The 100,930-nt window shown below is 39.0% G+C and overlaps 2 protein-coding genes and 1 pseudogene across 2 annotated transcripts; all 3 read left to right on the top strand.

Annotated features, from left to right (window-relative positions):
* Positions 1 to 2,769: 2,769 nt before the first annotated feature.
* WDR35 (WD repeat domain 35) lies at positions 2,770 to 62,828 on the top strand. The gene is made up of 27 exons (XM_061210564.1): positions 2,770 to 2,859; positions 3,768 to 3,885; positions 11,071 to 11,142; positions 12,195 to 12,287; positions 14,155 to 14,283; positions 17,306 to 17,439; positions 18,318 to 18,483; positions 18,606 to 18,751; positions 21,942 to 22,067; positions 24,928 to 25,113; positions 28,133 to 28,193; positions 34,145 to 34,289; positions 36,992 to 37,061; positions 38,096 to 38,149; positions 40,048 to 40,157; positions 40,640 to 40,850; positions 46,791 to 46,871; positions 51,142 to 51,278; positions 51,595 to 51,798; positions 52,664 to 52,810; positions 53,420 to 53,552; positions 55,589 to 55,699; positions 56,617 to 56,781; positions 57,765 to 57,905; positions 58,576 to 58,732; positions 62,080 to 62,320; positions 62,620 to 62,828. The coding sequence occupies exons 1-27, from the start codon at positions 2,836 to 2,838 to the stop codon at positions 62,768 to 62,770; spliced, it is 3,513 nt and encodes a 1,170-aa protein (XP_061066547.1). The 5' UTR covers positions 2,770 to 2,835; the 3' UTR covers positions 62,771 to 62,828.
* Positions 7,716 to 9,454, top strand: LOC133074689 (E3 ubiquitin-protein ligase RNFT1-like; annotated as a pseudogene).
* A 6,402-nt stretch (positions 62,829 to 69,230) lies between the features above and the next one.
* TTC32 (tetratricopeptide repeat domain 32) lies at positions 69,231 to 75,638 on the top strand. The gene is made up of 3 exons (XM_061211342.1): positions 69,231 to 69,706; positions 74,601 to 74,767; positions 75,511 to 75,638. Exons 1-3 carry the CDS (start codon positions 69,555 to 69,557, stop codon positions 75,636 to 75,638), a joined length of 447 nt encoding a protein of 148 aa, XP_061067325.1. The 5' UTR covers positions 69,231 to 69,554.
* The last annotated feature ends 25,292 nt before the right edge of the window (positions 75,639 to 100,930 follow it).

Raw genomic sequence — 100,930 nt, 5'->3', positions numbered from 1 at the left:
TAGTAAGATAACCAGGCTTAAAATGCGAACTTTTGCTCTGTTTTCTTGATAGTATTAATAGTGTAAACCAGTCTTGTTACTTTAGAGTGTAAATTGTACAGGGTCTTTACACATAAGAAGTTCATATAATTAAATTGAGATGAATACAATTTAGAACTATATCTTTATCACTTTTTGGTTTTTTCTCATTTTTGCCAGAGTATTGTTGAAGCTGTGATCAGGAGATTGTAATACACATACCTAAATATAGTTAATACAGATTAAGTGAACTGTTATATGTCATTTTTAATTCATTCTGATGTTAGAAAGAAACACACAACTAGTTGTGAATTAAGTGTTAAACTTTTTACCAAGGACAAAAAACCCTAAATTTACTTTATTGTTTTACTCTAGGATCCAGTCAATAAAATTATATATTTATAAATACTGGTATAGTAAGTAACAAAACCTAATGTCTTTTAAAATGTTAATGATAAGCCTAACTCTTTTTTTTCACTTACATATTTTATAAATTTTTTTCAGCTTTTATGTTTATAACTTTTAGAAAAAAATAGTTCTTTAAATTGTATACTAATTCTTTTCTTGGTTTATGTTGTGTTTAGTATAATAAAAATGTCAATATCTTTATATATTATTGTCATGTTTTTTGGTAACTCTTATATCAACTTTGTCTATTAACATATTTTATTAAATTAAGCTGAATTACAATTATTTTGAATGAAACAGTTTCTTGTCAAAGGACACAATATTGTGACTCTTCCTATAATTTAATCTCATGCTCTTAAAATTAAAAATTTAAGTTCAGGTTAAACAGAAAGGCTTTAATCAAGAATGTTGTGGGAGAGGGAATAAAACAAATACATAAATTCAGATAAAATAATGATGAGGGTACATTAATATATGCACTTGAAAAGAAAATATAACCTACAGATGCAAACCCAGAAACAGTAAAAAATCTAAAATATAAACTGTAAAGGGAAGAAATGAAAAATGAACACATCAAAGGCAGTAAATATTATATGAAACATATATTGTTATTGCTCAACATTTTTGAAAGCACCTGACATAGAGCAAGTATTATTTTCCAAACTTATCTGAGCACACAATCAGTTATATTAATATATCACAAAGAAACGGTGTTATAGGAGGAATAAATGAGAGCTCATGTGCAAGAACTAGGGAAAGGTATTTAAAGAGAGACAAATTTTCAAGAGTGTGACCATCAGTAGCTTGAACTAATCATGTCTTAAGCTTAACCAGTTGACTGGAATCCCCTGGCTTAGATAATTGATTTTTTTCTTGAGTCCAGTATAGGGAGCCCGTGATCCCGTGCCAACAAACATATCTTAGGGATGTAGTTGGTGCTGAAAAAGATACACATTCATTTGAAAACAAACATATTATCTGAATGGGATCGGGCTTAAGTTTGGGAAGGATTTCTCAGGGAGACCTGATGTGTGCGTTTGGCTAGGCGCAATTGGCCAAGGAAGCAGGAACATCATAGGATATATAAAATGGCCTTGGAAGCACACAGGAATAGTGGGACTGAAAAAAGCATATTGGCTTGCTTAAAGTGGGGGCACCAAAGTAAAAACATTTTAAGACCGAAGGAAGATCTGATTTTAGCTTGGGTTTAGATTTAATAGGAAAGGCACTAGGACCATCGTCAATTTTCGAGTATGCTGGGTGAGGCAAGAGACTAGGGTCAAAGGATTTGAATGTTATTTGCCTGAGATGGGGAAAGACTCTAGGTGGGGAAATTAGCTACCGCTGCATAAAGTACACACTAGATTATACAAATCAACAGTCGTAGCCGCAAATATGGTAAAAGGTAAAACCAGAGACAAATTAAAAAAACAGATGAGACTGAATAATTTCATAGGAGTTTCTGCGCTATGTCTAAAATTGTGGTGGTCTGTAACTCTCCAAGCATTCAGAAAGGACAAGGAGAATTGAAGAAAGAAATAAGGTAGAAAAAGAATACAGTGGACCACAGGCAAGAAAATACCAAACACCTCAAGTACTTAAAAATGGGAGGCTATGCCCCAATGGCAATTATATGCTGTAACAGCCCACAGCTCATATTTTTTTTCTTTTTAAAAATTAAAAAAAAATTGAAGTGTAGGTAATTTACAGTGTTGTTAGTCTCAAGTGTACACACTTATTCTTTTTATAAGGACCCTTGGGCTGCAGTAACAGCTTAAACAAGTTGTTAGAAAGTACTAAAACAAACAGAATTAACAAAATCTCCCACCCCCAAATTGCTCCAGGGGGCTCTCCCATCCCCAAAGGCACAAAGGAAGGTTTGCACGCTCTGAAAATGCACGTTTGTACCTTCCTTTGGCCAACGGCGCCAGTCTACCAAATACAGTAAATAACTTTTCCCTTTCACAATATTGGGACTTCGGGGCTTACGGAACACCTTATCTTTAAGACCTCATTTGAATGGGCGCCCTTACTGACTTGGTACTGACACCTCAGTCGAGTTCCGCCGCGACCGTCCGAGGTGTGGCCGGTCCTCGAAGCCCGCCCAGTCGGAGGGCAGCTGAGGCTACAATCCAGGGCGCTGGGCAGAAAAGCCCAGAAGCAAAGCGACCAGGTCCTGCCCGCGACAGCGTGGCTACCAGCCCCGCGACGTCCGCGCAGGCGTACGACGCCCGGCGAGACGAGGACGACGCCGGAAGTGTCCCTCGGCGCCCCGGATGCGACTCGGCGGCGGCGGTTGCCAGGGCGACCGGAGCTTCCAAGAGCCGCGGGTACTAGCGATTGGCGGCTTAGAAGAAGTTTCCTGTGCCGGGCTTTATCTGCTGGCGTCGTCCTCTCGGGGTTCCCAGAATGTTCTTTTACTTGAGCAAGAAAGTGAGTTTCCCGGGGTTCGCCCTCGCTCCTCCTCTGGTCTCTCGACCTGCGGGCGATTCTCGCATCCTGCCGGAAAGGCCATGAGTGGTGATGCCGGCTTCGACATCCCTCCGCCCACCTTCCTGCATGGTCCAGCCTCGAACCTCCGCCTGATGGTCTCCCAGACCCAAATAGTCCTTGGCGGAGACAGCAGCCCTCTCGCATGACTCTTTCCCATTCCTGCCCCTGGTTAGGTCCTTTTGGGGGGCCTGCAGGGCTGATCACTTCGTGCTTCCCTATCTTTACTCCTTCACTTGTTGCTTATCCAGGTGATTTAAACTCTTTGGATCATCACAGGCCTCTGGGCAGGAAAAAAGTAATAAAAAGGTAGCCAAAGTGTATGCAGAAAGGGAATATGAATTGATGATATAGATTTATACTTATCCCTACCCCCTTTTATTTATTTTTTTAAAAAAATATTTATTTATTTATTTGGCTGCGCAGGGTCTCAGTTGCAGCACGCAGGATCTTCATTGATGCCTGCGGGATCTTTTGGTTGCGGCATGCGGGATCTTTAGTTGTGGCATGTGGGATCTAGTTCCTTGACCAGGGATTGAACTCAGGCCCCCTGAATTGGGAGCGGGGAGTCTTAACCACTGGATCACCAGGGAAGTCCCCCTCCCCCCTTTTAAAAATCCATCAGGTCACTCCCCATTGGGTTCGTTTGCAGTCACTGCCCTTCTCTTTGTGGGCAGTTCTTTCTCTCTTTCCCAAATGGGCCCAGGGCAGTTCAGGGGACTATGCTCATTTTCATAACAGCTCACATTTCTGCAAGGCTGGCCGTTTTTCTTCTTCAGCCTTCGTTTCCTGTAGACTCATTCCCAACCCCTTGGTGAAAAACTGTGAGAGTGGGTGTGGTTGCTTTTCAGATTGCCATTCCCAATAATGTGAAGCTGAAATGTATATCTTGGAACAAGGACCAAGGATTCATAGCATGTGGTGGTGAAGATGGATTACTGAAGGTTTTGAAATTAGAGACACAGACAGGTAAATGAATGCAAGCCCAAATGTTTGAACTTGATGGAAAATCATTTGGTCAGAGAGATTTGCTCATGGTATTTGTCAGTATGCAATTCTAATTCTTTCAAAAGGAAAAAGAACAAAACCCCAAACATTTTGGGGTGTTCTTCTAGAGTATTTTTGTAACAAAGTTCAGAAAATATTGAATGTAAACATCAGATGGCTATTGCTGAAATTATTGATGGCAAATGAAAATGAAGAATGAAGACTAAGTCATTATGTTGTTTTATGCTATGTGTATTGGTTGTGCTATATTAGTAAGAGTCTAAAATAAATAAAGTAAAATAAAAATGACGTGAATCAGCATTTCAGTAAGGTCACAAAAATCTCACGTTTTGGCAGATTATTTACAGGCGTTTGTTGTCCTTTCCACTTTTCAGATGTGTTAATAATTATGCACCTAGTTCCCAAGAACAGAAAATGGGATTTAAAAAAATATTTTTAGTAATAAGTCTCTTGTGTTTTACAGCTTGATTTCTCTTTTCCTAGTTCTCTAAAATCATAGCAAACAGTTTCACATTTCTTTATTATCTAGTGTTGCTCTAGGTTGGAGAGCTAGACAATTCCCAATCTAAATTGGAGATTTAGATAAGGACATTGGAGTTGGAACCTCAGCTCTGCCATAAGACTTCTGAATGTCTTTCAGCAAGTTGCTGAGTATATTTGGGTTTTAGTTCAGTCTTTTGTAAAATGAAGGGTTGAACTAAATTACATTTTGGATTCCTTACAGCATTGCTTCTCAAGCTTTATCAGGCATAAGAATCATCTGAAGAGTTTGTTAAAACAGATTTCTGGACCCAAGCCCCAGAGTAGATCTGGAATTCGGTCTGAGAATTTGCATTTCTAGTGATGCTGGTGTTGCTAATTCTCAGACCGCACTTTGAGTAACACTGCTTTACAGCTTTGAAGTGGTAGTTATAAATATTTATTGAGCACTTTCTATGTCTGGGGTGTTTAACCTTCACTATCTAATTTGACTTCACAATGATCTTGAGAGGTAGTTGTTCCAGATGAGAAAACTAGGTGCTGATCAGTTAATAACTTGCCCAAGGTCACACAGGAAATAAGTGACACAGCTAAGATTTGAAGTAATAGGAATAGAAAAGAATTTTATTTGAGCCAAACTGAGGACTATAGCTGGGGAAGCAGCCTCTCAGACAGCTCTGAGGAACTATTCCGAAGAAGATGGTTTTCAGCATGGCTTTATCTCTTGTCAGAGCAAAGAACATCAAACACGACAGGGGTACACATTCCTTCAAGGAATATATTTGCTTCCTACACAGCAAGTCAGTATGGCTTTGGTACCTGGGAAGGGAGCCTTATCATCGAAGGAGTACTAAGCATTGAGGCCCCAGGAAGGGAGGCATTGATCTCTGTCTCCAGAATGGACGTTCTTTACTTCTGGACAATGCACACTTTTCTTTAATGGTTAAAGCACATATACAAGATATGTGTGATAGGCTACAAAACAGACTGTTCTAATTAGCATAAAGTTTAAGCTAAATAATATGTAAGCCAGAATGACTTCCCCATACCTCAATATGTGAAAATTTCTTCCATCAAAACTTAGTTTGTTTCACTTTCAAAGCCTCGTTTTTACCCACTATGTGGAGGGCTCATGGCAGCCTAAGCAAAGAGAGAATAATTGTTTTGATGTGCTAGATTAACTATATGAAATAAAAGGCAAACTTGGAAGGTAGATACTTATGTACCAATCAGAGTTTGGCTTCTGATGTTTAGTAATTTAATCTCTCAACACTTTAGTTTTCTTAACTGTGTTAAAAGAAAATTTTTGTCTCTGTTATATTTCTCAAATATATATAAGCATATGTACATATACATTTTTTTTCCTTAAAATATGTAGGAAGTTTTAGTTACGTTAAGAAATGCATTTATTATGTTTAATATTGAAGGCTTTTCAAGAAAAAAATTACTTCATTTCCTGTTCTGCACTTTTAAAAAAATATATATATATATGCTTTTTTAATTGGTATTTTATTTATTTATTTATTTGGTTGCACCAGGTCTTAGTTGCAGCAGGCGGGCTTCTTAGTTGTGGCATGCGAACTCTTTGTTGCGGCATGCATGTGGGATCTACTTCCCTGACCAGGGATCAAACCCTGGCCCCCTGCACTGGGAACACATAGTCTTATCCACCGCGCCACCAGGGAAGTCCCTGTTCTGCATTTTTGATGTAGTGTGGTTAGAGTATTCTTTGAAATTAGTGAGCAAGATGGAAAATAGTTTCTTATTTATTTATTTATTTATGGCTGTGTTGGGTCTTCGTTTCTGTGCGAGGGCTTTCTCTAGTTGCGGCAAGTGGGGGCCACTCTTCATCGCGGTGCGCGGCCTCTCTTGTTGCGGAGCACAGGCTCCAGAAGCGCAGGCTCAGTAATTGTGGCTCACGGGCCCAGTTGCTCCGCGGCATGTGGGATCTTCCCAGACCAGGGCTCGAACCCGTGTCCCCTGCATTGGCAGGCAGATTCTCAACCACTGCGCCACCAGGGAAGCCGGAAAATAGTTTCTTGAGAGGCTTGGAATGTGGAGTAAATTATTTGTTTGGGAACTTAATGAGTGTAAATCATGTTGAAAGAGATAAGTATGAGGAATATTGTTGGATGATTCTTAAAAGGTCAGTCTATTGTATTTAATAATAATAGTTGTGATGCAACAGATCCCTCCAGTAACAATCACCAGATATTGCATGCCAAGTACATTTGAAGCACTACGTTGCATCCCCTGTGGTGGCATTCCCAGTTTTCACTCCCTTGCCTTAGAAGGAAAGGAACTAGAATCAGCGTTTGCCCCAGCTTCTTACATCAGGTTAAGATGGGGAGGCAGTATCCTTCTTCTCTCACAGGCCAACTTCCACAGGTTTTGCTGGAGCCCACCTCCTCTCACCTTCTCAGGGACCTCATCACTTTTTTATCCTCTCTCTATCCTTGGAGTATCAGTCTGCTTTCTCCCTCTTTTTTCTCTCTCACCATTGACTTTCATTTTCCAGATCTCATGGACGGCTTTTTTGGGTTCTTATCAGCATTTGACCTTTCCTTCTGTCTTGAACCATTATTTTTCGAGACAAAAGGAGAATAGAAATGTTTTAAATTATTGTTATATTTATACATATTGCTTTCCCCTCCTTTCCTTTCTGGTAAGTTCTCAGTCTCTTTACTAGATTCTCCTCTAACTGTTCGAATCCCTGAGAACTTGGTTCTGGGCTCTCTTCGTTTTACATTCTCTTTAGACTTGTTCTTTCATTCCCTTGGCTTTAAATGCCATCTATGGGGTGACGATTCCTAAATATATATCTGTAGCCCAGTTCTGATTTTTCAGACTTGGACATCTCCGCAAGAATCTTTCACAGGCATCTCATACTTACTTTGTCTAGAACTGAACTCTTGACCTTCTCCCATATATCTTCTTTCATTTCTCTCCATTTCAATAAATATCTTAAATTTCACCCATTTGCTCAAGCTAGAAGCCCCCTTCTTCCCCCTTAACATCACCTTCATCAACAACCCTATGCTTCTATCTCAAAAGAGTATCTGAATCCATCCTTTTCCTTTGTCCCGTGCTACCTCTCTAGTCCCAGCCACTATCAGCTCTCACCTAGACTGTTGTGAGAATCAGCTTCCCTCCCTTCATTGTTTCTTGCCTCTTTCTAGTCTATTCTTCACACTCCAGCTACTGTGATCTTAAAAAAAAAAAAAGGAACCAGATCATGTTATTTCCCTGCTAAAAGTCTCTAAAGGGCTGCCAGCCTGGGCCAGAGTTGCTTGTGGTGGGGTTTGAGGGTAATGGCCCTGACTAGAGATGGCATCTCTTGCTCTTCCTGCCACTGCTGCAGAGGGTGCAGTCTACTCATCTTCATTAGAGGAGGTGTCACCCTAAAGCAAACATTCGGGTCAGAGAAAAAGTGTTCCAAGACCATACAAGCCAACTGTAGCCACCTGCATAGTCCTTCAGGAGCCGCAGGCAGTGGGAGTGCCTCAGCCTTCCGACGTGCCCATGTAGCAAGACTTTGGACGCGCGAAGCTTCTTGCCTTTGTTCTAGAGATGTTCATAATCCACACCAACTCCGTACCTAAAGAATGTGCTGAAAACCTAAGCTCCAGAAATATCAGGTCAGGTGTCTATAGCTGTATCCATGGATGTGCACATAGTCACTTGTAGGCAATCACGCAGAGAAGCAAGGCAGTCAGGTGATCTGCCAGGGAGTCTGGAGAACCCGTAGCAGCTCCTTCTCAGAATCCCACCCTCTCTTCAAGTGTTACCGAAATGTCTTCCATATATTTTGATCCTGCTTGTCAAACTTACTATGCAGCACATAACAGGAATTTCTCTTGGAATTGGGCTGCTAACAACTTTTTTTTTTTTTTTTAAATATTCTGGTCCTTTTTTTTTTTTTTTTTCAATAAATAATGAAGAATTCATTTGGATTCTCCACAATGCCAACAAACACAATTTGTTTTCCATTAAATTTTTATTTATTTATGGCTGTGTTGGGTCTTGTTTCTGTGCGAGGGCTTTCTCTAGTTGCGGCGAGTGGGGGCCACTCTTCGTCGCGGTGCGCGGGCCTCTCACTGTCGCGGCCTCTCTTGTTGCGGAGCACAGGCTCCAGACGCGCAGGCTCAGTAATTGTGGCTCACGGGCCTAGTTGCTCCGCGGCATGTGGGATCTTCCCAGACCAGGGCTCGAACCCGTGTCCCCTGCATTAGCAAGCAGATTCTCAACCACTGCGCCACCAGGGAAGCCCTGCTAACAACTTCTACGTATGCAAATAAAAGCTAACCAGTTTTATGGATGCAAAATGTAAAAACTGATATTTATGAACGTCAGCCAGGTTTTCCTAAGATAAAGGTGCTCAGAGATTTAGTGAGCTTGGTCACTGGTGTTCTGAGCAGGGTCTTCTGTTCCCCTTTGTTGTATCTCTCATTCTCAGTCACTTTATGACAGCTTAATCTTTTTAAATCCTTTGGACTTTTTGAGCTTCTGGGAGATACTTTGGATGGTTGGAATTACTGATTTCATTCCGAAATCCCTCTTCAGGGGTTTCAAATGCCTTCTTTTATTGGTGCCTCCTTTCATCATGCCTTTTAAATCCAAGGGTTATTGATATGTGCTTTTAGAAGCACATACCATGCCAGTTTGGTTTGTTTATTGGCCATGGGGAGTTTAATGTAACTCAGTGGAGTCTTGGGGTCTTGGTGGCTTTACTCCACCTCATTGAAAACTTTTGACTTTTTTTTTTTTGGACATCAGAACTTTCAGGTAGGTTTTGCAAATATTTTCTGCATGATCAAGTTCTGGAGTTGCTGCCGGCAAAAGACAGTGTTCAGATGTGGATGCTGTTTGTTCACCATGTCAAGTAGAATTTCAAAAATTTATTGTCATCTGTCAGAATATATTTTGTCAAGAGTCCTGTACTTTGTGGTTTAACAAAGAGAATACATACCCGCTGTGCAGAATTGTGAATTCAGACCATGTAAACAAATGGAAAGATGGAACTACTTCATCGCACTTTCAAATATGTTAGGTCCTGCAAACCCTTGGAATCACATATCACTAATTTTACTTGGTTACAGTGACTCTGACTATAGGCATTAGAATGGATTTTCAGTGCTATAAGTTAAGAAGAATGTTTGTATCAAATTTTTTTTTAGAAGAGTAGAATAAGGCTTAAGTGTGTAGTACAATCTTTAAAAGAGTCAATGAGTGAAAGAACCCTCTGTTAAAAAAATAATGTTCAACCTAACATGTATGTCAACAACATTTATTCTATCCTAATTGTTTGACAGATGATTGTGTTGTTATATATGTGTATTATTGTTAATGTTACCAAGACAGTAACTGGATAATTAGAACTAATGGTTTTAGAGGAACTCAGGTATTTTTTTTTTTCCTGAGATTGTTTTCAGAATAAAGAATATTTTTCATAATTTTTTAAGATACATGTTATCTGAAAGGAGAATTTTCTTCAGCATCAACTTTTATAATTCTCACTCTCACAAATTCTTAAGATTTTCATAAATTTGTATTTTTAAATGAATGTTTTAAATGTTATATTTTACATGTAACAATCAGATTTTCTAAGTGAAGATTAATTTACTGAGATGACATTTTATATTATTGTATTATTGTATTCTTCTCTATAGTATGATTAGTAATCAAGGAGAATAAGTCACTTTAAATAAAAAACAGTCTTTAAAGGCTTACATTGCACTTTGGATAAAATCTAAAATTTTTATCACTTCCTGCAAAGACTTTATAATTTTTTCTGTGCCTATCACTTCTGCCTTATCTTATGCCATTCTCCACTAATTCAACCACATAGGCCTTCTTTCAGTTTGCCGAAGGCTCTATACTTCTACCCAGGGGCTTTTGCACTTGTTTCCTAGCCTGGAATACTTTCCCCCCTACCTGGCTTGGCTTTTCCCAGTTTCTCCTTCAGTCTCAGTTTAGATATCATTTCTTCAGAAATCCTTCCCTGGTTCTCCCTTCAATCTAAATTAATCCCCTTCTGTTACTGTCTCCTATTATGCCTTTACTTCCCCAGTTTATAATTTTATATATATGCATATATATTTTTGTGGGTGTGTGTGTATTTAATATCTGTCCCCTCAGTAGACTACAAGCTCTCTGAGGGCAGAGGGCTTTTGTTCATCATTTATTTTCAGAGTCTTCCACAGTGCTTAGAAGAGTGTAGACATTCAATAAATATTTGTTGAATGAATGAATGAATGAATATAAGATTCTGCAAAATCTAGTAAAAACTAGTTTCCAAAGTCTTTGCTTTTTGATCCCTCTTATGCTTTAGAATTCTCAATCTATATGTCATAAATACTTCTATTTGTTATTTTTTGGGAAGGAATAAGTAGCAATAATAATTACTAATATATTTGGTATACTGAATAAACAATGTTCTTTTATACATTTTGCTTTATTTTGCCAGAATAACATCTTTGCAAGGGGGTAGGTGTTATTGTCCATGTTGAGAAAAACAGATCAGGATAAGGCATACTTAAAAAAAATCTTTCTAATATTATCCAGGAATAGGAACTCCTTTCAAAAAAAGCAAGAAATGTCAAAATCTTATAATCTGTCACTTTTATATATTTTCCATAGTATTTTTTGTTTTTGTTTTTGTTCTAGATGATGCAAAATTGAGGGGTCTTGCAGCCCCTAGTAACCTTTCTATGAATCAGACTCTTGAAGGTCATAGTGGTGAGTCATGTACATTTTTAAATCATATTTGAATAGTATTATCTTTAGGTATTTAGAAACCATCTACTTAATGCAAAAATGTCATCATTTTAAATGATGGTAATATTTAAAGTACTCATTTCTATTTAGCCATAATTAACACAGCCTAGAATCATTCAACAACTTTCACATGATTAAATAACTTCTTCAATAGATATGAAAACAAGTAGCTGTAATTTTAAATATTAAAAATACTGTTATCTGTCTATGGATAGGATATAATCCTTTTTTAGAGTCTGTTTTATGGTCCCAGATAAAAGTAGACTAAAGAGACCTGACAACTGAATGTACTAGATGATCCTAGACTGGATCTTGAAATGAGAAAAACAAGTATCTATAAAGGACATTATTTGGACAATTGATAAAACTTAAATGTGGACTGTGGGTTGGAGATAATATTGTATCAGTGTTAAAATTTCTAATTTGTAAAATAGTTTTGAAAGAGAATGTCCTTGTTCTTAGGAAATATACAATAAAGTACTTAAGGATTAAAAAAACTAAAAAAACCACATTTGTTCCCATAACCCAGAGGTTTAAGAGCTGCTCAAGAGTGTGTAACTACTAGAATGGAAAACAAGGTGTGGTGCAGGGGGAGAGATTAGGGGACATATTAATGACAAACAAATACCACCTCCCCCAAAAAACAAGTACTTAGTATGATGTCCTTTGGGCATAATAATCCTGGGGAGTCAGGCAAATTGGGTAAATCTTACTTACATTTGTATCGGTCATCAGATACATGGCAGCTCTTGCAGCTGGTCATAATTGGTACCTTAGCTGGCATAAAATAGGAATAAACATGAAAATTAGTATTATACATTATTATAGAAATGAGTGATAATAGTAACTGCATCCTATGAACATTTATGAGTAATATTAAAGACTGTTAATTGCTGTTTGTTGCCCAGGAACAGTATGGATTTTAACATGCTCTTGGTGTTTATTATAAAAATATAAATTTGAAATTAATTGTAGCTTTTTTTTAGTTTCTAAATTGTCTTATAATTTTTTAGGTTCTGTTCAAGTTGTAACATGGAATGAACAATATCAGAAGTTGACTACCAGTGATCAAAATGGTCTTATCATTGTTTGGATGTTATATAAAGGTATCTTAGGAGAGCTTATTTAATCTTTCCCAAATTGGAGTCTGGATTACAGTATTTGAATGGGGAAACAGCATCTTTGAAATAGACCCTTTTTTTTTTTTTTAATTTTTTATTTATTTATTTATTTTTAGCTGTGTTGGGTCTTCGTTTCTGTGCGAGGGCTTTCTCTAGTTGCGGTGAGCGGGCGCCACTCTTCATCGCGGTGTGCGGGCCTTTCACTGTCGCGGCCTCTCTTGTTGCGGAGCACGGGCTCCACAGACGCGCAGGCTCAGCAGCTGTGGCTCACGGGCCTAGTTGCTCCGCGGCATGTGGGATCTTCCTAGCCCAGGGCTCGAACCCTGGTGTCCCCTGCATTGGCAGGCAGATTCTCAACCACTGCGCCACCAGGGAAGCCCTGAAATAGACCCTTTTTAACTGGCAGTAGGCCTTCACAGGGGTGATGTTTCTGGGTTTGTGGCTTCCTACTTTTCCCTTTAACCTTATTTCTTTTGAACTGTGACCTTGCATTAAGAAAGTGAATTATGTGACTGTTGGTTATCTTCAAACTGAACTTAGGTTCTTGGCAGAATCATTTCTGCTTGAGATAGCTCTTTTTTTCAGGTTTCCAGTAAGATTAGTTTCTCTGTGGTCAGTGGCTGGAGTTAGTTCAGCAGATAAAAACACTTTATGACATGTCAAAAGCAATAATTAATTTCCTTTAATGAGTTAGTTAGCTTCCTTTTCCTTCTTGGATATAGATTTTATCTCAGCTCTGACTACTGGCTCACCATTTGTGTGTTTTGCCCACAGGTGAGAACAAGAGAGGGATTAATTTAGGTGCATCACTATTACCAGAAAAATAACTCATAAAACATGTTCTCTTGGGGCCTGTAGCCATCATCTTTAAATGAAAAGGGTACCTTAGTTTATGTGTGTTGTTTTAAAAACATTCACGGTGTATACCTTTTAAAAATTCTTCATTAAAACATGCTGTAGTACACAAACTCATTTATTTATTTTTAAAGTTTATGTCTGTGTATATGTGTGTAGTGAGTAGAATGTGAAAATATAGGAGATTGAACTTTGTCTTTTTCCAAAGTAGGTCTTCTCTGAGCCTCAGTCTTGATGGGTAATACCCTGCTCTGACTAGTTATTCCATGTTACATGATTACTTGCTTGGCTTCAGGCCAGAATTCCCTGTACCAGAATGTAGTAAAGCCTTTTAAAAAACAAAAAGAAAACAGAATAGCCCTGTGATTTGCCTCACATTTGGTTACGCCTTGAGACAAGTCATATCTCACTCCAACCCCATGTACAAGAACGTTTTTGTCACTCAGCATAAGTGATGTGATATCACTAATGTGATATGAACTGTTTAAAAATTTTTTCAAGCAGTCTTAGAGCTTTTACATAATATGCTTGTATTTAATATGCCTATAATTAATCATTGGAGAGTTTGTACGTACTTATGAGGTAATTGTGGTTATTTTGTTCTTTCCTTGGTTATTATCTGAGGTGTACTCAAGTGGGAAAAGTTAGACTTTGAGAAAAATCAGTTGTTTCGGCCTTCAGAAGCAAATGAAGTTTTGTTTTTTAATTGACAGAAAAAAAGGAAGAAAGAAAGAAAACGAGAGAGAGAGAAAAATAAAAGATGGGCATTTATTGTGTTTTCTGTGATAATCTTTGAAGCAATTATTAGTCAAGGCCTAAGTTATTTTTTCATCTTGTTCTGTTGGATTTGAAGATTTCATAGTTTAATGTCTCAGGTTGTAGAAAGCTTTGCAGTTATTTATCCCACAGTGTATTTTATGGAATGTTTCAACTCTGAAGTACCATTTATTAGATGTGAAAGTTTTGACTTGTCATTTGTTTTTCTTTGTGAAAACAGGCTCTTGGTATGAGGAGATGATCAACAATAGAAATAAATCAGTGGTTCGAAGCATGAGCTGGAATGCTGACGGACAGAAGATCTGCATTGTATACGAGGATGGGGCTGTGATAGTTGGTTCAGTGGATGGTAATGCATTTTTGCACCCAGAGCTAAGATCAAGATTTAGCTGACACTTTTAATCTTTAGAGGTTTAAATTAATTATCATATGTTAGCATTCTGACAGAAAAATAAACATTAAAAGAGAAAATAGTTACTGTACAATTTGATGACATTTAAGAATTACTTATTTTTAAGTATATTCAAGTAAAAAATCTATTTAAATTTTTTTTTCTACAGTAGGACTGGAAAAAAATGAATTAATTTCTCAGAGTTATTTTAAATATGTCTACCTAATTATATGATTTATCTTTACACTTGTTAGACTGTATTGTAAATATGTAGATTTTAGTTTCAAAAAGTATATAGAGATCTATCACTTTTTAAAAATTGAGATAAAATTGACATATAACATTAGTTTCAGGTGTACAACATAATGATTCAATATTTTTATATATTGTGAAATGATCTAGTCTTTTTTAATAGAACTGAGCATATCATTGTTTGTTGTGTTTTGTAGCCTTCAAACCTATGTCTTTAAAATTCTAGTTCGTACATAACACGGGGCCTTCTGAGAGTCTGTACCTTTGTTTTAGTGTGAAGTTCTCTCTATTACAGAAAGAATTTATTAAAAAAATTTTTTTGGTATAAAAAAATTCTGTTTCTGAAAGTCTGCAAAGTGACAGCTGTAGTTCTAGGCACTAGATACAACAAAAAAATATTCCAGATCTAGATCAGGAGAGATGGATAAGTAACCAAGCAATTACAATGCGTTGTGATAGGTACTAAGACAGGGAAAAGATAGCAACATGTAGAAGAATTATGTAACCCAGACTTAGAGGGACCAGGGAAGGCATCCTAAAGGAAATGATATCTGTGCTGAGGCATTAGCTACAAAGAAGGTTGGTGTGTAGACTGTCCTAGGCCTAAGAGATAGCATTTGAGGAGGTCCAGAGGAGTTGAACTTAGCCATGTTTTGGGATATTGAAACAATTTTGAGAATCAGTATAGTATAATACTAAAGGAAGAAGAGCTGTATGTGATGAAATTAGAAAGATTAGCTGAGGCCAGATCATGCAGATTATAAGTTATACAAGGAGTTTGGACTTAACTCTAAGAGCATTGGGAAGCCAATGAAAGGTTTTGTTTTGTTTTTTGTTTTTTGTCCAATGAAAGGTTTTAAGAATGGTAGCAATGTGGTCAGATTTGTTCTTTAGGAACATCTCTATGTTTGCAATATGAAGAAAGGAGAAAGGGAAGAAAGATGGGAGCAGGTGTACCAGTTAGGAAATTACTATGGTAATTCAGGTGATAGATGATGGTGGATGGTAGCCTGAACCAGGGTGATGACAAAGAGGATGGAAGTAAGTAGACATATTCTAGAGATACTTAGGTAGTAGAACAGATAGGACCTTGTTATTGATTGGGTTGGGGATGAGAGGATGGAAGTGTCTAGAGTGATATCCAGGTTCTTAGCTTTGCCACCGGATGGATGGTGGTACCTTTCATTGAAATAAGGGATGTGGGAAAAGACTGGTTTTGAGGGGAGATTTCAGTTTTCAACATGTTGATTTTGCCATCCCATAGGACATCCAAATAAATATGTCTAGACCACAGTTAGATATATACGCCTGCAGCTTAGAAATATCTGGGTCGAAGGCATAATTTTGGGAATCACCAGCATAGGGATGGTAATTTAAACCATTGGAATAGATGAAAAACCCAGGGGCCATCTGTAGAGTGAGAACCAGCACATTTAATGGATGGTTAGGAGAAGAGAATTCCATAAAGGATACTGAAAAGTAGCAGTCTTGGAGATGTCATAGAAACCAAGAGGAAGGAAGAGGTGGTCAAAATAAAAAAAAAGACAGGGAGGGGGGTGGGAGGGAGGCTCCAGAGAGAGGGGATATGTGTACACATATAGCTGATTTACTTCGTTCTATAGCAGAAACTAACATAACATTGTAAAGCAATTAGACTCCAATAAAAAAGTAAAAACATGAAATAAAATAATTTAAGTACTTAAAAAAAAAGGAAAGAAAAAGAAAAAAGCATCCATTGGATTTATCAAGAGGCCATTAGTGACCTCCATGAAGGCAGTTTCACCTTCCCCACAGTGGAGTTATGGAGCAGAAGCCAGACTCTGTTGGGTTGAGGGTTGAGTGGGAGGTAAGGAAGTAAAGATTACAGTGTGGATAACTCTTTCAAGAAGTTTGGCTGGGAAAGGAATGGTAGAAATAGGGCGGTAGTTAGAAGGGAACTTAAGGTTGAAGGAAGTGTTTTTTTTTGTTTGTTTTTATCTGAGGTGGTAGTTTTGAAGAGGAATAGATCTGAGTATGTTTAAATGCTTATAAGAAAGGGCCTGGAGAGAAGAGTTTAAAGAGAAAGAGAAGGGGAATTCCCTGGCGGTCCAGTGGTTAGGACCGGGCGCTTTCACTGCCAGGCCCGGATTTGATCCCTGGTCGGGAAGTAAGATCCCACAAGCCGCGCTGCGAGGCCAAAAAAAACCAAAACCAAAACCAAAAAAATACAGAGAGAGAGAGAAAATCTGAATAATCAGTAGAGGGAGATCTTTGCAAAGCTCAGAAGGGATTAGATCAGAGAATAGGTAGAGGGATTAGCTTTAGATTGGTGTCTGGTTGGGGACATACCTCTTCCTTTGTATTAGGGGGCAAAGCAGAAAGGATAAGTGTGGATTCAGTTATGTTCTGAATGTCTGAAAGTGGGAATGGGGGATTTCTTTTTTGAAAGCTTTTATTTTCTTTCCAAAGTAAAAGATGAATTCATCTGCTATTTGGGAGTGAGGTCCTGAGTGAGAATTTAGAAGAGAAGGGAGAAAGTTGGAAACAGCTGCTATTTCAAATGCTTAGTATGTGTTTGGCACATAGTAGGTGCTCAGTAAATATTTAATGACTGAATAAATTGAACAAATGCATGAATACTGTGAAGAATGTGAGAGCTCTTTAGGGAAACAAAGATTTCTAGAACAGTTGTTAGAGAATCATGACCTTGAACTTTTAAGGAAATAATTATGTTTTATGTTTGTTCTAGGGAATCGCATTTGGGGAAAAGACCTGAAGGGTATACAGTTATGTCATGTAGCATGGTCCGCAGATAGTAAAATCTTACTTTTTGGAATGGCAAATGGAGAAATACACATTTATGATAATCAAGGGAATTTTATAGTAAGTACATATATTCCTTACTTTTATTTACACAACTCTGTATGATTATTTTATATATCATTCATATATGTATACACATTCATTTATTATGATAGCTTGTGTAATCAAGAAAGTCTTCAATACAGGTTTTTTTTCCAGTTGTCTAAAAATTCATTTTATTAAAAAAAACCTTCTGGGTTGCTTCAAGGTAAATTAATGCTCTTAGTTCTGATTTCCTGGTAGCTGGGAAGGAGAGGCTTTTCAATACAAGGCTTCAGTGTATTGAAGCTGAGGGATGATGGGTAGGATGATGTGCAGTTTGATCTTTGTGTTTTGTAATACCTGAAGCCAAAGGGGACATGAGATACCAGAGATATTTTTGTAGCAAGGTACTAGATTATAAAAAGGATGGAAGATTTAAACAGTAAGGGACAAAAATCAGGTCCTGGAAAGAAGGCAAAATAGAATAGGCTTAGGTAGCAGAATCTCAAGAAAAACTCTAGCTTTGTGAGATCTAGCTATGATAGATCTCTGATCTTACTTATGGGGAGGTTTTATTTTTAGTGAGGGTTAAGACGTCACATGAACCCACTCGTTGGTGGAAGTGATAGTAACCAACTTTTACATGACACTTTGCTATTTTCAGAGTAATTTTGTATACCTTTGATCATTTGAGTCTCATAAAAACTCTATGAGCTTTTCTGAAATCCTCATTTTACAAATGGGGAAAACTGAAACTCAGGTGAAGTGATTTGTCCATGGTTGGTAAAGCAGTAAGTGATGGAGCTTGTATTCAAAACCAGATTTTTAAATCCTATTTTCAGTGTCTTTCCATAATACTCTATTCATACTAATCCCTGTTTTAAAATATAAAATACTAACTAACTGATTTTATTTAGATGAAAATGAAACTGAATTGTTTGGTGAATGTCACTGGAGCAATCAGTATTGCTGGAATTCACTGGTACCATGGCACAGAAGGCTATGTGGAGCCACATTGCCCCTGCCTTGCGATTTGTTTTGACAATGGCAGATGCCAAATAATGAGACATGAGAATGACCAAAGTATGTAACTTTTCTTTTTTTAATGTGGAGAATTAAAAAAATATTTTAAAATTATTCTTAAGATTATAAAGTTTTCTAGGCTAAATATTTTACCACAATTCCTTTTTTTTTTTGTTGACTAGATCCTGTTTTAATTGATAGTGGCATGTATGTAGTAAGTATCCAGTGGAACCACACTGGCAGCGTGTTAGCTGTGGCAGGCTCCCAGAAGGCCATCACTCAGGACAAAGATGTAAACACTGTGCAGTTTTACACTCCATTTGGTGAGGTAAACGTATTAAAGGTTTTGTCTTTCTTTCTTTCCATTTAAATATGCAGTGAATAAAGTAGGGGAAAGAAGAATGGAGGAAGGGGTATAAACTTGTCACATTTTTTAAAACGGACATTTTAAGTAAAAATGATGAACTATCAGGTGTATGTCTTTGAATAATATCCTTATATTATAAGCCTTCATTTTATTGTGGAATTTATTTTATAATCTTTACATTTAGAAGACCAGATGTTTCATATAAGAAATCATTAGGGAGTAGTTATTGAGAGTATTTTCTCTGTGATCTGAATATGCATCTCTCTACAGCTGTTTTTTGAGTTGTTTTTAGTGTAATTTAGCTGTTTCAGATCAATTTTGGGGGGTTTTAATATGATAAATTAAATGTGCTGTCTATCCTTTTCCCAAACTTCTAATTGTTTCAATTTGTTGTGGAATAATAGATTATTTTAAGAAAATCTCTTTATAATTAATCTTAGGTGATGCTACATTAAAATATAAACATTTTTTCATAAACACATATGGTATCCTTCTCAATAGTATTATTAATTAATTTAATTTTTGAAGAGAATTTTCTTGAAGCAGCAGTGGAAAATATAAAATAGGAGAATTAATATGTTGTGCATTTTAAAGAATTTAGAAAATGAGAACTTATTAGTAACTAGGCTTAATAAATTTTTACCTATTTTATTTTCAAACTTTAGACTATATTCAGTCTCTTGGATATCCTGTTGGTTTTTATAAATTCACCTTAGACTTCAATAATATTTATTTTTGGCTACACAAAAACCTATACCAGTTGTTTCACTATGTTAATATTTTTTAATATATTTTAATAAATTCTGTAAGGGTAAGTAATGGTGTCAGCTGATGCTGAAAGTTACCCAGCAGAATGTGCTCTGGAGAGTATGTAGTCTCTGTACTTTGTCAACTAATAATATTTCTGGTAGATGTAAAAGCTAGGAAAAAACAAAAGTATAGTTCTCAAGGTTCCTAAATAATTAAAAATCTGAATTCTGGTTATCTCAATGTTTATAGCTTTCTTTTAAATTCATGTTCTTTATTCGTTATTTTTGTTTGTTGCCATTGGTTTATTTATCATTATATTATCTTATCAGCTTATTTTTGTTAGTTCAGTCTTCTCCAAGTATAAAAACATGCATTCAAAGGCCTATTTGCTTTATCTTGCAAATCAACTGTTATGTGTTAAATTGAAAACTGTAAGTGGTTTTTGGTATAGTTGTAATTAAAGGTATCTAGCATAGGTCCTCGGGGTATTTAGTCATAGTACTTTTTGAATGAGTGAATATATGGGGTATTTATTTTTGGATCTATGTTATTAGAAAGAACTTGGGAGGAAATTAACTAAAGATTTAAACTTAAGGAAAACCTCAGGGAAGAATTTACTTTTGGTTCTGAGGGCTGGGGTCTTCTAGTTTTCTTGGTGTGGTCTTAGCCATGGGAGGAGATGACAGAGCATGGGGTTTGTCGGCTGGTTGACCTGGCTTTGGCTTTGAATTCCGTTTCTACAGTGTGGTTTCACTTAGAGAAGTTATTTAACCTCTGAGACTCGGTTAACTTATTTCCTGAAATAAAGGTAACACCTCATGGCACTGTTGTAAAAATCAAAGGAGGTAACTCTGGGGACATGCCTACAGTGTTCTTTCCCTGCTGCTGCCACCGCCTGGTGTGTTTCGCAGAGTTAGAAGATGGCCTTATTCTCCTCCTAGTATGGGTTGTCAGTACCAAGAGTGATGTTGTGAGACCCTGCTTTTTCCTTCTGGTTTTGTACAGGCAGCAGGACAGAGAGAGTGGACCCTCCTAGGTTACAACTTTCTTTTTTTCCCCATTGGTTTCCCTGGCAAAATGGAGTTTAATATATTAAATTTGATTATAGAGCATATCTGCTTAAGAATGAGGGATACCAGTATAATTTATTAAAATTCGTGGGATTATACTGTTTTGTCAAATAAACATAGATTAAAAATGTTTTGTTTCTTTGTCCACATTAAAAAAGTCTTTGTATTCATTTATTCATTTGCTAATTTAGCCATTAAATATACTGTTAGTATATGAAGAAATTCATTTGAATGCATGATACATTTATTTACTTGATATTTTTTTGAGTACTTGTTTACCAAGGAATCTATTAAGGGATAGGGAAATAAATGTGAATATGATAAAGTTAGTGCTCTCATGTAGCTCATTGTCTAAATTCTCTGGAACCGTAGAGGAAGGGAAGAAGGCAGGAAGTAGTATTTAAGTTGTTTCTTGATGGATGAATAGGAGTACTCCTGGAGGACAAGGAATAGTAGGATGAGGGAGTCTTGGGGAAAAGGAAAGGAGGATTTCAGGCAGAAGAGATATTATATGGGCCAAGGGAATGGAGGCACAGTAGTTCCCTCATGAGGAGAACACAGTAATTACAGCTAACTCGTTAAGGTATTGAGCCACAGAGTTTTGGGCAAGTGGGGAAAGGCACTGTATACTCTTCTAGAGAATGTACTGGTGGGGACCTATTGATTTTTAAAAATTATTAAACATTTTTTAAAAGCAGAGTAGGACATGATTAGATATGTGTTCTAGAATGATAATCATGGCAGTAGAGTGGAGATTGAATTGGAAGGGCAGGAATGAGAAAAGAGACAAAAGGTAAAAATTGCAGTTAGGAGGCTGTTAACCATAGTTCAGTCAAGAAAGAAGGCAGTTGTAGTGGAGGATAGAAAGGAGTGAAAGCAAAATGCTTGGCATCTTGTTGGCTGTTGGGGGTGGGATGGGGCATGAACGAGAGGCAAGACTTAAGGATTGAGTTTATTACTCCAATATTTCATTGATTCTAAGAAGCACAATTCTTTACAACCCTAAATTGGGATGCATCTTAAAATCAAAGTCCTATTTTTAGCTAGCAGTGTGTTTTTCTTTCCTAAGTTGTACATAAAAATAAAGATGTGTATTTAAATCTCTGGCATCTTAGATTTGATGAAATTTGATACTGAATTCTTTGGCTATAGTTTGTAAATTTCTCCTCTCATATGTTTGCTTTACATTATAAAAATTGAAGGGAAATGATTTGAAGTTTGTAGCAACCTTTCATAAAATAATTTTTGTACCACTTTTGATCTCTGTGAAGTGATTGGTGGTATTTTATTTAATTGTGATACTTTAGCTTAAATATAATTACTTTTTTCAGCATCTGGGTACTTTGAAGATTCCTGGAAAGCAGATGTCTGCACTATCTTGGGAAGGAGGTGGACTGAAAATTGCACTAGCTGTTGATTCTTTTATATATTTTGCAAATATTCGACCCGATTATAAGGTGAGTATTAAGAGCAGTTGTAAAAAAAAAATGTTTTTTATGATATAATTTTGTTATAGCTGAAAGTATAATGTGTGTTTCTTGCATATATTCATAGCCACATTGTTTTAGAAACCAGTTGAAAGGTGGCTTTTTCAGTGTGAAGACCTTAGAACTGGTAAATGTTCCTGGAATACTATATTTAATTAGTAAAATTACTCCAACAGTGTCAGGGTCTCAGCAGGAAACAGATGGCACAAAGGAGTAATTGAAGAGAGATTGATGAAGGGTTTATTACAGAGGGATGAGCAGAGTTAAGGAGGCCAGAAAGGGATGACAAAGCAAGCACCCAGAGACTAGCAACAGTGGGCAAGAGAAGGAAGTATTGTTCCTGGAACCCACCAGCGCTGTGGCTACGCAAGAGGGGCTACCCCATAGGGGCACAGCCACTGCTAGCTGGCCGGGCAGAGACAACCTTGGGGAGTAAATAATTCAGCCCATCTCACCACCTGCTGGTGCCTTCTATTGGCCAAGCCCAACTGGAAAGCAGAAGGCAAGGTAGTTCTGGTAATGGATTTCATAGAAGTCAGCCTCCAGGGCACGGAGCAGGGCAGAGAAGGGCGGAGAATGGATCAGAAGGGGAAAATGAGACCAAGCAGCCTAATGACTAATCAATATTTTACCTTAAATTTAACATTTGACCCATAACAAGCTGTGAAGTATGAGACTGAGCTGGTAAACTACTAAGGATAGTTGTTGTGAGAAGACTTACATTTCTAATTTTTAAAGGTCAAGCACCTTGGAAAGATGACTGATTCTAGGACTAGGGCAGGGAAAATGCAAGATAAGCCTGGAGCATCTTATAGTGCCAGAAAGTAAGGAAGTGCTCAAAAAACAAAAGGATGGGGTACGCCAAAGGGACAAGGGAGCCAGCCTGAAAGAGCTCGCAGTGGCCAAGGCTGGAACAATTGGAGCAACAAAATAAATGACGTAACGTTGGATTGTAACCCAAATTATACAATAAATGTGCATGAGTACAAACTGATATCAATAAATTATTTAAATAAACAAATGGGGGAGAAGAAACAAATCTTCCTTACAGAAGTATTCTAATTTACTAGACACCACCCTGCCAGGAGGTGGAGCAAAGTCTCCTACCTCGTTCCCCCAACCTGAGTGTGGGCTGCATTTAGTGACTTACTTCCAAAGAGCGGAGTATGGAAAAAAAGGGGAAAAAAAGAAAGTGACTTCACAGTGGAGAAACCTGGAGAACACCTTGTCCAGGTGATCGAGGTTAGCATCATCAGTGACGTCACATTGCTATCACTACGCCCCGATGTGATGTGATGAGAAGAGGTCTTCACTTGTGGGGTGATCTTCCTAAAAACTGGTAACCCCAGTCTAAGCCTGAGAAAAACATGCGACTAACATGTATTGAGGCACATTCTACATACTACCTGACCAGGACTCCTCAACACTGTCAAGGTCATCAAAAACCTGGAAAGACTGGAAACCATCATAGCCCAGAGGAGCCTAAAGAGACAGGACGACTAAATATAATAATGTGTTCCAAAGGGGATTCTGGATTAGAAAAAGGATATTAGGGAAAAACAAATGAAGTCCAAATTGAGTTTGGAGTTCTGTTAATAGTAATGTATCAATGTTGGTTTCTTAGTTGTGACAAATGTACTGTGGTAATAATGTAAGATGTTAACAACAGGGGAGAATGAGTAAAGGGTATAGGGAACACTGTATTAGTTTTGCAACTTTTGTATAAATCTAGAATTATTTTAGAGTTAAAAAGTTTATTTTAGAAAGTAATCACAGTATTACTTTGAATAGTAAACACTGGAGACTTCCCTGGTGGTCCAGTGGTTGGGACTCTGTGCTTCCACTGTGGCAGGGCGTGGGTTCGATCCCTGGTCGGGGAACTGGGATCTCACATGCCCCACAGCACAGCCCCTCCCCCCGCAAAAAAGAAGAGTAAACACAGTGTTAATAATGTAGACACTGAATATTGATTTATTCAAAATTACGTATAAATTTGTTGGGAGAGGGAAAGCTCTAAGTTCTGTAATCAATCCACATGTGATATGGAAATCAATGCCAAAACAGTTACAGCTAAAATAGTTGTAAATGGCTACCCCAAGGAGGAAATTAGGCAGGGGGGTCCTGCATTTTGTTTTTGTGTTAAATAAGCCTTGTAGAATTATTTGACTATAAACTATGTGCATATGTTACTCTGATAAAAACAAATATAAAAAAACGTGTATGGGAGAAAAAAGGCAAAGCCGCTATTTCTGAATTTTGGCTTCAGGACTCAGAATTGAACTTTGGCAGGGATCTCTCTTGCTGTTGTCCCCCAAGCAGCTGTTATTGACTATTGAAAAATCTGAAATTTTCACCACTGAAGCTTAAATCTTACAAATTAAAATAAGGAAAGTTAAACCAAACTTATTTTTGCGGTACATTTTTTTTTTAACTGTCTTTATTACGTTTAGATTTGTTATTTTAGTGAGAAAAGAGATTAAACTGAATATTCAGTCCTTCTCTCTTCCATTTCTAAAGAATTTATTTTGTCAGCGCCGATAAACCACATATCTGCAGTATTTCTAGAGGAAAAATATAAAAATATAATAATACGACTTTCCCAATGTTAATTGCTTGCTTTTTCTTCCTCTCTTTCTTGCTTTCTCTCTCTCTTTCTTGCTTTCTCTCTCTCTTTCTTTCCTTCTTTCTTTCTTTCTTTCTCCCTTCCTTCCTTCCTTCCTTCCTAACTTACTTCCTCCCTCCCTCCCTTCCTTCCTTGCTTCCTTCCTCTTCCTCTCTCTCTTCCCTCCCTCCTTCTGTTCCCTCCCTTTCCTTCTTCCTTTCTTCCTAGTGGGGTTATTGCTCAAACACTGTAGTTTATGCTTATACCAGACCTGATCGTCCAGAGTACTGTGTTATCTTTTGGGATACAAAAAACAACGAGAAATATGTTAAGTATGTGAAGAGTCTCGTTTCTATTACTACTTGTGGAGATTTCTGCATTTTGGCTACAAAAGCTGATGAAAATCATCCTCAGGTAGGTGTTCCTTGATATCTTAAAACTTAGATGGGTTAACTACTTGGTGGAATTGGGCTATAGTTCTCTGTCTTCTCAAGCATGGCCTCTGTACTGGCAGGTACAGCAAAGTATTGGGTCTATTGGCCATGTCTGTCTAGACCTCTGTTTGGAAAGTTATATGACTCCATTGGTTCTGTGTCCCCTGATTTTTTTCTCCAATTAGTTAATCCATTGGCAGGTTATATTGACCAGTACTGAAGCTTTTTGTCTCTGAAATATATTTAAAATACCACAATTCTTTTCCAATTTAAAATTCCATAAGTAGAAATGAATAACCAGATGTCTAGTACAAATGCTCAAGAAATTATGTAACAATGGCCATTTATAACAATTTGGGTAGCTTTGACATTCAGAAATGTACTTTTATGTGGAGTTATATTGCTTTAAAAGTCAATGTCTCATAACATAAAATAAATAATATAAATAATGCCCTTTAAGAAAGTCTGCTAACAATTTAAATATTTGTAGAAGTATGCAGTTTTTCAAAAAAGGACTACCAATGTCTTTGGCTGTGTTATAAATTATTTTATCCCATTAAAAAGTATAGAATTTTTAGTTTAAGGTGGCCATTTGAACAGCTACATTTGGCTCTGTTCTCTCCTGAAACTCACTGAAACAACAGGAAAGGTAATTTTTAAAAAGCTATAAGCCCATAGGGACCAGAAAGGGAGAGGAAAGAGCAACATAATTTTGGAGTTTAGAGAGTAAGGAGATTAGTGGTAATTACCTTAGCAGACCCAAGAAAATGGAACACTCAGCCATCAGTGGAGAAAGGAAAGAAGCAACGAGTTTACATCACAGAATCCCAGAAACACAGCCCTTGGTGGTGGTACCTGGTAGGAGAAAGAAGTGAACAGAAAAGCGATTCGGAAGTACCAGAGATTATGCAGGCAGGAGAATACTTTGGGAAAAAGAAAAAGGGGCATATAAAGGAGCAGATTTCTAGATCCCCTCCCACTACTGAGCCTGTGGGCAGCTGCCCTTCTAACCATGAGGGAGACTGGTTTACCCTCCAGAGAGGATATAGAGTCCCTGCACTGAAGGGCACCAAGCACAGAGAAGGGTGGAGGAACTCTTGCTGAAAACAGGGCATTTAAATTAATGTTACCGCAGTCTTCATTTCCCACTTGGTTCCAGAACAGATTTCATGGGATCAGGTATCATAATGGCATTTGACTTGCCAACCTCAATACTTTGGAGAATTGCTTTCAAAATTCTGAGGGAAAATGATTTCCCACATTGAATTCCATACCTTAAGCAAACTATTCATTAAATAGGAGGGTAGCATAAAGACATTTTTAGATGTACGAGATCACCAAAAATTCACCTTCCGAGCTTTCTTATCTTAGGAAGTTACTTCGGGATATGGTTTACCAAAACGAAGAATAAACTAAGAAAGAGGAAGAAACAAGGTAACCTGACAACAGTGGTGTGGAGTGGTACCCGCTGGCAGTTGTGCACATGCCTAGGGAGTGAGTCATCAAATGAGAGCCGCCCAGGTGGCTCCAAAAGAAATCCAAGATGAAATTAGTAGAATAGTTAATGCGGTTGACCTCCTGAGGGGAGACATAGATAACTGGGAGACAACTGGGGACTTGAGTTAGTAATAAACACAGAGACAACTAAGCAAAGAGAAAAAAATAAAGGCAATTATCCACGCCAGGGAAAGCTTTAAAACATGCTTGAAAGGAAAATAAATCATGTTATACTTGCCTCAGCTGTGAATAGCATTTAGAGTCAAAATGATGTATTCAGTAGATTTTTTAAAAAATTAAAATTGTTTAAAAATTGAACTATAATAACATTTTAAAACTTAAATTCTGATTTAACAAGACTTCAGTGGAAAGATGGAGTGATGGGAGTGTGCCCCTGTGTCATGGGAGGCTGGGAAGGAGGGGTGAAAGTAATGGTTACATGACGTCCCGAATGGAAACAAAACAGAACAAGAAGTAGCATTGTAAACATGTTACTTACATTTGTGGAGGTGAATAGCAAAAGAATGAATTACAGGAGCTGAAAGTAATTACTCTAGGGAGCAAGAAATGGGAAGTTGGAGGACTTCTGTTTTTAGTAAGATGTCTCATTTGATTCTTTAAGCTATGAGCATGTGAATAATAAGTATCTAAAACATTTGTATTTTGTGGCAGTAAATAAGCTTGTTTTAAGTAGTGGAAGAGTAAATTATGATATTTTACTGTAATTTTTATCATTTAGTTTACATTTATGAAATTAAAGAAGTTTTACTTGAGATACTGAGAAAAGAACAAGTCTGTGTAAATAGTACATTGAGAATTGGTTTATTTGAAATTATTATTCTAATCAGGAAAACATCTATGTAAAATATTATTCTTAGTACTAGATATAGAGAAGGTGACTAACAGCAAAAAAAATGAAGTTATCATTAGAATAATCTGATGTAAAGTGTGCATTATGTTCGATTATTTTTCCTAATATTAATCATTGATAATTGTGTATGTGTTAACCGCTGGGCATTTTACGTTATTTTCATTGGGTTGGGTTATGTTTTTTTCTGAATTAACTGAATTTTTCTGAATTTCTCATGTCATTTATATATTGCTTCAAAGGAGGAGAACGAGATGGAAACATTTGGTGCAACGGTAACAAATTGTTAGCTCTTACATAGCTGGTTATAGGATAAAAATGAGTTTTGAGGTTATAGCTGACCAGGAATTTTAGAACTATAAAAATGAAAAGTAGCCGGTGTACTTGTGTTTCTTAAATGGTCTCTTAAAAACCAGTGTTCCACTCTATTGAGAAATCAGCCTTAGTTTAATTTTAGTTCATATTTCTTTACTTTTGTGCTGTAGATTATCTTTGCTGTTCTTTGTATTTAATTTTATCAGTTCTTTCCGTGTTAGTGATACTTGAAAAAGAGATAAGCATGGTATGTTAAGCATTATTTCTTTTACTGTACATAAGCAGGAGTTTTGATACTTTCTGTTTTATTTGTTCACAGTTTGTGCTAGTTCTTTGTAATTCTATTGGCACACCTCTGGATCCCAAATACATTGATCTTGGTAAGGAAATGTTAATATTTACTCTCTCTTTAATCAAGTCTTATTTGTAAACTATTTTAAAATGTAACAATGGTATTATTAATTAGAACGGTATTCTTTAAAACAAGGATGAACATACTTCCTGGTTTGCCAGGTTCAGGTTCAGTACCAGTCTATGCCTGTTGTCGTGGTAAAATTATTAGTAATGCCCCATTTCACTCTCAGAAGGATCCTGCTTAATACAATAACTTTTAAGTTTACTCTATCTAAAATTCACAATAATCTCATGACTGCTATACTGCCATCATTTGCTTTAAATGGGAAATATAATTGTATGAGAATTGGTATCCAGTGTAATGATTAGTATGTAATATACCGAGGATTATAGAAAGAATTTTGCCATGAAACCACTTTTATTATTAATAAACTTCTAAGTACCTCTCTTCCATAAAAAACACTTTAGCTGCTTGTTAAAGTGAGTTTGCCCTGTCCAGATTTTTCTGATGAAATTAGTTTATTAATAGGGACAACTTAAAAAAATTCCTGACTTTTTTGTTTTCAGAAGACATTTGTTTCTTTAGATATACCCTTCCCTCTATCCAATAGCTATGAAAGTAACCATAAAAAATTCCACGTCTTATTCTTAGTATTTTGTCAAAAATTGTTACCAAATATTTTGTTGCCATTTCACTATAACTTCCAAAATAATGATTTTCTTTTAAAGTGTATATTAGTTTATTGGATATGGTGTTAGAAAAAATAGTAGGTTTCAAAAATTGAAAACCCATTGAATTATTTTCTGAATTTGAGGACTAGTCTATTTTGTTTTTAGATTTCACATTCAGCCTTAACAATTAAACGTTAAAGTGTGCCTTCTAAGTATTTTGCTAAGGTCTTTGGGTGATACAAGCAAATGTGAAGAATACTTACTGGCCTCAAAGATTTTATACTCTATGTTTAGGGTCTTGGTAACTCACTTTTAAACATTGAAACTTTTCAACTTCTTGTCTTATGTTCACTGTTAGGTATGTTTATATGTTTCTCTCTACATATTTATATATGTAAATAAATGTTAGTGTTCTTTGTTAATGTTAGTATTCCTTAGCTTAAAATTATTACAGACTCTTATCACATGAATATCTTCTATTTATTAGAAATATAATAGTCTTAAATCTAAGGGATGAATTCTGTCAGTCTTCAGATTATATGCTTTTTCTTTTAATATCAGAAGTTTTAACATAATATCATAATGATGATAGGGTTAGCCTCAAAGTAATTTTAATCACAGGCAGTCTGTGTTTTAATAAAGCCAGATGTAAATCCTTTACCTTCATAAAATGGCAAATGCTTGAGGGCATGATTATTTGTACTTTTGAGTCTTGAAACTTTTTTTTTTGTGGTCTCACTGGCTGAAATTTTAACAAACAGTTCTTTCACTGGTCTGCAGTAAACTCAGCCAAAGATTCAACATTTTTGCTTCATACATATCCTGTAAAATTCCTTTTTTAAGTTTCTATGCCAAATTTTCATGAGGACTGGAGGCTAAAGCAAAAAAAGTATATAACTGATATTGTTCTAGGAAACGTGATTTGTCATCTGCTCTTCCTGAAAATCTCTAGAGAAACTTTTAAAAAGAACATTATATATTATTACAGAAGTTTAGTTTGTGAGGCGCTGTTGTACTGTACATGTAAGAGTTAGGTACCATTTTTGGGGCCTCTTCCTTTGAGCCCTCAGTATACCTTTGGTGTGCTTCTATCCAAAGTACTTACTCTGCACTGTGATTGATTTTCTTATCTACCTTCCCTCCAAGATTTTGAGCTTGGATGAATGTATGAAAATATTTAAAATAAAATCTATTTATTTAGCAAACCATCAATGAGTACATACTGTTTCAGGTACTGTACTGGGTACTGGGAGTGATAAGAAATTAACTCTGACATTTCCTGTAGAATGTCTAAACAGATAATTAAAATATAGTTAGTCTATTGAACAATGACAATTGCTCCCCTGCTGTGTGCTAGGTTTTGTGCTAGGTGCTAGATAAGTAGATATCGGTGCATAAGGATGTCAGGGACATTTTTTCTACTTAGAGAAGGTTTCATTTGAGCTGAGTTCTGAAGGATAAGTATTTCTTCAGGTAACATTTTAAGGAGAGGAAACAGCATTTGCAGAAGAATGAAGGCATGAAAAGTGCCTGAAAAGTACCAGGTGCCTGTGCTGCAGCCATTTTGTGGGGAGCACGTAGGAGCTTTCTAATGGTGGCCGGTAGCATTTGCACTAAGTCTTCTATATAGGCCAGAGAGAGGTGATTTGATGAAAACAGTTCAGTGCAATTTCAGTTTACCAGCTCTTTAAAGGGCTGAGAAATAGGTAGAAAAGTGGGGGAACATTACAGATGTAGACATTTATTTCAGGCCTCAGCATTAAAATATTACAAGCAGGTTTTACTTATATGTGAATTCCTAGATTGTCTTAAATTATTTTACATCCTTGCTTAGCTAGTAACTATTACCTATTAGTGTTACAAGTTTCAATTAATGGAAGCATAATTACTTTCTTTACAATTTTTTCCCAATGATCTTTCTAGATATTTCAAATTTTTTCTTTCTGGATACTGAATAGTTGAGAAGGACATGGACTGCTTTTTTCCTGGTTGTGTTTTTTTCCTAAAATATTCAGTCTGTTAAAATTTGGTCTTCTAACTTTTTCCTAGAGGCTTAGTTCTAGCAAACTAAGAACTAAACCACCTGGATGGGTTAGATAATAAATAATGATCTAGCATAATTTATGTAGATAGGATTATCTACCCATATGAATTTGCCAAAATTACTGCCATGCTGATTCAGAACATGTTTCATATATATTGTATTTGTTTTTTGTATTGACTAGTGAATTTATATATCATTTTATTATAAAAAGCAAAAAATAATAGCAACCACACCTAACAGTTATTAACCCTTTTTTTTTTAATTTTTAAAAATTTTAAAATTTTGGCTGCGTTGGGTCTTCATTGCTGTGCACGGGCTTTCTCTGGTTGTGGCGAGCGGGGGCTACTCTTCGTTGTGGTGCGCGGGCTTCTCATTGCAGTGGCTTCTCTTGTTGCGGAGCACGGGCTCTAGGTGCGTGGGCTTCAGTAGTCCTGGCTCGCGGGCTCTAGAGCGCAGGCTCAGTAGTTGTGGCGCACGGGCTTAGTTGCTCCGCGGCATGTGGGATCTTCCCAGGCCAGGGCTTGAACCCATGCCCCGCGCATTGGCAGGCAGATTCTTAACCACTGCACCACCAGGGAAGCCCTATTAACCCTTAATGAGAAGCAGTCTGCCATAGTGGTTAAGAGCACAGATTCTGGAACCAGATTGACTGTGTTTGTGTCCCAGCTTCTACCGCTTTCTAGCTGTGCAACTTCAGTGAGTTATTTAACCATTCCATCCTTCAGTTTCTTCATCTGCTAAATGGGGGTAATAATAGTTCCTGCCTTATAGGGTAGGTGTGAGTTATGTATGTAATACATTAATTATATATTAATATAATTATATATCATAACTATATAATTCTATAAAAATGCCTGACATATAATTTAAAAAATTCAATAAATATTGGCATTTAAAATTATTATTATTAAGCATTTATTCTATGCCAGGCACTGTACTATGGTTTATATTTGTTATCTCTCTTAATCCTTAAAGTAGCTCTAAGGTTGGTAATATTATTATTATCTTCAATTTACAGTAAGCAAACAGAGCTTCAGAGAGAATAAGTAATTTATCTAAGTCCACAGAGTTAGCAAGTGCCTGTGATATAAATCCAAGAAGTCTGACTTGCTATGAACCACTAACTTTTTAATTTTGAATTAATTAGGCTGTTAATAAACTTGTGATTGTTTAGGATGTATCAAAAAAAAAGGAAACGAGTATAATTTATAATTGTAGCTAAACATTGGTTAGAAAAATGCTTTTATATGCTTAGGAAAAACTATTTTATTAGAAAGCAGTTAAGGTTTGTAAACTTACTTCACATCACACTAAAGGCATAATAGTTACCAGCATCAGAGTACCTATGGTAGAATTTACTGAATATTTAGCAAATGTCTTATGATTTAGTGCAGATGGGATCAGCAAAAGCTCAGCAAAGCCTAGGCCTGGCCTGCTCATTCGTCCCACTCAGGGCTCCCCCTGAATCGGGCTCTGCCACCGTTCTCTGGACTGCCTTCCAACCCGCTGTTCCCTACAGGAAGGCTTCTCACTCCCTCTAGAGTTTGGTAGTGGTACACATTTTGAATAGAGAAATCTAGATAACTGTAATTAAAAAAAACTTTTTAATATGATTCAACTCTACTGAGTTATTTATTTAGCATATAAAAGTTCTTGCGTTTGAATCTCGACTTGTTAATCTGTTCAGTTAACACTATACCATCAGTCTAGTTTCTAATTCTTTGTTTAGTTCCTAAGTCTCTTACTGCCCTAAATGTCCTTTGTTTGGACTGTGGCAAGAACTCCATAAATGGTAGCTGTTGTTAACACTGTTCCTTTATTCTGACTGTATTAATGATTACTTTGTACAGTAGTTTTGAATAGAACAATATGTTTTGTACCATTTTAATTGTGAATTTAGAAATTAGCTACTAAAATGATCTTTTGTGAAACTTTTTTTTGTTTTTCTATATTTTTGTGAATGTGTGTGTTTAATTTTATATTGTTTATTTTGTTTGTGACCCTGGGCAAGTTATTTTACATCTTTAATCCTCTGTTTCTTTATCTGTAAGATGGATTTGATGAGACTACTTCATCAAAGGGTACATAGTAGGAATTCAATGAAATATTCTCTAAGAAATGGAACAGATGAAAAAAATGTTTAAGAGACTATATTCCTAAATTAGAAGGAACTTTGGAGAATTTCATTTTCTAAATTAATGAGGAAATATAAGACATATGAGATCAGAGGGAAGGATAAAGGCCTGAACCAAGTAGTAATGGTAGTGAATAAGAGAATAGACTGCCTTCCAACCAGCTGTTATAATTATAGAAATAATTTTATTTATTTATTTATTTTATTTATCCATTTGGACATGTGGACATTTGGGCTGTTTCTATTTTTTTGACTCTTATGAATGCTGTTATGAATATTTGTGTATGAGTTTTTGTGTAGACGTATGTTTTCATTTCTCTTGGGTATATACCTAGGAGTGGAATTGCTAGGGCATGTGGTAATTCTATTGATATATTTAACATTGTGAAGAACTACCGAGCTGTTTTTCAAAGTGGATGCACTGCTTTACATTCCTACCATTTCTCCACATTTTTGCAAATACTCATTATTGTCTGACTTCTTGATTCTAGCCATGCTAGTAGGTGTGAAGTGTTATCTCATTGTGATTTTGATTTGCATTTGCCTGGTGGCTAATAATGTTGAGCATCTTTTCATTTGCTTAGTAGCCATTTGTATATCTTCATTGGAAAAATGTCTATTCAGATGCTTTGCCCAATTTTAAATTGGGCTATTTGTCTTTTTATTATTGAGTTGTAAGAGTTCTTTATACATTCTAGATGTAATTCCCTATCATGTATATGATTTTCAAATATTTTCTTCCATTTGTGGATTGTGTTTTCACTTTTTTGATGGTGTCCTTTGAAGCACAAATGTTTTTAATTTTGATGAAGTCCAGTTTATCTACTTTTTCTTTTCTTGCTTGCGGTTTTGGTGTCATATTTAAGAAATCATTGCCTAACCCAATGTCACATAGATTTACACATAAGTTTTCTTCTAAGAGTTCTAGAATGAATGTCTGATTCATTTTGAGTTGATATTTCTGTATGGTCCTGCAAACTTTTGACTCTTCTGAGTTCTCAGACTGTTTTTAGGGTATATTGTCTATAAAATGTGAGGTTGGACTCAGTGATCACTGAAGTCTTTTGCAGCACATTTTGTGATTCTGTCTAATTGTAACCTAATTGCCTTAATGTTCTTTTTAATAGTACCATTGTTTGTTACAATGACCAAAACCCATGTGATAGCAGCTTCAAAAGAAGCATTTTATACCTGGCAGTATCGTGTGGCAAAGAAGCTCACAGCATTGGAAATTAATCAGATCACCCGGTCTCGAAAAGAAGGGAGAGAAAGGTATATCTTTTGATGAACATTTTTTAGTAGCTCAACCATATCACATTTAAATCGGACATAGCTATTTACAAATTGTCATGCTTGAGAACTGTAAATTGTTTTGATTACTGGAAATAATTTTCCATTAATTTGAATATCTTTCAGATTTATGTGTTTAAATTTATCAAAATAAAAGAGAGGTAGCATGGTGTAACAAAAGAAAAGCCTTTAGAGTTAAAGACTAGAAACCTATGTTTTTATAAGGGATGGCTATTCTCACTTATCTACTCTTGCCGTATTAGGTTATAATGCTACACTGACATATGATTGTCTAACCAAAACTTCATTCCTATGGGTTAGAGGTAGAGGTCTTTCCAGGACGGTGGGGTGATTCTAGTATCATAATCATCACAGGAGAGGCAGGTCCTTAGACACAGATATGGAGGAGGTCTCTAGGTGGGGAGAATTGGTCACTTGCCTTCCTTCTCTTGCCCTGGATTCCAGGGGTTTTGGGGTTGGAACTATTTTTGATAACTGGGGGTAAAGATAACTCTACCTCATGGAGAAATTAGGAGCCAGGATGGAGGGATTCTTTATAATAAGTATAGCAGTGCATTTACTGTGTTTTGTAAGTTATATTGTCTCTGTTAGTGATATTCCATGTTTGCTGCCCTTTTGTTGTTATCCTAAGCCTTTAAGCAAAGCATTTGGTTGAGTAATTTTAACCTAATGATTGTTAATGAGGACACAGGCCTGTGTTGGTGGTGGTGGGCAGCGGGGAGTCATGTCAGAAATCTCAGGTTGCTTTTCTCAAATCATTTTCCTTCACATATACCTGAGATCTTAAGGCAATCTTCCCTTCCCTTTAAGACTCACTCGTGTACTAAGGTAGGTGATATAACCCCAGTAAAAGTATTTTGGATAGGTGAATTCATGTGGAAGCAGGAAAAAAAAGAAGCAGAAAAATACTGTATCTTGTATTCTCTGTAGTTCTGAAAGACCCAGTGGGAAGAACCTTTGGCCTCTTTGAGGACAGCATGTGGCAGTGGTAGCACTAGTAACAAGAGACCTGCAGTCTGTGGGGAGAAGGTGGATCTTAGGACAAGGTTGGGGCAGAAAAGTCTAGCCTCTCCATGGAGTGACTGTGCTCCGTGAACCAGCTAAAGAGATTCTGGCTTCTGTTTAAATAAAGACGGCATCATTTCCTTATATTTCTGTCTGGGGTATACTTACTAGTTTTAATGACTTTGGGCCAGTTCTCTCTGGGCTTCAGTTTCATCATCTGTAAAATACCGTTGATGATGTTGCTAGGAACCAACATTGATGGAGTACTTCTTGTGTGCCAGACACTGGGAAGTCTAGTCAGTACTCGTATTATTCCTGTTTCACAGAGAGGGAACTGAGACACACAGCGTAAATTATTTGCCAGAGGTTCCCAGCTGATAAGAGGAGATGGGACACAATGCCAGGTTTATCTGGCTCTGAGCCACTTTACTCAGATTGGCCTTTCTTGTAGTACCCTACTTGTTTTAAGAAAAGGATTTGGGTCAAATGATCTCTTGAGAGACCTCCTATTCTAACCTTTGACTTTTATTTTGTGATAACTAAGTAGAAATATTGACTGTATGTACTTAATAAAAATGTATTAGAAAGCAGAAACATGGTACCTCTAAATTAGTATACCTTTCTGTATTTAATACATTTCTTTAAAATTTATTTAACATTTGATCTCCTTATTATATTGGTGAAAGTACAAATATGACTTCAATTTAACAATGATAAAATTTCATGATATTTTAAAGATGGAAAATGGCTTAACTTTCCTGTGATTATATTACAGCTGCAATGTCTTGAACTCCTTTTATGTTATCAGGCTCTGTGCATGTGAGCTTTACAAACATCATTTTATTTATGCCTCTCAAAAATCCTGCAAAGGGGGAATTGTTAGCCTTCTTTTACAGATGAAGAAATTGAGGCTCAGAGAAGTTAAATAACTTGCCCAGGGCCTCATAGCTACTCAATGATGTGTCTTCTCTGTTCACCTCCATTCATTTCAATGTTTTCTTCAGCAGACATTATAGAGCGCCTGACAATGTGTGGCAGACACTGGAGATGTAGTCTTTGCTTCTAGGAAAATCACCGTCTAGTGGGAGAGACAAGGAAACTAGCAGCAATACTGTGGTGTGCATAAGTGTTACAGTAAAGGTATCCGAGAGATGGTACACCAGAAGTGGTGCATCTTCATAACACAGTAGGCATAGGGGAAGGTTCTTTACTTCAGAGCAAGAATTCCATTAATTAGAGCTTCCCAAATACACTTAAGTTTTACCTTTTTTAAGCATATCGTTAGAAGGGAAATTATGGAGAAACAACAGAGAAACTTGGTGCTTTAGAAGTTGTTCCTGACCGATGTTCATTGGGAGAGTAAGGGAAGATATCTCTTGGGGCTTACCGAAATTCATTGGAAATATATGATTCAGTGTCCAAATGTATTTTTGGCATAGCTCTCAGGAACACGGCACTTGCATAACTAGTAAACTCATGGTAGGTAGTTTCTGCCTTTGTAAGATTGAGCTGTGTCAAGAACTCTTTAAAATAATCAGGACAGTAATATTAAATAACAGTATTCATCGGTGTCATCCAATCCTTTAATTGTTCTAGAGATCATGAAATAGTATAAACCTTACTTATACTATCATTGAAATTAAAATTTTTTTTTTCAGAATTTATCATGTTGATGATACTCCTTCTGGATCAGTGGATGGTGTGCTTGATTATAGTAAAGCCATTCAAGTAGGTGATTTTATTATTGCCAGCAAATGTTAATATCCATAGATTTGGAAATACTGTAATTTTATTTTGAGACCTGAAAAAAGTTTGTTTCCAACGAGTAGCATTTTATTCTAGTAATTCTTTTAAAAATTTCTATTCTAATTCAAATTTTTCTAGATCTGTTTTTTCTTCTTTTGATTTTGAAAAAAAGTTTATTTTGACATGATCATAGGCCCACAGGAAGTTGCAAAAATAGCACATAGAACCTCTTTACCCAGCTTCCCGCAATGGTGACATCTTACATAACTATAGTGTAATATCAAAATCAGGGAATTGACATTGGTAATGATGCTGTGAACTAGACTACGACCCAATTCCTATTCAGTTTTCACTAGTTTTTACATGTAGTTTTATGTAACTTCATCACCATAAAGGAATTGCCTCGTACTACTTCTTCATTTTCACACCCACTCTCCACCCCCATCCTTGTCCTCTGGCAATCACTAATCTGTTTCCATCTCTATAGTTTTGTCACTTTGAGAATGTTTTATGAATGGAATCATATAGCATGTAATAGCATGTCATCTTTTGAGACTGGCTTAAAAAAATAATCCATCCAGGTTGTAGCAGTGCCATGCCATTTGCCCCCTTCTTTATTTTGGCACGCGCTGGTCCTTTTGCTGAATGTTCATCTTTTACAGCTAAGCTCAAGTTTTTGTCTCTCTTCCCATTTTGGTATAAGTTTATGCTCCTCCCTCTGTGCACTTATAACTCCTGTGTTTACCTCTACTCTGATCATACTGTACTGTCATTAGGTGTTGGGTCCACTGTCTTTCCCAGTAGACTTCTGAATAATCCCCAAGGGCAAAGACTTTATCCGAGTATCTCCAGTGCTTAGTTCAATGTCTGGCATGTAGTAGGTGCTCAGTAAGTAAATGTTGGTTAAGTTAATAAATATATAGTTACAGTATTCTTCTTAGTGAATTGTATACAACCTTGTACCAGATTAGCCAGTCAATAAATATTTGTTAAAGAGTAATGCTGATTTATTTTAGGGCACAAGGGATCCAATTTGTGCCATAACTGCATCTGATAAGACATTGATTGTGGTAAGTTGTTAAAAGAAAACCTTATTCTATGAATAATAATCGTTTAACTTGTTAAAAATAGAATAAAGCAACATGTTTTGGATTTGAATATCATCTTGCGGGCACCTCAAGTTTTACTAGGTCCAACAAAAGAAATAAGAAAGTTTTAAAGATTGCCTCACAAATTGTTAATCATTTGCAAAAAATAACTTTGTGAAAGCGGTAGAATCGTGGCCAGCTGGGGAGAGTTTGAGGCTGGGTTGAATGAGCCCTATAAAGGTTGGCAGATGTGGAACAGATGGATGGTGGTAGTAGGTCTTGGAAAGTTTCCTCCTCTGTGTGGCCTGCTTTTTCATGTTGGAGAAAGTGCTTTGGCTCAGCTGCTTCCATGAGAATTGGAATGAAGAGGTAGTGTGCTTGGTAGCCAGTAAAATAAAGAAGCCTGTGGCAAATTTTTGCTGAATTTTTCAAATAAAATCAATGTATCAATGTTGTTGTGCCTTTTCTTGAGCTCTGACATTTGAAAATACTAATTTTAGAAATAAATGTTTAATATAGTAATGCTGGTAGAGTCATTAAGTTCGAATTATGTAAATAGATCCTTGCGTGTGTATACTTCCAGTTCTAGTTACATTCTTTAGACGTTAGCTAAGTTTATGGGGGAAAAAATCTTAAGAACATAGTATTCATTTTTCCTCACCAAATAAATTTGGTATATGTTTTAAGGCAGTTTGTCTTACAGTCAGGTCTGTGGAGTCTCTTGTTTTCTTTTTAGATTCTTTGCTACACAGCAGGTTTTTGGTTGTGTTAGTTGTGTTTCTGACATTTGCAGGAAAAATAAAAAAACATGCAAGTCGGATCAGTCACAAAAATTGACTTAATTCCTAAATGAGACTCACTCTGTAAGAAACACTCAAATAGTTTTAATACCAGCCAAAAATTTTAATGGAAAAGGTATCTTCTGCGTTTAAAACTTTCCACTGTTGAAATATAAACAGCTTTTAGAACCATGCCTTTTTCAAACTTTTAAAGCCACAGGACCCACTTTTTCAAAAACAAAATCTTATTGTGTACTTCAGTATAATCTTTTAAAGCCTATACCTCCTTTTTGTACATTAAAAATTATCCGCCCTCCTCACCCCTCTCTTGCCCTCCCCAGCCTTTCTGATAGGCCTCTCTGGAGAAGCATGCTAGGAGGGCAGAGCTGCTCCCATTAGAAAGGGGATAGGGAATGATGGGCTGAGTGCAGCCTTCTGCTTTTTCCCCATGGCTATGGCCGGAGGCACAGCAGGGTTTGAAAATCACAGCTCTCTCCTGTCTGTTGCTCTAACTGTTGATCTGTCAGCCTTAAGGCTTGCACAGAAACTTATATTCTGTTTTATTTTTAAGCACATTTAAACTAATACTCATTGTATCACTGCTTTCTGATCATCTCCTTTTGCCACAAACTGGTATCACATAGATGGCTATAGGATAAAAACATAGACTTTCAGTAACAGCTGTTTCCTATGGTGATCTTATATTGATTTTTCACATATATGAAATTTAGTTCAATAAGTGCTTTATATTTTAGCCTTTAATGTACCCCGAATGTTAACCTAGACAACTGTAAATAACCCTAGATACATCTTCCTTGTGATGTAAGACTTTGTGTATTATTAAAGAACTAGGTTTCTGACTTCTTTCTTGAATATTACATGAAAAAAAAATTAGATCACCTTCAGCCACTTTAAAAAGGTTTTAATTAAATTATGAGGTAAATATGTACTCAGAACATGATCAGTATCAGAACTGAGAATTCACTATGACACCATCACTTTGGTTTTGAAACAAATGTATGAACATATAGAGAGACCCGTAGTTGTAATTTAATATTATTATGGTAAATATGCTTTAGTAATCAAAAATATTTTCTGTAGAGTCGTGAATCTGGCGCCATTCAGAGATACAGTCTTCCTAATGTTGGTTTGATTCAAAAATACTCCCTTAATTGTCGAGCCTACCAGTTATCCTTGAATTGCAACTCCAGGTAAGTCTGAAAACTTTCCTCACGTACATGTTAGACTTAGAAGTCATCCATTGGGATTGTTGTATTTATGTAATAAATGCAAAGACTTGTGTTTGTTTTAAACTTGTCTTACAGTTCAGTGTGGTTTTACTATAGTATATTTGTATTTAAATATTATATTTATTATACTGCGTCTAGATGTCTTTCTCTCATTGGGCAAAATATAGAAATTCTAGTGTAATTTTTAAAAAATTATTTGCATACCAGTTGCTTTAATCCCTTTGGATACTTTTTTCACGAGGAAGCAAAATGGAAAGCAGCCCATGTCTTCTATCAAATTTATAAATGTTAGTTTAAAGCCAGTTATTTATTTAAAGCCATTTCTACCTTATTCCCGGGTTCTGATGAACTTATTTTGAAGAATGGTGATAAGTAATTATATTCATGAACGCAGATAGTACTTTTACAATTTTTTTCCCCTTCTCCAATTTCATTATTTGTAGTCGTCTTGCTATCATAGACATCTCAGGAGTTCTGACTTTCTTTGACTTGGATGCTCGGGTAACAGACAGCACAGGACAGCAAGTTATTGGCGAGTTGTTAAAATTGGAGCGAAAAGATGTCTGGGATATGAAGTGGGCCAAAGATAATCCTGATTTGTTTGCAATGATGGAGAAGACAAGAATGTATGTTTTCAGAAACTTGGATCCTGAGGTAAAAACAAGAAATGAGCATTAACAGTACATAGATAATGAGCCAAATACCAAAACCTGGACATTTCCCCTTTGTTTCTTCAAGAAGTTTGTTGGTGTTGGCTGCATGAATTCTGAAAATAAATAGAAACATTTCTGTGGAATTTAAAAATATTTGGTCTTAAGTGGGATTAATATTTATCCTTTAAATATTCTCCACTTTCACTGAAAGGCACTTCCTAAGCATTTATCTATTCTTTTTAGAAGATGGAACCATGCTCACTAACTATATAGTCTTTATTTCTTTCCTTGTCAAAGTTTAAAGCAAATAAAGTAGTCTTATTTACCAAAATTGCTTAAAACAACCAGCCAAAAAAGTGTGGTTTTGGAATTGCCTTGCCCTTTCATTCTCTTCTGCCTGTTCTGTGCTTATTCTGTGCTTACCTTTGTCTTCTGCATATTTACATGAACTTTATCACCTAGTAATCCATGTTCTCTCTCATCCTGATAATCTTATGAACAGGCAGATGTGGGCTGTGATTAATAATCTGCTGTCTCTGGGGTGTCAGAAAGCTGCTTTCTCACTGATTTTAAAGTTATATTTTTATTTTCTACTTGTGGCTCACATCAGCTAATTTTTAGGCTCAGAATTTTCCTGTCAGTCTGCTGTGTATCAACTGTTAGCTGTTGTGTTTGGGAATTCAAAATAATTTGAGTGGTAGCCTAATCAAAACATCATTAAGAAGATAAATCTTTTAAACAATTTTTGAATTATCAGTGGATTTTCAATTTGGAATTTTCAGTACTCCTGTTGTACTCCACTAGTGGAAATAATAAGAGATGACTTGATAAATGCTTTATGTCATTAACTGATGTTTGTTTGGACCTGTAGTTTCCTTCTTGGGAAGAAATTACATGCTGGGGCCCCTGAGCTACTGAAGATCTTCTGTAATAATTTATTTAGTGGTAAACTAAACATCTTTAATATCCTAGATTATTTTCACATTTCCCCGTTTGAGCCCTACTCAGGATCTTTGAGTTGGTCAATGACCTGATGTAAATTGTTCTCAAAGGCTTTGTTAAAGCTTTTAGGAGTCTTAAGGATCTTTGTAATTTTAAGGCCCTGAGTAATGGCTCAAAGGAAGGGCATTCAGGGCTGCTGCATTTGACCTATATAAGCATGGACTTCTTTCAAGGGTTCAAAGAAACTTTGACCCTTGGTACAAAACAAGTGTGGAAATTTGACAGGTAACCGTGGGATAAACTTGAGGATGGAAGTAAAATACTTTTTGAGTGTTAAGGTCCTTTTTCCATCCTTGGCCCTACTTGTATTAATTCCAAAATCACATGCCTGGAGAAGTGAGAGGATTATGCCTGGCTGTTCATAATGTGTGTGTAGCACACATGGTCAGTCTAGCACCAGGGGAAGTCTTTGCCTGGTGGAAAGTGTTTCTTAAGTAGTTTTAAAAGAGCAACATTTTATTTATTTATTTTTGAAGTTTGTTGTCTGGCTTGGCAAGTACTTCGGTTTCTATTAGATTTAGAGGTAGGTGAATTTCTCATAACATTACCATTGACTGGATTTCTTTATAAACCATGGTGTGCTGTTCTTTTCATTCATGAGGACCCTGCCTGTGGTCCCTGTTTGGTTAGTTACTCTGCTAGTCACTCCTCTAGCACGTGAGGTCATACTCTTCAAAACTGAACTTACTAGAACTCCTCCAGGACGTAGTATTCTGTGTTATTATTCAGGAGATAAACTGTTGTTTGATGGTTAATACTGAATCCATTTTTATACGTTTGAGTGTTATTATGAATTCTAGTTTCATACCTTTCCTTAAATCGTAGACCTTTCTTCAGATTATGTGTGAGAAAAGGGTGCCATTTGTGTGCAAAATTCTAATTCATTGATAAAGCATATTTTCCTTGAGAATTAGGAAATGAGTATTTAATGTTGATATTCCCTGCTTGATCATTTTCATCTCCAGTGACCCTCTGAAGGTACTGATTCTTCGATTTCTTTGTTGACCCATTGATTTTTTAGTTTAGTTTAGATGTTGTTTAGTTTCCATGTGTTTTTTTTTTTTTTCCAGTTTTCTTACTATAATTGATTTCTAGTTTTATACTGTTGTGGTCAGAAAAGATGCTTGATATCTTTTCAGTCTTTTAAAATTTATTGAGATTTGTTTTATGGCCTGGCATGGGATCTATCCTGGAGAATGTTCCATGAGCACTTGAAAAGAATGTATATTCTGCTGTGTTTGTGTCCTGTAGATATCTATTAAGTCCATTTGGTCTAATATGTCATTTAAGGCCACTGTTTTCTAATTGATTTTCTGTCTGGGTGATCTTTCCATTGATGTAAGTAGGGAATAAAGTTCCCTAATATTATTGTGTTACTGTCAATTTCTCCCTTTATGTCTGTTAATATTTGCTTTATATATTTAGGTGATCCTATGTTAGGTGCGTATATGTTTATGAATGTTATATCCTCTTCTTGGATTGACCCTTTTATCATTATATAATGCCCTTCCTTGTCTTTTGTTATAGACTTTGTTTTAAAGTCTATTTTGTCTGATATGAGTATTGCTACCCCAGCTTTCTTTTCATTTTTATGCATGTAATATCTTTTTCCATCCCTTCACTTTCAGTCTGTGTGTGTCTTTAGCTCTGAAATGAGTCTCTTGTAGGCAGCATATAGATGGGTCTTGTTTTTTTTAATCCATTCAGCCACACTATGTCTTTCGATTGGAGCATTTAGTCCATTTACAGTTAAAGTGATTATTGATAGATATGTACGGTACTTATTGCCATTTTGTTACTTGTTTTCTGGTTGTTTTTATAGTTCTTCCCTGTTCTTTACTTCTTCTTTTAGTCTCTTTCCTATTGGTCTGATGATCTTCTTTACTGTTATATTTGGGTTCCTGTCTCTTTGTTTTTGTGTATCTATTGTAGGTTTTTGGTTTGTAGCTGCCATGAAGTTCATATATATGACATTTCTATATCTATATCTATATTTATATGTCCATATATCTATTTGTTTTAAACTGATAGTCATTTAAGTTCAATTGCACTTTGAAAGCTCTACATTTTTTCACCCCCCCACGTTTTATGTTTTGGATATTTTACATATTTATGTATATCCCTTAACTGTTTATTGTAGTTATAGTTGATTTTACAATGTTTTGTTTTTTAACCTTCATACTAGCTTTTTAAAGTGATTGATCCACTGCCTGTACTATATATTTGCCTTTACCAGTGAGATTTTTTTCCCTTCGTATATTTTCTTATTTCTTGGTGATTTTCACTATTCTGTCTTCCAGGTCGCTCATGCATACTTCTATATCATCTAATCTGTTGTTGATTCCTTCTCCTGTAGTTTTCATTTCAGTTATTGTGTTCTTCAGTTCTGATTGGTTCCTTTTCATATTTTCTAATTATTTGTTGAAGTTCTCACTGTCTTCCTCTATTCTTTTCCCACGTTTGGTGAGCACTCTTAAGGCCATTGTTTTGAACTCTTTTATCAGGTAAATTACTTATTTCTGTTTCATGAGGGTTTTTCCCTGGGATGTTATGTTGTTCTTTCATTTGGAACATATTCCTCTATCTTCTCATTTTGGTTTACTTTCTCTTTTTGTCTCTATGAAATTAGGTGAAACAATTACCTATCCCATTCTTTAAGGTGTGTCCTTATGTGAGAACATTTGTATGCAGTCTGTGTGTGCCCAGTGGCTTTGGTGGGAGAGCTGCTTCTGAAGTGAGTGTAGGCCCGGACTTTTTCTAGGGTGTGCTGGGGCCGTTGCCTTGGAGGGATGGGCTGGAGCTGGGGAGGGGAGCAGGGGGCTAGAACTGGAACCCAGCACAGGTGGGGGCTTCTCCCGGGGCTTTCTGGGACTGCTGCCTTTGCAGAAGGTGGGGCTGGAGCTGGAAGGGCTACAGCCAGGGCCCAGTGCATGCTGCGTCTTCTCCCGTGGTGCAGTGGTGGTTGCCACCTCTGTTGGGGGTGCTAGAGCTGCAGCCCAGTGCAGGCTGGGAGACTGTGCTGATGTAGTCTTGGCAGGCGGGTCAGGGTTCCAGGCACTTTTCAATCTGCTGCCTCTGCAAGCAAGACTGTGCTTGCACCCTTTAAGAGCAGAGTCTCAGTTTCTTACAGCCCTCTGGTAAGCCCTACTGGTTTTAAAAATCAGCTAAGGGAGCTTGTCTTCCCAGTGCTGGACCCCAGGGCTGGGGTGCTCAGTGTTGGGTGTGAACCCCTTGCTCCTTAGGGAAGATCCCCATGCTTGTGATAAGCCCTTCCGTCTCTAGGTTGCCTGCTAGGGGTGTGGGTCTCGGCTAGATCACTTCCCCTCCCCTCCCACCAGACTCGGTGTGTTTTTTCTTTCTACAGCCTTGGTTGTAGAAGAGCCATTCTGCTAGTCTTCAAGTCATCCTCACAGAGAGCTGTTCTATATGTAGGTGTAGTTTTGGTGTGTTTGTGGAAGGAATTGAGCTCAGGGTCTCCCTGTGCCATCTTGGTGCTGCCCGATCTCTCTCCTTATCCTTCTATTTCTCCTTTTCTGTTTGTTTTTGGTATTATTTTTTATCCACAGATCGTCTTTTATGACTTTATCTTTTGACCCTCTTGCTTTGTTAAATTATCTAGCTAAAAATAAAAAATTTTCTAGTGATTAACCTTTTTATAAGGGTACGCTTAGTTTACATGTAGTACCAAAATAAAGTATATGAAAGGCCCCTATAATTTATAAGAAATATTTCGTTACATGTGCTTTTTTTGTGAATTAAATTTTATTCTGATTTTTTTCTGTTCATAAAAGCATACTGTTTGCCTATAGGTAATATAATTTTTTTGAGGAAATTTAGGGATTTTATAAAATTTTCTCATAATTTTAGTCAATTTCTACTTTTTAAAGAAAATATACATTTAAAAACCCAATAAACACATATAATGTGCCTACTAGAGCCTCATTATTAAACTTAGACATATTAAGTGCAAACTAAACATGATTCAATATTTACTTCTTATTTTCATCTTTTTAGTGTCTTCCCATGATAATAATTTTTGTAGTTTCTATTATATATGAAGCACTAACTTTCAGAGTTATAAATTTGATGTTATTTCATTTGGATTTAGGTTACTTTCTATTTCACTATGACATCACACACATATTTTAAAAAATTGCATTCTGGAGTTATGTTCATTATCAGACAATGTTATCCTATTCTTTTTACAGTGTTCTTGGAGGTATTAAGTATATTGGGAGTGTATTTCTTTTACTAGGGATTTAGAACAGCTACATTACATTATAATATGCATTTACCATACTTTATTTCTACAAGCCTGTATAACACTAGGACAAGAAACAGACATATAGCAGGCTCATGTATTTCCATGTTGGCAAATTAAATCTTCTTATGTAGGAAATGAATCTATCAAGGATGCCCTCCGGCTAATGTTACAGAGGACATACTTTTCAGTATGGTATGGGACTTTGATGTATGTGCTTAGATACAAATATAGTGTTTGTCAATTTCATTAAGAATTAAATTTAATGTTGCATGGAATGAATAAGAATTATCAAACTGTATAAACCATTTTTGGATTAATTCAGAAAATTTGAACTGATACTGGATCCTATTAGGGAATTAATACTGCTTATGTTAAGGTGTGATAATAGTAATGTGGCCGTGTAAGAGAACATCCTTATGTTTTAGAGGTATGAAATAGTTAGGGGTGAAATGTCATGTCTAAATTTACTTTACTTTAAAATACCTTAGCCAAAAAATTGACTGAAGCATATTTCTAAAATGTTAATAATTATTTAGATGATGTGTATATGGGTGTTAATGACATTCTCTCTCTTTTGTTGTTCTGAAAATTTTGATAATAAAAGTTAAAATCATGATATGGTAAAGAAGGAAAATTTTATACAGTTAAACATAACATTTGTTTTTGTCTTTAAAGGAACCCATTCAGACTTCTGGAAATATTTGTAATTTTGAGGATTTAGAAATTAAATCTGTTCTTTTGGATGAGATATTAAAGGTAATTCTTGTTAAAAAACAATTATATTTCTGTTGCTGGCTTGACTGGGATTCATTTTTGTACCAGGCAGTGTAGTGTCCTGGTTAGGAGTATGCATTGAGGAGTTCCAGCCCTGCTCTGTCACTTATACAACCTTTAGACAGGTTCCTTCATCTTTTAAAGTTTCTTTTTTCCTTTCCTGTTTATGAGCCTGTTTTTACCTCTATAAAATGTGGATAGTAATAGTACCTATCTTACAGGATTGTTATTTTATAAGGTAATGAGTGAAAAACAGCACAGTGCTACGACCAAGAGCTCATAAATGGTAGTTAGTTGTTTTCATTATTTTTATATTAATAACAGAGATACTGAAGAAATATTTGATAATTTTCTTTAGTCTTTTTCTTGTTCTAGGATATTTGAGTAACTTTTTTATTTGGGGGTCCACTGTTCTCCTATTTTATTTTTCAGGTTTTATAAAATAATCTATTTCTAATTCCAGATAAGGAATTCCAGATAATTTTTGAATCCCTACTTTGGCCTTCATTGAACGTTCTTTGAAAATTTTTTACTCTAAGAATGTATTGAAAGTTTACCTTCCTTTTATCCAAAATATTTATTTTTCCATGTACTACATATGTTTTTTGGAATTGGAATAGTGGATTTTAAATTTCCAGAAGTTAGTTGCATTTTGTAACATGTTTTCATATTTTGGTTTGACATGTAAATTGCAGCTCTTTTATTGGGAACCAGTTGTTTTCTGTGTCATGACCACCCTGCCGCAGCAGGAATGGCCCCCACCCAAAATTTGGTTTGCATGTAAAGAGTGATGACACCACAGATACACCAAAAGGGTGTAAAAAGTTCTTACAAACTTAATGAGTTTTTAGGGGAGAAAGGATAGGCTTCCCAAGCTGCTCCAAAGTTGGTTTGAGAGCAGGGAAAGGAGACTGGCTTGGGTTTTTTGGGTAGTTAGAGGGTGGGCCTAGGGTGAGGGTTCCCATGGGTAGGTAGAGATATGTGTGGTTTGAAACTCCTGTGTCACCAAAGGATGGAACACTTATGCTTTCTTATCAGCTTGTCCAAATGTGAGGCAGAAGGGGAAGGGGGAAGGGTGAGGCTTAAAAGCTATCAGCAGTCAAAGTCAAAAAGGAAGGTCTGAAGTTCTGTTACAATCTAGGTCTCTTAATGATTAACGTTAGATAAACATCAGAACATTATTCCTATAGCTGTAACCAGTATGTGGAAAGATAGATTTGATAGATTAGATAAATAAACAGAAGTAATTTTATAAAAATGGCATCACTGTACAATCTACTTGCTTAGTGTTTAATTTTAATTCAATAATGTGACAGTGAATCTGAAGGAATTGTAGAACATTAATTTTTTTTCACCACAAATGATACAGTTTTTCTGGGTTAAGAAAAAAACTGAAAAACCAAGAGGTTATTGCTTTTAAACTACATCTTAATTTTTAATAGTATTGATTGTCCACTCTAAAAGATGGTGTTTTTACATTTTCTCCCTCTTTCTCTCCTCTTTTTGTTAGGCACTTTGTTATTTTTATGTTGTCAGGATTTAGAACATTTACATTTTGTTTTGTAACCCTAATTTTCCACATATGTAGTCTTATATTTAAATGAAAGCTATTACCAGTCTTTTTCTACATTTTCTCTGTACATGAGTTCTTAATTTTGATTAATCTTTTAGTTGGCTGGATTTCATCATTATAATTTTTTTCAAGAAAGGCTCATAGTTGCTGATTGCCTTAAATTCTGGAATGCTTAAAAATGCCTGTGATGTGTTGCTCTGATGATTATATTGACTTTTATGAAGAATTTTTTAAAACACATATTTAAACTGGTTAGATGTACTTTAAAATTCTTGATACACATTTTATGCATATCTAATACTAGGATAAAGAATAACTACAGTACTGTTGCCCGGTTTACTGGCAGGCGTTGTTAACCTGTGAGGGAAACCCAGGTTCTCTGTGACAATTTTGTTATCTGTCTGACTTACTACATGCAAAGCCATAGAGAAAAGAATATTGTCATACCTTAGTTCCCTCTGAGGTCTTGTTGACCCAGGAAATATTTAGCTGAACTGTGGATTCCTTCAAGCATACAGTTTTAAGAAACAACATGAGTGTTGTACACCTAAAACTAATACAATGTTACATGCCAATTATATTTCAATAAAATAGGAAAAAGAAATAACATGAGAAATTTCTTGGAGGACTAGAGGAGAAGGAGTGCAGAAAGAAAAGGACGGGAATTAACGTTCACTAAAGTTCCTTTGTATGAGATGTTTGTTTGTGATTACAGCTGTACCTGGTAGATATTACACAGACCTCATTTTTAGGTGAGGAAGGCTCTTAGTGGCTGAAAATGATTTACCCAAAGTTCATCTGTTCATTGACTCAGCAAATATTTATTGAGAGCCAGTAAGACAGTTCCTGGCTTCAAGTAGAGGAGTTGGGGAGATAGACAAGAACTTCAGCAACTGGGAAGAGGGGCAGGGGTGCTGTGGTTCAGTCAGTAAGTGTATCTCTTCAAAGGTCTGAAGCAAGAGAGCATTGGGTCAGTTCTGAGACTGTGAATAATGTGAATAACACGGCTAGGCATTGTGCTCAGTGTTTGATATGTGTTATCTCACTTAATCCTCCCAATGCTAGGAAGTAAGTTTGATTACTATTCCATTTTTTCAGAGGAAGAATCTGAGGCTTGGAGAAATAAGCTGATTTGCCAGTGGCACCCGGTTAGCAGTAGGCAAAAGCATGATTTGACTCCAAGCTGTCTGGCTTCAAAGCTGGTGTGTGTAACTGTAGTGCTGACAGAAATGAGGCCGGGGAGAGGTAATGGGGTAGGGGGCCCAGGTCATAAGTGACCTCATATGCCTTGCTGTGGAGTTTGGACATGATCCTGGAGTCAGTGGCGGAGTAAGGCAGGAGAATGATATGATTAGGTTTATATTTGGGGAAGATGGCCCTGGCTTCCTGGGTGGGTAGGGAGTGGAGTAGGGCAGGTTCTAGAAAGAGCTGCCACATAACCAGCAAGGGATGGAATTAGGATTTGAGCTAAGGACTGTTTGAGTCCAAACCTCATACTCTTTCCATCCTACTTTGTACGGTAGTTCCCTAAGACCTTTTCAGTTTCTAGATACAGGGGTTCAGTTGCAGGGTGGGGAAGGGGTGTGTGTGGCTCAGTTAACCTTTTCAGAGAACTCTGGTCCATGGGAGCCATTACTCTTTTACACATGGGGGCTCTAATTTTCTTGTATGCTTCACTTTTTCATTACTTAGAAATATGTAGAATATCGGTGAGTATGTTATAACTGTTTGTTTTCTTTCTCTGGCTGTTAGCTAGTTCTTTCCTGCAAGACTGGCCTTTAAATTTTTTTTTTCTTTGTCAGGCTGCTAAATTATAAAAGGAAAGTAGTGATGAAAACCAGCCCTTTTTCTTTTTTTTAAAAAAAATTTGTCTGCTGCCCAACAGCATGTGGGCAGCACTTAAATTCTATTTAGCATTTTACTGTACTTGCTGTGTCATATTTCTGTCCATCTCTCCATCTGCCCATTAATCAGTCCTGTTTTTTAATATATTTCAGAGTTAGTACATATATACTTTAGCATGCATATCATTAAAGTTCACTAATTCAAGTTCAGTATTTGCTTATAGTTTTCTTTCACTTGGAATAAAATTTGCATACAATGAAATGCACAGATCTTAAGTGTACCAGCCAGTGAGTTATGACAAATGCATACAGTTGTGCAATTCAAACTCCTGTCAAGATACAGAACATTACTATCATGCTAGAAAGTTCCCTCATGCCTCTTCCCAGTAAATCTGTCCATACCCACCCTCAGAGCAACTGCTGTTTATAATTTTTTTTTCAATAATAGAAAAAAAGAGTAGATTAAGGAGTGAGGGGTAGAGGCCCTGCACATGGTATTTTCTGCTCCACTGGAGGCTGGCGGCACTTGGGACAGGAAGAGAGTAGCTCCTGGGGAAAGACATTTTGAGCCGAGAGAAACAAGGCTGCATAATTGTAAGGGACCCCTTTGACGACTGTCCCCTTTTCCCCTGATTGCCTCAGGAGGGACTTCACTTGTGGACTGTGGGTGTTTTCCAGATAATTCAAAAGACCCACACATGGCAATTTCTCTTTTTCCCAGTTTTGCTCATAATATGATGCAGTTGTTTATTTGTTTGCTGTTTTTACTGTAAAAAAGAAATACATACTCTAAAGGCAACTATTTGAATTTCTTTCTTTTCATCTTTACTTTTAGAATCCAGAATATCCAAACAAGGATTATATCATTAACTTTGAGATTCGGTCCCTGAGAGATAGCCGAGCACTGATTGAGAAGGTTGGAATTGAGGATGCATCTCAGTTCATAGAGGATAATCCACACCCCCGACTTTGGTATTTAAAAATAAATAAATAAAACCTCTCAAATTTTCAGGTGTAAAGTCTCAGCTCTGTCATCCCCTGCTCTCATACTAGGCTCCTGATGGGAATAGGCTTCTGTTCTTATTCTTCTTTTTAAAATATAGAAATTTATTTTAGATTCGGAAGTCTTCAACGTAAGCATAATATTATATGAAACGTATAAACATGTTAAAATAATCACTTTCCACCATGTTTCACTAGAAACAATAGGTGTAATAATTGAATTCTGATTCAAGACTCGTTTATCCGTAATTCGCCATCGGCTTTTCTGTTTCTCTTTTTAATAAAGGCGCCTACTGGCTGAAGCAGCTCTTCAGAAACTGGATTTGCACACTGCAGAGCAAGCGTTTGTGCGCTGCAAAGATTACCAAGGCATTAAGTTTGTGAAGCGCCTGGGTAACCTGCAGAGTGAGTCCATGAAGCAGGCGGAAGTGGCTGCCTACTTTGGCAGGTTCGAAGAGGCTGAAAGGATGTATCTCGATATGGACAGAAGGTAAGTGATAAAGGTGCAGGCATCCGGACTACTTCCAGAATTTGCGATTTTTTTTTTTTTTTTTTTCACAAACGAGGATTGTAAAATAGACTAAATGTATCATACCATCTCTTTCAGAAAATAATTTCAGTTTGGATTACAACCTAGATAGTCTACATGACCTACATTAATTTATGCTTTGTAATTTGGGGGCAGCTCTCTTCTCTGTTTTTATGTAATATTAATGACTGGCCATGGGAGACTTTTTTCACTTGGTAGGAAAAAAATTCATATGACTGCAGAGACTGGAGGCTTTATCATTTATTACACCATTCATTATTTGGGTTCTCTTTTTTGGTTTAGGCCATTATTTAATTTTCAGTTGTCAAGGAGCATGAAATAAAAATCAAAGGTATTTAGGGATTGAGTTTTATTCTTTATATTTCATTTTTATTTATATAAAATACTGTATGAACTTCATTTCAGCTGTGAACATTATATCTAATTTTTATTATTTGTACTTTCAGGAGGTTGCTAATACAACTCAAGCCCTGAAAAGAAATATAAAACCAAACATGTAAACATGAAATAAGTCTGATTATGTCTTAAGAAATTGATGAAAATAAGTGATTATTATTTAAGTCATTATTTTGCCAAGTAAATTGAAAGTCTAGGAAAATAAGAGGCAGGAAATTGTTTCCTTTTTCCTTTTGCAGGTTCTCTCCATTGCCTCTTACCTGGTCAGGCTAAATTTCTAAAATGTTTGGAGTTACCTTATCTGTCTCTTCATTGTTGTGTATTCTCAGTACCCTAGAATTGAACCTAGCACATAGTAGGCGCTTGATAGATACTTGTTGAATGAATGAATGAATGTCATTTTTTGTAGAGATCTGGCTATTGGCCTCCGGCTGAAGTTGGGAGATTGGTTTCGAGTACTCCAGCTCCTGAAAACTGGATCTGGTGATGCGGATGACAGTCTCCTTGAACAAGCCCACAATGCCATCGGAGACTACTTTGCTGATCGGCAAAAGTGGTAGGTAACCTATCTGGACCCCCTCATCCGTTCATTTGGCACTTAAAATTGTAACTGCCTGAGTACTTCCCTATGAAATAATGCTAGGGAAATGAAGACCATCCTTCCAGATCCCAAAATTCACATAGCTCTGGATTCACACTGAGGAGCAAGAGATCCTTCAAGCTGTCAGGTAAGCGCTGTAAGACTTTGGAGTTTCAAAACCCAGAAGACTTATACCGTAGTTCCAGGTAGCTTTCTACTGTTTGAGGCCACAGTTTATATTTTCTTTTGTTATTTATCGATTATTTTCAGAAATCGTTGACTTTTATTCTTAAGTTATTTTGATCAGTATGCTTATTTATTTATGTCAGTGTTTGGAAATACAACTGTATATCAGATTAAAACATATTTCTTAAGAACATTCAAAGAATGTTGTAACTAAAATATGCTATGCAGTCTTTAGTTTTGTTCTTTTTTCAATTTACATGCTTCAAAGACATTCTGTAACTAAAGATGATTAGAGTAATACTAGTGCTGGCATTCTAACGGAAGAACATTTTTAGTAAAAGTGCTTATTTATGAGGAGATTCACATTAGTTTTAAAAGGTTTTTATTTTCTTTCCATAGGTTGAATGCTGTACAATATTATGTACAAGGCCGGAACCAGGAACGCTTAGCTGAGTGTTATTATATGTTAGAGGATTATGAGGGATTGGAGGATCTTGCCAATTCACTTCCAGAAAACCACAAGTTGCTTCCAGTAGGTATTATAAATTTCAGTTTTTGGAGTTGTTAGGTTACTTTATAAGGTTTTTATGTCGTAGTCTGGAAATGTCCTCTGCAATATAGAAAATTAAAAATTAACTAAAACGTTACAGTTTCTTAGGCATGGAATGATGCTTTAGTTATTAAAACAATTTACCAGTATTACAGAATGCTTGAAACTGGAGAGGAAGAAATCAGTCATATTCCTACTATTTTAACATGATCACAGTCTTGTGTAGGCTTGTCAGTTTTGTAAACTTGCTTTAACAAATTAGCTGAACACATGAACTATTTACAGATGAAATGACATGTTGTCAGAGATTCGCTTCAAAATGATTTGAGGTGGGTCTGGGGAGTAGTGTGTGCGTATGTATGTTTGAAATTTGCTATAAGAAAAGTTTAAGATAGCTTAAACTTTTATTAGGCTCACAATAAACTTTTATTAGGTTATATTAGCAATAAAAGTCAAGATAGCTTGACTTTTATTAGGTTATATTAACAATAAAGGATTTAATGTTGAAAAAAAGAGAAGCTAAAAGCAGAGTCCTCTATAACTTTGTTCTAGATTTTCTTTTTAAGGCTCTTTAAATTAATTGTTGAATAATGTAAGTGAGCTTGTATTTTATTTGTTTTATCTGAAAGGTAAATCACTGAGTTGTACAAGACCTGCAGAGGTAGTAGCTCTCAACTGCAGGGTCTGGACATATATCAGTTGTGGGTTCTGCTACAAAATTTTGTCGGTTACTTAATAGATGAGTATAGAATTCTGTTAATTCAGTTCTTTTCTCTATTGTGAATTAGAGCAATTATTCCTGTAATAATGACATTTTTACACACCCTTATTCTCAATCTTATGTGTTTACTTGAGTAGGAAAACTGAAATTACTTACAACCCTGGGATTAGGGACTGTGTATCTGACATTATGCTGTCTGTCATCTGTTAGGTGTGTCTGATGACGCAGAAAAAAATGTTGCTGTACAGTATCCAAAACAATAATATTACTGATTAAGTACTAAGTAATTATAGCTATAATAATTAAATAATTAAAATAATTAAAAATTTTCAGTAGTACTGCAAATTTTAAATCAAGTTTTGGAGGATTTTTTAGTAATATGGGAAAATGTACAAAATATTTAAGTGAGGAACACAGGATACAAAACTATATATAATATGATTACGATATATTCACAAACACACATATATGTATATATTCATAGGACACAGATATTAGGAAATTACACCAGAATATAGAGAGAAGTTTCTTATGGGAATAAGATTATGTGTACCTTTATTTTTTCATATTTTCTAATTTTTTTTTTACCATAAGAATGTATTACTTTATAATCAGGAAAATATAAGCATTACTTTGAAAAAGATAGTCGGGCACAAAATTGTACTTTTATGATATATCCCAAAATATTTTAGGAGTAGAGATGGGGAGAGAAAACTCTGACCAATTAGATATTAAGAAAGAAAAAAAAAGTGATATTCTGAAGACGGCAAGTACAGCCCAAGGGGTGTGATCGGCGGTCATTGTGGTTCTCCCCCTCTGTTTTTGGTCCCGCTTCCTGAACTGATGAATGGTCAACTTGTCTGGGGCATTGCTTTGTAGAGGTATTTGAGAGCCCTGTGAGTGTCAGGTTTCCCTTAAGCCTCTAATTAATGATTGACATTGAGTATAACATCAATTGCCTTAAAGGGTTTTTTTTACTTACTAGCGTGGGGTTTGTTTTGGAGCTCGGTATTTCTGTAAACTAGCTACTGCACTGAGAGAAGGTAAGAGTGCAGTATCTTCAGAACCCGGTTGAAAATCAGATCCGTGCTGTGAGCCAGTGAAGCACAGATTTTATAGAAGGTGATGTTTTAGCATCTCTTCTGGTTTGCAGCCCCTGCCCCTACGTCCATTTAAAAGAAAAATTACTGTAGCCACCAGAAAATTTAATATTCTTATGTCCCTATGGAGTTTTATAAGTTAAAATATAAGTGATTTCCTCGTTCTCTGAGATCCGATAGTATTATTTTGTCCACAGGAAATAGCACAAATGTTTGTGAGAGCTGGAATGTGTGAACAAGCAGTGACTGCGTTTTTGAAATGTAATCAACCAAAGGCAGCAGTGGATACCTGTGTACATCTCAACCGAGTAAGGAACTGAAAATTAAAGTCACCATAGTGATGCTTTAAAGACTGTTGCCAGTAAGGGTTGGAGAGCTTGAGATGGATTTTGTGAAAGGAGCCAGATAGTCTCTTACTTAGTTGAGGACTGAGAAAATGTTGGAATTTGCATTTACCTCTTGAAATGCTACCATTAAGGGTGACCCGCTCATAACTAACTCAGTATGGGACCCTGAACAAACCCTGTGCTTTTAGTCTGGCAAGTTTTTGTCTGGAAGTAATTTCATAATTTTCTGCATTTCGTTAGGGTTGGGTTTTGTTTCCAAAGAAGGACCAGTTAATGGTCATTGCAAGAGGAAGGAATTGAGTTACTTTATCAGTATTTATTTTGGCAAATCTATTTTCCTTTCCCCTTATAGAAAACACATATTTGATATTTTTAAGAGCTGGAATTTAACTAAAATTAAAATGCAGAATTGTTGAAATTGTTGACTATCAATGTATTCTTTTAAGTATTTTCTTGAAGTATTTTATAAAGCTCCATTTGCTTTATAAAAATAACTTTTAAATGTTAAATCTGATAGGACATTTTCTTAACTGAAATTGCGTATTTTTTTTACTATAAACAAATGTATCTTTTTCTTGCTCATAGTTTGTGCAAAATTAGAATTATAAGATTAATGTGATTATAAACTTTGACGCTTTCTTTTTCAGATGTACTTCTTAAGCAAATCAGTCTTAGATCATTTGATTATTTTGACACGTTTGACTCCTAAAATTTATAATTGCTCTGATTTTAAGTGATTTTTAAAAACATATACCAGTTTTTAATTTTGATATAGTGTTATTTATTATTATAAACTTAAAGCTTTATCGTATGTATTTTAAGACATATCTGACTATAAATTCTTGGGTAATTGTATGCTATATATATATTTTCCCCAGTGGAACAAAGCTGTTGAATTGGCTAAAAGTCATAATATGAAGGAAATTGGTTCCCTGTTAGCGAGGTATGCATCTCATTTATTGGAAAAGAATAAAATTCTTGATGCCATAGAACTCTATCGGAAAGCCAGTTACTTTTATGATGCTGCTAAGCTGATGTTTAAGGTAATGTAATAATCTTGGTGAGTATTTGGCTTGTTCTAGTTACCAATGTTTTCTTAGAACTCAAGGATACATTTTCCGTTTTTTGGAAACAAATATTTGTTATAGCAGAATCCCTCTCATTTATTACTACTATAACCATGTGTTATCTTAGTATTATTACATTTTACTAAAAAGGCTGTTTATTACTTTTAGCACCTTATTGATGCTTAAGCAGTTTTATATTTACTTAATACCGAAGTTAACAGAGAATTATAGAATTTTCAGGGACCATAAAGTACAAATTCCCTTAACTGGAATTTAAATCCTGATGATAACAAAACTTTAAGTCCTTTTAAATGTGCAAGTTTTAAAGACATTACACTTTTTTTTTTTATTTAAGAAAGATTTTATTGTATATCACTTTTTTTTTTTATACAGCAGGTGCTTATTAGTTATCTATTTTATACATATTAGTGTATATATGTCAGTACCAATCTTGACGTTACACTTTTCATAGTATGCATTTGAGGGAACATGACTAGTAACAGTATTAATGGATGCCAATTTTACATTCTAGTCTATACTTTTCCCATTCGATTTAATGACAAAGGAAAAATTTCGCTCGGAATCATTTAAAAAAATTTAAATTTCTGAAGGATGTACCATGTTAAAGCCATCTTATCTCTGGGTACTTGGAACATTATTTTAAAAATCTCTTTGTTATATAAAATACTAGCCATTCTATGAAAGCTTTCTTCATTTTGATTTAATTATTTATCAGCATCTGTTATTTTCTAAAATTGTTTTGAGTTCTAACTCTAATGGCTAAATACTAAGGAAAGAACTAAGTACTTATCAGTACTATGGAAAAGAAAATGGGTGGTATTTATATTCCACCCTACTGACTTTCCTCCTTTTTTTAGAGAGTCGTATTTCAGAAATGATAATATTTGTACAAGTATAGATTAAGAAATATTTTCCCCCAATTCTTTAAATGTTTAAAGATTGCAGATGAAGAGGCAAAGAAAAGAACTAAACCTTTACGTGTTAAGAAGCTCTATGTACTATCAGCTTTACTTATAGAGCAATACCATGAACAAATGAAAAATGCCCAACGAGGAAAAGTTAAAGGAAAGAGCTCAGAGGTAAGGTAGAACATTAAGTAACATTAAGTCATCTGAAGTGTTTAAGGAAAAAAGAACTATCAAACTTCTCTTTATGGACAGGCCATTTAATTTACTTGTTTGCGTTTATTTTCTTAAATGATATGAGGAAAAGGAATGACTGATTTGGAATTACTGCTCACATTTAGACATTTCAACTTGGAAATATTGAAAATTATTTTTTTTTACTAATCTGTAATCTTTGCTTAAATTCCTTACTTGGTAAATCCTTTCTAATCAGTGAGTTTTAAAAACTTTCCTAGAATATATATATTATTTTAATGTGCAAATGAGCCTTATATTAACTTAAAGGTTAATCAATTCTATTTAAAAATTTGATGTTACTATGGGGAGGAGAGTCCTTTCACAATGTACCCGTATACAAATCACCATGATGTACACTTTAAATATCTTACAATTTGATTTGTCAATTATACCTCAATAAAACTGAAGAAAAAATTTGATCATATCAATTTAGCAAAGTGTGAATTATAATGGAGACATTAAGTCTGTAGTGACAGTTTTATAATGATAAAATCTTCTAATTGAGCTATTTTCATGTGTTGATATACCAGTTTCAGAAATCATCTCTATTGGAAGGACCATCGTTAGGGTCGTGCTGACAGAAAATGTGGGTCTGCTTTACTTGTAGGCCACTTCTGCTTTGGCTGGTTTGCTGGAAGAAGAAGTTCTGTCTACAACTAGTCGTTTCACAGATAATGCTTGGAGAGGGGCTGAGGCTTACCACTTCTTCATACTGGCACAGAGGCAGCTCTACGAGGGCTACGTTGACACTGCATTGAAGACAGGTGGGCATATTACCTAATGTATATAACATGTCTAAAAAATCATAAATTGTAAATGAAGGGCTAGCTCCTTCCAGTTGCCCTTACATTAATTTCAATAACACTTTTTTTCCTGTGGATTTATTTTCATATATTTGAGATTTGCTGTTTATGATCTGTTTTTCACATTCCCTTTTTGAAGTTCTTTTTAATTTTTTAATACATGGAAAGCAATATATACAGTTCACAGAAAAACCAGAAGTTTGAGATAAGCAAAAAGAACATTTATACCATTCACTATCACTTAAACACTTAATAGCCCAGTTCATATCCTTTTGTGTATGTGTGTGTGTATGTGTATATATATATATATATATATAAAATATAAACTATAAATATTTACATATTTAATATCTGTAATATGTATTACATTATGTATAATAATTATATAAAATATATATTTAAATAAAAATAAGTATATATATTTAGAAATAATTTGTTTTTTCACAATATTGGGAGTATAACAAACCATACTTTTGTGTACTTTTAAAAAAACATAATGATACGTTGTAAAATATTTCCATATTAGTAGATAGATTTCTGTAGCATTTAACTGTATGTTAAATGTTTTTTATAAAAATGATACTTACGTAACAATTTCAACCAAAACAGAAAAAAATACAAAAAAAGTAAAATAATCTTATAATTCAGAGATAATCATTGCTAACATTTGGGTGAACCTCCTTTTAGACATTTTTTCCAAGCCTATAAAATTGTATACAGTTTTATTTAAAATAATATCACACAATGTATGTTGCTCCGGAGTTTGATTTTTACCCTCAACAGTATATTGCAGTTATCTTTCCACGTTGATAAATGTAGATCTATGTTGTCATTTTTAATACCTATATAATGTGCCATAGTATTTATGTACTATAATTTATAGAAGATTATTTACATGTAGTATCAGGATCTTCATTTCTGGTTTAACAATATCTTCAAGTTTAGATAGGTTAACTCCAAAAGAGCATAGTTATGAGAATTATGTTATGAACCAAAGCATATGAATGACTCAGTTGTTACAACGCTTTCAGATGGGCCATGACAGCACTGCTGGCACTGTCACCGCTCACCCTGGGTCACATTGGTTGGGCCACTGTGAAATAGCCATCACCAGCACACATCACACCCCATTACATCATCAATCTATAGTACGATGGCATCATCTTTAAAAGAAACCTTTTAGAGAAATTCTTTTATTTGAATGTTTCTGGAATTCTATAGTGATGACTTTTCTTTTTCTTTATTCATTATTTTTGTAAGAGCTCTTTAGAAATTATATATAGTAACCCTCTGTCATATCTGTTGATTTTCCCTGGCATTTATAAGTTACAATTACTTAACCTCTCTAAGCTTCAGTTTCTTTTTGTGAAAAGTGGGAATAATAGGATCTTCTTCATAGGGTTGTTTTGAGGATTAAGTGAGAAATTTATGGAAAGAAAATTTACTTACTATAGTGCCTGGATATTGTGAGCCCTCGAGAAGTGGTAGCCATGATGATGATATTGACAGAGGCTTTTTACATAGTCCTATCAATCAGTCTCGATAGGGGTCATGCTCAGAAAGTCCTTCACTTCAAGGTTATTAAATATTGTATTTTATTTTAACTTCTTAGTTATTCCAAAACCATTTATTAAAAACTTATTCATCCCTCACAGATTAGAAGTTCTACCTCTATGAAACTAAATTCACACATTTTGTTAATCTCTTCCTAGGCTGTTATTTTCTAGACATGGATCTGTGTCTGTACTTTCTCTTATTTACCTTACTTTTACATTTTAATATCTGGAATTTCTGTTATCCTTCATTCCTCTTCTTTTATGAAAAACATTTTGGGTATTCGCTTGCATTTGTTCGTTCGGATTAACTTTAGAATCTTTTTGAAGGTGGGAAGAGTTTCAGTGAAGTCCTAGTGGATTTTGAATTAGAATTGCATTAATTTAATGTATTAATATTGGGATCATTGTTATGTTTATAATATTGAGTTTTCTCATCCAGAAACATCAATTTTTAAAAACCTTTTGTATATCTGTGTTTCTCTCTAAAGTTCTGTAGTTTTCTTGTATGCTCTGTACATTTCTTTTGTAGTTTATTCCTGTTTTTGTCATTGTTAGCACTGAGGAATGTACCTTTTTTTCTAATTGATTATCAGCTATACATAGGAATCATTTTTATTTTTGTATGTTTGTAACTTACCTTCATTGAATTTTAACTGATTAATATGTGATATAAGTTATGCACTGTTTAAAATAGTTGTATTTTATATAATTTATGCACAGTGTCTAGACTTACTATATTACAAGATCAGTTGGACTTTTAACTTGAGATTCTTTATCTACTGGGTGAAGATATCCATATGCTTTAATATTGTTGTCTTCGGTGATAAAATGATCTGAAACAATGTATACTCTGTAAATTATTGCCTGTGAACCTGTGAAATTAGAGGGTATTCTTTATTGTAACTCAATGAATTTCCTTTTTGTAAATTTCTTCCACTGAACTTTGTTGTAAACACTTGACCTCAACACCGGTTTATAGGAATCTAGTTGTAAAATGCATGATTATGTTGTTTTAAATTGTTTTGTGAAATTTCCAATATCATACCATAACAAGATATTTTTAAGATTGCAAGGTCTAGAGAATAAAAAGATACAATTTGGTTACCAATCTGATATTAGTTGTGCAGTGCATTTTTAAGAAAGAGATTATATCTCCAGCATAGAAAAATTGAAAATAAGTAGCTGGTATGGTAATAATAATATAATATATATAATATATTACCATATAATAATATGGTAGCTGTCAAAATAAATTGTCTGAACTGACAACTTACAGTCTCATTTTCACTTTTTTTCTCAAAGTTCTATTGTTTCAGTAAGACAGACAAAAGCAATAATCTGTTCAAAGAAACACAAAGAGAAAACATACGATTTCATACTTTGCTTTTTTAACAAAAAGAAACATATCTTGAGAATCCACAGAAATTCTAACATATTTATATGCAACAAAAGATGGGTGTTTTGACACCAATTATTTTTGGTCTGTGTATATATTTCTAAGTGGCACAGCCATGTGCATCATTTGATGATGGTTATTTTTATAGGCCCTGAGCTGTTAGCTGGAGTTACAGAATGCGGAGATCATGGAGCCTCCTTCCTCCTACTTGTTCTCTGGTCACCTACCATTGTTTTCTTTAAGTTTGCTAAAGTTCATGTAGGTTAAACTGAAACAGCTTAACATAGATTTTTTCCCATGCATGTTCAAGATATCATGATTGCTTTAAAAAATCCAAATTGTCTTCTGTTTCCTAGCTCTTCACCTGAGAGACTATGAAGACATTATCCCTGCCGTTGAGATCTACTCTCTGTTAGCACTCTGTGCGTGTGCCAGTAGGGCTTTTGGCACTTGTTCAAAAGCTTTTATTAAACTCGAATCTTTAGAGACCCTCAGTTCAGAACAGAAACAGCAATATGAAGATCTTGCTCTAGAAATCTTCACCAAACATACTCCAAAAGATAACAGAAAATCTGAATTGGACAGCCTTCTTGAAGGGTAGGCTAAATGTAACTAGTAGATGTCATTCTATAACACCTTACTAGAAGCTTGGATCTTTATATCTAAATAGTGTAATATAATAATTAAAGCACTAAATTTTGAAGTAATCTACCTTAACATAATACCCTATTTAATTTAGTCTTATAAGTATATTAATACTTGATTTTCTCATTGTAAGAAAAGTTTTTTATTTGAAACTTATCTTGAAATGCTTTTCGTTCTTCAGTTTTTGTAGTGTAATGAAGTTTTAAGGAATTAGAAGTTTCAAAGTATAATTGTCCCCTCTTATTTTACAGCGGGGAAGGGAAGCTGCCGACATGTGTTGCCACAGGAAACCCGGTCACTGAATATCAATTCTGGACGTGCAACGTGTGCAAGCACTGTGTCCTGGCTCAGGAAATAAGTAACTATAACTTCTGTCCCTTATGCCATAGTGCGGTGGGATGAAGAAATGACAAACTGCATATAATAGGAGTGTTTATATAACAATGTTGACTTTATGTAAATAAGCATCATTATTTCAGTTGTATTTTTATAAAAATTTTCTATATATATATAAAATACATAATATATACATATATAAAATTTTGTGTAAAAATACAACCATGAAATAATGATGCTGATTGTCATAAATATATGGCAATGGACCATATTGTCTGCCTGTCTGTCTTATTTATCTATCTATCTGTCTATTTATCTATCTTGTGGTTGGTTATATGATACTATGGAAATATTCCAAATAAGAAAATTTTTCTCACAGTGTCACAGTTACTAACAGGGAGGGATGGGGGAAACATGGGAATGGGGCAAAGTTGAATTTAGGGAACTGACATAACCTGTATTAGACAGAGGTTAAACAGTTGTAATACCAAAATGAGTACTGTCTCTAGCTGTGTTTAATTAAATAAGCATTGAAAGTCTTCTCTATTTTATTTTCAGAAGTGAAGAGAAGGCATTTTAAGACATAGTTTTTTACAATTTGAATTGTTTCTAATAGCTTAATTTTTATATAGCTTTTCCTTTTTAATCTACCCTTTTAGTTTCATCTAAGAGATGACATTTGGCACTTTGCTCTTCATATTATTGTGCCGAACACTTAGCTCTATTTATAATGATATACATTTATACAAAAACATCTAGTTTGTAGCTGTAGTTTTACTTGAAACATTGTCACCAAGCTGGATCCTTTCTTTAAACAACTCTTGGGTTGTGGGGAGTGATTCTCAATATGCATCTGTTTTGACTTACTGTCATTAATTTAAAAAAGAAAAATTGTAATCAGTAGTGGATAATTTCTTACCTGTTTTATGTAGCTAATAATGTTCTCCATTTCTCACGATCTTACTTCCTCTCATTTTATGGTTTCAGGCCAGACTTAAGCACTATTCCATCAAGATTATTTGGTGAAGTTTGGCTGATTTAGCAGAGGCAACAAAGAGAAATATGCAAGGTTGTTATTGCAGCTTCAATACTTAGGTTAGTTAACTCTCTCAATGTGACATGTTTCTGGTCCTTTAGAGCCAAGTTAAGCCTGATGCAGATGGAGAATAGTGAGCTATGAGAAGAGGTTTAGAGCTTAAATGAGTTCATTATAGATAGCAAGCTCCTGTGCCTAAATAAAATGAGAAGACCATAAATCTTCGAAGTCTCTGACTGTGTTCACGTGCCTTGTGGGAAGTTACCTTGATATAATGGTAGCCTCCAAATACACTACCAAGCAAGCCATTCCAGAGGTCACGGAACAGAAAGGGTTACAAGCTCAAATCACATGGTTTATTGAATCAACTTGAAATATACAGTGAAGAACAAGGAGAAAGTGATGGGATAGATTAATACTATTAGTATAGGCTGCCAGTCAGGTAGAGAGAGTACAGTTCCTGATTCCTGAGTTATATACTGTTCTTATGTCCTGACTCTTACTCTGCCTCATCACCTTCCCCTTGATAGTGTGGCTAGGAAGAAGACCAGAGCTGAGATCTGAGCCAGGGGACCCGATCGAATGGAGTGTGCCCAAGGCCAGTGAGGCACATTTGCTCAATAGAAAAGGCAGTTTTACCTGGTCGTAGCTGTAGGTGCCAATGAGCCTGCTGAGCAGTTGTGGATTCAGTTGTATTTCCTGGGCAGAGGACAGACCAGAATAAGTGTCATCAGTGGGTAATTGAATTAAGACCCCCCACATATTGAGCACTTGATAAGTCTTATGCATACCTAGTGTGCCGTGAATATTTAGTGCCTTGGTTGCCTTTTGTATTTTTAGTGCCTTGTCAATATTAGGTATAGTCACACATATATGCTCTATTTACTTTGTCTAACATGTCTCATAAGTTTCTAACTTATCTAAGTTTAAGACAGTGAATTTCATCTATCTCATTTGTTTTTGTCTATAACAGAATGCAGTATTCCCCCAAATCAGAAAACAACATCCTAACTAAGATATCAGCCCTAGGGAATATATCTCCTGTTGAACTTAATTACATCTTCCCACAAGACTTTCTCTTTTCAGGAATGAAACTATTCTCTGCTTCATCAATGAGAGAGAAGTTTTCAGGGATGTAGGTTTAGGAATTCCTGCAGGACTGCATGTTCGGAGTTGTGATTCTTGGTCCATGGTCTAATGCCTGAATATCTCTTCTTTCCCTTTCTCATCCCAGAAATCGGCTAAGAACTCAAAAGTAAGATTGTCATTCTCTAGCCCTTACTGTTACTTGTGGATTACACTCCCATTTGCTTCAATTCCAAAATCAGCTGTTGACTCCTCAGACTTTTCCTAACATATCTTATGGGAACTCTCTTTTGGAGCCTTCTCATTTGCCACTAATTCCTTGCTACCTGAGCGCTAGAATTTTTCCTCCAACTAATTATTTCAGATAGATCCCGAGTTGTTGTCACTACTTCTTGTTCAGTTTAATCAAGAAACCAAAATCTCTAAAAACAACCTCTCATACCTTGTAGACCTAGATTATCACATATGTATATGTGTGTATGTATGTATATATACTTATACACATACATATACCCACATGCATATACATATATATATATATATATATATATATGTACACACACAGACATATCTTTCCAACTACTGTAAAAGCTTATGACTATTTGGGATTTATATCTGTGAATGTTTCAGGGATCTGCCGTAACGTCTTGGGGACAGACCTTTGTCCTGCTGGAAAATTGGTTTTATTCAACATGAAGGAAATTTCAGGATAACAACACCAACAAATTCTCCCCTGATTAAAGGGGCAGTGAGAAGCAAAATTGTCTATATATAACAAATACTTGGAGAGAATTTGGATAGACAGAATGAGGCAGTATATTGAAGACATTATAATAAAGGTTGTTCTCTTCTTGTAATAAACATGAGCTGACTCCCTTTAAGTAATGCTTTTCTTTATCATGAAATTTGGCCTGAATTATGTTAAGTTTCAAAGTAGCATGGTAGGCCGAACTATTGAGATGATTGAACTGATTGATAAAGCTATACAAATAAGCAGTGTGCTAACAAGCAGCATAGCATTGTTGACCTGCTGTCATGCACAAATGCTAATTTTATTTTATATATGTATTATATATATATATTACATACATGTTTTTGCTAACATACACTTTGAAATTATCTTTTTGTATTCTAAGAGCTGAGATCTTAGGTTTTATGTGGCATTAGTGAAAAAACATAGAAATAATAAATGTTGAGGTAAAAATTGTATTTATCCTGTTTTCTTTATCTATAACTCATGCTAACATGGTATTTGTCTTGTTTTGATTTAAATATTTTGATGGGGGTTGGGTCGAAGGGTATTGGGCTCCAGAGTGGATAAGGGGAGATAGGGACAGGAGGTACAGTAGTTGTACAATATCACTTTTGCTACCTACAGGAAAACAACAACAGCTTATTAAAGATACTAGGCAAATGTCTGATGACTGGAGGTTGCAGTGAATTACTCCTTAGAGATCATACAGAGTTCACATTTAGAAATGGGGGAAACATTGTTCCCAGATTTTTAATGGAAAATCAAGAGTACCTAATTTGATGATGTTATAGCTCCAAAATATTGCTACGGAGTTTCTAAAATGAAAATAGCAATATTATGTTGCCCCCTACTGCCTATTATCATTTTCTCAGTTCATTTTTTAAAAGAAATTAACACTTTTTTTTTTAATAAATAAATAAATTTATTTATTTATTTATTGGCTGCACTGGGCCTCCGTTGCTGTGCGCGGGCTTTCTCTAGTTGCGGTGAGCGGGGGCTGCTCTTCGTTGCGGTGCACGGGCTTCTCATTGCACTGGCTTCTCTTGTTGTGGAGCACGGGCTCTAGGCGTGCGGGCTTCAGTAGTTGTGGTACGTGGGCTCAGTAGTTGTGGCTCACAGGCTCTAGAGCACAGGCTCAGTAGTTGTGGCGCATGGGCTTAGTTGCTCCGCAGCATGTGGGATCTTCTCGGACCAGGGCTGGAACCCGTGTCGCCTGCATTGGCAGGCGGATTCTTAACCACTGTGCCACCAGGGAAGTCCCACTTACTGGTTTTTGAGTATAAAACTAACATATGTTCATGTGAGAAAATTTCAAAAGTACATAAAGAGTATAGATGAGAAAGTAAAAATAGTCTTAATAACCTTTTTTAAAAGAAAAGGCATTAATTTATATTTTAGTTGAATTTAGGAGAAGAAAAAAATGAGGTGAAATGGGAATTCCCTGGTGGTCCAGTGGTTAGGACTCCACGCTTTCACTGCCAAGGGTGCAGGTTCGATCCCTGGTAGGGGAACTAAAATCCCGCAAGCCCCTCTGTGTGGCCAGGGGAAAAAAAAAAAAAAAGAGGTAAAACTGAAGAAATTGCTGTTCTGTAAGTTTTCTTCATAATAAGAGCTCTTTGTTTTTAAGAGATTTCTCAAAAATTAAAAGAAAAAGTAGTCATTAGAGTTTCTATTTTATTTACTCATTTCTTATTTGGCACAGTTTAAATTTCTAGTTAGTAAAATATAGAGGAATTGAGAGAAAAATGAGAAACCTCTACACACCCACTGTAATAGCTAGAATTGAAACTGACAAATGTTGGTGAAGATATGGAGTAATTGAAACCCTCATACATTGCTGGGGGAAATGCAGAGTAGTACACCCACTCTGGAAAAGTTGAGTTTTAGAAGTTCTCTATATATTCTGGAAATATATATGTATAGTGTATGTGTGTGTATACACGTATTTTTAAAATTTATTTATTTATTATTTATTTTTACTATCCCAGTCAATGACAGGGAAACCTTACTGAGGCCCCCTAGCCATGGGGCTCAGACAGGGGGCTGCCCTGCAGAGGAAGGAGGAACTCGTGGAGGAGTCTTATTTGACTTTCTTCTCAGGGCACAGGCTGTTGTTGTGGCCACACTTCTTGAGGCAGATGACAGTGTGGGGTTAAAGGCGAGCATGACGCTTTCAGCAGATCATCTTATAGTTGTATTGCTGGCTGAGCTGGCTGAGGGAAGTCTTGATGATGCCACCCTGCAGGCGAAGCACCGAGTGCAGGTGGACTCCGTGGAAGACGGGCAAGAGAGTCGGAGAGGGACAGCAACTGAGCCTGGGCCCAGCACCTCAGTCACGGGGCAGGGCCCTCCAGTGTCCTGTAGACCAGAGCTTCCCAAGTGTGATGGAGACGCCATGTCAGATCCCTTGGTTCAGCGAGTAGATGGACACACCAGCCCAAACCTGCTCCACAGAACCTCCATCTTTGCATTTCCCACCCTCATCAGATACATGATTTGCAAATATTTTCTCTTACTCTCTGGGTTATTTACTTTGTTGATAGTCATTTAATGCACAAAAGTTTTTACTTTTCATAAAGTCCAGTTTATTTTTTTTTTTGTCGCCTGTCTCTTTGGTGTCATAGCCAAGAAATCATTGCCAAATCCAATGTCATGAAGCTTTTGATTTATGTTTTCTTCTAAGAATTTTTAATCTTTAGCTTTTACGTTTAGGTCTTTAATCCATTTTGAGTGAATTTTCTAATATGGTATTTAGGTCCCACTTCGTTCTTTTGCATGTGGATATCCAGTTTTCCCACCACCATTTATGGAAAAGACTGTCTTTATGCCAATACCACAGTTTTGATTACTGTGCTTTAGTAAGTTTTGAAATCAGGATGTGTAAGTCCTCCAACTTTGTTCTTTTTCAAGATTGCTTTGGCTATTTGGAATCCCTTGAAATTTCTTATGATTTTTAGGATGGAGTTTTATATTTCTGTAAAAACATCATTGGGATTTTGATAGGGATTCCACTGAATCTGTAGATTGCTTTAGTACGAACATGGTTTGTCTATTTATGGCTTTAATTTCTTTCATCAATGTTTTGTAGTTTTCATCTAACCAAGTCTTTCATCTCCTTGGTTAATTCCTAAGTATTTTATTCTGTTTAATGCTATGTTAAATGGAATTGTTCTCTCAGGACTGTGCATTTTACGTAATTTTTACTTGGATTAAACATATTGTGCTTAATACATTACTACATGGGTTTCCCTTTGGCATAAAGGGCCAGGGAATGTGAACTGACGTCCTCGACCACAGACTATTAACACAAAATACTATTCGATTAATCCTTACACTATTCTAGAGGTTCAAAAAGGTTGAGAAGTTTGCAGTCTAGAGCCTTCGAGTTAATAAATGGTAGTGTTTGAAACTGGACTCAGGTCCACGGGACAACTAAGCTCATGGGATTTCGACATAAAATGTCTCAGTGTAACCACAGCCTACTTACAACAACCTCTAGCAGGTGGACGCAGGAACCGGAAAAGTGCTACAATAAATCCGTGGGTCATTTCGCCATTCATAAAACAAACCTACATCTTTTCCGCTTCCGGCACCGCCCCCCTGCCCCCACCATTCACTGTAACAAAGGGCAAACTCCTTGCAACATGTAACCACGGACTTAGAAACCAGTTTGGGACTATCGATCTACTGCTTTTCTGGAGACGAGGCAGGCGAGACCAGCAGTAACAAGACAACTGCACTTCACAGGAGTCTGTCTGCCCAGGCTTTCCTGAAGCACCTGCGCGCTCCACCAGCAGCGTCATTAATCCCGCGAGACGACGGGTCCTCGGAAGGCACAAAATTCCTCCTTTGCTAGAGCCCAGGTTTTTGCCGTCAAGTTAAATTCCGGGGTGGGGAAGTAGCTTTGTCGTGCCGCCTCTAATCGCTCAGAAATCAACCCCAATTCTACACGGAAAGCTAGGCCTCCGACCGCTATGGAAGGGCAGCAAGGGCAAGAAAACCTCACGACCCTAGCGCTTGCCCAAGCTCATTTCCAGAAGGGCGAGTACGCGGAAGCCGAAGCGCTGTACTCCGCTTACGTTCGCCAGTACGCCTGTGCGGCCTCCGAGGGAGAGGCGCCCGGGAGGTAAGTATCGCGAGAAGTGGGCACAGCGGGACCTCTGCAAGGTGGGCGGCAGGGCTCGTCTAGTCTGGTTTCTCGGCCACCCGAGCTCACCCGCGCAGCGGGCAGACGTTTGTCTTTCCAGAAAGGCAGTGAGGGAGCATCCTAGAAGGCAGCCCTCTGCGCGTTCCTCTGGGACACCCATGAGGGTGTCCGGACACCGGGGCGCCGGCTGCCTTTCACCTCGAGTGTCCCCGTTCCATGTTACTCTGATCCAGAGTCTTAGAGCGAGACCTGGTGAGGGCGAGGTGCCGTGGGGGCCACGCTAGCACACAGTACCGCAGCTCCACGACATCACAGCAGGTGTTTTGTTTTTCACTTGTGAAAAGAAATTTAAATATATGGAAATGGTGTAATGAACCTCCAGGTAACCATCACAGGGCTTAAGCATTATCAGTTCATCCAGGGCATCATATTATTCATCCATGGATGTTTCAGAGTGCATTTCTAGATATTAAGGATTTAAAAAGGCGTAACCACAATATCATTAGCACATAATTCCTAATGTCAAGTTTTGGAATTTTCCTGGTTGATCAATAAAGGTTGTTTTGTTTTGTTTGCTTGTTTGGTTGGTTTTTAGCAGTTGGTTAAAGTCGGGATGCACATCAAGTCTTTTAGCCTTTAAGGCTCCCCTTCATTTTTTTGCCTTGCAGTTTATTTGGTGAGGAAACCGGGTCATGTGTCCTGAGAGTTTCCCGTATTTTGGATTTGCTGAATTCATCCCCCTGATGTCATTTAATATGGTCCTCTGTCTCCTACATTTCTTGTGAGTTGGTAGTTAAATCTTGAGGTTTGATCCAATTCAGATCCAGAATTATGGTGAGAACACTATTGTAGGTGGTGTTGTGTCCTTCTGTCAGTGAACATGTAATGTCTTTCTTTTTGTCATGTTAGCAACCTTGATACCGACTAGGGTTCTTGGCCTTCCCCAATCAATAGAAACTGATGAGACTAGACAAGAAATTCAGGCAAGGCTTTTTTGGGTCCCCTGCTGCAGCAGGAGGGAGTAAACACAAGTAACAGATTCCCTTGCTCCCCGAGGAGGGGCGAGCTGGTTCCTTATATGGGGTGAGGGGAGGGGGTGTGTCCAGGGGTCCGGCTGTCCGGAGGGGCGGCTTAGGTGTTTTGCCCACCCCTTTGGTGGTGTTGAGTGCAGGGGGCATGCGCGGTACCCTGCTTTTGCTCCCGACGCCCTGTTTTTGCTCCCGGCTCTTCAGAAATGGCAGTTGGGGTTTGTTTTTGGTTTTGTTTTTGGTCTTGTTGTATCTTGTCCATAATTTGCGCCAACTTTTTAGTCCCGTATAGTTTCTTTGTATTTTGCTGCTCAAGGAGATGTTTGTCCAGGTGCAAGCACTGCAGCAAAGGGTCCCAGGTCCCAGCCTGTCTCAACCTCACCTGCTAATACCTACTCTCTCAAAGCATCTTGGATTTATGCTTGAGTGTGTAGCATTTGTTGTACTCCAGGTTTTGCCTTTGTTGTTCTTGTTGATTGTGTTGAGTGGTCCAGGATGAGAAAAGGAAGGACAGCTGAATGAGCAGGGTTTTTTGACAGTTTTGAGTTGTCTGCACTATCACCCTCCTCTCCCCTCAAGGATTTGATTTTTCTTGACAGGATGCCAGCTTGTCTTATTTGTATGAGGCTTATGATTCTTCTCCTGTTTGTTAAACTCACATGGAATTAAATCAGAAACATTTAGTGGCTTTCTTATTTCAGTAATACACCAGAATAATAGTTAATAGAAGTTTTGGGACAAGCAATAAGATGGTACCCCCCCCCAAAGTTAGTAAACATAGAAAATGTAGTTTTCTATTCTTGTTTCAAGCTCTAAGCATAGACTTATCTAGTAGGTTAAATTTTTTTTTATCTTTTAATTTTTTATTGAAGTATAGTTGCTGTATAATATATGTTACAGGTATACAATATAGTGATTCACAATTTTTAAAGGTTATACTCCATGTATAGCTATTATAAAATATTGGTTATATACCCCATGTTGTACAATATATCCTTGTAGCTTATTTTATACCTAATATTTTGTACCTCTTAATCTCCCACCCCTGTATTGCCCCTCCCCCCTTCCCCACTGGTAACCACTAGTTTGTTCTCTATATCTGTGAGTCTGCTTCTTGTTTGTTATATTCACTAGTTTGTTATATTTTTTAGACTTATCTAGTAGGTTTCAAAAAGGATTCATCAGCAACAGGCATATGGATGCCTCTAGTCTTGTTACTCCTCCTCCTTTTTTCATCTCAGCCTGAGAGCACAAATTTGTTGTGTGGCAAATGTAATTTCTGCCCCTTACCAGCACAGGAAAGAAAATCTGTGGAGGTTTAGCAGAAGGTTGCTCAGCATGCCTGCATGAACCTTCTAATTTCCTTATAGTTCTGAAATTCTTCTAGAAACTCATGGTTAAACTGAATTCTGTCATTTCAACTTTCTTCCTTAAATATATCTTTTAGGGTTCGTTTATTTTTAAAACAATGGGTCAGGGAATCATTTTGAAACAGTATTCACAGTCTTTGTATGCCTGCCACTCTGAATGGTTTATAACGTTTTCTTTTAATATCCAAAAGTGCAGCCTTAGCCATAAACCTAATTTCCAAATATTTTTTTTTTCTTTGCTAAAGTTAGCAAGTGCAAAGAAAAAAAAAATCTACTTTTGGATTAGGTGACTTGGTTATATTCCATCCAAGTAAACACTATCATTAAAAAATGCTCAATATTAAAAAAATTCGGCTTTAATTAGCCCATGTCTTTAAAATATGAAACGATTTCCATATGGAGAATAGGCTTTTAGAATTTGTTGTAATGAGATCTAATTCTAAATCAAACATTTGATGATCCTCTGATAATAAGACATTTGTAACAAAGTTTTGAAGCTTAGAAATTTAATGACTAAAGCCTTACCGAGTCCTGAGGCTGCATTTTTCTTAGTACTCTTTACTGGGCAGCAGTTCAGCTATATCATAACAGAGAGAGATAAACGGAGTGTCCCTTCTTGTTCACTAGGATTTAACGGTGGTGCTAGTGGCATCTAGAAGTGTCCATGTACCCAGTCTCTCTCAGTCCTAGCTCACAGAAACAGACATTTTCTAAAGTTGCAGTGATTCCTTTCCATTGTTAGGAAACTGAAAACTTGAAGGAGACCCCTAGGCTGTGAGTACCCCTCCTGACAGCAGTAATTACAGTCCCTGTCTGAGATCTCAAGGATCAAGATGTTAAGAGAAGTAACTTTTTTTATTTATTTTTTTTATTTTATTTTTTTATTTTTTATTTTTTATTTATGGCTGTGTTGGGTCTTCGTTTCTGTGCGAGGGCTCTCTCTAGTTGCGGCAAGTGGGGGCCACTCTTCTTCATCGCGGTGCACGGACCTCTCACTATCGCGGCCCCCCCTTGTTGCGGAGCACAGGCTCCAGACGCGCAGGCTCAGCAATTGTGGCTCACGGGCCTAGCTGCTCCGCGGCATGTGGGATCCTCCCAGACCAGGGCTCGAACCCGTGTCCCCTGCGTTGGCAGGCAGATTCTCAACCACTGCGCCACCAGGGAAGCCCGAGAAGTAACTTTTAATAACACTGAATGCAGTCACAAATATTTTCTGAGAACTAGACTTTGAACTTTGGAGTATAACAAAGAATGACAGCTGAGTTTAGCCTGCATCTTCCCTGTTTGGTTCAAATTTGAGAATCCTCTTTGAAAAAAAGAAAGGAAAACAGAATCATCTCTGACATGGAGCACAGCCCACTGATATTCTCTGTGTAGATGATTTGTCCAGCAGAGGCTGGTGTGTGTGTGTGTGTGTGTGTGTGTGTGTGTCCTGTTGAGCTGGTGGCTTGTCAGAGCTGCCTGGATGTCTAACCACTCACAGGAGTCCGCTCACTCAAAGCTGAGAGAGTGGCATGGACGTATATACACTACCAAACGTAAAATAGCTAGCTAGTGCGAAGCAGCCGCATAGCACAGGGAGATCAGCTCGGTGCTTTGTGACCACCTAGAGGGGTGGGATAGGGAGGGTGGGAGGGAGACGCAAGAGGGAAGAGATATGGGGACATATGTATATGTATAACTGATTCACTTTGTTATAAAGCAGAAACTAACACACCATTGTAAAGCAATTCTACTCCAACAAAGATGTTAAAAAAAAAAAAAAAAAAGCTCCTTGGACCACCTCTGGAGCCCTCAGATGCAGTGCCGTTTCTGCACACAGGACCCCCAGTGTGGACCAGAGCCGTGATGTCCCACTAGCAGGAAGCCAGTCTGGCCTTGGGAAGGATGCCTGCTGAGGCTGGAGGGAGGGCGAGTCTATCCCCAGAGAGCACTCCCTAGGGGTCAGCATGTTGGTTTTTCACTTAGAGTTAAACCTCTGTTTCTTTACTGGTGGAAAATGATTTGAAATCTCAGTGTTTTGAGATCATTTAAAAATTTGAGGATAAAACTGATTCACTTTATGACACGTCCGTAGCACACTTGAACTTTGGGCTGGCTTTCCCTCCTTGCTTCATTCAATTCTGAGCTGTCTTCTTTGCCGCACTGGCATGTGCTTTAGAAAATAAACATTTTCATATTATACTCAACAAAACAAGTTGACAATGAACAGGGGCTTTGAACACACAGTAAAATGAATGTGCTTTTCAGATTGACATTGTAGTGCTATATAACCTTGCAAATGTAGAAAACAGGATTAAACAAAAATTGACTCCACCGCTTTATTTCCTTGCACTTTGTTTCTTCCGCTTGGTTTTTCAGTGTAGATACTGCATGTTATAGGCTATGAGTTTGACAACACCCAAAAGAGAATGAAAGGGGAAGCAAGAGGAATTTGGCAACACTGTGTTTTTAATGTGAACTTTTTGTTTAAAGCAAATGCAGCCCTGAGGATTTGGCTACTGCATATAACAACAGGGGGCAAATCAAGTACTTCAGGGTGGATTTTTATGAAGCCATGGATGACTACACATCTGCCATAGAAGTCCAACCCAATTTTGAAGTTCCATATTACAACAGAGGGTTGATATTATATAGGCTGGGTAAGAATTTTTTCCCCCCTTTTGTCCTTGACTGTATTCTGTGAATTCAGAGCTCTCAAATGTTGTAAAACTAATGTAGTAATCATCCAGTGTGAAAGTGATGTGAAATTTAGGTTTAGAGCCTGGAGCAAAAGAAGCCTACCTGAATTTATTTTAGGTTTTCAGTAGGTGTTACAGACCACAGCGGGGCACCGGGGTGGGAATTGGACCTGGGCGCCGGAGTGAGAGTGATCCCGTTACTTTGTGCCTCTGCGTCCCCAGCTGTGAAATGAGGGTAATGCTGCTGATACCCTGTGAAACTTTTCTGAGTTAAAATCTTTGAAGGCATACAAGGCAATATAAAGTGAAGTGGTCTTAGATTCTTGGACTAAAGGGACTGTTAAGATCGTTCCTCATTCAAGTGTTAAAAAGAATATTAATTTCCTGTTTCTTAATTTTACTGTAATTATATAAAATAGGTGACATGATTTTGTTGAAATTTTGGGATGATTTAGGCTACGTACCTGTTAAATCCCAGTACGTAAACCCGTAATTAATTTTAAGTGTATTAATCTGTAAGGGTACACAAAGTTACCTTGTGTACACATCCCCACATCATTATCAAGAGGAAAATATTCCTTTAGTAGGAGTGGTTGAAAGCTTGTAAATATAAAACAAAAGTATATGTATCCAAACTTTGCTATGAATAATATATAGAAATACTCAGTGTTTTTTCTTTTCCATTTTTTTGGGTTCTGGTACAGGATACTTTGATGATGCTTTGGAAGATTTCAAGAAAGTATTAGACTTAAATCCTGGATTTCAAGATGCTATTTTGAGCTTAAAACAGACTGTTCTAGACAAAAAAGAAAAGCAAAGAAGAAATTATTGAAAATTTTAACTTAATTGAAATATTAACTCATGATCCACCTGGCATCTCATTGTCTCTAATTTAAAGCTGGTGTTAAGCTATTTTGATTTATGTTTAAGATAAAGAGATTCATGCATCAGCACTGAAAGTTAAATGATGTACTTAAGGTAGTTAATTTCAGATTGAGTAACTATGTTGAGTAGGTATGCTTTTATGAAGTGTAAATAAGTAAAAAGAATGTATAATTGCATATTATTACAGTAAAATATTTAAAGACGTGTGGTATTTTCTTCAGTAAAACTATTTATTTTGCTATTTTTTATTCCCAACTTTTTATTTAAAAAATCTTATCTCTACAGAAAATTGGAAGTATAGTACAATAAACACTTATAAACTTTTCACTGAGATTCACCAGTTGTTAACATTGTGTCACATTTGCTTTTTCTCTATATTTAAATATATAACTTTTTGCTGAGCCACTTGAAAATAAGTTGCACAGATATCACAATACTTTACTCCTAAATATTTCAGCCTGCATTTTCTAAGAATAGAGACAGGCTTTATAGCCACAATACCATTATGATACCTAATAAAACTAATAATTCTATAATATCATCCATACCCAGCCCATATTCGAATTCCCCAATTGTTTCCAAAATGTCTTGTGTAGATTTTTATTTCTGGATCTGGAGTCAATCAAGTTACATTGCATTTTGTTGTTAAGTCTCTTTGTGTTCTTTTAATCTACAATAGTCCCCTGCCCATTTTCTCCCCATGGCATTCACTTTGAGAGCAAAGCTATTTTATATAGCTAGGCTAGAGAGACGTAACATTTGGGCTTAAAAATAAACACATGTCTTGCATGAGAGCAATTTGAAAGAATTCAACTTACACTTGATTTTCTCTAGTAATCATTGATAAGGTAGTTAAGATTTAAATATTGAGCATCGTTTTTTGTGTCTGGATAATGACACTAATAATTGCCATCATCAACATTTACTGAATACTCACTATAAGCCAAGAACTGTTCACACTCTATGGGAGTGGAATGGGGGTGGTTAGAGAGGTGAGAAACTGACAAAAAGCACTTAGTAAATAGAAGGCTTTTAAAAAATCTATTTTATTTGGGTGCTGCAATGCAGGGTTAGGCTATGATGAAGCTTTCAAGAGCTGGGAAGGATTTGAAGGGAAAACGAGCCAGAGTCACCATGTCTCACCTACATTTTTGTGTGTGTGTTTTTATTGTTGAGGTTTGGCTTTCAAAGATTCAGAGCCTGTATCTGGGGATCTCCCAAACTAGTTTATTATTGCTGTGGAAAAAAACTGTTCTGGGGTGGAAATTGCCCTAATCAGGAGAAAAGAGTATGTTTGCCCAGTGTCTCCAGAGGAGGGCTCAGCGTAACTACTGTGACCTTCTCAGATGCAATCACCATCATCACCCTTAAAAGGGTGTTTTGTTTTGTCTTGTTTGAGTTTAAGTGATCTCATAAAGCAGAGGACATAATTGCCTCGTTTGTAGTTCATAAATAATATCTGGCAAAATACATGAAGAATTTGGGCTGCAGGTGAATGAATATTAAAAGGAAATGAAGTTTGAAAGGAAACTAAAATCCCTATTTCTGGAATGATTCACATTTTCCAATACGACTTATCTTTCTATTTGCTGGAAATGTCTTTAAAAGAATTTATAAAGTTGCATTAAAATGTAGAAAAATTCCTCTTAAGAAAACTTATTTTAAAAACTTCTTTTACAACTTATTAAAAAAATAAAATAAAAAGCAAAGTCCGTAGACCTTGGGAAGGTTTAAAGCCAGTCTATCCAGAAAATCAAATACTTAAAAAATGCTTCAATAACTTTATTTTCTCTTGGCTTATATTCTCTTTTCTTTACTCTTGACTGGGATCAGATGTAATATGAAAAAAAGCTTATTAAAAATTTAATTTGGTTTGTAGGGTTTTATTATTCAATATTTCTTCATCCTTTATCAGAAAAAAGTCACTGAAGTTCAGAATCAGCACTTGCTGATTTGGAACCCAGACACTTACTTTTCTCAAGTTACTGGAAATAACTAAAGAATAATATATTTTCCTCATGTATTTTCTTCAAAACTTTCGACATTACACATTCAGATTCTAAATTTCTGATTGACTAATACCTTTGCTATGTGCCTTTAAAAAAATTTTTTTTAAAGATTTTTTTGATGTGGACCATTTTTAAAGTCTTTATTGAATTTGTTACAATATTGCTTCTGTTTTATGTTTTGGTTTTTTGGCGGAGAGACATGTGGGATCTGAGCTCCCCAACCAGGGATCAAACCCGCACCCCCTGCATTGGAAGGCGAAGTCTTAACCACTGGACCACCAGGGAAGTCCCGCTATGTACCTTTTTAAAAAGACGTTATTTTATGTTTGCTGTTGTTTATATTTCCCACATTTCAGTATTTGTTGAGCTCTTTTTCTACTAGAAAAGTGCCCAAACTATATTGTTTTCCAGTTTTTTTCTCTCTACAAACAAGGCAGAAAATTGTGGTTTGTTTTAAGGTTTGTCCTTTACAAAGTAAGGTAAGAGAATAAATGGATATAAATTACTTTTGAGCTTAGAAAATTACTTTTAACTCTTAAGCACGGAGCTTTTTTTTTTGGTCTGAAATCTGGAACTGAATGAAGCATGTGGACTTCCTTTATGATAACAAACCACAGCCCAGCTGCTGGATAAGCAAATGAAATTTCCAAGTCAGCTTTTAGTCATTATCTGTTTGCCCTTTTCTAGATTTTTCCTGGTTTTTCTGCCTTTCACTGGCCTCTCTACCCCTCCCCCACCCCCCAACACTATACATAGTCTTAGCCTTCCGCTGTTTTGCAGGTCTTCATCTTTCTCAATGGGCAGAATATATTTCAAGCCTGCCACTCAGCACAGATCAATTCAGCATACACCGACACATCTCAATATCTCCATCTCTGCCAAGTCTAATCCCCCTTAAACATCTAACTCTAAGCTTCAAATAATTAAACCGCTATCTTGCTTAACAACTTTAATTTGTCCTTGAAAATGCTTCTGCTAAGTGAAAAGCCATAAAATGAAAACATTTTACATTCATTTTAATTGGAAAAATTACAAATTCCATTTTAGCCCAAGATACCCAAATACTTTTTGCAGATAGAAAACTATATCACGAAATAATGCCGTTTGCAGCAACATGGATGGACCTAGAGATTGTCACACTGAGTGAAGTAAGTCAGACAGAGAAAGACAAATATATGAAATCGCTTATATGTGGAATCTAAAAAAAGGGTACAAATGAACTTATTTACAAAACAGAAATACAGATGTAAAAACAAACTTATGATTACCAGGGTGTAAGGGGAGGGAGAGATAAATTAGGAGATTGGGATTGACATATACACACTACTATATATAAAATAGATAACTAATAAGGACCTACTGTATAGCACAAGGAACTCTACTCAATACTCTGTAATGGCCTATATGGGAAAGGAATCTAAAAAATAGTGGATATAAGTATATGTATAAATGATTCACTTTGCTGTACACTTGAAACTAGCACAACATTGTAAATCAACTATACTCCAATAAAAATTAAAATATATATATATCAATTGACTGATAAAGACAAGTTTATATAAGTAATAATTTGGAATTACATAATTACATTTACAACAGTTACATAAACTGTAATGGCATGAATGCTTCCTTTACTCATTACTTTTTCTATACCATTAAAAAAAACCCAGTTTTATTGAGATACAGAGTGTACAATTCAGGGGTTTTTAAGTATATTCAGAGTTTCTGTACCATTCTTAACTTTTTCAAGCTTTTCGGGTCTCGTGGTCTTCTGGCATGCAAAATGCACTTAATGAAGTTGTAACACAGAAAAACACTTTTGGGCAAATTAAAGGCTACACATGAGAGTGTTTCAAAACACCTAATAACACACACACAACACAGATGGAAGAGTCCTAAAAACTGCTGCCTCTTCTGCTTCCATCCAAATAAGTAGCATGATTCCAATTTGGCTAATGTGATGTTCTCTGACAAGAAACTTGTGTGCAGTAAACGGGAGGTGCATCTCTGCCTGAAGCCGGGATGTGGAACTTTCACTTCTTATGGCATATTCATTTAATGTGTTTGGGTGAACAGGTTGTTATTTTAAAAAACTAATTATTGACAAACATGTGGTGTAACTTTCCAAGAACCTAGTGAAGAGCTAACAGAACAGTTGGTACATGAGCTAAGTGTGTAATTTTAACAGCTTCTAGATAAATGCACGTTGTGTTGTTTTCTGTATTTCTCAAAAAACTAAATTATGGGAAAGGGATTCCAGTTAAAAATGGCATTTAGAGAGAGACAGAGAGGAGATTGAGAGCGAGAGAGAGATTGAGATTTGTTGAATTTCATATCTAATGTTAAGGGTACTTCAGAAAACACCATTTCGTTCTTTACAAAAGGAAAGAAGGATGAGAAATACGAGTAAAACTCTTTTTTTCCTTGGGGAAAAAAAGCAATTGGTAAGATTAAAAAACCTGATATTTACTTTTTACAATCACAAGAAGATGAAAGGACACATCCATGTAGCAAAAGACATGACAAAAAGAAGAAACCTACAAGAAAGCCCAAAAAGCAGAAATTATGACCTGTGAATATGCATTTAACAGAGTGAAAACGAACACAGCAGCATAGTCCCAGCTCTGTGTCTGTCAGCACAATCACATGTACAACAGTGAAGTGACGAAGGTTTTATTTTTCAGAGGAGGAAACTGAGGCTAAGAAATTCAGTAACTTGCCCAAAGTTATGTCCAAAATCCATATAAAATTCAAGACCGCAGTTAGTGTCAATTAGTTTTTTTGTTGCTGGCTTCAACTCAAAGCAGATATGTGGATTTTTTTTTTGTCCTGTTACAAAATTTAAATTGCTCATAAAATGGTTTAGTATCCATAAAGGTGAGTATCCAAACAGTATTAAAATATACTTAGTTTTTATAATGGAACATTATTGTAATTCTAGCATTGCTTGTTGGTAATTTTCCTGCCTGACTGAAAACAGACACAGAAGATGGTGAAAAGCAGATTAATATTAATAGCACACTCCATTTGGAAAATTGAAAGCCACAGCTGCCAATATGTAAATTTGTGTCTTATGTTAAGAAAAAGGGTCCAACATTTATGAAGAAGGCAAAAGGAGGATTGCATAGCCTTTCAGTGTCATACAGAGCACAGCCTAACAGACCTACCCACGGTCTGTTTACATTCTCCAGGGTTGCGTCTTTTATTTCCTATTTACTCTTGATTAGGGCCTGGACTCTGTGAGATTACACATAACCTGAAGATTTTTGTCCAGAGGAGATGCAAATGATTTTAGCCTGGTAGAAATGATAACCCCAAATTTTATGGTTTTTATGGCCTGAAGGACCTTAACCAGTTTTGATTTTAACCCAGTAACTTTATTCCCAGGTAAAATTGGGACCTTCCTCATTGACTAAAACTACTCAGTGCCTCAAAGGCTCTCATCCTGGTGGGTCTCTGGTTCTTCAGTTAAATAAACACTTGTCATGTGGGTGTTTGAAAGCATGCAGTGGCTCATCACAGAGTAGGAAGCAGAGTTCTCACAAAAGCTTCTGTTGAGAAACTTTGTACTTGCTGTTTCCTGTCTGCACCCCTCACCCCAAGGCCAGAGCCTCCTGTCCTTCAGGCCTTTGCTTGCCTGTCACCTCCTCTGACCACCCTGCTTAAAATGCAAATCCCAATCCTCATCGCACTTTATTTTTCCCTCTCAACCCATACCACATTTTTATTGATTTGGTCTGCTTGTCTTCTCGCCCCCGGGCAAGTAAGCTATACCAGGGCAGAGGTTATTGTCTGTTTTGTTGACTGCTGTATCATCAGCACCTAGAACAGTGCCTGGCACACAGAAGGGCCTCAAATATGTTGAATGGATAGATGAATTAGTGATCATAATCTGCCAATTGACTTGCTGTTTAGGTCTTGCAGATTCATCCCTGGCTATTAGGTATGGGGTGGACAGGTGTTTGACCTCTTGTTTCAACATTGTTCTTGAGAAAGGGCCTGATTTATAGTTGTTTTCATTGTATTTAAAACAGCTCATAGTTCTAGTTTAATTTAGAGGACGAAAGCTCTCTAAAAGACATAAAAGATTATGTTTTAATATGGCTTTATAACAGGGGCTTCTTGTTATGGGCTGAATTGTGTCCCCCCCCCTCAAAGATATGTTGAAGTCTTAAGCACTGGTACCTCAGAATATGACCCTATTTGGGGTTTTGCAATGTAATTAGTTAAGATGAGGTCATATTGGAGAGGGGTGGGCCCTTAATCCAGTACGACTGGTGTCCTTATAAGGAAATTTGGATGCAGACAGACACAGAGGAGAAGGCCATGTGAAGACGGAGACAGAGACTGGAGTGATGCTGCCACAAGTCAAGGATCTCCTGGAGCTACCAGAACCGGAAGAGACAAGGAAGGATCCTCCCCAGGAGGCTTTGGAGGGAGCATGGCCCTGCCGACATCTGGATTTCAGACTTTTAGTGTCCAGAACTGTAAGAGAAAAAATTTCTTATAAGCCATCCAGTTTGTGGTACTTGGTTTTGGCAGCCCTGGGAAAATTAAAAGAGTACCCAGTAAATATTAGTTCCGTTTCCAAACTTTTTACACGTATGCCTTCGTGTTCCTGCACCCACAAAATGCAGCTCTGTGGGAAAAGGGTGAACATTTTGTTAGAACAAGGGAGGGGAGGAAAGAGAGGGCTCTTATTTCCTTATTTGGTCATGACCTTGACTGAATCAGGAGAGGGACCCAGGAGTAAGCTCCCTACAAAAACAGGCTGGTTTGCTCCGGCTGCCTGCTGAGAAGTTCCTAACCACCCCCTGTGCCTTTCAGACACTCAGCTCTTGGAGGACAGAGGCTCCTCTGGCTTGAGAATGGAAAAGAAAAGTGGGAGTTCCTTCGGGCTGCCAAACAACAAGCCATTACAACAAGCCAGGTGACAGGCATCCAAGTTGGCCAAGCTGGCAGGATTGGGAGCTGTCAGTGGGGCCTGCAGAACAATAATCATTTCCATTATGAAGACCAGCTGCTGGTAGACTTATTGGAATAGGAACAGCCTCTTGGATGCGGAGGGAGGGGTGGAGGGTGAATGGAGCGAGGCGCCTTCTTGCGGAGCCCCAAGCCTCCATCTGTCACTGATGCCAGCACGTGACAGTGGCCAGGGACCACTTCTCTACCCTGGTTATTCTCACTCCCACCTCCCTGCTTCTACTCTGGCATTCTCTCCCAGAATGCCCTCTTGTCCTCATTTATTTAAATCCTGCCCCTCCTTCAAGTCCCAGCAAATACCATTAACCCTTCCCTGCCAAGATCAACCCAAACTCATCTCCTTGTTCTCCCATTTCCCATGATGGTCTAGACAGAGCACCTTTGCCACTGAATGTGGTCCACAGGCCAGCAGCATTGGCATCACCTAGGAGCTTGTTAGTAGTGCAGATTCTAGGCCTTATGCTAGACCTACTGACTCAGAATTTACATTTTCATGAGCTCCCCACGTGCTTCAGCTGGACACTAAGGTGTAGGGAGCCCTGGTCTCTTTGGCTGGTTCTCAGAGTGTGGTTTCTGGACCAGCGGTGCCAGCATAACCTAGGACCTTGTCAGAACGTAACATTTGGGCCCCAGCCCAGACCCATTGAACCTGACTTCCTGGGAGCGGGGCGCAGCCTACTCCAGGGGGCTCTGAGGCACACTCGAATTTGCAAACTGCTTGTCTGTATCATTCAGTCCAGCATCTAATTCTGGTCTTTTCCTTCCTGTGTGTTTGTCCTTCCCCTCAAGCTGGGGACACTGAGGACAGGAGCAGTGTTTGTACGTCTCTCTGGCACTTAGCCCAGGTCTAAGCATGGGATGACTGATGTTCAGAGTAACTGACCAGTGTCTCTATTCAAGCGTGTGGGGACTGGAGAGGAGGCGAGAGGGTGAAAGGGAAGATGCAGGGAGATTTCCCTTTGTTCTCCTGAGTTTCTCTAGGATTTTAGTTTGCGGAGGGTGGGGGGGACCTGACTTGATCCAGAATTCTACTTCCAACAGTGTTATGTGGGTTTTCCTCCCTGGAAAAAGTATTGCCATTGAGCAAGTAAAACAATGCTGGCTGAAGGTTCCTTTCCCTGGATCAATTAAGTCCCTCGTCTGGGCAAGTGGCGGTGGCTAGCTCTTCTGGCACACAGTATCAGCGAGAAGGATTTTCAGACATGACTAATGTATAGCCTCCTCGGGCTCCCTACTCCTGGGCTCTCATAAAACACTGCTCTGTCCCATCACCGTCAGTTACCACCACAGCCAGCAGTCCCGGGTGGGGGCAGAATGTCCCAGAATGTTTCCTTAAGTGCTCTTCCTCCTCAGGCTGGCTGCTAGCTTTCAAATTTCTAGACATAATTCCTTTTGAATTGCCTAATGGGCCTATCATTTTAATCAGAGTCATATGACACTTGAGCTGGAAGAAATCATCTCCTCCTGTGTTTTTATTTGTTTATTATTTATTTAAAAGACTTTATGTTTTAGAGAAGTTTTAGGTTTACAGCAAAACTGAGAGGAAGTTACAGAGGTTGCCTATATACTCTCTACCCTCACACATGCACAGCCTTCCCCATTATCAGCATCACTCCCAGAGTGGTACATCTTTCACGATGGATGAACCTACACTGACATCATAATCAGCCAAAGCCCATAGTTTATCCTAAGGTTCACTCTTGGTAGTGTACGTCCTATGCGTTTGGGCAAATGTATGGTGACATATATCCATCATTATAATATCATACAGAGTGTTTTCACTGCCCTAAAAATTCCTCTGTGCTCTGCCTCTTCATTTATTGTAGACACACAGGAGAAGGTTCTGGCATCAAGGTTAGGCAGTTGGTGAACAACAGAACTATGACGGGATCAGCCCTTCTGAACCCTCAGTTTAAGAATAACAGTGACTACCCGTTGGCGATGCACCTCAGTTTATACTTATTTTCATGAATCCAAACCCGGACCTGCTTCAAGATCCACTTCTTTGCCCAGAACAGGAGCCTCACAGGCCCAGCCCTGGGACGCCCTGTGCAAAGGCCTGGAAAACTAACACAGGGAAGCACTATATACAAAGGCACCCAAATCACACCCCTGAGGTAGAGAGGATGCCCCAAGGCACAGGTAAGCTGTGGGGCCCTAGCTGGGGGGGCGCTGCAGGGAAGGAATTGGTACAAAGAGCTCTGGGAGGATAGAGAAGGGCATGTAGACCCAATGGGGTTTCCACCCACCTCAGTGCTGTTATGATCTGACTTGCAAGTATGGGAAGGAGAAGAGTCATCTCACACAAAATCAAGGCAACCTGCTGGGAGTAGGGTCGGGCACTAGTTAGAGAACCTTCCAGTAAGGCAAACGCCTGCTGTCTTCCCTGCATTCTCATTTAAGCTTCATGATATCCCTTCAAGATTGACATTATATCCGTTTTACCAAAAGGGATGAGTCCTGACGTAAATTAGGCTGGAGTCAAAGTTCCTAGAGAGTCCAGGTTCTTCTTTTCCTTTAACCTAAGCTCCCTGTAGCAGGACCAACTTGCCTTGGTTTGCCCAAGACTTTCTTGGTTTCGAGATGGGAAGTCCAGCATCCTGGGAACACCCCCAGTCTGGGGTAAACTTAGCTCTCCCTCTTTTTGTCCCCAGGCAACAGGCATCTTGGCAGGAGCCATCCTGGCACCACAGGGCCTGAGCCTGGCCTGTCTTGCCAGGCGCCCATCAGCTGGGCAAGAAGATCCCTGCTTTGGGGTGGAGGTGGGAAAGGGTCCATGGCTCCAAGCTGGCTGCTTCTCCGCCAACCCCCGTCAGGCTGCACTTCACTGTGGAGCACTGGTCAGCAGGAGGCGCTGTCCGCCTGGTTCTACTTCAGCCCAGACTGAGAGGATGACAAACAGGAAGACTAGTGGCTCAGCCACCGAGGAAGCCAATCCCTGCCATTTCCACCTTGGGACAAATTTAGGTGCAAGGATCAAAAACTTATTCAGATTCAACTCAAGTCAAAAGGGACTTTATTTTAAGGATACAACTTTCATGGGATCTAAGAATGAGCTTCACATGCGCTCTTGGGGAGGAGGGAGGATGGGAGTGGCCACTCCTCGCCAGCTCCCCCCAGTCTTGAGGGGCCAAGGAAATAGCACTGGGCTTTGAACCAACCGGTAGTGCAGACAGGCACATTTAGGGGGGATGCTGGGCTTCTCTGGGAAGCCCAGCATATAGGGCTTACAGAGAGTGTCAGCTGTATCCTCCAACCAGTGACCTAGAATTAGGACAATTTATTCACCCCCCGCTGCTCTGCCACATCGTTGGGGAAGACGTGGGTTGCTGCTGCTGCCCAGGGAAGACTTTATGGCCAGGAGGAAACCAGAGAAGCACAGACTCTGAAACCCAGGCTACTCCCAGGAGAGGAAGGAAGGGAAGGGAGGCCGTGTCCCAGCTATGCAGCTTGGTTCTTTATCCCACTAATAAGAGGAATCACTTTACCCCAGGCTGGGGAGGGATGGGTAAGGGGGTGGAGAAATGTTGAGTGTCACTGCTCTTAGAGCTCTTCCCACATGGAAGGAGGCATCAGGAGTGGGGGACTAAGCCTTTCCTGTCTCTCCCAATAGTCCAGCTGCAACAGCCTTGGCTCACGGCCACCATCCACCCTACGGGTACATTACACCCTCTGCTCTTCAAGTTCAGAGCCCCTTCCCCTTCGAAGAAGGCTCTGGGTTGCCACTTCCTTCCTGAAGACTTTCTTACTCTCCTCGGAGCTGTTGTCCCTTCTCTGAATACTTAATGCCCATCAGTTTATACACACTACTTAGGGGCTTTTGCTTTTTAAAGCAGTTCAAGTTTTAGTCAGTGGTTACATGCAAATCCTGTCTTCTTAGGGGCCCTTTAAGGGTCTCCTTTATGTGAGCCAATACTTACACTTAAACTGTGTTCTTTCTTTTCTTTGATGCTCTTGGTGTTTCTAAAATCCTCATAATGAATTGGGGGCCTGAGGTCCTCAGTGGGGAGAAGCCATCATCTTGAATCAGCGTCTGTGGCCCAGCAGGGGTCCGGCCACCAACAGGGACTCTGCGGCCAGGGCTCTTTGTCACCAAAGCCAAGAACTACACTCCACTCACACCACCCTGGCCATTATAGTTAGCTAACCCATAACATTCAGCTAGGTTAACAGGACGGACCTCCCATTTTTACAGTGAGAAACATTGCCCACCTGAGACCGTTATGGGGGCCAGGAAGGGGAGAATGGGCCGAGCTCAGGGCTCAGTCCATTACGGCATGTTCTGGAAAGGAGACAAGCTCCATAATTGGGCCCAGGGGAAACATTCTTGCCGCCCTCCTCAGAGACTGCTGCAGGACTGGCCAGGAAGGGCTCCACAACTGTTGGCCTACATCTGAGGCCATTAGATCACACGTGGAGGAAGAAAGAGCCATGCCAAAGATGACCTCCAAAGTCAGACTGCGTTCTGTGAACTCCCACAGTGGGGTTAATATTGGTCCCCGGGGGTGAAGACGGTCACATGGTCATCACTGGAAAACACTCTTACCTGGAGAGGTGGGCAGCTGGGCCTCACACGTGCTGCTAGGGAGACCACAACTGCTCCTAACAGGTTAGGACATGTGAGGAAGTGGGGACAGACCGACTGGAGCTGTTGAAAATGCTTGTGGAGAACTTAGTTACTGAGCGGCTTTCTCCCCCACAAAACGACTCTGCATGTGGTGACTATCCTTGTCCCTAATGTTTTTTCTTTGCCGACAGGAAACCAGACAGCAGGGCTGAGGTCATTCATCTCACGTCATAAGACAAATTCCAAGGTAACAAGCTTGGAGGGCCCCTGCCGTGGCACGCTGAGAATTCTCCCTGTTTTAAGGAAGGGTGCAAGATCCCTGAACTGGAACACCACTGTCAGGGCAGCGGGGCTGACACGTCCTTGGTTAAGGGCGTTTGGAATTTGAAATCTGTTGACATTTATGGAATGACTTACAGGTCATCCTGGATAGTGCCAGCGCAGTGGCCACCTCTGTGACGAGGAAGCAGACAGCCGGGCAGAACCACGGCCAGGAACTTTGGGTGCCACCCTCTGAGGAGGAAGAAGGCAGGGTCTCAGGTGACATGTGTTCTGAGGTTCCCTCTCAGATCTTGACTTTCTGGCCCCATAGAAACTTGCGTCCATCACCATCTGCCTACAGCCCATTCTGGCCCCTTGTTACACACGAGGAAGCCTGCATGGGGCTGGAGGGAACTGCTAGGAAGTCAGGGGAAGATCCTGACTGAGAACCCAGGCCATAAGATTAAGTACACTTTCCTGGCCCAAGTTCAAGGTGCATGCAGAGAGGGGAAGTCACCGAGGCAAGGAAAACTAAGGTTTCTTGGCTCATGTGGACTTTCTTCCAGGACATCCTTTTTCTAGAAGGATAACCAGACTTGTTAAACGTCTCATAAAATGCCTGAAAATGAGCATAGCCAGACACTAGACAAGCTTGATGGGTGAGGGCCAGGTGGTTTGGGCCAGAGTCTTTAGAAATCACACAGATCTGTAGGCAAAGCCTGTTCCTTGGGCTGAGTGAACAAAACGGGCCTGGCTGAGATGGAGCCGTGATTCGCAGTGTGCTGTTCAGAGAGCTCGACAGAAAGGCGAGTTTGTGGGTTGGTCAGACCTTGAGGCAGCTGTCAGAAGGTCAGGCTCATCTTGGGCAACGGAGGGGAAAGAAGAAGAAGCTGTTCATGGGCAGAACTTGTTAGTGTCCTTGCTCTACAACTCGGTAGGGGTTGGCTCTCACCTCCTCTTCTCTCCTCCCCAGGACACTGGCCTGGACAATGCCTATGAGGGTCGGAATGTAAACACACTCAGGTCAAGCAGTGCAGACACTCATGAGAACAGAAGTGGGGAACAGTGGAGACTCCCAAACAGGATGTCTATGAATTAGACGCTTTACCACCACTTTGAAAGTCTTCAATGACCTCATAGGTTCAAGTCTTTATTTTGCTAGAGAAGGTAGGGAGGTTCAAAAAGGAGAAATGACTGGTCCAGGTCACCTGCTAACAGCTGGCTGAGCAGAGGATCAGCTAGAGGTCCAACTTACGCCAGGCTGTTCCCACCACGCTTAACCTGAGTTAGTAGTCACCATTTGTTGGACTTGACCTGGACGTTGATGCCAAGTCACCGAGCAGTATGTGTGAGCCAGATCTCTTCCCCAAAACCTAGAAAGTACTTGGGGCCTGGGGCTCCCAGAGACTTTGCTCAGTGTCCCCAAACAGTCCCTGTAACTGGGAGTCTAGATTCATGTTTGGCGCTTTCTGGTCCTCCGAGAGATCACCTCTTTGGGTGCAGATGCCACATGCTTCCCCACCAGCCTCTTGACCAGTGAGGGGTACAGGACTCCCTCACTCTGCGAAACAGGGTAAAAGCCTACCTCCGACAGGTTACTCTCTTTTCTGCAGCTTCCAGGAAGAATTTGGAGACAAACAAAGTGCGAGGCACTCTGGAGAAAACTTGCGTCCATCACCATCTGCCTACAGCCCATTCTGGCCCCTTGTTACCCACGAGGAAGCCTGCGTGGGGCTGGAGGGAACTGCTAGGAAGTCAGGGGAAGATCCTGACTGAGCAACTGCACAGAAGGGCTGGAAAAATTTTCAGGTAGGCTCAGGTGACACTAAGATCCACTGGGAGATCAGGTCCCCCACTTTAGGGCTCTTGCTCTGTCACATGAGGTGTCCTTACAGAATCTTGGACTGTTACCTCTGGTAGGACTGGGGTTCTGGTTCTGCCCTCTTAGCTTCTAGCTGAGGGCACTTGCCATTGACAAGGATGTTTCTCTGTGTTCCAGTGTCAAATTCTGGTGACACTGACACCCAGCACTTGCCCAGGAGTAATTCTGCTGTGATATCCACCAAGCTCATCAGTTCCATCTCAAAGAACACCGACTCTGACGTCTGACTCATGGTGGTCATTTTCCCAACGTAGAACTCAGTGAAGGATTCATCTTAGGAGGGGAAGCATTTGGTGAACTCGGGGAGAATTTTCTCCTCTGCCCTCCTTCCCCCAGAATACACCCCAGAATACCCTCACCTTTAGCCACCCTTGTCTGCATCTCCAGTGTCTGTCTGCCCCCTCATAGGCCCTACTGAGTGAGAATGCCAAGCCTAGAGCAACCGGGTAGAAATACTTAAGGAAAGTTCTCCCTCGGTCCCCCACTGACCTCTAATCTGGGTCTGCAACACCACTGAGCCATCTCCTGGTGGTAGAACAGCTTTCTCCTTGGCCTGTCCCCATGCCTGCCCACTTGGGTTAGGGTTTCTTTACCCAAGTAGCAGCAGAATAGCATTGACCTAGGATGAGTGGACAAATATTAGAATTTACTCATTTTCACATACATTTTAGGAGTTGAATGCCAAGCCTGAATGCTACCAGAGGCAAAGATCATGGGCCTTGCCTTCAAGTCAGTCCATTTAGAAAGGAAAATAAGGACAAACAATAAGGGACAAATGACCAGACAAGGTAGAATATAGTTATGACTCTGATCATAAGAATTTAAAGGAAGGAGGGTTGGGGGAGAGGGAAGGGAGAACCAGAAAGGCTTTGTGGAAGAGGCAGCATTTGAAATGCGCTCTGAAGCCTGGGAATTCACATAGGAAGAGATGGGATAATTTTCACCAAGGTGTGGAAGTGATAGGAGGTGATTTTGAGCTGTGACCGCCTCAGTCATCTTCCACAGAGGAAGTGAGAAATCAGTGAGTCTGGAAAGGGATTCCACCAAGGCAGACGCTCAAGGTCTTCTTTACTCAGGACAGAAGCAGATGCTGTGGCTTTAGATTCTAGCCAGCAGGAGGCCTAAGACAGAGCTGGAAGGTGGAATGAGGCAGGTGGAGATCATGGGGCAGACGGGACACAAGGCTGCTGGAGGCCAAGGAGCCCTCCTGAAGCACCGAGCAGGGGGCCACATGATTGGAGAGCCCAGAGGCCTGGCTACTCACGAATGAAGCCTGAAGAGGGGTGAACACACTCTGTGAGAGGTTTCTGGAGTCTCTAATGTGCCTGCCTTCTTCAGAGTCACCTCAAACTGGGCTTGCATTCTCTGGAGGGAAAGATTCTGGGACCCACCCCACGGCTGGGTTCAGCTTTCTCACCGGAAGAGGCATATTTGGCAACTCGTGCATGTTGGGCCCTGGACCTATAGAGTTGTCTGCTAGCCTGGGGGCCTGGGATCTGGAAGCCACTTCTGTCTAGGTCTAGGGGTTAGATGGCAGGAACCCAGGCCTGCAGGTTGGTAGGCTGTATGCAGTCACTGCTGCCAGGTGGTGCCCCGCTGTTGCCTGGGGCACAGAGGTGGGGTCAAAGCCGGTGCCCCAACCAGGCCCTTAGCCCTGAGGATGCCTCCAGAGAATCTAGGTCCCAAGAAGAAAGGCCATGCTTATGACGGACCCGTGGCCTTGGGCAGATGCCCTGCTCTGGAAGATGTAACTGGGTGTGGGTATTGGCTGGGCTGGGTCCTGGGAATGTGTGTGGACTGCAGTGAAGGTGATGCATGACTGTGGGCCAGGAGGGCCCATGAGATGCAGAGCCGGGGACCCTCGCCGAGCCTTGCTCCCCCTTGTGTGTACCTGCCACATAAAGAAGCCTACTTGTTGACAGGTGTCCATGAAGAGAAACTCGCCCACGGTCTCTGAAGCCCAGGCCCCTGAGCAGTGGGTGTGGGTGCACTGGCCGCCCTCCTGGAGGGAGGACCCAAGACTGACCTCATCAGAGCTTGCTTCCAGGAAAGGATCTAGTTCATGGCTGATAAGGCTTAAATACGAAGGAACTGTGTTCCATGTAAATACCGAGTTTGGCTCACATTCACAGAGTGAAGGAATGAATGAAGTAGTTTCAGGCCTGGAGACACGCATTCTGACTGGCGTTCCTCACGCTTCCCAGGACCTGGTGGCTCACCTCCACGGCGGGGGTGTGGGCAGGGCCCACAGATGGAAGGACAGGCGATGCCGGAAGGCAGCTCTGCTGGGAGGCCCCTCAATTCACTACCTCCCCTGCCCCCGGCCAGGCCAGTCTTACCCTGTTGGTCAGGGTGGTGGGGTGGGGGACAGGAGGTTGCTCTGGGGACATGGGGCCATAAGAAGCCGCAAGAGCCCTTCCCCTCCCACCAATAAGTGCTTTTTAAAAAAAATTAACTTATTTAATTTTATTTACTTTTGGCTGCATTGGGTCTTCTTTGCTGCCCGCGGGCTTTCTCTAGTTGGGGTGAGCGCAGGCTACTCTTCGTTGCGGTGTGCGGGCTTCTCATTGTGGTGGCTTCTCTTGTTGCAGAGCACGGGCTCTAGGTGCGCGGGCTCAGTAGTTGTGGCGCACTGGGCTCAGTAGTTGTGGCTCACGGGCTCTAGAGCGCAGTCTCAGTAGTTGTGGCACACGGGCTTAGTTGCTCCGCGGCATGTGGGATCTTCCCGGACCAGGGCTCCAACCCGTGTTCCCTGCATTGGCAGGTGGATTCTTAACCACTGCGCCACCAGGGAAGCCCCCAGGGAAGTCCCCACCAATCAGTTCTAAGCGGTAGGCTTTGTTTTTCAGAAAGCCCGGGCCAGCCTCATCCAGAAGATTCTGGGGAAGCAGCTTGGGAAGACCCGGTGCAGGGTCAGCTGGAAAAGGCGGGCCGGCGGCTGCCCCTACGGGAACTCCCCGCGAGCACTTCCAGTCGGTCCTTCACTGACCCGGGGGCAGCGAGAGGGTGCTTTGGGCGCCCCCAGGCCCGGCCGTGGGGAGAAGGTCCGGAACAGCAAGGACAGCCTGTGGCAGAGAAGCGGGCAGGTGGGGAGGGCGGCGAGGAGCAAGGGGCAGGGGAACTGGGGCCACCTACCCAGGGAGCACGGTGACTTGGGCGGGAGGGCCGCGCGGGCAGGGGCTGCGCGCTCAGCTGGGGTGAGCCGGGTGGGCTGCGCGGGGCGATCGCCGGGGAGAGGAGAGGTGGCCTGAGGGGCACGTGTGTGTCGCGTGCCACCCGCCTTGCAGCTCCGCGCGGCCGCCCCCGGGGTGATGCGGCGGGAGGGGCTCCTCGGCTGCAGAGCGACCCCCGCTCCCCGCGCCTGGCTTCCCACGGGAGGGTGGGGGGCGCGTCCGAGGAGGCAAGGGCGTGGCCCGGGAGTCGCGGTCATGACATTTTCACCTCTTGGGACCTAAAACCTAGGGACCTCCTTCCATTCAGCCTCCCTCAGGACCGTGTGTGTCAACAGCCGTGGACTTCATGGAAGTACAAAGAAATCGCTGACGATTCATCTCCCAGTTCTGGGAGCCCTTCAAGGCTCTGTCCCAGATGGAGTTCCGCTTGTGGGGCAGTTGGTGTCCTAACGGTTCTTGGATCTACCTCTTAAAAAGGAAAAACAAAACAAAACAAAATGGAAAAACCCCAAACAACTATATATGTCTATCCATCCATCCATCCTAAAATGCGATTTAAGTATAAAAATGCTTAAAACAGATGCAGTTTATGACATAATTATAAAGCAGACACATCACGCTCTTGATCACCCACAACTAAACACGGCTTGCACCTCTGAAGACTCCCTTCCCTCCTCCTCAGTGATCCTGATTTGTTCACTTAGCCTTAGCTGCTTTCCTGGTTTTAAAGTTGCGTTTGTGGCTACAGAGTGTCCATGCAAAACTCTTCCCATTCTCTTGAAAGTGTATGTCGTTTGCAATATTCAGATTTTGTAAATAATGTGAGACAAACATTTGTTTACAAGGATGATTTCCTTAGGGTGAATTCTCAGCTGTGGAATTTTCAGCCAATGGACATCTTTATTTTCAAGGTTCTTGGAATATGTTGCCACGATTTTTCCCCCAAGGAGTTTTGCTAATTTACATACCCGCCTGCAATTCAATTCAATTTAATTCGTGCCTCCCTTTCTTTCCCTGGGAAGAAATGGCGGGTCCATGTGTAAGTCCCAGTTTCATCACATCCTTGCCAGCATTGGGTTTGCGTTTTCTTAGAATAAACACATCTAAGACTCGTCTTGATTTGCATCTCTCTGACATTAGGAAGGCGGAGCATCCATGTATGTCTGCTTACTAATTGGAGTATCTTCCAAACTGTATGTAAAAATTGTCCATTTACCTCTTGGGATGTTGATATTTTTTTTAACCTACCTGGATGCATTAGAGATATTGAAATAGTTGCCCTTTGACATTTTTGTGTCAGAGTTTTAGAACTGAGTGAGACCTGGAGTTCATTTGGTCCAGAACCCCCCTGCTGCAAATATGCCTAAGACCTAACTCTCAGCACCTGTGAATATGACCTTATTTGGCAAAGAATCTTGGCAGGTATGATTAAGTTAAGGATCTTGAAATGAAGAGAGCATCCTGGATTATTTGAGTGGACCCTAAATCCAATGATAAGTGTCCTTTTAAGAGAAAAGCAGAGAGAGATTTGAGACAGAGAAGAGGAGAAGACCATGTGGATGGAGGCTGAGATTTGGGTGATGAAGCTACAAACTGAGGAGCTTCTGGAACCCCCAGAAGCTGGAAGAGGCAAGGGAGGAACCTCTCCTAGAGTCATTGGAGAAAGTATGGTCCCTACTGACACCTTGATTTCTGACTTCTGAATAAATTTCTGTTGTTTTAAGCCACCAAGTATGTGGTCCTTTGTTCCAGCAGCCCCAGGAAACTAACACACCCCTCCTTTTACAGATGATGGGTGTGAGTGGGGACAGGGCTTGCTGAGGGTCAGGGTCTTGTCTCCCAGGCTAGAGACCATGTGGGATGTTTGCCCCCAGGTGCCCCCATGGTGGAGGACTCAGCCTTCCTAGGGGAACCTAAGGTTGCAGGAAATGGAGTTGGTGAAGTTGTCTCACCTATTAGCTCAGAATTGAGCATTCAAGGACCTGGGCTCCAGTGCTGGCTCTGCCACTTACTGCCTCTGTGGTCTGGACCAGTCACTCTTCTGTGTGGGCCTCCATTGCTGCACAGCTGTCTGAGTAGCAGAGTGGCAGCTGGATGGCACCTCCTCTTGGCTCCCTCAAGTCTGTGAGATGTGCAGACTGGACTTATCCCTCTGATTCTTTACAAGCGTGGACTCTTTGGGACACTGGCTACTTTCTCAGAAGTTGCGCCATGTTCCTTTCTATTCTATGGATACTGATCTTGATGCTTTGACTGTTACACATGCCCATGGATCATCAGGTTTGGGACACACAGCCAGCCCAATAATGTATGAAGGTCAAAAACACTGAGTTCCCGGGCAGAGCAAGAAGAAAAGACATGGATTTCGAAGGGCTGTGTCTCTGGATGTGGATTCATTTAAGAATTACTTGGGAATTCCCTGGCGGTCTAGGGGTTAGGACTCCATGCTTCCAGTGCAGGGGGCACAGGTTCGATCTCTGGTTGGGGAACTAAGATCGCTCAAGCTGCGTGGCCAAAAAAAGAAAGAAAAAAAAAAGAATTACTCAAAGGATCTAGAGCTGTGTTGTCCGACTTGGTAGACTAGCATGTGTGGCTACTGAACACCTGAAATGTCACTGGTGCTGCTGAGGAACTGCTTATTTAATTTTCTTTGAATTAACTTAAATTTTTAAAATACTCAGTTCAGTTATTGGAAAAATTTAAAAGATGTTTGGAACAACAGATTCATAGATAAAGTACTTTTGATGAAAATTTAGTGTCCAAATTGAAATGTGCTGTGTTAAATATATACCAGATTTTGAAAACTTAGTACCAATAAAATAATGTAAAACATCTCATGAATTATATTTCATGTTGACTGTGGGTCGAAAAGATAGCATATTTGGATAGATTAGGTCAAGTTAAATATACTTAAACTTAATTACACCTGCTCTGCCACTTACTGGCTCTGGGCAGCTGTTTTCCTTTATCTAAAATCACTGAGTTGAAAGACCCTCTGTGCTCACCCCAGACTGCGGCCAGCTCTGAGGTCGGAGGGCTGATGCTGACATTTGGTGTGTATGTGGGATGGTCTCCAGTCACACAGGGAGGCTGGACTTGGGCAGGGGCAGAACCCCCAGCCCAACAGGAATATCCCCTCTCCCACCCCCCATCAGAAGGGGGTTCCCGGATGGAATGCAGGGCGGGATCAATGTGGACTTGACCCTGAGGCAGTCAGTGAGTGGTCTTGGGCCTCGTGTTGGGTGGGAGTGCGTGATCAGGGCTGGGTGGGGTCTGTGGCTGAGAGGCTCTGTGGAAGGGCAGAGGAAGTAGATGCCTTCTCTGATCTTCCATTACTTAATTCCATACTGAGCTGTCTTCAACACGTGCCGTAGAGCTGAGGCTAAAAGAAGAACACTTATTTTATTTTTATGTTATATATATTTTTAAAAGAACCCTTATTTTAAATAATAAAGCACCTGTTATGGGAAAGGTACAGTGTGGGGTTCTTTCCATATACTGTATCATCGAATCTTCTTGGTAACCCTGTGAGGGAAGTTCTTTTAAAAGCCTATTTTAGATCAGAGGAAATGGGCTTTTAGGAGTTAAGTGACTTGCCCAAGACCACAGAGCTGGTTAAGGGCAGAGGCAGGATTTGAACCCAGCTCTGCCTGATGCCAAGGCTCAGGGTCTTGAAAGTAAGTGGCTCACAATGACCCAGAGGGCATATGAGCTGCAAATGCCCTCAGAGGTGCTTTGCTGTATCCCCATTGTGCCCACACTTCAGGGATGGGATGTGCGAGTCCCGGCGGATGTGAGGGCTTCCCGGGTCCTGGTGCAGAGCCAGGCCTGGAGCCTCGGTCGCCGCTGAGTTCCCCTTGCTCCCTTACTCCAGGCCTGCTGGGAGGTGCCTGGGAGCCCTGCTGCGGGTGTCCCTTGGGGAACAGGACCCTGTTAGAGGGTCAGCTCCACTGTCCACAGCTGGCACGAGTGGTCTGAATAGGAGGGCTCAGCTGCCCCACTCTCGTGCTTGGTTTTGTTCTTTTAAATATTTGTGTAGGCGGTCAGATGGCCCTGTGAAGGTGAAGGAGACCTTGCTGTCCCTCCTAGGACTTGGCGTCTCGACTTGGAGGCCGGAGGATGTGGGACGCAAATCTGGCAGAGCCGCTTGGGTAAACATGGTGGGGCGGCTTCCCTCTCTCCTGTCCAGCCACTGGGCCTGAGCATGCCATTTTCTAAATGACCACTGGGTGTCGCCCTCGCTCCGCAAGTGGGTCTTCCCTCCTGCAGTCTAAGGCTCCTTAAGGGCTTACCAGGTGCTGGCCAATGATAGGGGCTGGGGAGGTGTGTTCCCTTATCTGGCTCTGTCCTGAAGGCAGTGGGTGGGCCTGACTTGGGCAGAGATAGTGCTATTCCTTCCTGGTCGCACAAGCTGTTTGCAGGCAACATCAGGAATTTACTGGGATTGTCCATAGAACGCTTTTCTGTGGAAGTCTCTGCCTTGTGGTCCTTGAGGCTTACCCATTTAAGAAGTCTCCAGGGCACTTGGTGTCAGGTTGTGCTTTTGCACCTGCAACGTCCCAGCTCCCTCATCCCAGGGGCTTGGGAATCTTGGAAGCTAGGCCCATGACCTTCTTTGAGGGATGGAAGGGCCTCGAAGATCTAGGCAGGCGAGGCTCTGCTGAGACCTTGACACTGCCCTGGTGCCTGCAGAGCACAGGCCCGTCCTCACGGACCCTCTCAACATGCTGGGAGGCAGGTGGGAGGGACCCACCATCCACATGCCATAGACTGAGGGTCAGGCAGGGGAGTGCCTTGTTCAAGATCTCTCAGCTGGTCGCAGCTGAGTTCCCTTCTACCACAGCTCCATCCTCGAAAAGGTGCCTCTTTTTTTTTTTTTTTTTTAAATTGGGGTATAGTTGTTTTACAATGTTGTGTTAGTTTCCACTGTACAGCGAAGTGGAGTTGCCTGTGCTATACAGCAGTTCTCATTAGTTATCTATTTTATACATATTAGTGTATGTATGTCAATCCCAATCTCCCAATTCATCCCACCACCTCCATTTCCCCGCTTGGTGTCCATGCGTTTGTGGTGTCCATACGTTTGTGGTGTCCATACGTTTGTTCTCTACATCTGTGTCTCTATTTCTGCCTTGCAAATCAGTTCATCTGTACCATTTTTCTAGATTCTACATATATGCATTAACATACGATATTTGTTTTTCTTTTTCTGACTTACTTCACTCTGTATGACAGTCTTTAGGTCCATCCACGTCTCTACAAATGACCCAATTCCGTTCCTTTTTATGGCTGAGTAATATTCCATTGTATATATGTACCACATCTTCTTTATCCGTTTGTCTGTTGATGGACATTTAGGTTGCTTCCATGACCTGACTATTGTAAATAGTGTAGCAATGAATATTGGGATGCATGTGTCTTTTTGAAGTACAGTTTTCTCTGGGTATATGCCCAATAGTGGGATTGCTGGGTCATATGGTAGAGGTGCCTCTTATGGGTTGAATCGTGTGCCGCCAAATTCACGTGTTGAATTCCTAACCCCCAGAAACTTCAGAATGCGACCTTATTTAGAAATACGCTGTTACAGATGTCATTACTTAAGATGAGGGGGCCCTGATCCAATACGATGGTGTCCTTTATAAAAGGGGGAAATTTGGACACAGACAAGCACTCAGGAAGAAGGCCATGTGAAGGTGAAGGCAGAGGTCAGGGTGATGCTTCTACACGCCAGTGATGCTGAAAATGCCCAGCAAACCACCAGTGGCTAACAGATTCTCCCTGACAGTCCCCAGAAAGAACCAACCCTGCAGACACCTTGATCTTGGACTCTGGCCTCCAGAACTGGCAGATGATAAACTTCTGTTGTTTAAGCCCCCCCGTGTGAGGTACTTTGTCACGGCCGCCCCAGCACGCTAATGCAGTGCCCACATCTGAGAGGCTGTTTCAGACCCTCATTTCTTCCAGCTGGGCCTCTGACTGATGCTGGCTCTTCTTTTATCTCCTTATTCGACCCTCTGGCTGAACAAGTCCCCTTTCTCTCCTCTGCTCTCCCTGGCCTCATCCTGTGGCCCTTGCTCCAAAATGACCAGCCTGTATCAGTCCTCCACTGAATCCATTCTTTTAGGAAGTTGAATTCTACCAGAGGCAGAAGATTCATACTAAGGGGTGAGTGACTAACACCTCAGTGGTGTGAATTTGGGGTAAGGCCTTACTTAGCTCTCCCAGGGGCACTTAGGTGTTGGAGGAAATTTGTTAATTCCCTAAGAAGACCCTTTGTTGAATGAAGAATAATTTTGTCATGTGACATAGAGAACAAATGTATGGATACCAAGGGGGAAAGAGGTGGGGTGGGAGGAACTGGGAGACTGGGATTGACACATAGACATTACTGATACTATGTATAAAATAGACAACTGATGGGAACATACTGTATAGCACAGGGAACTCTACCTAGTGCACTATGGCAACCTAAATGGGAGAGAAGTCCAAAATGGAGGGGATATCTGTATGTGTATGGATGATTCTTTTTTTTTTTCACGTTTCTATGTGTTTTAAATATATAGTATATGTTTATGTACATGCATATTTACATATGTGTGTGTAATCTCATCAGGACACTTTAGCTAATTTACTAGACTTTTTAGAATTATTTAGGTACTTGGGAAGGTTTGTCAGGCAGAAAATTGAAGTATTTTTTTTTTTATTCATTCAAACAGAAAGTCACAAAAATTATAATCATCCTCATCAATGGCTGATTCATTTTGTTGTGCAGGGGAGGCTAACACAACATTGTAAAGCAACCAAACCCAATAAAAATGAATTAAAAAAAAGTTTTGTCATGTGAGTGTTTGCCCCGTAAATAACCCACGAAACAGGTTCTGTGTCTTCCTTATGACCAGGGTAGAGTCCTGGGGCCTGTGTCTGTGCTGCGGACCCAGAGGCCTGGGGTGGGCTCTGGCTTCTTCGCAGGTGGGAGCCCTTGTTGTAGGCCCACGCCTCACCCCGCCAGGAGAGGCAAGGGACAGTCTCCCACCTTCCTCCTCAGTGGGAAGGACCAAGACCAGAGCTCTTGCGGCCCTCCTGCCTCTTCTCCCCCCTCCCCTCCCCGTCCCCCCTCAGCTTGTAACAGCGGGATTGCTCACAGAGCTAGGGCAGTCTTCAGCTGCTCTGACCAGACAGGTTGCCCCTGGGGGTGGATGGTGCCAGCCGGCAGGCCTGGTTGGCCTCCTGGGAGTTGGGCTGGCTGGACATGATGGTGCCCAGAAAGTGCTGGCACTGGGCAGGCCACACTGCCTGGCTTTAATGAGTGCTGACTATGGTCTCTAGCTGTGCAGGGCTGGTGAGGTCGGGTGGCTGGGTGTTGCGGGGGGAGGCGCAGAAGGCAGGGCTGCCCCCTGAACTGGGTGCAGGAGTCTTTTTCTACAGGAGCCTTGAAGTCCTGGTTCCTGGGTCAAGGGCTGGGAAGGCAGGCAGAGTCCCTGCAGGGTGGGGAAGTGGGGAGGGGCTAGGCTGGCCGGATCACCCCCTCCCAAGCCAGTCTCCCTCAGGATTGGTAGGTCCCTCTCTGCAGTCCTGTGTGCTCGGCCTGGGTTAAGTCACACCATGGGGGCAACTGATGGTGTAGGAAGTGGCCCTTCTTCCAGAAGAGCACTGTCCACTGCGGCAACACTGTGAGCCCTGAAATGCTTCCTCCGCCTTGTCACGGCTCTGAACTGATGGCTGGCTTGGGCAGAACAGACTGTGTGCAGTAGAAATAGGAGCAGGGGAGGAAGAAGAGCATTATTGCCTTTTGAGGAGTTCAGGGAAAGCTTCCTGGAAGAGGAGGAGTTTGAGCAGGGCCTTGAGGGATGGGTAGGTTTATCCTAGAGGAAGGGGTGGGGAGGCCATCCTGGCTGAGGAAACCCTGCAGACAGAAGCATCCAGGAAGGAGCGGGAGTGGGACGTGCAGGTGGCAGGCTGCCCCTCCAGGCCGTTCCAGAGCCCTTCTAGCACGGAATCATCACCATGGATCTCTCTCTCTCTCTGTCTTTTTTTTAATGCTTACATATTTTATTTATTTTTCTTAAATGCATTAGCTAGTACCTTCAGTACAATGTTGATAAATTAATAAAAATATGATAAAATTAAATGTCCATTTATGATGATTATAAAAAATCCCTTAGCATACAAGGAATATAACAAAACTTCCTTAATCTTATTAAGGACATCTATTAGATATCACCAGGGATCTCTTTATCCCAACTGCTGCATCCCTGATTCCCTTCTCATCTCCAAAGCGCTCATCGAAGCGACATTCCCGCCCTTCCTTCTGCGCCCCTGGCCCCACCCCTTAGCTTTGCCCTGGGTTCCCTCCACCTAGTCTGT

The sequence above is a fragment of the Eubalaena glacialis genome, chromosome 14 (assembly GCF_028564815.1).
Source record: "Eubalaena glacialis isolate mEubGla1 chromosome 14, mEubGla1.1.hap2.+ XY, whole genome shotgun sequence".
NCBI classification, from domain to species: Eukaryota; Metazoa; Chordata; class Mammalia; order Artiodactyla; family Balaenidae; genus Eubalaena; species Eubalaena glacialis.
Note: the sequence above shows the minus strand (reverse complement) of the source record. Positions and strands in the feature narration are given on the sequence as shown.

What these genes read in the sequence shown, in the direction of transcription:
- WDR35 (XM_061210564.1), top strand. Translation starts at nt 2,836, where the DNA reads ATGTTCTTTTACTTGAGCAAGAAA. An exon ending in TCCTTGAATTGCAACTCCAG is followed by an intron (nt 40,158 to 40,639) that starts GTAAGTCTGAAA and finishes CATTATTTGTAG; the next exon opens with TCGTCTTGCTATCATAGACA. An exon ending in TTTTGGATGAGATATTAAAG is followed by an intron (nt 46,872 to 51,141) that starts GTAATTCTTGTT and finishes CTTTACTTTTAG; the next exon opens with AATCCAGAATATCCAAACAA.
- TTC32 (XM_061211342.1), top strand. Translation starts at nt 69,555, where the DNA reads ATGGAAGGGCAGCAAGGGCAAGAAAACCTCACGACCCTAGCGCTTGCC. An exon ending in GAGGGAGAGGCGCCCGGGAG is followed by an intron (nt 69,707 to 74,600) that starts GTAAGTATCGCG and finishes TTTTGTTTAAAG; the next exon opens with CAAATGCAGCCCTGAGGATT. An exon ending in GTTGATATTATATAGGCTGG is followed by an intron (nt 74,768 to 75,510) that starts GTAAGAATTTTT and finishes GTTCTGGTACAG; the next exon opens with GATACTTTGATGATGCTTTG.